General features: G+C 38.4%; 3 protein-coding genes across 3 annotated transcripts; all 3 read left to right on the top strand.

Moving 5' to 3' along the window:
• Positions 1-6,543: 6,543 nt before the first annotated feature.
• On the top strand, positions 6,544-20,528 carry LOC140237778 (talin rod domain-containing protein 1-like). Its single transcript, XM_072317714.1, has 2 exons — positions 6,544-6,992; positions 18,763-20,528. The coding sequence occupies exon 2, from the start codon at positions 19,166-19,168 to the stop codon at positions 20,222-20,224; it is 1,059 nt and encodes a 352-aa protein (XP_072173815.1). The 5' UTR covers positions 6,544-6,992; positions 18,763-19,165; the 3' UTR covers positions 20,225-20,528.
• Positions 20,529-75,339: 54,811 nt separating this feature from the next.
• On the top strand, positions 75,340-77,409 carry LOC140238365 (thialysine N-epsilon-acetyltransferase-like). The gene is made up of 4 exons (XM_072318298.1): positions 75,340-75,453; positions 75,634-75,837; positions 76,525-76,565; positions 77,065-77,409. The coding sequence occupies exons 1-4, from the start codon at positions 75,342-75,344 to the stop codon at positions 77,275-77,277; spliced, it is 570 nt and encodes a 189-aa protein (XP_072174399.1). The 5' UTR covers positions 75,340-75,341; the 3' UTR covers positions 77,278-77,409.
• Positions 77,410-80,491: 3,082 nt separating this feature from the next.
• LOC140237918 (thialysine N-epsilon-acetyltransferase-like) lies at positions 80,492-124,144 on the top strand. Its single transcript, XM_072317849.1, has 5 exons — positions 80,492-80,609; positions 114,779-114,967; positions 120,089-120,101; positions 121,340-121,415; positions 123,925-124,144. The coding sequence occupies exons 1-5, from the start codon at positions 80,492-80,494 to the stop codon at positions 124,090-124,092; spliced, it is 564 nt and encodes a 187-aa protein (XP_072173950.1). The 3' UTR covers positions 124,093-124,144.
• The last annotated feature ends 4,949 nt before the right edge of the window (positions 124,145-129,093 follow it).

The following is a 129,093-nucleotide window of genomic DNA, read 5'->3' as shown; positions in this document are numbered from 1 at the left end:
TTACCAAGAAACTCGAAATTAAGCAAAGTATTTGTTTGATATTTTGGATCAAAACTTTGTAAAAAAAAAAAAAAGGCGAGGCGAGAAATCGTGTGGTTGGTGCGATGTTAAGGAGGTCAGAAACTATGCGAAGTTAGAAAATATCGTCATTAAAAGTGATGTTATAAGCCTACTATTCCAAATAGGATATCTAGGATTGCCAAACATGCCAGACGAATAAACACATGCTCACGTGAAGCTCTTTCATTGTTATCAATTACTAGGGGATTCATTTTTTTATCCGGATGATGCTAATTTATGCTCTTCAATTTTTTGAATAACCGTATTTTCAAACAAGAGTTCAATTTTTCAATTCAATTTATTCATTTCATAAAATCACATATAAAATATTTACATAGATGTGTGAGTCAAAGGAGGAAATCACGCAAAAGCCTAGGGCTTGGAAATGGAGATTTCCTTTACAATATAGTTTAAAATCACAGTTTTGAATGAAACATATATATATCAAAACAGAACTTAGATTAGAGGCCGTTACAAAATCAACAATACATTATGACAGAGACAGGAAACAGGAAACAAAACAACAACTGAACTAATACAATATAATACTATACAATAAAAAACAAACAAACAAACACACATGCAGGGTAATTGTCAAAGGTTTGTATGGGAATTGCACAATTCATCATTCATTCATAAACATTAATCAATACAGATTAAGAAGAAGCTGCTTATATTGAGTCATAAAAAGATTCAATGTGTTAACAGATTTCAGTTTCATGCTTAACAAATTCCACAATTTAGCCCCTTTGTACTTTATAGAGTTGGACTGACTGATTTTTTGTTGTGCCTAGAAAAATATCTATTAAGACATTCTTTTCGATATTAGCTTTTTGCTATATCCGTGTAAATGTAGATGTGGCAACTACTCGTATAGGCATAAGACTACCTGTCGTGACAGGAAAATATTCACATGCATGACTTATGTATAGGAGAGAAAAAAAAATCATAATTAGTATCCGCTGTACAGTCTTAACGGTTTGGCGACGAATTCCATAATTCATTTGGATGCATGCAGTACTCTCTAAAAAAAAAAAAAAAAAAAATTGAGTGAAAATTTTCACTCTTGAAGGAGTGAATACAAAAAAGAGTGAATTTAGAGTGAAATTGGAGTGAATTTGAGTGAAAATGTTCATTTTCACTCGTTTTAGAGTGACGTCAGGGATCACTCCAAAATCTTCGAGTGATCCCTGTGAAAATTTTCACTCGTTTTTTTTTTTTAGAGAGTACTTTTACTAACCCATAAATTAGATATAATGTTAAAAGATATTTCAGAACTCGCCCAAACACTTTAAGAATAAATGAATTATTCAACTCTATGAAAATCGCTAACACTTATGAACTTAGCAATGTTTTGCAAGGAGATGATTCTCCGCTTTATGACGCTCTATGAATACACCCAGACTGTATGTTAATGTAATAAATGTCACTAATCGCTAATCAACTTTGGTAGTTTCAGCCAAAGCGATTGTTCTTTTTTGTTTTCTTGTTCAAGCATATTATGAGTATTAAATTAAAAAAATATATCGTTAGCATTAATTTGTGTTTTGTAAATATCCTTGTTAATTGTAAATAGTTATCAAATTTTATTATTGATTTTATTTCTAATGCGTTGCCCAATACCCTGTTATGGGTGACAAGGGAAAATAAAACAATACATATTGTCATGACAACGTGATAATGTCCATTATTGTCAATCTACTGCCCCTATAATACTTTACATGCAAATCCAATACACTTTCGTGAGCGAAGAGTAAAAACAACTTTGTTTGCAAAACAATTTTGTTTGCTTGCCAAAGCGGGGCAATAATGGCAAAATGGCATTGCTCAGAATCAGTTGTCTGATATTTCAATATGATAGCCTAACTGACATTATTGCACTTATTAGGAAACATGCATCGAAATGTAATATGATTTATGTATAATTCTTCTTCTCTTTCTTGCATGCGTCCTTCTTCTATTCTCATCTGAAATTCTTCTCAGTTTCTTTGACATTCTCCTCCTCATCCTTCTTCTTTTTCCTTTTCCGTCACATTCGCCTTCATCTCTCGTTTAATTTCCATTCGTAAAAAATAGCTGACAAAATCAAAGCACTATCTCTACCTTAATATATACGACTTTGTGTTGGGTTTTATTGTTTGACTTCGGGAATCTGCTTGATTATTGTGGCGATTGCTGTCTCTTTTAATCATGTAAGTATAGACATGCCTATATACACGTGTACTATCAAGAAAGTCTCTTGGGGAATGAAGGAGATACTAAACAATGCTTCTGAGCATAATAAAAACATGAAAGTTATTCTGTCATTGTTTAGCGGTCAGCGCAGGCGAGTTCATCATTAATTGCAAACCGTAAATATTGATACATAATAATTCTTATATTAATTAGGTCTGCTGGTGAAATACACAAGAGCCATAAATATGCCAGCACATGATCGCGAGACGTCTTGAACCCTGATTTTGCTCACTTATTACTGTCAATCTCTGTTTCACATTTTTAATTTTTTTTTAATCTTAAAGACGTCACTGATCGTTCTTTTTGATGTGATGACAGCAATTCATGCAATGCAATTATTGTCTGTGATAAATGAGTTTAGCCGTCATGTTAAAGAAAAGAACAATGATGATTAATAGTAATATATGTAATGGTGAGGGATGCTGATTTAGTAACTTCGAAAAGGTAAACAAAATGCATTGGTCAGTACTGATGCGTGTGCCATTGCTCTTGCTATTCTTTTCTGGCTTTTTTCAGTTGCTGTTTTTTAACCGATCTATGCATTCTCACTTTGATTTTTCATTTTCCACGAGCACTTGAGAACGTAGAATAACAACAACAAATTCCACTGAGTAAGAACGAAAAAAAAAATAGTAAGTCGCGAAGTTTGGTCGGAATTTAAAGGCTGTACTGTTCTACTTTTGGAGGTGCTGTGAACAGAGCTTCACTTTCTACGCCGTGCATCCATGCGCTCAGTGTGCTTGCCTGTCTAGCGCCATCTAGCGTTCGTAGCGACTCAATTGGAAACCGACTTTGTTTTCTTTTTCTACTTCTTCCCTATTTTCCGTGAGCAAAGTAGACGAAGGAGGAAAAAAAAATTGTCAGGAATTCGTGAGATCTATTTTGAAATTTACGGACAAAGTTATTTACATTCATCTGCAGTTGTACTTCTCTGAGGAGGATGTGTTCGAATTGACTCATTTTGGGTGCATACCTATCGGGGTTGATAGTTACTTTGTATAGGCTTGTATACACTGTCGCGATGATGGTAAGGTGTCAGCATAACGTGATCATAAGCTGCAATGACAACGATCACGCAATAGACTTGTAAGCTAAGGCATTTAGTTTCTGTACCACATTATGCGTATGATAAATCCTAAGACAGCTCCATGCTCTTTGAACAGAGAGAGAGAAAAAAAGAAGGGAGAGTGAAAACATATAGTTCTGGTATGGGTATGAGAACCGTCTTGCATATTATTTGCAATAAATGATGTCGAAAGAGTCTATACAAGAAACTTACCTGGCTGACGCGATTTGCCGGGATGATGAGTTGTTTTGGAGTATTTTGAGATCAAAAGTGTCGAATGATAAAAGTCGGTATATTAGGCGCGGCCTGCATACCGACTTTTAATCCAGAAGGATCCAGGCTAATTCGGTCTCAGGGACAACTCGGCCCAGGCATAACTGCGACCAGCCAGAACGCGAAGCGCTCCCATTAGTACAACATACGGCACTGTACAATCCAAATGGACAACTTGCTTATACTGAAGATAGTAGGACCTACATAGTTACAATCCCTCCGCCTAGAGAAGTCTCACAGTCGATAAGAAAAAAATATCAAAGAAAAAAGTAACTATATGAAATTATTAAAAAAAGACAATAACTAATCGGTAAATGTTCATGTGCCTGTCTGTAAATGTTTCATGACTTACAAAATCTGGTTTTTATTGTCTTTTTGACTCGTTGCCTATCTATATGGCATGGTGATTATAGGCACAAATAATAATATTCAACTTCACCTTAAAATGCACTTAATTTTTTGAATTTGTATGATGAGGATGTTATCCTCATGTTAAGTGGAGGATAAAAGTTTATAGCTAAGATTTTAAGACGCCCTCTGGAGCCATGAAAAAGAATTATGATATAAAAAATGTGGCATAGAATTACCGATTTCATGGCATGCATGAAGGAATGAGGATTATACATGGAAAATTAGATGCGTTTGTTATCATAATTATGTTCATTTAATATCATTCATCATGTCAACTGACTTGGGCAATGAATATTTCAGCATTTTCTCCAAACTTTATGGCTTAAATCTGTATGGCCTATTTCTTTTGATTTACTGCCCGCTTATACACTGAATTCCTTTTGTTTTTCTTTATAATTCAAGTGCTGTATAAAAAAAAACCCTATAAGCGAAGATGGGAGATAACTTTTTTTAAATCAAGAAGTTTATTTTTCCACTGTTTAATTTCCTTTGGGCCAGTAAATATTGCGTGTTGGTGGGGTTTTATCGAAAACTTTTCAGCATAACATAGAGCATAAATATATTTTGAAAATATATCTTCATTGATTTATTGAAAACACAAATTTGCAAATGATGGTCTTCCCATCCATGACATCTTTGGTATGTAATGCAATATTGAATGCCGTTATACTTCAGATGTATAGATTAATAGCCATGATCATAATGGGCATAAGGCCTATTATATTCGGGTGGATTCGTGTATATGTAGTTACTATACTAAGATACTAAATAATCAGTGCTTATTTGTGTCGATGAAAGCTAATATGTCAATGAAATGCAATAAAAACACTCGAAGCAAAAATTCATTAAAGGGATATTCCAGACGATTTTCATAATTTCACATCATGTAGCACATAAATCGACAACTCCATGTATAGATTTGTGGAATTTACTGTGGTTCTTGAGCAGAGAAACAATACTTTGAAAAACCTTAAACAAATTACACTGAACAAGGATGATGACATAGGAGGTTCACATATTTCAGAAATGTAGCAGTGTAATTCCATTACAATACCGCTTGCTTGCGAGTTCACCTGTGTATAATCTATGCATGCCTTCTTCTTTTGTTCTGCTTCCTTGAGCCCCAACTCATGCATTCTTATGGTGACTCTGCCATGTCATCATCCTTGTTCATTGCAATTTGTTCTAAATTTTGAAAATATTCTCATTTTTCATCCCAATCATCACAAATTCTGAAACTCTGTCCTCTGTATAACTAATTTATAGTTGTTCAAATGTAAAAATCTGAAAATTATCCGGAGGTCTCCTTTAAGTTGGAGCCACAATTTTCAACATTCTAAAATTTTAACCCAGGATGGCAGTATTTACCATGGAAGCTGCAGTGCTTGACATTTTGAAAGAACGCCATCTAGCGCCCACATTTTTTATATCCCCCCCCCCTTCTTGGCATGAATGTCCGTCCGATTCACTGGAGAAGTACTTAATACTTTACCTTGAGAGTTTTTGGTTAAAACTATGCATACATGTATAGGCTGAAACACTCATATCTATATCGGCCATAGCTGGGGGACTTCCAAAATAAGAAGAAAAAATTGATTCAATGGATTATACAGCATGCAATGAGTCATGTGCACCATGCAGCTAAACGTAGCTGAATATGGGCTATCCAGCCAATTCTCAGATGGAAATGAACAAACAAACAAACGAACAAACCTGTCAGTGAATGAATTAGCTATCGTTAGAAGCCCCCCCCCCCCACACACACACACACCACACACACATCTCCATCCCCACCCCAATGGTGAAATAGGCATATTATGCGATGTATTATTTATGTCACAATCAACACTTTGAAACATTCACTTGTTAATGACCCTATAAAGTACTGCACGTTGTCATAATTGTATTGATAGTATTTTCTCAAAAGTACTATTTGGAAATTAGAACGTCGTTGTATAAAACGTGACAACATTGACATTATTTGACGCTTGCGTACCATTACACAATCATTGTTCTGTGTTTCTGGCACATGAAAGTGTAACATTCTTCTCCAAGTCCGAACGCGCAGTCCTCGATTCACACAGCCATTTGTGTTCAGGCAGAAATCGTCTGCTACAACCGCTCATGGCAACGACGTGTCTGAACGGCGACCTGCGTCGTCCACGTCCATGGAGCTACTGAACACCACAAGTACTCCGCATGGTCCCTTGCTAGATCATGCTTCAGCTTCGTAAACGAGGTGTAAGGAGGAAGATCTCTGGCATGATGGCATACTAGTGCTAGTATTCTTGCACATTCGCTACACCTGCTGCACCTAGTGTACCCTTCTTGACACCAGCACACTCCGGTACTGGCGGAGCAGTTTTACGTGCAGTCTTCGATCGCGCGTACGCGTGCGTTACAAATTTGATTTAGGCCGCCGTGCATTTTACCTTGCGCAAGCATGTACGCTCGTCAGCATCAAGCCCCGACGACACACGCGATGCAAACGCCAGCTGATTTCCTGGTACGGCACGGTCCGTGTAATGAGATGTGAAGCCCTTGGAATTATGCGACAACGACAGAATTCCAGCGCTGAAATGCGTGCTTTTTCGGGTTTATAGTTGCCTTTGGGGTAGCCCGTGTGCTTTGTACTCCTAGCACCTCGGAGTCATGTGTTGCACTGACGGCCATGTAGATAACACTGCTGCAGTCTGCTGAGGATGGATGGATGACCATCGTTTATCGGGCTTCATTGAGTGAAGGCAAGGCGTTGGTGATGCGTGCGTATCGGGATTTGGATTCACCCAGCCCAGCTAGATCCCTATCTACCATACTGAGCTGAGTAGGCTAGTGATCTTGAGACTGTAAGACTCAACAAGAGGACTTGATCTACCCTGTACTGTAGCTGATGAGATACTTGGCCTGGCATAACTGGAAGTTGAATGGGTCTCTGCGCCTCCTTCCGGTGATCAGTCTGTTCACTGTTTGGTAATTATTTAACGTAGGGCCTAGACTAGTAAAAAAAAAAAAAAAAAAAAAAAAAAAAAGAATACTAAAGTAGAAGAAGAAGAAGAAGAAGCTGCTCTAACGTTATACGCGTATGCCGTCAGTGAGTGCACTGCACTGGCAACATACGGTGGGCTCTAATTAACGTTAATTATACCGCTTCATGTTAGTTAAAAGTTTACACCTCGAAAGCTAACTAGAGGTAGGACCTAGGTCTAGACTACTAACGTTAGGTATTTAGGCCCTAGGCTACTACTATTTAACTGTTAGTATGACAGGGTGACCCTAGCCCGACCAGACCCCGTGCGCTAAGCTGTCGCGACTTACACTTGTGTACAGCGACAGGGCTGTGTATAGTTAAGGGTGACCCATACCTTGTCATTGATGTCTAGTTTAGTTTATATTACTACTAACTTAGGCCTATAGTACTAAATGTTTATGCATATGTTTAAATCACACTACGACTGTACATCACTGAAATTTTATGAAATCCCACTCGCATAAAGGAAAACTGCTGAAGATTCCAATGGAACTAGTTTTCTACAAGTTCAATGATCGATATCGGAAATTTGCAGCTATCGTCAAACATGAACGATGTGGAATAGATGTGCGGTAAAGAAGGGGCCCGCACCTCGCCACCTTGCGCTCCCATACAGTAGACAAAGCATGTGAAAGACGTGTGCGGGTGACCTTGTGATCCCTACCTAGATCTACCACATATTCCTTATGACGGTATGTAAATTTAAGATTTTCAAGAAAAACTGTTTATTGTTCGGTTTTCACCTCAGTTTGCGTGGTTGTGGTAACCCCGCAAAGTTTCAAGCGTACTGAACACAATCCTGTGCGTACATTTTTGTTCAGTGCGCTTATAGCAATTTTACGTAGGGTGATGATATTAGGGCCCCTGACGAGGTGCGGCTACCTCACTATGAATATATGTGACCCGCTACAACAAAAAGGTCCTAAAGTCGCGCACGGTCGAAGCCGTGAAAATCGAGTTTGAAGTTAGAGCATCAAAATTGGTCAAAACTTACGATTTTCTGAATTTGACATATTATTAGAGTCTGACATGTCTTCTATCATCTGTCGAAATTTTGAAGCAAAATGATGAAAGGAAAGACCAAAAAATAGCGTTTTTCTGGGCCATGTTTTTTGGCGTTTCAACGAAGCAGAAACTGGTTCGAACATTTGGATTGAGCGCCACACATAGGCTCCGCCCCTAACAACGACCAGAGTGATCTCATTGGTCAGTTTGCTGCTTGCCGCTAACCGAAGCGTGAAGCTCGCACACTGCCCAGTCGACTGGTGGGTGCGGGCGGGTTGCGCTATGCCTATCCGCTTCTCCTGACATCCTGGTCACTGATTGGTCGGTGAGGAGACCGCCGATGCTGTGTTTGAATGAGCATTTCGGGGGTTGCTAGGGCTTAACTTCTATTGTCCGGAGGTGAATACTGACTTGCGTGTCTCTTGATTGTGATTGCATCGCAAGGAGAACTTTTAGGGCGCTTTTCTCGAAACAGTGATTTCCCAGACGTCTTGACATGCTCTCTTTTAAACATCGATATCTCCGCAGCCGATTATTTTTATGAGACGTGTTATATATCAATTTAAAGCAGAAAGATTAGGAAATTGTGTCATGCAATTTTCAAATAATCGACCTCGCCCGACTTTAGGATCATTTTGTTGTAGCGGGTCACATATGATCTATGTTCTAGACAGCGGAGGAGAGCGATAACGTCAAAAAAAAAAAAATAAATAAAGGACTCCTCCGGACAGACAGAACTTTCTGTGTACTCAAGCGCTAACTCTTGAACTTAAGTCAGCATGCAGCATCGGGAGGAGGGAGAGTGCTGGAAGGGAAAGGGAGCGGAGTAATGATGTTTAGGCCAAAAAAAAAAAAAAATTGTTGCATTGGCGTAACCCGCCCGACCCTAAAAATTCCGCCGACCCCATGTTTTTTTATTATTTTTTTTTTGCTATCGATATCAAATATCTTGTTGATTGCGATCGCGATCGCACAAACCCGGAAGTGGAAACGGCTCTGGGGATATCGGATGTACGAGGGAGAGATCTAGCGCCTCGCATAAGCCTTCCTTGATCAGTACGTCATCTGTTTCCAACACGGACACGTACTCTAACAAGATTTATTTAGTGTATACGTAGCATTCAGACTGCGATGTATTGTGCACAGTTTTGCCATAGGTTTCTTGTGTGGAGAACTTACACGAATCTGTATATGTGGGACTGTAATAGAGATCGCCGTGTGCGATGAAAAGATCGTACATATGGGTCAATTTGCATCTATCTTATCTAAGTCAAAATAGTAAAATATGAAGTGAAAACATTCAGGATAGGGATTTCAACATCTTTAAATTCTGTGAAGGGGTATAATTCCAGTAATATCGGCCTCATAAATGATTTGTAGAATAGATGAACACAGCACATTCGGTGCAGCAGTTGTAACTGTTTACTGAGCTGAGCACGAGTTTTACACGTAAAATGCAGGTAGCAAAAAAAAAAAAAAAAAAAAAAAAAAAAATCCGCCCGACCGACCCTATTTGAAAATCTCATGTTACGCCAATGCAACAATTTTTTTTTTTTTGGCCTTATTGTGAAGGCTGCTTATTTGGTGTAGAAGTAGAACTAAATTGTGGGAAGTTGTTTCGAGGATGTGCAAGCAAATTTGCCTGTCCATTGATCTAGGATTCTGTTCTGTGGAGTAGACCCCTCAAGTCTAGGCCTAGATAATTATGCTCTTTGTAGAGCAGAGAAAGTGTTCTCACTTCATGTCATGTGTGACTTGAACAGTTGTGTTTGCATTCTGTACAGTCTAATGTTACCGATTACTGTTAGGAATGTTTAAGTTACTGTCTGTAGATTCAAGAATGTAGCCAATCAGGAATGATGAAATGAGTTAGTGTATCTAGCCATATGTGTGGTTCCTTGATTTTTTTTTTTTTTTTTTTGCTAACTAAATGCACAAGAGTGCAAGGAATATGCCGCAAAAGGGCATAACTGCATGCCGTGTTATCCTGTGCGGCAGATTACAGATTGATTTGTGGTACATGTGCAGCTACCTGTGTGCTCTGGTGGCACAAAAACCCAAACAATCACTTTGATTCACAAAATGTGTACAGTCAGTTGGAGAGCAGCCCCATTGTAGAAATGCTGAAATACTAAGTTTTACCACCTGTGATGATATCAGTCCATAGACCCATTTTTATATGACAAACTGCACAGGTTTGAGTTCATGGCATATCAATGGAAATGCAGCACTCTCCCTGGGTACTGTACGAGCTGAAATTTTCGCGTACAGATATTTTCGCGAATTGCTACTTGGAGGACATTTTCGGGTGTTGTTAATTTCGCGGTTGCGAGGGTCTAACTGAACTTAGTTATTCACGCGTTGTTATTTTCGCGTGTTGTTATTTTCGCGTGTTGTTATTTTCGCGTGTTGTTATTTTCGCGGTTCAAAGGCGATTCGCGAAATTCGCGAAAATAAAACCACCGCGAAAATTTCAGCTCGTACAGTATTCACAATGTCTTAAATACAGCATGCACTCAGAGCTCTGCACCTTATGCATGTTGGACTTTTGTAAATATCCTTGTGACTGGAGTACACTTCTTCCATATCCACAATTATGCACTCTCACCTCTGCATTGTTTTACTGACTGTTAAAGGGATATTCCAGACGATTTTCATAATTTCACATCATGTAGTACATAAATCGACAACTCCATGAATAGATTTTTGGAATTTATCGTGGTTCTTGAGCAGAGAAATAATAGTTTGAAAAACCTTAAACAAATTACACTGAACAAGGATAATGACATAGGAGGTTCACATATTTCAGAAATGTAGCAGTGTAATCCATTACAATACCGCTTGCTTGCGAGTTCACCTGTGTATAATCTATGCATGCCTTCTTCTTTTGTTCTGCTTCCTTGAGCCCCAACTCATGCATTCTTTTGGTGACTCTGCCATGTCATCATCCTTGTTCATTGCAAATTGTTCTAAATTTTGAAAATATTCTTATTCTTCATCCCAATTATCAAAAATTCTTAAACTCTGTCCTCAGTATAACTAATATATAGTTAATAATAATAATAATAAGGTCTTATTTACCCAGGGTAGCCTCTTCAGTGTTGCCACTGCTCTACCAGAGGGCCCTGCTATTATTATTACCCTAGCGTTGCCAGGTACCCATTTATACACCTGGGTCGAGAGGGACATTGTGGGTAAAAACATCTTGTCCAAGGATGTAAGCACTGGGCGGGATTCGAACTTGAGGTCCTCCGTTCGGGAGTCGGGAGTCTTATCCACTATGCCACAGCGCCCCCACAATATTATTATTATTATTATTATTAATATATAGTTGTTCGAATGTAAAAATCTGAAAATCATCCAGAGGTCTCCTTTAAAGAGAAGACACTAATTCATTATACTAACCTGCTATTCTAGTGTACTAAGTACTAGAAATACTTATAGTCAGAGGTAAAGGTCTCTGAGACCATTCTACAATGTAGTTTGATATCATATTTGCTTTTTAATGGTCTTTATGTGCCACGTTCGCACACCTGACTCAGTCGACGGCGTGCCAGGTTCGCATTTAGTATTCTGGTCAAAACGCACCAACCCGCCCAAACCGATTGATAATCGCCAAATGCAACAGTATAATGGAAGCATTTCTTGCAATTCCATTCCTGCCACATGTAGCTTAAATGTTATGTAATGATTGACAATAAAAGTGTCAAGCGCCATTCCCTACTGGATTTGCGAGTAAATTCTACATTTTTGAGTGTCACTTTTTTGTGTGCAAAAGTCATGCCTAAGAGAGTAATGTAGCTATTTTGGTCATTTGAAAGAAGAAAAAAATCATAGACTTGTCATACAATATACCAGATGTACATTTACATCAAAGCAGACCTTGGCATTTTCTGTGCAACTCTCCTCATTACTAGGGTAGGGTAATAATAAAGGCAGGGCCATCTGGTAGAGCAATGGTAACACTGAAGAGGCTACCCTGGGTAAATAAGAATATTATTATTATGTATTATTATTATGACATGTCCAGGGTAAAAAAAATCTGTTAAAGTTACTTTAATTTGATAAACAGAATGTAAATTCCAAAGTATGACAGACTACGTTGCTGTCTCAGAATAATGTCCCACACAGGGGGTTTGCACAATGGCACATAAAGAGTTGAGCAGCTCCACTGGTCACACCTCCCTTTCCAAAGTCTTAATAAAGAATTCTACATGTTGCAGACATTTAGACCTATGAGATTTTGTTTCTATAGCTCTTAAAAGTTATGTGACAGGTCTAGCACTCTAGTTGAACATGACTTATTCCTTTCCCCTTACTGTAGGGTCTGTACTGGTATATTCATCAGTCCATTCATCATTGAGGAATGTGATCCCAATTCAAAAATGGCTTCTTTTATTTGGACCTCCTGGCATTTGCCCCTTTCTGTTGTTGCCACACATTTAGCATAATAAATCTAAATAGTACACTTGTATACACAGCATTATGATTATCATTGTTCATGCATGAAATATGATCCCAATTTGCTAATCAATGACAAATTGTGCTGGACAATATTGTAATTGGACAGTATTGGAAAGTTTTTAGGGTTTTACAAATTTGAAAAAAACCTGCCAACCTGCAATAATGTACATTATGCCGTTTCATGGGTCAGTAGGAATCATGTGCATATATGGTAATTACTGTATGGAATCTAATGTTAACTCACTGGGCTTTGCCTTGTGGGTTACCAGTAAACAATTCCATAGTTACCTTGTGCACACAATTCCTTCTGACGTACTTGGACGGATGCATCATTTGTGTAGTGTCAATGTCTAAAAGTGTAATTTGCCCTAGTTGCATCACAGCTGACCGAAATAGAGTGCAGTGCAGCTTTTATGTTCCCTGTTTGCGTCAATCTAATATTTGACTTTTGACACAAATTTCAACAACTTTTTGCTCAACTAATCCAAGCTGTCCACATCATGACAAGTTGAGTCACTCCTACCAGGGAGGTGTTACAGAGAAGGAGATCTAGACAACTACTGGTCATGCGCGGCACCGCCGAGAAGTTATGCGTTCAACTACAGGTGTTACCCATGTGCTTTGACAAAAGAGAGCATCAATAATCGGGACTAACGCTCTCACATCTAGAAATACTTGCCCCTACTGCAATTTGCTCTCTTTTTCAATGTGATGGCAACATTGAATTTGTGTACCTTGAATTGAGTAGCGAATCAAAATGCAGTGTAAAACTGACAATTTTAACAGCAAATAGTTTAAAAGCACGCTGGAACACGCTTTAGCGGAGTACTTTATTTGAAAGATCAAAATATCCCAGATTAAATTAAAAGATAGAAAACTAATATGCGGAAATGTACGCATTATAGAAAAATATTAGGTTTTTAAATGGGCCTAATTTTCATTTCATTTCGATTTGTGCATTGCGAAGAAACTAGAAATACATGTTTATAATTTTGAATTCTTTCCTAAACTATTCTAAATCAATTCGAGTATTTCATTAAAAATTTTACGGTGAAATAAAGCTTGTAATTCAACGAAAGGTGAAATGTGTTCTTCGTCTCCGAACTTTGTCTTGCAGCTAGGGCGGTGCCACACATGACTTCAAAGCGTAGTGGAATGCTAGACATCCCATTGTAACGCCTTGAACCCTAACTCTTGTTTGCATGAATTATGAAGAGTTGCCACTCCATCTCTGTAACACCTCCCTGCTCCTACTACAACCACGACAGCTACTTGTAGTTGCAGTGGGATGTGCATTTTTGTAATTTGCTGGTGTCCAAATTATCCAAACTTTCTTTTTAGTCATCTACTATGGTTCTAACTGTACATTGTACATTTGTAATAAAGTTGCAATGAAGGTTCTTTTGCTCTGCTCGCTGATTAACGGAAAATGTGATTTCACCTGGGTATGATCTGCAACAAAGTAGAACTTTTATCAAATACAACATGTTTACAATTGTATGAAATGAAGGTATTGTAGACAGAATCGATTCTAAACAATCTTTAGGTTTCATGTTACAGCTGTAGGAGCTTGTAATAAACCATTGGATTGTGTATTTGGTTTAAACATTAATTGTGAGTGCCTTGAGCCTGTATTATTATTATAATTATAATTATTATTATTATTATTATTATTATTATTATTATTATTATTATTATTATTATTATTATTATTATCATTATTATTATTATTATTATTATTATTATCATCATCATCATTATTTGGAGATCTACATTATCTTGGGATTGACACCCTACTCGGTTGTTTTTGAAGAAGGTGACGTCCACCTTTTATCCTTCATCTCCTTATCCAGCACTATTGATCTGAAAGCTTTCCTGTGTGTTGATCTGATCATACATTGTAGCTTTTGGGATCTCTGTTGTGTTCTGTGTGCCCCTGCCTACTCCTGTCTGACAGTTATACCCAGTCTTAAATAATAAGTTTGCATAAGAAAAAGCACTATTTAGTCTTTTAAACGCACAAAACAGTTAGAATTGAACTTTGATGTCAATCATCAAGTGGACTGTTCAAGAACTCTGCTCTCTGTATTTATCAAACTGTGTGATCCAAGTTTTTTTTTTTCCTGAACAGCTGACATAACAGTATACATACTGTACTTGTATACATGTACATATATATATTTGTACACAGTACAAGTGTACATTTAGTATAGTGTAGTTCTTGCAATTACTGTAAAACATGATATATTCGCGACATGAATTTTTCGCGAATTGGAGCCCACGGCCTTTTTTGCGACATGAAATGTTCGCGAACTGCCACTGGCATTCAATGTAGTATATAGTGTAGACAAGAACTTTCGCGTGCATTTTAATTTCGCGAATCTTGGCGCTCGCGAAATTCGCGAAATTAAAATGCATGCGAACATTCCTCGTCTTACAGTACACAGTAATTTACTCAGTTTGATTTTTGCATTAGGCCAAGTAAAAAAAGAAACCAGTTTCTCGTCCTCGCGCGCATCGATTTTGGCCGCCGCATCAATTTTTTTACTATTTACTATTTTCAAAATGGCGCTGAAAATACCAAGAAATTCATAATTCTCGTCCCAGCCCGCTCCCCGTCCGCATCGATTTTCATTTGCCGAATCGACTTTTTTGATATTTACTATTTTTTCGGCCGCCGAAAAAAGAAATTGAAAATAATATTCACCTACCAATGGTGATGTCTCATCTCTCATTACGCCTTGCGTCCTCTACTTAGCTGCATATACAGCTGTAGCTTCTGTAGTGCGTATGTAATAACGCATGCATTTCACACTGCTCCACAAAGCAGTCGAACTGTAGTTGGATGGGCGCGCCACGGGCGGGCCTGGGCTGTGATGTACAGCGCACTCGGTACGTCGTGAACGCGATAGCGGCAACATTTTTGCGAACAATCGCTGATATTCCACGCGTATTTCGCGCATTGTTCGTATTTTTCCCCGTTTCTCATATTTTAGGCGGATGAAGTGTACTGTACAAATGCTTGTGAGGATTGTATGGAGTTTGTATACATTTTCCTGTCATTGTGACTATGTGCATGTGCGTGCAGTGTCGGAAGGACTGGTACGGTAATGCAGTGGCTGTGCCGCACCGTTTATTGGCAAAGTGTGCGTGTCTGTAGCTGTGTAGAGGCCCGTACACTCTGCTCTGTAACGTTGCATCTGACGGCGATTTATTGTTATATTTTGAAGATGAAATGAATGCGCTTTTCCAGCAAATGTATAATTATTAAATGGGTGTACCTACAAAATAAATAACTTTTCCACGGATTCTGGTTTGTCTCGTATTTCTGCGAGATACTTTTCTTTACGATGTAAATTCACGGACACGGCCGGGAGTCGTATCATCTGTAGTGTGGTATACAATCATTCATCATCCAAATGATGAGTGATTATCAAATGTCTTTTTAGAACATGAAGAAACATCTTTAAATGTTTAATGCTATAATGCCATATCATTATCATTTTGACATCCATCTGCAATTGTACAAGCCAGTTTCCAGTTGAATGTGCTACAATTGTACGAAGAAATGCAGATACATACCAGCTGTGTGGACACAAAAAGTCACAAACACCAATGATAAATAAAGGGCAAGTCCAAGCTATTTGATCACACAAGACTGAAAATTCAAAATGGATCAATCTACATAAACTTGGTATCATTTTAAAGCTAAGAAGTTAAAATACATGAATTTCAAAAAGAAAAAGTAAGAATCCTTCTGCATAACCAGCAATAAATTAATTAATCTGCATAAATTAAAATTTAGAGTAACGCGTGGGACATTCAAAAATTCTGCATTTTAAAACATATCTTTTAATTTTTACAAGTTTTTATGAAAATAAGTATGGTGACCTTAAGTCTGACTAACAAGTTATCATGACTGTGATTTTCAGTTTCTCAACTGATTAAATATGCAAATGAGAGATGGGCCAAAATTAGCATGTCCCACGCGTTACTTTTTTAGGTCATTATTTCTCATATGCATAAAAGTTAATGATTTAATTGACTTGAAACTTTCAAAAGACCAAATTCACAATGGACCTAATCATATCCAAGAGATAAAAAGTTAGTCTAATAAATCTCATACTTGCAATTTTCAATTAAATTTAGTAACGCGTGGGACATTTTAGTAACGCGTGGGACGATTTGTGTACAAGTCAATGGAAGTGTACCAAATCTTGGTCTTCTATGGGAAATGTGTACATTATTGAGGGATTTTTTGTAATTTTCTGAATTCTGACTTGAAATTTGGTGAAAAGTTCCACTTTGGATAAATAATTCACAAAAGATCATTACATGCTATTTTCAAGGTCACATTCAAAGTGAAATGTCAAAAAATAAAGGATAACACAGGCATTTCATATTGTTTATTATATATATTGTTCTGGTGGGTCTAAATCATTTGAATTTGCAAGAATTTATTAGAAATACATCTATTTAGATAATTAGTACCCCATATTAAAGTTTCTCTGAGCAAATGTGCAATTCACATCACAATATTCACAGTGACAAAAATGTCCCACGCGTTACTTGTCCCACGCGTTACTATACCTATCTTTCTATAATTGATCTTGAGAGAAAACAGTTTCATGATATTTTCTGAAATGTTTTGTTTCAGGTACAGTTATTGTTGTAGAAAAAGATGTGTGTAATGATTTTATAGTTCACCAAGTATTTTCACAATAATTGAGATAAAAGTAAAAGAAGAAAAAAAGGACAATTTTTGTGGTCCCATGCGTTACTGGAGAATAAATTTGCATAAATTAAATACTGAATGCGTGATTCTCATTATTTCTATTGTTTTTAATGAAGATACCTACTAGCTATCAAAAGCAGCCCAACATATGAAGTTTCAATCTTAACAGTGCAATATAGGGCTAAATCTTCTTGTGATGTCCCACGCGTTACTGGTGCAAAATAGCTTGGACTTGCCCTAAAGCAGTGTTTTGAATATCATGGAATTTATTTCAGTCGTACATTTGTTGAAAGACATGTTTTATACCTGTTTCAATTAATAGCGCAATACATCAGAATTGCAAGTACAATGGTATCAGAAATGCCATTACAACACTAAATACCAGTTTTAAGATGGTCATTTTCCCTTGACATCTGTAGTGGAAAGAAAAAGCAAATGTATTTCTGCATGCATGAAGTTTCATTTCAAGTATGGTACATATTGTTTGAAAATGCACAGAGTGCAGGCAAGACATACACTTGGGACCTGGTCTCTCATAACACAGCTACCAGAGTGATATTTCATTTCATAAATTGGATATAGAAAATAGTAAAACCCTCTCTCGTTACCTTTCTCAGAATTACCGGACGAGAAACACATATTACTTTCATTTTGACAATCCTCGAAAAAATAGTAAGATATCAAATAGTAAGGACCTCCCTCATCGCCTTGCTCAAAAAACCCGGACGAGAAACTACTTTCTTTTTTTACTTGGCCTTATGCTATTATCATGCTATTTCAAGTTGAAGTACATATGTATAATAATCTATAGTTCAACTCACCATATTTTTAGTTAACTGAGGTGCACATTTTGTGATTTGAACAAGTCATCGCATGAATTAAAAGGGCAGAGATGGGCTGTCGAAGATGCTTTTTATAATGTTCCTTTAAATTCTTAACATTACACGGAACCAAAACAGTGAGTGCATGTACATATGTACATGCATTGTTGGTTTCTAGTAATATCTGTAGCCATTTTATTGTGTTACAGACTGTCAAAATTATACCGGGTACATAGGGAGGCATACTGTACATGTAGTCATAAAAGAAATATAAGAATTTCACAGTAAATAGCTCATAATTGCATTTTCTTTGTCTCGATGAATTTGTTGGACCAAATGTAAAATTAAGGTTGAATATTTTTAATAATGAAAATACAAGGATGCGACAACAGAAGTGCACCATGTTGGCTAGTCTCATGTAAAGGACCATTGGTGTGCTTTCATACAACTACAAATGTAGGTCTCCTTGTGGCACCATTTTTTTTCCCCTAGTGAAATTGACCTTCTAGTGTAGTTGATCCCATATCTAAACACCAATATTCAAATCATTGGGGGGGGGGGGGGGTTGCAAAATCCTGAAGAGTTAAAAGTGTAGTTGGCTGAAAGCCGGCAGGCTACCATTGCATTGTGTTTTATCAAAAGGTTTTTTTGCTGTGTTTTGCAGGTCTGCTCTCCCCAATGGCTGTCAAAAGGGTTTCAAATGGGACCGCTGTCATAGTGCTCTCTGGTGAGTCATGGAACTGTGTGGAGTGTACCAGAGATTGAGCTGGGTGTTTGCGGGACACACCTCACCCTAAAGAAGTAAGTTCTCCACACATCATTCAGTGTTGGTGAGAGGTGATAAGCCGGGCACCGTGGCAGTGCAGCCCACCTACCTCAGTGGCTAGATCTTCAAACCACAGGGCTATACCAGTCTCCAAAGTGTTTCTCATTCAGTAAACAACATTTTATTCATGAATGATGAAGTACAACAGTTGTCTGTACTACAGGATCAACCCACAAGTGCATCTGCAGGGACAGTCTGCTCCTCATGTGAAAAGCAATGGATTACAACCAAACCCTTGTGAATGTCTAGCTGTTCATGGAGTATCGCTGTGTGTATTATGGCCATGTCCGCAAACGACTTATTTGGACCTTCTTCATTGATTGTTGTGTGTGATCTTTGTGAATTCAAGATGCAATCTTTTGCCGATTTGTTTCTTCTCACGAGGGACATTCGACCGGTGAACACGGACGGTGTGTCCATGATCGGGGAGTCATATTCTAAGTGCAGGGACACGTTGATAGCCAGGACAAAGGGCCTGGCCATAGCAGCAAGGGAGGTGAGGGCACAGCTGGTGAAGGGACATTTAAAAGATGCTGCCACTGCGCTCAGGCAGCTTACAGACCTTGTCGTTCATATCACAGAGTGCTCCAGCCATGCTGCATATCTTGCTGCAATAAATGAGCCAGCGTCCAAGCAAGCAGTGCCGGGAATCATAGATAGATACAAAATCTCCTGTGCAAAGCTGAACATTGAGCACTCGTGCATGAAGCTCCAACACACGCCCCTTGTCGAACTCTCCCCCTCGGATATAGTCGATCTGTCAGCAGATATTGCCAAAGAGCTTGTGCTCTTAACCAATGCAAGCAAACTTGCCAGCGACGCCAGCGATGATATCTTCCATAAAGAACAGTTCAAATTGTCCATGAAGAGTGTGACGGCTTGCACAAGCTCACTGCTAGCAAGCATCAAACGCTATAAAGTGACATTGGACGAGCGGAGTAGGACTCGCTGCCTTACTTTTTCTAAACCTCTCGTGCAATCTTGTCAGGCATTTGTTGACTATGCGAGTGAACCAGAGCATACGGGTGTCCAGGCGGAGATCTCTGAAAGTGGACGGCAGGTGCAGACGGCAATATTAGGTGGCGGCATGAGTGTTGCAAGCTCTTGTATACAGCTATGTCACTGCACACGGACAGCAGCTTTTGACTTTCAGAATCCCGATTTGATACAAAGATTGACAGTTTGTTGTACAGCAGTGATGGATGGGGCCACGCTGCTGGCTCAGGCTCTGCGGGATAAATCGTCGCCTCGAACTATTCCCCCATCTGCATCTTGCCCTCACCTCAATCATGCAGAATAACGGAAATGAAGCATAAAGAAATGGTGTAGGAGACGCTTCAACTTGAAGTCATAGCCAATGGCATAACTTACATTCATGTACTCGTACTTGCCAGCTCTGTTAATGTGCTATATTTATGTGACACCCATCCCTGGTGGCAGTTATCATTCGCACTATGCAACATGTAAAAGACGGTGCCATCTTAACGTACCAGGCCGATGATAAGTACACAAGCAGTAAAAAATAATGTTTCCATAACTGATATTTATCCATTTCAGTCTTCATACATATCGTATAAAAATGGACTTAAGGAAATACACCAAAAAAATAAAGAAAGATGAAGTAATGGTTGCCAAATTCCATCCCTCCACTCTCTTGCTTATAAGATTACTATGTTCAGTTATGCATAGACTAGAGTTCTTTTGATGTGGTAGCCTGTAGAGTGTAAATATATAATTACAGTAGCAAACAAAAATCAAAGGCCATGGTACACAGTGTATTGGAAATATTACTGTATACGCCAAATATTTCACGAAGTTTTTATTTTCGCAAATTTCGTGAGTCAGCTGCTATTTGTGAAATTAAAAACACACAAAAATATTGACTCTAATGCCGATATGAATGTGACGTACACGCATACTTTTCCGTTTAGTACAGGACTCCACGATCGAGAATTTAGCCACTGGCGAAATTTTCGGGAAGTCCCGATTCGCGAAAATTTAGACTTGCTAAATATGTGGCGTATACAGTAGTATGTACAGTGTTACACTTGTATGTTGATAATGTACCGATGCATGGCATGTTGTGCTGTGATTGCATTGTTTTGAAGTGCTTTCCACACCTTGTTGATGACACTGCCACTTATCAGAACAAGACATTTTGTGGTAATTGACATTGCCTAGAGTTTTCAATGCGTTTGACAGAGTATGTCCAAGACACAATGGAACTCTTATGAATCATTGTATATGAAGTAGAGAGGTTGTGAGTGACATATTTTTCAATGTTGAGTTTTTGGTTTCACTTGTAAAGAAATCAGTTGCTGTGAAGTAATATTTTTCTTGTTGATCAGTATATATGGTGCTCTAATGGCCACTTTGTGATGAAAAGTTGTGCTGGTGCAAAAGTATATGGTTTTGAAAACTATAAAACAAACTCCAACATTTTTGGGGTATTTTTTATTTATAAATGCTGTATGTTTGGTCAAATCTTAATTTTTATAGTGGGCAATTTCTGGCACTTTCTGCAAGATCTATTCTTGGTTGTTATCTGGGAATATCCCACTGGGGTGTTGAATGACATTTAACTTACCATTTGATATGCTATAGAACAAACTGGTTGGATATCACAAATCTAGGTCTGGATTAAAGCCTAAATTTCTTGTCATTGTTTTTGTTTTGTATGCTTCTTGTTACAAATTTGAATGTCTGCCTAACACATTTTCCCAGCAGGTTATTGATTCGAATTCAAAGTATTTGGAATTAACCGAGTGTTAACCCGTGAATCAGTACTAATGTACAGTCCTTGATATGAGTTTGCCTTTCATAATACAATGTACCGGTATGTGCAGTAAAGGATTGCCGAATGCATGCTCATTCCCACACTGACGTAACTTTCCAAGCCATACAGGGTCGTGGTATGCTCTGCGACACTGGTATGCAGCACAGGCACTCAAGCACAGACTTTCGATGATTAAGTATGTCATGTGCCCAATCAATTTTATGTCTCGACTTCTCAGATCCTGCACTTGCAATGCAATGGTTACAGGGATTGTTTCCGTAGTAGGCAAAGCTGAAAGTTTGAAGCCGTGTCAGAATAAATTTGTAGACCAATCCTACATTGATGTACCCCTTCCCCATCCCCTTCCCTAACAACCCAGAAAGAGAGAGAGAAAACATAATAACTGTGATATCCACTATTAAAGAGCATTGTAAAAAGACATGTTTCATATGATGAGTCTGAGAAGCAAGGTTTCAATAGAGAAGCAAGTACACAGCTTTGTGTATTTTAGCCCTATTTGTTGCATCACTCAATGATTGTGTGCTTGATACAAAATTCACTTTCAAGAGAACAGTCATACCTCTCCTACATCGTGTACATTCAGTTGTCTTTTTGGTATGTAGTTGTACATGTATCTCTTTGGTCTAAAATTTTCCAGAAGCCATTTTTGCAATCATATTCAGCAATTTTATATCAGTAGTATTTTTTTTTTGTCAGTCATGATTAAACCTAAATTGGAATTAAGACCAGTAAGGAACTTTGCAGATCAAATTCGCTTTTTTGACATTTTCTCTTTTTTTTTCAAATAAAAAGACACTATTACATGTAATTTGGATTGCCGATACCATCTGAGGATCTGTAGTGAGTATTGATATGGTAATAGGCATTAATCTTACATGTGTGTACTGATGTGATTTAATGGTGCAACTTCCTGAAATTTTTTGAGTTCCTGCCCACATCACGGTGTACATACAATACAAAAATATCAGCGCAAGGTTGTTTTTCCTGTCTCACATGTGGTTTTGTGTTCACATCTCCCAGAGTCACGAGATACAGTTGTATCTCAGATGACAGGGTGTTACATACCAAATGCCTTGGACATGCATGCTACCACATGTATAAAAGCCTCGTGGCTAACACTGAGGGCAGGCTTTGTACATGTGCTATGTACAACGTGTACTGCTCGGTTATATGGGTAGCACGTTGATTCCTATGAACCATTCCTTGCCAACTACTGTTACGATAGAATATATGCATCCAGGTTTTGAATAGGGATTACCATCTTTTAATAGGCATATTATTCTAGCCAAATTAGAACAGACGGTCTGTGTTACAATAGCCAAGAGTTACCGGTATCTACATTTGTACCGGTAATCATGGGAAAGGCTAAATGGATTATGAATGTAATGTTATGAAGACACATTACAAGTTCATGCCAACCAACAGTGGTAACTTTGTAATTTGCGTGAAACCAATGTGTGGTATTTAATTCATGTACATGTATTATGTGTTTGTGTTTTTGAGTGTAAATGTGCAATGTATTGCATGTGAAGCTTCATCTAGAGAATTTTGACAAACTGACATTGTTAACTGAAGCTACTGAAGCTACAACCATCATCAGTCTAAGCATCAATCATAAGAGCTTGCCCTCTAAGCTACAAATGTACAACGCATGACCACACAACACTTAATCTTAAAGACTGAACTTTCAAAATAGACAGTCTTACATACTTTATGATAAAACTATTAATTGGAAGAGATACATACACACAACGCTATTTGAAGACAAACCTGATCATGGCTCGACGATACAGAAGTGTACAACACGCTCTGCAGGTTGTCACAGAAGCTGACGGGGAATATGTTTCACTGAGAGAGGTTACACTAACTTTTGAGTTTATTGATTACATTGCCACACGATGTTATACTATGAGTGGAGACCCTTGCTGCTCTTTGATAGAGCATTTAAGCCCTGAGATATCTTGTGGTTACACGGTACCATACTATGAGCTATTATTCAAGCTAATCTTTAAGTTAGAAATGTTGTGTGCATGTATATTGTAGCTGATAATACACAATTAAGATGTAAAGTTTGGAGCGCATGCCCCTCTGGCCATATGATCTCTAGATGCTACAAACCTACTAGCCAGCTTGCCCCATGGCTACAAATACTCACTGTCAGGGAAGTGATGATATGAATGAGTACTGACAGTACAACATGTACTTGCCAGTTAAAAATGTGGGACCCTTGCCAGAATGCCCATTTAGACAAGTGGGGTAGAAATCTTGGATTGTAATGCCCAGCCAGCCCCTGAGCCTGCTTTTTAAGAAATATAATTTTGATAGCAGTATGAATGTAGGATTTTGAAAGTACTCTTTATGAAATTAAAAGTCAGATCCAAATTAAGATGTTTATTGTGTTTTAGAGTGATAAATCACAGGCATGTTTAGATGTAACAATATTGATAATTTAAAAACAGGACACATGCAAGCACTAATTGTAGATGCCCAATAATCCTCCGATACAGAACAAAACACTTGTCAAAAAGCAAAAAGTAACACAAAAAGCAAAGAACAAGAACTAAAACAAATCCCAAGCCCCACAATACTGTACTATGATGTACTGTACAGCTTGGAGTTGACTATCAGACACCATCAGGTGTAGATGTGTTTGTACTTTCACAGTGATTTATCATCCAGTATGTGTCAAAAGAACCACAAGAATACTTGCAAACCAATATTACTTTTGCTTGTTGATGTTCATTGCATTTTAATAATTTGCTATGCATTGCCATAGCTGTGGTTCCATTCCCTCTTCGAAAAAGACAACTGGTGTACTTGAAACTTCAAAATCTACATGTATTGGACAATTAAGACTCGTGTTTGACCACAAGCCTGCGACATTAAAATTCTGTGATAGCCAAATTGGGCAAGTGGGATAATTATTTGAAACTGGAGATGTACAAACCACCCAGTTAGCTGTACATACATGTAAGTGTAGGTGCCCAAAACAGTATTGACAAGCAATATAGGGGATAATGATATGAAGCTCGCTACAAACCACCCTGTTACCTGTACACACACATGGTGTCCAAGACAAACTATTGGCAAGTGATACTTGTAATCAGTGGTTGATGTATAACTGACCTTTTTTTGTGTTGTTGCCCTTTAAGTTGCCTTGTGTTGGACAATTGTGCAAGTATGAAGCATGCTGCAAATTACGCTCTGTAACAATTCCCAGTGTTTTTGGCAACCATGGCAATGTACCTTACACTAACACACAGAACATATTAAGTTCACTTGGCTGTAAAAGGTATTACAACTTTGTATTTAGCTGATTGCTGGATCTTGCAGTCATGTGTGCAACACCTTACATGTATGTGGAGGCTATACAGTATTACATTTGTATAATGTGTTCAAAAATGTAGTCCAAAATGCCTTGTAACATTGACCACTGTGCAATGAATGAAAGGCATGTGCAACATGACACTTTGTAACACGACACTGTTTATTGTGTGATCGAATTGAAGACACTAGTAGTAGCAGTAAGTATGGTGGTAAGATATCAGAGGTACCAGGTATGAGATATCAAACATAACAGCTATTTATTTTGAATTGTTGGTTGGTCATGCAAACAACACAAATTTTAATTTGTGGATTTTGAATGTGTCATGTTCACACCATGATTTCATGGTACACATATTTCTGGGAATAGTTTAAAACCAAACATTTGAGCCTGACATCAACAGTAATCAATAGGGCCTATGTACACTGTCCAGTCTTTCATGTAAGTGGCGTACATGAAACATCAGATGTGTATTTCACATACAGTGTACAAGCAGATATTAAAAAAAAAAAGGAAAAATTGTCCTTTTTAAAACTAGGAATGTCTACAAAATCTGTGCAAGGTCTCATTTTCTGTAGAGTATCACAGTTATGTACAACATGCAGTCTTAATTCAGTCTTAAACTTTAGAAGAACAGTTCAGTATGGGGAAGCTATTAATATGTACTACAGTGCATGTACAGTGCTACATTACAATTTCACCGATCATAAGTGAAATATGATATCAGGTTAGATAATCTGTTTAGGTGCAAAGAGGGTTGGATTTTTAAAAGTGATTCTAAAACGTGCACTTTGATCTCTGTGGACGTCTTGTGGTGGAGTACATTCACAACTCTTTTTTTTTTTTTTTTCAGTATGTGCATTGAAAGTCTACTCTGACTTGCTGCAGCTACATGTGGGGCTTGATATTTCAACCATTGTAGACATACTGTAAAAGTCGGTGCTTGTGAAATCAGGTTGTGGTTTTGACAGACTAAATGCTGGAAAGTGATTGTCCATTAATTAATCGTTAGAATGACTACAATAGAAGGCATTTAGACAACCCTGGATTGTTACGTTGCATGTGAAGGCTATCAGTGATAAAAAGGTGTTGTTGTTTATTTCTTTCTTAAGAAGAGTTCATGGTGGCGACTAGATCTCCCTAGATGCGGAGATAGCTCGGTGATGTGTCCTAGAATGTAGCCGAGTCTGTGAAGGTTTGCAAGAGAATCAAACATGTTCAAGATTTTTCAGAGACTCTTTTCAGTGTCCAAGGTGGTTGCGGAGATGTCTCTGTGACATTTCCTAACCTGTGTAGTTAGTTGGAGCCAAGTCATGGAGACTAATTTTATTCGCGACGTACCAGAAACGTCATGGCATCATCTCTACGACTTACAATAGAAGATGTTTCAGAGATGTCACGGTGACGTCTCAGTGACTTCTGGACAAGTGAATTCTCACCATTTTTGAAGGCGTCTCTGAAGTCACCAAGGAGCCATGAGGGCGCAATCCATTTTTTGTCTGTTGACTTGCGAGAGTCGCAGGAAGTCACGGCGAAGCCTCCTCCATTGAGATACACCCTTTAGTTTACTTTTGTGCAATGTTGCTTTAAATAAAAAACAGTATGCAGTGTAAATTCAAACTCTGAAAACTATTTTTGTCACAGGAAATATTTTGCGAATGGGATATTTATAATAGACATAGAAAATCTAGGTTGTAAAGCTGCAAAATATAGGGACCTTGCATACAGTAGTCCCACCACGGATTCCAAGACAGATTCCAATGGCAGTGTGGACAAAGTAGAGTTACATTTTCTCTTTTACATAACACATGAAGAAGTACACATGATTCACCTGTGCATGTAACAAGTAACGCTCATGTGCATACATGGTTATCCAGGCATGATGACACCATTTCTTGTAGCGTGTATTACCAAGTACGTTTTTTTTTTTTCTATGAACAAATGTGTAATATGATTTGCCAAGTGAAGCTATTAGTGGATTGCAATGTGAGTAAGAGTGTTTTCATCTTTTGTATTTTTTTCTTTCCCCAGAGAGAGATCAAGTTCTTCTGTTTGTATTTCAGTCTCTGTCAGTCTCTCTGTTACAAATTTGATGTGGAGGGAAAACTGCATGTTTTGAAAGCAATGATCTATAAAGCTGAATTGCCAAATCTGTGAACGTTTGTACCAAATCAGACAAATCACAAGATGGCATTTGAATCGCTTTGGGTAAGTACATGTAAGCCATCTTGCTTGTTGTACAAAGACAACCAGAAAGTTAGACCCTCGTTTGTGCCATGTACATTTCTGTAGGCCTACATGTACTTACTTTGTTGAAAACACCAATTTGGATAAACTGGGATGAATGTATGCTGCATGCAGTGTCATGTTTTAAAATAGTATGAGCACCATCTTCGTGTTGTATGTTACATGAATGTGTGACAGAATTAGAAACACAAATATTTTTACAATGACTATTGAAAGCTCAAAAGTTTCATATGCAAAACAAATGATGACTGTGTTGTCCAGAGTACACAAGATAAATCTCAGTCACATGTGACCTTCTGTTTGAGTTGTGTATTGGAATGATTGTCATGGATTATTTACTGCTGTCAGCTTGTCAAGACCTTCATGTACATGAAGCCTGTCACTCCTCTTGCTCGAATATTTGTCCCTCAGTTGCCCAGCTTCCAGTTTCAGTGCTTTCATTGATTTAGGCCTACAAAATGTACCCCTAAGACTAAAGGTAGTGCTCTCTAAACACGTGGCATACAAATATCACATACAGCCAGTGCTTCTGTAGAATATCCTGAAAAGAGATTGACTTTGAACATTTATGCTTCAAGTGGTCTTTTTACAGTAAGTTTGTCCCTGTGAAATAGCATGAATGCAGCTTATAATGTAAATAATCTCCCTGTTATTAAGAAAACAATATTGCTAAGTTTTGTCGAGCAATTTTAGTAGGCTATAGATGGATTTATAAATTGTAGGCTATACAAAATGTATTATGTATCTGTACGTCTAGTAGCATGGATTTTCCCCCTTGACTGTGACATCAGTTCATTTGAAAGACAATGCACATATCAATACGTGTACCAATACAACTCTTGATTATTAACTTATTTGTATGCAAGCAAATGTGGACTTAAACACTTAATAGTAAAGAACTGTGTGTTTGCTCTTTGAAAAAGGTCTGGTGGTGCAAATTTTGTGATGATTATAAAGATATGAATTTGGACAGGAACATGCTTATCTGTTAATAGGGTACAGTAAACGTACACAGTGTACCTTGGCACTGAAATACTGAAATACTCTGCATACTGTTTAAAACTGGACTTAAACTGTGTTGAAACTGTATTAGTTTGATAAAAAGAGCTGTGTTATCGAGTACAATCTATGTGTATGTGTATGTGTGTGTGTATGTGTGTGTGCATTGAAAAGCAAATGTACTGTAATTGATTCTAGTTTCCAGGTTAAAAACAGTTAATGAGAAGAAAAGTTTGATTTATACTTCCAAGTTCTGTTGATAAATGCTTGCTTCCAGACGCCATACCAGCATTCTAGAGCAGAGTACAAATGTCTGTAGAGGACTTATAAAGAGGCGAGATGCAGCAATAAAAAGATTGAACAGATGTCCTGGTCAAGGATACACCTGTGTTTCTTTTGTTTTTGTCTTGTTATCTCTGTCTTCAAAGTTACATGGTGCACAGGCACTAGAAATTATTATGAGTCTGCTGATGTATTCTTCCACATTGCCATGGTAAAAAAAAGTAATACTCAGAATTTGCATATTGGTGATGATAGTGTTCAGTTCACTCAGTAAATCTCCTTACTTTTGTTTTTAAATAAGATGTGTAAGTACTGTAGTTTTTCAATCTTCATGTTTGAATTCCAAGTATGCTTGTGAAGATGTTTACATCTGTATCCGGGCAATTACCCCCAGAGGGCAATTACTCCCTGGCTAAATACTGGCTAGTGGTAAGGTTAGAGTAAAGATTAGCTTTAGGGTTAGGTTTAGGGTTAGGAGTTTGGGTTAGGGCTAGGATCAGGTTCAGGATTAGGATTAAGGCCAGGGGAAGTTTCCAGGTAATTGCTCAGGGGGTAATTGCCCCAGACCCGTTTACATCCAACTTGTTAATCAAAGAGAACAGTAGAGATTTGTATTTCTTTGAAACGATGAAGACAATGAAGAGAGTCTCCAGTGTGTTGAACAAAATATACAGTATGGTTTGTTTTATGGTGACTGAAAATGTTCTGCAGAATTATCACCAGTATGTTCCTGAACTCACTCCCGCTGTTCATAGAATCTTATTGGTGATTGTAGTAAAATAATTCAGAGAACATCCTGACAGTTCATTTCAAGCATAACCAAAGTGGAATTATTTGTTTTAAGAAGTATTTTTGCAAGGACTTTTGCTCCATTCCTCTTTAGTCTTGCTCTGTGGGGCTCATTTGTGTGTGTGTGTGTGTGTGTGTTTGTGTGTTTTTGACATGGTTGCTGAGTCGTAATAGGATGCATTTTATCACAGGAATAGTTTGACAATCATAACAATGCTTACTTTGCAGGCACATTATAGTAAAATCACCATGCTGTATCCTAGAAGAATAACATAAATAAGATTAGTGTAAACAGAAATGTGATATTTCATTGAGGGGGGGGGGGGGAGTTGCGGGACTATTGGAGTATCACATGTTTATCTACAACAGTGAAAATACTCACAGTTACATACATTGTACATTGTTATGATACATACTAATAATGACAAGTACAGAATTTGTAATGGGCCATCGATCAAGTGGCCTATTCTGAGGCGCAGAGGGACATCTAAAGAGAATATTAACATACATTGTATAGTACAATATGAAATATGAAGAATAGGGAAGAGATTTTCCCAGTAAGAAATTCAACAAATATTCAACCAAAACAAGATGTGAACATACATGACTTTAGATGCTTTTTGAATGTTTCAGTGGTTTCTGCTGATCGAATTCTCCGTGGGAGAGCATTCCCGAGAGATGGGGCTGCACAAATAAAAGCCTTTTCTCAGAGAGTAGAGATTGTTCCTTTAAGTGTTAATTATATCAGATGATATGTAATGTCACAGCCTCACAGGTATTTCATTTACCGTGGTACTCACGAACAAATTTACACTAGCTTCTATTGTACATCTCCACCCTAAAAGGGTACTAAAGGCATTATTTTGGGGGATTCCCTGTTGTGCATCCCATGCCTCATTATCATGATACATTTGCTTTCTGAAAGAGGTATTGAAGTCAAGTGCTCTTTCATATGCTAGCAAAATGAAAATATAGTACATGTTGAATTCTCTTCTTAATAGAGTTTGTTCTTTTTATACGATTCTCCTGCCGTGAAGTGATGCTCTGTTCTAGTCTTCTCATCTAGCAGTGGATGATGACTTTCAAATTCGTAACTTTTGAACAGATTGTCTAATTTCCCTCAAGACTTCACTGATGTGTTCTGCTGAATGCTGAATTCACTCAATCCACATCTTTGGGTATCATTCACCTTTTACAGATTTTCCTGGTACCTGGCCCAAGTATGATGCATGATTGAGGTGTGCATGCACTGATGAGATTTTGTTGAAATCCCTCGAGGTCAAAGATCAGAGGTCACTGAACTTTGACTGAAAATTGCTTCTTTTTTTTTGTCTTAAAAGTAGGAATGTGTGGCAATAATATAATTTGCTAGAAAGGGTAGAAATGAATAGGTGATTAGGTTTTTTTTTTATCTTGGAAATGATATGCAATGCACTTTTGTCATTTTCACAAGTTATTAAAAAAACCCACAGCACTTTGAACTAAACTGTGCATGATACAGTAATGATTGCATGAGAAGTGGAGGCATCCCAGCAGCCATGATGAGCAGCAGATGTATATTGCTTTATTTTGACATGATGTCAGGGGAAATGAATAATTTCCATCATATATCAAATTGATCAAGATTTTTTTTTTTTTTAAACAAGCTAGCTGTGTTGACTTTGCAAAGGGAAGGAAGCTCAAATTATTTTCAAAAACTAAAAAAACAACAATGAAAAGTGTGTATCAAATGCAGTGGAGAGTTGAAGGAAGTAGTCTTGTTATTCCCTTGTCTAATTTGCATATGATTGTGGCTGATATGACTATTTCACAAAAGCATGTCAAGCTGCAAAATGTTCAAACTTTCATTCTTCTGGTTGAAGTGTAACTGAATCTTTTACCATCTCATTTTGCTGTGCTCAATATACAGTGAGGTTCATTTTGGAATACAGAGTTTCCTTTGAACCCATATCTCATATGACTTAATAGTGTACTTTGATTTAATAGTTCATTGGCTTATTTTCTCTTTGTCGACTTTGATATCATTCTAATTGGAGGTTAAACAACAGAAAAAAAAAAGAAAGAAAAGAAACAAAGCAGCCTTGGATTTGTCAATGCTAGCTCCGCCCTAGAACTTATAACACGTAACTCCACCCCATTTGTCCCGAGGGAATCTGGTCACGCATGACTACAGAACAGGATGAAGCAGAATTGTCCCCTGTCTTCCCAAGCCAGCGATTATCCAGGGCTGTCGGCTCAAATTTTGATGACAGCCCCACCTCATTACTGCCCCCCCCCCCCCCCCACTACACGCACACAGGCACAGCGGTTATTGCCTGTACGTGTAGCTGGTGACAGTCCGGGGGATTTAGTGGCGGAAATTAGGATATACCAATTGCTTCTGTTTTTGATTACCAAATTAGTCACTTTGAATTACTAGTAGTCTTATACAGAGAGAGCTGTTATTGGCCAATGCATCGACCATCATGATGAAAATCTGGGCACAAATCTATGCATGATGGTAATGCGGCAGGGATAATTGCACCATGTGTCTTGTAAAAAAATATAATGGCAATGTGCAGACAATCAGAAAAGAACTTAAAAATAAAAGGAATTGCTGAAGGCAGTCTCATGATTTCATAACAAATTAAGTTATTGAATTCTTTTTGGTTATAATGGAACTTAAAGACCCACTTTCAAAAGTGGTTGGTTCTTTAATCTACCTTTTCTCTACAGTTATAGCATTAATACTAGTGATCACAGTCCAGATTTAAATTGTTTATTTTACTCTCCATGTCCAGTGCAGGGAAACTTGTCATTTGTTTTTTTTCAGTTTCCTATGTAGGAATAGCAGAAAACATAATGTTAATATCACCTGTCAACTTACAAACATTTATATTCTATCTAGTATAGGCAATTTTTTCCAACCAAATGTAGTGAGAGACACTTTTTTTTTTTTTTTTTTGGCACAGTCTTTGACCAGGCTTGTGTCGAGGAGCTCAAACTGTGCCCCAGAAAAAAACAAAAACAAAACAATTTAACAAAACAAAGCAAAACATCAAATACAAAGTTTTGTAATTAAGTCAGTATTGTAGTGATGGCATTTTTGGTTGTTACCCTTTATATGTCTTGTTTGGCAAACATGCATAGGTCCTACAGCACAGTGCCGAGTTTCCGTCGACTCGCAGATCAGAGAGCCACACTAATTTTAGCAGTGTACACTTATTCCTACAATCATATTGCAGTGTCCCATGCCTATTGTGTGGTACAGAAAAGATTTTACACACAAATGAATCTTTTGTTTAGTGTATAATCATACCTCCCTGCCACATTGTGTAGTAGAAGAAACTGTTTGTAATAATTAAAAAAACTGTGTACTATGTGTATTTGCAAACTGATAAAGCTGGCATGGAGAGATTTGTATCTTGCTAGTTGTTTATGCATTGTACTATAGCCACACGATGATAATCATCATAGAAAAATTGCTGTCAATAGGGTGTACACATAATATCTCGGCTTTGTTGGGAGTTCTAATCATTTATGCAGAAATGAGTTGATTGTAGATGAGATTTTTAAAGTGGTTGTATAAACCAACAATTATGCAATTCCTCATCAAACATGAAATGGTTGGCTATAAATGCAAGATTCAATACCTCAGCTTTCTTCACAGTATCTTCACAGGGCAAAGGTATACAATGTATCCTGAAAATCAAAAGACACTATCAGTCGTTTTAGAAACTGAACTGACAATCTTTATGCAGACTTTGCGGAGGGTGTCATAGGTACAAATAAAATAGTCCTGATGTTCAGCCTGTGAGTCACTACAATGTAGATGTATATTGTATCCCTGCCACTGAAATGAAGATTTATGGTGCATCCAGTATACTTGAAATAACAAGGGACATAATCAGTGTTTGTGTAATACTGTGACAACCCAGGATATTTTCATGTTTATTAGGTGTTCTCTAATATTTCTGTACTGCTGCACATGGCCTAATGTGAATCGATGATTGTTTTGATTATTTGGATAAAATAAGTTTTGATTTGTTAATTGAACATTATTTATGAAAGTCCTTCATACGTAGGTTAAACCCTTTCAGTCCCCACCCCCCCCCCAAAAAAAAAAATATATATGCAAGAAAATGATTAGCATACACAGCCAGATCTAATTGAATTGAAGATTTTCATCAAGCTGAGATGTATGTCTTGACAAATTACTGTAGATGAAATCTACAATCGTGCTGTTGCCATTTTATGATTTTCATGAGCATTGTCATGAAAACAAAAAGTCTGAATTGTAGGAAATTGACTGTGGCTTCAAAGTAGCAATATGTGAAAATAACCATTGCTGAAGTTCTATACAAAATACAAAGGTAACCCTGAAAAGATGCCTTAGTAGGATGTATTTTCATGAACCAAATTATGATTTTTTTGCCTTTATTTGGCCTGTGCATGAGCTAGAGGTTGGTAGCCCTGCTATGATATGCCACGATTGCATCTTGTGAGATGGAGAATTTAACCATTTTGAATTCATGCTGGCTTACACAAGCCTTGTTTGGTTAGACACCAGCCAGGCAGGGAGTGCCAAATTTGGCATTTTCCTTTGCTGAGCCACCTCAGGGCCTTGCAGGGGTTGTGCGCTGAAAGCGGTCCAGGATGTATTTGATGAACTTTGTCAGCCAGAATTGGGTAATCTGTCCCATGTCATTATTCACAGCTTGCAGCCTCCTGTGAGCGCTAGAAGGTCGCTATACCACCTCACACTCAATGGCAAAGGGGCAGCACTGTTATTGGTTGGATACTGTTTCATTTCCGTCACTGAAATCATCACAGTGAAGTACTCCAGAGATCTGCCTTCATGTCCCCTATATTGTGACCCCCAGCTCAAAATTCACAAAATATATAAATATATACTTTTCTGCATAGTTTACAATCGAGTAAGTTTCAAAATGCTATAACTTGTTAAAATTGGGCCATCCTATAACCTAATCAAAAAGTGATTGAAATAAGAGTGTTTATAAGTATGGTGGCATAGAAAAAGGAGAGAAGATGAATGAAAGATTGGGGTCACTCTAGGTGTGCTGTGCAGAATTATCAATGAAACCATGTTCTATTTCCCAATGAAAGTACAATATAGCGCCTGCCCGAAAAATATCGCCCAGGAAAACTGCTGATATCTTCATTTTGGTTTTGTTTTAAGCCGCCAAGTTTTGACAATACATAGAGAAAAGAGTACTCTCCCAGGTATTGAGGTAAGACAAACTATAAAAATTTGAGTTGATCAACCCAAATGACTATTTTGGCTCATTATAGAGAAGCCTGTGACTTTCTGTTGGTTTTGAGCTGGGCGGTCACATTCTGTCAAAGGTCCTCTTGCTGTTGTAATTGCTAGAGAAATGAAAAGAGGCCTGTCACACAAGATAAATTCAAGCCACCCATGTGAGGCAAAAAGAGGCTTTGCTTAGCTTATGATTGTCAACACTAAAAAAATATCAAAACACCAGCATGAGAGCCTGTCTTAAAGGCGACCCTTTAAGTGACAGTTTCGGTTATTTCTGCTCAGGATCTTCTGTATCTTTTTATTCCTTTTACAGAGCACAGAGTTGTTTTATACTAACTGTTTTTTACACCACGTCCATTCTACTGTTTGTCTAGTTGTGTCATTTGCTAGCCATGATTCTTTGCCATTGTACCGACAAAAGATGCACTAAGCGCTTGATTGGAGAGTGTCACTTCAAATACAATTTATAGGACGCCTGACTTCAACAGCTTTGGACTTTCCACTTGAACTCCTGGAACAATTCATTCTTAACAATTGCACTACAGCTTAAGGGCAGGAGTGTGCACTTTCATTGGCATTAGATAGTTCCTCATCACATCTCTACTTGACACATCTTTCACAAGACAAAGGAATTCTAAAGCAGCTTTCTGCACAACAGTTTTAAGAATATTACAACTCCACTTGGTTTTGCTGCAAGAAAACCTATTTATGCCGTCTTGTTTTTTTACAGATCACAGACTGCCTCTTTGTCTAGTCTACATATGTATGGCAATCACTTTGTGGTTTGGTTTGATCAAGCACAGAAAGATGTGGCATATTGAAAGGAGTTAAAGTTATTCTGAGCCTTGATATTCAGCAAGGTTAAAGGTCCAGTTTACCCTTGGGAGCAGTGATTTAAAAATGTTCAAGATATCACATTTAATGTATATGAGTAGGTCTGTTGTAACACAAAATATCCTATCACAGTATAAAATTTGGCAATAAAGCCTTTAAATATAAGGAGATATAAGTATTTTTCTTAATAAACCGTAACTGTAGATGGTTTAGTCTGGAAACATTTTTATTATAACTATTGTTCACATTTTGTATATTTAACAATACTTAACACCGATTTTACTGATTCAGATTTTTACAGTGGTTGTTTCTATCCCCAACTCACATTTTAGAACTATTTCAAAGCACTAATGCTGGGTTTTTGTTTCATCTGCAAATGGTAAATTATGCCTTTAATCAATTTTTCAACCCATTAGTAACTGAATAGCCTGAAACTGCCCGTTTCATTGCTCCCTAAAATGCCCAAAACTACCCGTCCGCTTTTTAAAAAAAAAATGGTTTATGCTTTACTGTTTTTATTGTTTTTATATAGAATGTATAATTATGTAATGTAAAAGAGGTCAAAAGTAAACAAAAATATGTCAGAATTATTTCTGTGACACACCATTTTCTAGGTAAAGTCTTGGTAGGCTTTCAAATAAACACAATTTATATTAGACCAAAATAAAGATGCAGTGAGCTATTCCACATCATTTAGAATTAAAGTTGTCGAAATGACCCTTCAGGGAACTATAGGGCATTACATATATGTACGGAATCTTCAGTTGCTAAAGAGTTAAGAACAATTGCAGCAGATGATCGCAATTAGCACACACTAACCTGTGCATACATGATACATTATAATATGAATTTAGTAGCCTGTTGAACATGAAATGGAAATTTTGTCATATGAATACAATATATATATATACAAATGCATACATCTAGACAGCAATATGAATTAGGACATCATAGGAAGGAACATACACTGTATACATGTGTCCCACTTTTAGTTAATCCCTTGCATGAATGGTTAGCAGTAATGTGACTGGGAAGTCACAGACATTATGCAATGTGCATATTGATGTACATGCATGTTTGAAAGGATGTTCTATACCAGTTCATACATTTTGTTACCAATTATATACCGTTTCAGACTAATACGTATACCCCAGGGGAGAATGGATGCTGAATTTCACCTTGAGATATATTCTCTCATTCGACCATCAAGTTCCATCAGTAAATTCTTGTACAATATAATCTATGTGAGGAGAATATGTCATCCAGATACATGTAGTTTAGGAAAGACAACAAATACACTGTAATTTATGCTTGATGTTGATGGTTAAATAGACCCGCTTGTGCTGGAGGGAATCTGAGTATGCCAAAGATGGCGGATTCACAAGCACATATGGTGTGCACAGCCTTTCTGCATGTCTTGTTTTGACTTTAACATAGCAGGAGGCTAGGACGCCAGGCCTAAAAAAGCGTATCTGCCCAGCGTCACATGTGTGCTGTGATCTGTAGCATGTATGCTGAGTTGTCGGTGCGTCCAGTGTGAGGGATGCTTGCTGTACAATACAACAAGGGAAGGAGGCATATTCCTTAGGTCAGTGGCGTGTGATGAAAACAGATGTGGCCCGTGGATAGCACAATGGAGAACAATGCCTACATGTAGGGCTGTGCCTTTCTGATATTTTACATGACACTTCACCTCCACTGCTGCTCAAATTTGGTGATGTATACAAGTGGGAAAGGTTGAGTTCAGCTGTATTCAGCTATATTTCATTAATATTCAGCACTTGATGAACCATGCAAACTATGGAATTTCTGAGAAAGAACTGTGTGCAGTTTTATAATTGCAAATGTAACCTAATCCAAATGCAGGCTTCATATAGGAAATGACCTATTGATGTCTTCCAATGTACGATCAACAGAAATGAAAGGAAGGTTCCCCCATAAAAATATGTTGTGATGCATAATGGCTTCTTATTAATGAGTCATTTGGTGTTGATATTTGAGTTTCAATTGACTATATAGGCCCTATCTATTATTGGATTTCTTTTAAGAGTATTTTTGCCGAATTGATATCAACAATATTGATGGCCAAGTAATATCATAATCATTCAATTCAATTCAGTTCAATTCGTTTATTTCCATTTCAAATCTCAAAAGACAACATTAAGCATCCAGTATTACAGATGAAAAAAAAAATAAAAACAATCACATATAAAGAACCACAATAATAACCTTAAATATGACTGTCATAAATTGTTACAGATTACAACAGGCAAAAAGTAAAATGGAAAATGGTGTACACATTAAAAGCCAATAAGGCCTGTAGGTGCGCATACACCATTGTTCAAAAATTATGTAAAATTTGAATCTAAGTTATTTTCAGAGATCATAAATCCGTTTTATACAGAAGATACAAAAAATAATACAAAAAGAATGAAAATGAAAAAAGATGGTTAAATACATACTGCTTCTTGAATAAATTATTATTTTGCTTATTATAGTTATTTGGCTTTATTGCATTCCCAAAAACTGGTCCCGAATGACGAAGAGCTTTTATTAATTTCGTACCAGGACATTTCCATTGGTGAACTTTATTGCAGTTCTGTGTATTATGAGTGTGTATATCTGAGTTTAATGTGAACATATTTATGATATAAGGAGAGAGTGTATCTGTGTGGAAACATTGCATCAAGGAAGTTATTTGAAGTTTATTTATATCATACATGTGTAGTCAAAGTGAAATTCGAAGTATGTTAGCTTTGTGTGGATGGTAGGCCTATATATCCACACTGAATCACCCATATGATGTTACTGTAAAGAAATGAAATAGCACTTGCTATTTACAGTTGCTATTTTTAAATTTAAAAATAATCAGCTCTTTCTGTGCAAGACCTTAACAGCATGATACAGAGTCGAACTTCTTTGATTAGGATGTTTGAATGTCAAAGTGGAAATTAAGGTAGATATAAAAATAATGGCCAATCTAAACGACATAATTCACTTCTCATTTATGAGCCATAATCAGCTTTGAGTGGGCTGTTGTATCATGCAAGGAATTAATTAAGAAAGACGCTAGACGAAGAACTAGATGAAAAGCTACAGCCACACCCCCCCCCCCCCCCCCGCTTTAATAAGAGCTCTTGACAGCTCTTTAATTAGCTTTGTCTTTTTCATTTGTGTGAAATATGAAAGTCTCATAAAAGTGTTGATCTGCTATAGGGCCTATCCACTGTTGCTGCTCAAGAAGTCAATTGTTTCGGGTTCATTTGCATCATAGAGAATTTATAGGGCCTATCTTTTTCTTTTTTTTTGGGGGGGGGGGGTGTCTTATCTCATTTTTTGACTGAAGAGACTGTTGGTCTTGATCCAGTGCAGTGGGTGGGCTGCACTTTAAAATCAAATTGGAGTATTTTAAAGCAGTAAAGGGGAATCACTAAATTTGCAGTGAGACTTTACTTATAGGCAAAGAGGAGTTTTTATAAACTGTGTGTGTAATTAGAGAGCTGTAGGCCTATGTAGATATTGCAGTTTTAAACCCATGTTTTCTGTTTTTCAGGATCCTTCTCAATGTGAAGAAAGAATGTTAGAATGTACACTTTATACAAACATTGACACATAAAGGCATGTATAGGTCTCGGTAGAATAAGAATCCAGATGTATCATGCTTTGTTGAAAGGGGGTAGTCACAGAGTTATTATCTTGCCATCCAGTTATTAAAATGTTACCATATTATAACTTATATGTTTATGTTATATCACACACATACCTAAACTTAAATCGTTGCTGGGGCGACAAGACCTCGTATACACAAAATGCCAAATGTTCAGGAGGGCAAGAAAACATGGCATCCAAAGCACTACATCAAATGGGAGAGTCTTTCCGTTGACATGCCGAGGTGGCTGCATTTTTGGGATAAGACAGTTAGAATTTGGACAGGACATTACTTAACTGATTATCTGACCATTAATCAAAAAAGGTCATTTTCACCAAAATTTCAGACACAAGGTCTTGTCACCACAGCAGCAAAATATTAGTTAGTGTTTATGTTTATATTTTGGATGGTAGCCCTACATGTAGTTTACAAGAAGGATGGTGCAGTATCAGCAAAATAAAGACTTATTTCCGCCCTCCTTGTTATGTAATGACCAAATTAATTCTGCTCATGTATTTGGTAAATAGACTATTGTATACAAACACTTTACATGCATACATCAGACACATTCCAGCCATCACGCTCAGCATAACACCATACGACTATAAGACTATAAGCCTCCTATAAGACTTGTTCAGCCATTGCTGAGTATATGCCATGCCTTGGCCGGTGGAGTGACATTCTGAAAGCATTGCCATGAACTTGTTATCACATGCAGATTACATTGTATACCCTGCTTGGATACAGCCTAAAAATGTCAGATGTCATGAACACAAGCCCTACACAGCATTCAACCTTTTCTCTGCAATGCACAGTACAAAATGGTAAAACAGAAGCCATATTTCTGTCACAAGCCCAGTTCATCCAGAGAATGACATCTGCATGTGATACATACATCAACAAATTCCAAACACTGTTACCATCCCTGTGCCTTTGCATTATCATTTCAATTTCATTTACATTTGTCAAGAGAACACGACATCAATTGTCTCGGGATAAAATGTCATGTGTGAACGCACCCTCCTTCATAATGCCTGCCTAGCCATGGTTGAGTCACCAAATGGGGGACACCCCATCCAAGGTCACTTGATACGGGTTGGCAGGATGGATACCCTCGCTGTGCTGGAATGAAGTCGGGAGGTGAATGCACTCACCAGCAGTAGTGTCTCCCTTAGCCGGTGCGTAGCCTGCCTTCCAGACTGGAGGACATTTTGCTCGTACCTTGATACCATGTACCATGTAATATGATGTGGTATATTTTCCGGTTTGCTGATTAATAGGAGCCTTGATATGCAAGACTTTCGGTTTCTGCTGGATTTTCTTATCAAGTTTAATAAAGATGTCATCTTACATATCAATATAGCATGAGTGCAGAAGGGGAAAAGATTCTTTATGATATTGTTTTATAGTGTGACCTTATATAGTGTATAAATCTTCATGGAATCAGTCAAAATTTGTGTTCCCCTAGAGACGTGATTCTCTTTTTGAAGATCCTCTGCTCGCTCCTCTCTATACATGTATATACAAATGTAGTATAACAACCACTACAGTGAGATAGCCTTTGGCAAAGACTACATACAAAGCTCAAACTTCCATTGCACAAAATCCGAGGAGGGGGAGGGGCTGTTATACAGCACTGTTGGTGTCTCTTTGCAACAAGAAATTCAAGAGAATTGTGGATTGTCGTGATAGGATACATTTAGCCTTCACTTAAGATCGTATTTTATCAGGACTTCACATGAACGTATACTGGCAGTACTGTTCTTAAACCAGCCATGCAACTTTACCTATTTCCTGAGCTGCAAAATTTCACATTTTGCTTTGATATTTCCCTTTCCTAAGTCATTTTGAAAACCAGGGCTGTCGAAAGCGGTAAAACAACTGAAAATCAACGCATTAAATATGCCAAAAAGGGAATATGAGGCTGAAATATAGATAACCATTAGAAATATTGTCATCAAACTATAAACGGGGTTGGCCCCGGCATAATAGGAGCGGCGATTTCGCTTGGCACTGATCTGAAGAGAGGGGAAATTACGCAATTGCTGCAGCGTCCTTCCCAACGGGACGATCAGACTGTCGTGGCGAAACATGATAAAAACTGGGCGTGTTTGTTTTGCATGGGAGTATACATCACAGCTTATCTACTTCCTCGTTCAACAACAACAAAAATATATTATATATATAAGTGATGGCAACCCCTGGAGGAAACGCAACACAAACGTGCGAATAATGATCTTGTGTCGGAATGTTAGAAAACGCCCTGCCCCATGAGGTTGTATCTGGCCCTTGTGTACTTGGGTTCTGTCGGCCCTAATCTGTTAGAGCGAGCTTAATGACGACTTAAGGCTAATTTAGATTTGGACATTGGGTGTTGCCCTATACGATAGTTAAAAGTCTGCCAAGCGTTTGTTGAGGATTTTGGCTGTCCAAACGGTTATGTGATTCAGGGGAATTGTTTGTTCTTTGAATTAAGCTCATGAGAAAATATTTCCACTGGATTGACACCGCAAACAGTACCGGCTACTCGAAGGGTGAAAGAACTGGGGAGTAGCCTTTATCCACACTTATTTCAGGCTGATGAATGCATTGGCACCGTGCACATGTCGAGTGGTCTGAAGCCTGCAGACAGTGATTCATTTATTATTGGGAAATAAAAACACAGATGTTTACTCAGAACTGTGAGTCAACAAGCAAAGGGTTTAAAGTTTTCCTGGTGTTGTGATTGCTCTCAGTTTGCGTTAAAGGTGGCAAACCCCTTTTATCACCCTCATCATGTCCATTAATTTCATTTCAAAAGACAATGATTATAGCATCACTACAGTGTCATGAGTCGAATGGTTTTAACTTTTGCGAATAACCCTGATTTACACTACACTGTACTCATTTTTATCGGACTCTGATTTTTTTACAACAGGCTCCATCGTACTTTATCAGATAGCAGACCTCCCAACAACCATTCTGAATTTGGAGGAAAGAATCTGAATTTTGACCATTCACAGCTCCTGTTTGGATAGGAGTTTCCTATTTTTCTTGATATCTTTACTACACACTCCTATATGGGAACTGCTTATTCTTTCCTACTTTTGAGCCAGATCATCCCCATTTTTCAGTCGGAAAGGTTGGGAGGTCTGAGATCGTACAAATCAGGGCCCAAGTCCTCTTACAGGTCTTGCTTTTTATCAAAAGAAAAAAAAAGGTGGGGGGAGGAAGATATTTTAATCCTAAATTTAATGTCCTTTTTTTTTTTTTCCTCAAATGAAGCATGCCTGCACTCTTAAAACATCCGAGTCAGAACTGACCCGGAACTGGGTCCGTTGGGGTCATACACCGTTCCGGGTCAGAAATGACAAGGAATGTGGTCAGATATGACCCATTCAGAGTCATGAATCGGGTCAGGATGATCCCATTCGGGGTCTTCATGACCAAATTCTAAGTCATTTCTGACCCGGAACGGTGTATGACCCCAACGGACCCAGTTCCGGTTCCGGGTCAGTTCTGACTCGGGTCTTTTTAGAGTGTGAGGCCGATGATTTGAGATGTACGGTATCGATAGTCCATTTCCGGCCTATCCATCATACAGATACGTGTCGAGAGTTGCAACCGTGCGTTGCAACTGGGTTAGTTAACGATCACAGCAAAATTGCAAAATGTATTTAAGCCAAACCGGGTTCGTGATCAGAAGGTCAAACTCCACGATGAGCTTTGCATAGAGCTCATGGCGTTTTTACAGATCGCAAGTGAGAAACTTTGCAAAATCTAAATATACTTATTCCTTACTACCGGGCAGTTTTGATAATTGAGTCAGTCCACTTTATGTCCATTATGATTAAATTGATGAGGACTCAAACCACCGTACTTATGTTCTAACACGTAACCGGAACTTTAAGTCATTTCATTTTATGTGTGTACATTTTGTTGTGTTAATGAAATCCTAGCGGTATCAACGTGGATAGCAAATTGATGTTAATTGTCTATTTAAAAAAGGTATAAGGTCAGTATATTACGAGAGAATGTTTGCGTTGAGTTTCAATTCTCAGCTCTTTGTAAGAGTGATATATGACACTTCAAAACAAAACATTTAAAACAGAACATTGACGAATTAGAGTCAAAGTCTGACGAGGGTTTCACCTGATTTCCTAGTTTGTGGAGAAAATTACAAATAAAGTAATATGACCACGGAAAACACGTGCATTATATAGCACTATATAAGTATGGTATTGATGATAAAAGAGAATGATAAGGGCAGTGCATGATAGTAATGACGATGGTAACGAAAAGAGCAATACGTCGCATGCCCGGCAGAAGGGCCCTAGCCGATGTTCCCGGCAGAAGGGCCTTAACTATAAACTTGCTCTATTTTGAGAAATATTGCCTTATTTGATATTTGCACTTGACAAACTGACAAAAGGGCCTAAACCATCACGTTACTTTGATTTCATGTGAAAACAGACAATGGTTATCAAGTTATGGGCAATTTAGTGTAAAGGCCCTTCTGCCGGGCATGCGACGAAACTAGAAATGACACCATGGCCACTGATATGCCTCCGCTATATCGCATTATTCTCCAAATAAGTCTATAACAGTATTAGTACATCTTGATAATGTGTGACGACATGCAGTTCTACATGATTGAACAGACCTGTGACCTCATGGCCCACAAAGTAATCACTAGTAGCAATATGTATCAATTTTCCTGACAATATCTTGAGACATTTTCAAAAATAATGTGAGACATACGTATAGTGAAACTAACTTGCCTCAAACCCTTTCAGGAGCGAATCCAGGAATTCTGGATAGGGGATGGGGGCGCAAAAAAAAGAAAGAATAGTAATAAAGGGGGGCAAGCCCCCTTTCTTTTTTTTTTTTTGTCTTTTTTATGTTTTTATTTCAACCAAAAAAGAAAAAAAAAAAAGGGAGGGGGCGCTCGCCCGGTGCGCCCCCTCCTGGATCCGCCACTGCCTTTGAACCAAATCTTTTTCTAAATAATATTGTGCGGTAATGCATGATTATGTACAATGTATACGAGTTCTATTTTATTAAGTGTATCGTACATTGAGTATTTCCGAGGTATGGAGAAAATGATGTATTTTCAACAGTAATCTATAGTGTCATTTTAGCATTTTAGACTGACCTTTGACTTTTGACTCCATGACCCTAAACTTCTGAAGAGAAAAATAGTCACTTAATATATCCTTAAAGGGATAGTATAGTTTTGGTTGAGACCTAATTTCAGGTTTCTAACATTTTTTGGTGAGATAATGAGAAACCCCTTATGAAATGTGAAAGAGCATGTAATTCCATGAGGAATTCAATGTTTATTTGATGAAAATTGGTTTTGAAATGGCTGAGATATCCAAAACAGAGCAATTTTAATAAGTGTGGGACCCACACTTTATTGCAATTGCTTTGTTTTGCTTTGTTTTTGGATTTTTCAGTCATTCCAAACCCGATTTTCATCAAGTAAACTTTGAATTCCTCTTAAATGGTATGCTTTGTACTATCTCATAAGTGTTTTCTTAGTATCTCGCAAAAAGTTAAAAGCCCAATTCTCATCTCCACCAATACTGTACCATCCCTTTAAGCTTCATGAAAACACTTTGAGCCATTTCCAAGATGTGGCATAAGAAGTGGAATTTTAGCATTTTCACTTGACCTTTGACTCCATGACCAATTTTCTAGAGAATCTTTATCTGGTAATACATTTATGCACTCATGATTAAGTTGAATCAAGATGATTATACATTCAGCTAGGCATTGCAGCGATAGGGGTAAATAGTGAAGTCGTAGAATTTGACCCTGACCTTTGACCTTTGACCTTGCGCGTGCACCCATAAGATGACAGGTACAACTTCGTCCACTCATACATGCATACGCCAAGTTTACATTCGGATACCTCAAACGATCCTTAAAGTTACGACGTTCACAAAATCGATCGCGGAATGACGAACAAACGGACGGACGGACGGACAACCCGAAAACGTATTGCCTTCGGTGATACTTCGTGACGGGGGCATAATGATGATAGTAATTATCATAATTATTATAATAATGATGATGGTATTGGTAGTGAAAAAGATGACCATAGCTAATTTTGTTATCGTTTTAATCGTCACTTCTACGCCTTCTACTTCTTTTGATAATCACTGTTATCATTCTCATGATAATACCACCACTATCACCAACATTTTAGTTGTCATTAGGTTACCGCTATACTGTCATCAGTGTGTCATAATGATTGTGTGTCTGGTTCTTTGTGCCCTGGTTTAGTTCTCACAATCTGTATATACTCCGTAGGACTTCAGGCCATTATTCCATTGTCATATTAATGTCATTATAGAATCGAGTGTCGTGAGATAGTCTCGTGCACCGAGCCAGGGTGGAATTTAAACTCACACTTCACAACCGAATCATTTTAGACACTTTGAAATTAATAGTTTCCCTTGGTAATGAGGTTGTACTTCCTTTTTTTAATTCAACAATAATTCACAGGTACATTACCTGCATTTGTTGTGTTACTCAACAGCTCTACTTTCTTCAATACTAGGGTAATGTCAGTAAGTGCTAAATCCCTATATACAACGGCTGCAGTAGTAAACCTTTGGTAAAGTTGAGTGGTCTGGGGCATATACGGGTAAGGAGTACACCTTCGTCTCTCAGACCCCGCCTCCTCTATTTATCTATATATCTATCCATCAAGCTATCAATGATTGTGTCTGCCTATCTTTTATCCGTATCTCATATCTATCTCTCACTATGTAACAGAAGTGCCGGATAGATAGATAGTGAACTGTGCTGTACGTGAAGAGCGCAAATGAATGAGCGGCATTATCATCGTTTCGGTTAGCCACTCGTCTCATTGGGGACTGTAAAAATTAGACTAGTCTGGCAGTCTGCAGTCGATATGTAATTAACCTAGGAATGGGTGTGGCTGTTTTAAGTCAGGCATGCAGGCATAGGTCAACACACTATCGTGATGGACAGATGGCAGACCTGGGATTTAAAGACTGTGCATTCAATCATCTCACAAAATACGACAAGCCAAATAAGCCATAACAACGTTTTAGAACAGCTAGGCAATAATCTAGATGAGCTTAGAAACTACAGGTAGGGAAATATTGCTTTTCCTTATTTTCACAAACATTTTGCTGGAAGAAGGAAATATACTTCAAGGAGAAATGCGTGTAAAGTTAACAATTGTATTGGACACAAGGGCATATTATTTTGCATGTACTATTTTGAACATGCATTCATATACATATCGTGTGCGTATGCGCAAATTTAATATACACACAACGATCTCATAATAATTATATAATTTTGTGTATAGGTTAATAATCAATAATTATTGAAAGAGACTATATAGCCGGTGATTATTATTCTTCTCTGTCCTCCTGTATATGGTTAAAATTTGTGAATAATCTGGACAGGAATATCCTCGTGACAATATTTTTTTGGCTTTGGCGAGATTATTGAATGTTTGCAATGTTGAGCTGTTGCAGGACTTGCAGCGAGCTTCTAAAATGGACACATGCGGACTCTCATAATATGGTATATTATAGTCGATTACAATTACCAGATAATTTATCACAAGACGTCCACCTGCTAATACACTGTGATGTGCAAACGCTTATCTTTTAGTTTTACACAATGATAAGTTGGTGGACATAGTATATATCCCACAAATTCCATGTGGCATGGTGTTCCGTGGGATTTTTTTGGATCAGGATTTGCACGTAGAATAAGGAGTTCCGTGCCTGGTAAAATGCTCGAAGCTGCTAATTCCATTACGGGGGTACAAAGGTCGAGCTGTTGAACTTGGAAGGTCACCACCATCAGTCACGTGATGTGGATGCTGGCCTTCTGTCGATGAACAGAGTCAATGGCCCAGTGATCACCTCTTCCTCTATACCGCCCCCCCCCCTCTCTGCCCGTCACTCCCTCTTTGTGTTTCCTTTCTTTATTGATCTTTACTGTTCATCTATTACCCTTCCTTCGTTTAATTTACATTAATGTCCATTTCTCTTCGTACGCTTCAGCTATGTTTTTTTTTTCTTTCCTTTCTCCCATTTTCCTCGACTGTTTCGCGCCCGCCTCTTTCCGAGATTTCTCTCTTACAATTCGGTATGCCGCTATATGAAAGGTCAGAATCATACTAGTAGTACATGTACTGACAATGAATTAAGATAGGCCTGTATTATACATCATGTATAAGACGATGTGATGAATTCAAAACCATTGGAGTGCAATATTATACGTGGTGAAATGTGAGGTTTGGTTTCAGTTTAGGTTAATTATCGCAAAGAGAAAACAAACAAACAAACAAACAAAACTCTCAAGGACCGATGATAGACCCTACATGAAAACTGACGACAGGCCTATATGCCTATTGATATGCCTATGAAACTGATAAACACATGTGTATAGGAGAAACGAGCAAGACGCTACGTTTTCCTTTTGATTAATTGAACAAGTATAAACAAACTTGTAATACGAGATAGAGATGAAGCAAGAAGGCTTGTATAGAAAAGGAAACCTCAAGTCCCATCTCAACCGAAACTATGCCATCTCTTTAACAGTTCTGATTATGATGCGTTCGAAGGATTGACATTTTTCCTTTGAAATTGATCCGAAACTTTCGGATCAATTTGCACTGGCGTAGCCAGGGGGGGGGGGGGGGGCGATGGGGGCGGTCGCCCCCCCTAAGATTTGGACCGAGGAGTTGGGAGGCGGAAAAAAAAAATGCGTGTATACTGTATGCATGCACATGAAGCGGGTCTCCTTTGCAACCTTTCATCAAATAAGATATATTTTTTTGAATATTTCACTCAAAGTGTGCACCAGATCGTTGAATTTCAATTCAAAATATGCAAAATCTCTCGTGCTTGGGAGGGGGTATCCCCCTCCCAAACCCTCCCCCTCTTTACCTCTTTCCCTAGCTAAGTACACTTTTTAGATTTTAAAAAAAAATTCTGAATAATTCTTAGTGCACAAGACTTTTCACTAATATTCCGAAAACTGAAGGTTCCCTCATGTATAAGGGGAATTTCCCCTTTTAATCGACCCTTTCCTCCCTCAGCCCCCCCCCCCATCATTTTTTTTTTTTGATTACCCAAATGTTGATTCCATCAAATATGCTTATTATGCGTATACGAGATATCTCAATTTCAGCCTTAAAAAGATACAAAAAAAGATACAAGGGAAGAGTGGAGATAACACTCGCCAACGCCTTCTTCCTGTTCGCCCCCCCCCCCCCCCCCGCCATGCAAAGAAGTAGATCGCTTTATTTCAATTCTAAAAACGCAAAAGCTCCGCGAGCGGGAGGGGGAATCCCCCTTCCCCTAAGTTCTACCTCACTAGACTTTATACATACGCACAGATGGTGCACATTCGGAATAAGAGCTAAATTCCGTGATTTTAACACTTCAATGAAAAAGTGCACCAAAAATTTGCACCAGATCGCTGAATTTCAGGTCTGAAAACGCAAAATCACCTTCGTGTGGGAGAGGATATGCCCCTATCTACACCCTCGTGTGCATGCTTTTTCTGTTTGATTGCTGAACAGACAGCGTTCATATTATTCAGTGTAAGAATTAATACAAGAAGACTAGTGTGTTTGAATTATACTGTTTTATAGGCAAATTGTTCAATAATAATCTACAATAAAATATACGGCAACCTTAAACAAGTGGGACTGTTTCAACTCGTTAAAACACGCAAAAACATGCATCAAATTGCACCATTTGCAACATCAAAATGCAAAAAGAATTCTCACCGTAGGAGGGGGGACACCCCCTCCCACACCCTCCCCTACCCCCTCGCTCGCTCCGCTCGCTCGGGTTCAGTCGCGTTCATGATATTCAGTGAACAGAATTAATACAAGAAGTGTATCTAAATTATACCATTTTATAGGCAAATTGTTCAATAATAATCTGCACTAAAATACACTGCAATCTTAAACAAGTGGGACTATTTCACGTCGTTAAAACACGCAAATACATGCATCAAATTGCACCATTTGCAAAATCAAAATGTAAAAAGTTCTCACCGTGGGAGGGGGGTTTCCCCCTCACCCTCCCCTACCCCCTCGCTCAACAAGTGGGACTGTTTCACGTCGATAAAACGCGCAAAAACATGCATCAAATTGCACCATTTGCAACATCAAAATGCAAAAGTTCTTATCGTGGGAGGTGGGACACCCCCCTTCCACACCCTCCCCTCCCCCCTCGCTCGCTCCGCTCGCTCGGGTTCAGTCGCGTTCATGATATTCAGTGAAAAGAATTAATACAAGAAGTGTATCTAAATTATAGGCCCTACCATTTTATAGGCAAATTGTTCAACAATAATCTACACTAAAATAAACTGCTACCATAAACAAGTGGGAATGTTTCACGTCGATAAAACGCGCAAAAACATGCATCAAATTGCACCATTTGCAACATCTGATGCAAAAAGTTCTTACCGTGGGAGGGGGACACCCCCTCCCACACACTCCCCTCCCCCCTCGCTCGCTCCGCTCGCTCGGGTTCAGTCGCGTTCATGATATTCAGTGAAAAGAATATTTGAATTATACCATTTTATAGGCAAATTGTTCAATAATAATCTACACTAAAATATACTGCTATCTTAAACAAGTGGGACTGTTTCACGTCGATAAAACGCGCAAAAACATGCATCAAATTGCACCATTTGCAACATCAAAATGCAAAAAGTTCTTACTGTGGGAGGTACCCCCCTCCCACACCCTCCCCTCCCCCCTCGCTCGCTCCGCTCGCTCGGGTTCAGTCGCGTTCATGATATTCAGTGAAAAGAATTAATACAAGAAGTGTAATGGAATTATACCATTTTATAGGCAAATTGTTCAATGATAATCTACACTAAAATATACTGCAATCTTAAACAAGTGGGACTGTTTCACGTCATTAAAACACGCAAATACATGCATCAAATTGCACCATTTGCAAAATCAAAATGTAAAAAATTCTCACCGTGGGAGGGGGGAAACCCCCCTCCCACACCCTCCCCTACCCCCTCGCTCGCTCCGCTCGCTCCGCTCGCTCGGGTTCAGTCGCGTTCATGATATTCAGTGAAAAGAATATTTGAATTATTCCATTTTAAAGGCAAATTGTTCAATAATAATCTACACTAAAATATACTGCTATCTTAAACAAGTGGGACTGTTTCACGTCGATAAAACGCGCAAAAACATGCATCAAATTGCACCATTTGCAACATCAAAATGCAAAAGTTCTTATCGTGGGAGGTGGGACACCCCCCTTCCACACCCTCCCCTCCCCCCTCGCTCGCTCCGCTCGCTCGGGTTCAGTCGCGTTCATGATATTCAGTGAAAAGAATTAATACAAGAAGTGTATCTAAATTATAGGCCCTACCATTTTATAGGCAAATTGTTCAACAATAATCTACACTAAAATAAACTGCTACCATAAACAAGTGGGAATGTTTCACGTCGATAAAACGCGCAAAAACATGCATCAAATTGCACCATTTGCAACATCTGATGCAAAAAGTTCTTACCGTGGGAGGGGGACACCCCCTCCCACACACTCCCCTCCCCCCTCGCTCGCTCCGCTCGCTCGGGTTCAGTCGCGTTCATGATATTCAGTGAAAAGAATATTTGAATTATACCATTTTATAGGCAAATTGTTCAATAATAATCTACACTAAAATATACTGCTATCTTAAACAAGTGGGACTGTTTCACGTCGATAAAACGCGCAAAAACATGCATCAAATTGCACCATTTGCAACATCAAAATGCAAAAAGTTCTTACTGTGGGAGGTACCCCCCTCCCACACCCTCCCCTCCCCCCTCGCTCGCTCCGCTCGCTCGGGTTCAGTCGCGTTCATGATATTCAGTGAAAAGAATTAATACAAGAAGTGTAATGGAATTATACCATTTTATAGGCAAATTGTTCAATAATAATCTACACTAAAATATACTGCTATCTTAAACAAGTGGGACTGTTTCACGTCGATAAAACGCGCAAAAACATGCATCAAATTGCACCATTTGCAACATCAAAATGCAAAAAGTTCTCACCGTGGGAGGGGGGACACCCCCCTCCCACACCCTCCCATCCCCCATCGCTCGCTCCGCTCGCTCGGGTTCAGTCTTGTTCATGATATTCAGTGAAAAGAATTAATACAAGAAGTGTATCTAAATTATACCCTTTTATAGGCAAATTGTTCAATAATAATCTACATCAAAATAAACTGCTATCATTAAACAAGTGGGACTGTTTCACGTCGATAAAACGCGCAAAAACATGCATCAAATTGCACCATTTACAACATCCAAATGCAAAAAAGTTTTTACCGTGGGAGGGGGGACACCCCCCTCCCACACCCTCCCCCCCCCCCCCCCCCCCTCGCTCGCTCCGCTCGCTCGGGCTCGGTCACTTCGCTCCCTCGCAGACTAACCGCCCCCCCTAAGATGAAATCCTGGCTACGCCGTCCGAAAGAGAATTTGATGACGACCTGTTTGCAGGTCAGTGGGAGAGTTGTTTGTTGGTGAAAGCATCACCTCACCTTTAGATTCAGCTTTGCGATTCAGTGACTGATTTCACTCATATCACTTTTATCGCATGTCAACATCTGTGTCTTGAAATTCCCATGCACACCCTTCTTACTTGTCCTTATTCAGTGATTCAGTGATATTTTCGCTTCTGTGTGTATGTGGGTCCCCCCCCCCCCCCCCCAATCTGAGTAAGCTACGACGGAATGTCAGCTTGAACATGGATTTGGTGTGAATTGAAGCAGCGAAAAGGGCAACCGGTGTTAGGACCATTGAAGTCAACGAATTAACATGATCAGTATTCACAGCTAAAGGTCACGGAATTAATTCATTGGGCAAACGTTGCTATAACACCAGAGCGATATTCGTAAATCTACAAAAGCATCATAAACGGACCATAAAATCACAATACGTATTATATAGGTTGGAGAAGATTTTCCATTAATAAAACTAATAATAAGTAATAACTGAACATTTGTAATGCGCCATCGATCTAGTGGCCTATTCTGAGGCGCAGAGAGACATATAAAGAGAATAATCGTAAGTAACATCGTATAGCTGTATACATATGAAAGTTGAAGAGCAGGGAAGAGATAGAAATTATGTATACCCAACAAGCAATTCAACATATTCAACCAAAGCAAGATGCGAACATACAGTGTATAATGATTTCAGATGCTTTTGAACTGATTCATTGGTTTCCCTTACTAGTACCCCTTGATTTTACGTGAGGACTCAAAAGAGGTGAAACGGGTCAACTGAGTCAATTTTGTGTTTTTCATATTTTCTCAAAGAGCTATATTCTTCTTCTACATCATACCTGAGTTGGGGATCGTAAAATGAATAGAAAAGTGTTTTGAGCAGTTTTTTTTTTTTTTTTTTTTTTTTTTTTTTTTTTTTTTTTTAAGAGTAGTGAGATCAGGTATGTCTTAGAGGCCCCTTTTCATTTCTCCAAAATCCTTTGCACACTCTTCACTTTCAACTCTAATAACTTTTGAAGGGATAATGGTATACGGCTTTGAAAGTTGGCATTTATACTCAACAGAATGTGTTGATAGAGCGAAATCAATTTCAGCTTAATCTGATAATACCTTCATTGTTGCTTCAGTGGTTTACATCCTGTTTTTGACCCATTAATCGCACAGCTAGCACGGTTTGGTAGAGATTAGATGCTTGAGTAGACCCTTTACTTCAGAGCCTCTTTTCTCAGTTCACACTTTCCAGAGTGTGTATTTTCTTTCCAATATTTAGATAGGTTAGGAGAGTGCATTATTTTGAGCATCATTTTAAAGCTTAGAGTCTGCTCTTTCAGGATCTGCCCTTATCTAAAAATCCATGTCTGGCCACTTTTTGTTAATTTTGTGATGCAGGGTCTTGTCTCAAGAATTTTAAGAATGATGAATGTGACAAAAATTACACTTCAATGTGTGATTTCGGTGATTACGCGTAACATCGCTTATTTTAAGCGTTCGGGGATCAATATGGAAGGCCTCATAATATATGTTAGTGTGATTTTCTACATACATAATTGCTCAAATGTATTACAAACGTGTATAGTACCTGATACCACAGTATTCAATCTTTCTATAGCATATATCAGATCCTGATTCGGTACCATAGACTTACAGCGAAATTTTGATTAGAATTGATATTGAATTCACCTTAAAAATAGTGCCATTAACTTTCCCCAAAGATATATATGCGTGTATTCAGTGAATAAGAAAAATGATTTTGTAGAACACATCAGTCACGTCAGTGAAGTTTTGAACGAATTGTTCAAAAGTCTTGAATGCTTCAAAGGTTGTGGTCTAATCCATGTGCCGCCATAGCACCACAGAAAGCTACAACAATTCGAGATGTCACAATATAGGGCAACTAAGAAAATATAAAAACTCCTAAATTATAGTTCAACAAATGTTCACGTGTCTGAAAAAAGGGTGTTAACATACTGATTTATTTATCTATTTGTTTATTTATTTATTTATATATTTATTTGTGTATTTCTCAATTTAAATTATCACCCTGAACATTAAACAACACGATGGAATGTGCATTATGATAGATAAGATTGATAACTTTTAAAATGCTTGTCCGATATTCCTCAAGCTTATGTTACCATCGATGGTGTTTTGATTTCCTCATCTCAGGTATCTTTTGGTATCGGTTGCTGCCCATTTACTCAATATGTTAAATACTTGCACGTTACGAAATTATAACCAGCACAGTGGTCCCCTTGGTGGCGGTAGTCACTATAACCTCCGGCTGTAACCTGTCCGTGGCTTTCTTGGAGATTAGACTTGAGTTTTGCCATGAAGGTAGAAATATTAAACAAAAGTCACGTGACTCTAATTACTCTCATAACCCTGTTAGTAGATCTCTGAGAGATGTTCGTACGTGTGGACGTGCACACACATTAAGTCTCTGAATAGTAAGGCATGATGCTCTGGCTGTCTTTCAGGAATCCCTCAGAGTGTCAGAGTAGATTACCCCCCCCCCCCCTCCCCCTTTTTTTTTTACTATTCTTGCTCCCAGATCAATGGCTACTATTATTATCGAGTCCATCAGAAGATTACCAATTTAGTTTCCCTGGTAAGAAATTGTCTTTTTTGAAGTATGTGACTTACTGGGAAAAAAGAAGAAGAAGAAGAAGAAGAAGAAGAAGAAGAAGAAGAAGAAGAAGAAGAAGAAGAAGAAGAAGAAAAGGGCTGCAGGGAAGGTCTTATGAAGCAAAATATTACGGTGTCATTATAGCGTCTTTGCCATTTTACTGGTTCTTAACATAAAATATAACATAATTAAAAAGTACTGTAGTGTTGTCACTATTATTCCGCCAATTGATGCAACAGCATTCGAGCATTCGAGGTATATGCCGTTTAACTCATGACAGCATGATAATCAATTCATTTCCTTTCTCAATACATGGAAAGGATAAAAATTAAGAAATTATACATAGTTTCTCTTTCCTTGGTTAATTATTCCTGAGGCAGCGGAAAATACAGGTCACGCTTCTCTGGTTAGATTTTTTTTTCTTTCTTTCGAAACATCTAACGGAAGTGAAAGTAGAACCACGCCCATATTCTCTCGTGTATGGTCCCGCATTGCTTTGTCTTTGTGAGAGTGTTTACGGAAGAACCGGAAAGACTGCTGGTAGAGTTAGTCATTCACCGGTTCACATCGGACGTACTCCGGTAATGCTGCAAAAACAATGATTTGAATTGGAGATGAGTGAAGTATATAGGCGGCAGTATACACAATGCCTATTGTTGGCTTCTTTTTGTCGTGAGAGTAAAGTGAATGCGGTCCGGCTACCTTTTGTCCTCCAAAACAGAACTATTATTATCTTTTAGTGAAGTCGTACAAAACAACACATGCATAGAATATTTCATCGATATTGGTGAACACTACATTGTTCGAGCAGTTTTTGCTCAAAGTGTTAGTGTAACAGAAGAACTTTCATTTCAGTGTAGGATAATACAGAAATTGTTACACACACATACATACACGTACACGTACACACACACATACAAAGATGTGTATGAATTATTTTGAAGTATGATTTGATGTAAATATCATCAAACTTAACTAAAAGTGTACAATACATGCAAATAACAATATAGGATCCGAGTACATGAAGGGGATATTGATATGATTGTGTTGTTTAAAAGATGCAACCCCAAGAAAAAAAAAAATGATAAAAAATCAGGTGGGAGGAAAGTTTCTTTGACACCGGACCTGGGACCCCTCATGAAAAGTAACATGAAAACAAACTAAAAAGACACAGAAATCCGCACGTAAGACGGCGTCAATATTCGGCAGATTAATCGTATGCAAAAACAACAACAACAACAACAACAACAACAACAACAACAACAACATCAACAACAACAAACAAAACAAAACAAAACAAAAAATACAACATTGCGTTTTCTTTGTTTTCAGGGAAATGAAGAAAGCAAAGTATCAGATGAAGTGAGGTAGATTATAGAGATACGAAGAGGAAACAAGAAAAAGAGAGAGATGGAGAGAGAGAAAGGCAGAGAGAAAGAAAAGACAGACAGAGAAGCGAACATACTGCGAAACAAACACGTTCTTTTTCTCTCTTGCTTTCTATCCCTCTCCTTAGAAAATTGCACTCATTTCCTGCGTACTCGTTCAGTTCCATCACAGTTACGATTATCATTAGCAGTTTTATTCGTCCAGTCGACTTCCGGGTTTCGCGAGACTCTATTAATAATCATCTTCTTTCCTACGACCAAGGTACCACAAAATGACAGTACGAGAGATTTCAAGCCAAGACGACGTGGGTGTACCGCGTTTCAATGGCCGGAAACTGCCGAAACTTGTCTGACAGTGCCTCTTGCTGACATCGACATCTTACCAGGTATCAACCCTGTTTGGGTTGCTCCTCCAGATTTCTTCCATCTGTACGGGACACTCTGCAAGAGTTTCAATGTTATTTCGATGCATACACAGCATTTAGTTTAGCAATCTTGTTAATAATGATTGTATCGAGAAGCTTAAATTTCTCTGCCTATCAATATTATTTATTTTTAAGAGTCTGTACTCACTGTAAACAAAAATATATCATATTTCATGTCGATGCATACAAGCAGAAGGTTTAGCATTCTTCAATAACTATCGTATCGAGATGTTTAAAATCTTTTGCCTATCAATTTATTTTTTAAAAGTCTGTACTCACTAAATTAAGATATTTCATATTTACAATGCGTGCTAAGTTCTGGCACGTGCTAAGTTCTGGCTATTAAGTTTTGGACCTGTCCAAATTTGTCGATGCAAGAATCCGCCAACTGGGACTTCGTCGTGGGGGAGGGGGCACCTTTCAACTACTTGTAATCATCACCATTATTGGAAAACCTGTGAATTTTATGATACAAACTTGATGGATCGAGATGAACAAAAAATACAGAAAGACCGGAAACGGCGCAAAATGTTAGTTTCATAACTGGCACCCTTAGAACGAGTCGGTCAATCACTATAGGCCTACCCATTCATTAGTCATTCATTAATCCCCAACTCAGTCAATCAATCAATCAATCTCAATCAATCAATCAATCAATCAATCAATCAATCAATCAATCAATCAATCAATCAATCAATCAATCAATCAATCAATCAATCAATCAATTTATCATTTTTGACTCCAATTATATTCAACCAAACAAGATGCATATCATAATGATTATTTATTTTGTATACAAGATCGAGATTGTCAGTGTTCGTCGATCACCACAAGAGGGCGCTATAATAATCAAGATCTAGCAAACGAGCTCTTTCGTAGTCATTCCAACAGGAGAGCCCGGACATTTTCTCGATCGTTAACTTTCCAACGAAGCAGAAATCATTTTGATATTTATCTTGTCAAAAGGTAATATCTAATTTGCAGTTAAAAGAATCCTATGGAGCTTAATATTCCTACGGCTGATATCAGCAATATTATCCATCACATCATTTTCAGTATTATTTGAACGTGAAAGGTTTGATTTTTATATTACCGCTAACTGAGAGAATCATCTGAAATCAAGAGTGCAGTGTTTGTAACACAACACTCTTATATTAATCAATTCATCCCTACTGGTCAGCAATGAAAAGAAAGGAAAGAAGAAGATGAGAATGGGTCAAAGACGAGAGGATGTTGGGTGTGTCTTCAATGCTGGTTGTTTGGAGAGAATGCATCTTTCTGTTTGAGCTGTCGGTTGGTAAGAGAAGTCTGCACAAACCCACGGTCATGAAGGAAGAAAATTGCACAAATGAATCACCAGATCCCGAGACACGCCTCCACTTCAAACACGTCCTAGGCCCCGAGATTACTCCGGACAAAGATGTGATTTTTCTCCTCTTTCTTTTTTCTTCATACGCCACAAAGCGGAGGAATCTCGAGATTGTTAATGATTGACCACACCGTCCGAGCTCCGCATCGCAATCCTCAGAAAGCGGACGTGATTCATTCCAAGCCGAGCTCGCTCTTCATCTCAAACTCTCCAGTGTTCAAGGAAGTAATCGGTTTTTGCACGTCCTCCCAAAAGTTCGCCGGTTTCTGTTTTTGTTTTCATTTTTATTTGTGTATGTATGTGCGTGTATGCGTGTGTATGTGTGTAATTTAGTCCGTTCCACACTAAATTCTGTAATCTCCATAGACTTAATACGCTTTCTGTCTTTGTGTATGTATGTGCGTGCGTGTGTGTGTGTGTGTGTGTGTGTGTGTGTGTGTGTGTGTGTAATTTAACCCGTTCCACACTAAGTTCTGAAATCTCCATAACCTTAAATAACAGACCACCAGGTTCTCGGAGGGGACGGGTTAAGGCTGGCGTGAATGCGGCGTTAAGATTCAGCTAACACTTTTTCTGTTGCCATGATAAATAGGGACATGATTTCTTCGATAGTACAACGCCATATCATTACCTACTTAAGACATTATACTTACGAATACGTCTCCGGGCCATATTTTCAAAACATGGTAACTTTAGAAATATGAATTTCAGCTGCAGTCTTGAATTTGCTCCACATTGTCCAGCTGTAATACTGTCACCCTCATAGGCTGGTTCCATTAACGGGGATGTATAAAGTTGCTTTACACCTTAATTTATGTGAACTTTTTTAATGTTCATGAAGAAATCCATAAATGGGCAACTTTATTCGAAATCAGAATGAATCAGACTAGTGAACACTGCAACATTTATTGAAGAAAATCATAACAATATTGATGACGTTGTGTACGAGGACTGAGCTTTTGTACTTGTGAAGATTTTTTTTTTTTTTTTTAATGATAAAGGATACTGGAAGTAGTTAATATTAGCTATTATTTCTATAAAAAAATGAAATTGACATTTCGTAGTCAGTATAATCATATTTCATGTATTATTATAATCATTGAATGGCACGTACAACCTTTTGACACCTTCTCAGTATACAATTACATTTACTTTTAGAACAGGTGAAAGCTGAATTCCACATTTTAATTCCAGCTGTGTTATTATTTTTCCTCCTAATCTCTCGACGGTGAGCAAACTACAAGGATATTAATACTAATATCATTATTGTCATTATTACTATTATTTGTTTATTTATTCAATCACTCATTCACTTTTTTATTCATTTATCTATTTATTTATTTATTTATTTATTTATTTACTTATTTATTTATTTATTTATTTATTTATTTATTTATTTATTTATTTATTTATTTATTCATTCATTCATTTATTTATTTACTTCTTCGTGTAAGACCCACCCCTTTTTTCCCTGCAGCGCTGGCCCTGTATTCATAACCAATAAAGAGAATCTGGAAAGGAAAAGGGAATAAGAGTACATATCGAATTTGAAGTTCATATAATTTCAATTCATTCAATACCAAACATATTATGGTGCCTACGAATCAAGATTACATGAATTACGGGGGGGGGGGGTGGGCATTCCATTAAGCGAATTGTTCGACAAATACGTCAGACGAATTTGCTCTCAGCCAATCAGATGCAAGGATTTCAGTAGCTTATAACAGTTTGTCCAAACAATTGTATAATTTGTTTGTCCAAACAATATATATATATATATATATTCATAATTATAGGACTTTTTACTCGTAGCGGCAATTCAATGTACGCCACAAGCCGAAAGAGGGCGTGACACCAGAGGACTGCGATACGGCACTGATCAGTGCCGTGCGACACGGCGAGAACTGGGAAACGCGAGAATTTTCGTTATCACTAACTTGTGCTCCAAACGAGGCTACCAATTTTCGTTGGGCTCCCAGTCTCATGACTATCGCAATCAGAAAATTTGTGCCCTCTCTCGGTTTGTCGCAATTGGCAAAATATCGCGCCAAGGAAAATCGACAGAACCAAGACTGACACGCTCAGAATACACAAAACGCAAATTTGGCCCTCTAAAGATGGCTCCACGAGTCACGTGACCGTTTTTTGTTTGTTTGTTTATCTCGTCATGTTGCAACTCTCTGAAGGAATCACAAGATTTTCTCTTTGGAAGATTTTCTCTTTACTGCGCACCCAGAGCCCTCCCCGAAGGGCTCTAATGCGCCTAATGTCACCGCGCCCTCTGTGTCCATTCCCATAGAGGGCAAGATTTCGGCGAAATAGTTGAAGATCAATCTTCTTTAAGAAAAAAAAAAAAAAAAGCAAGTCACATCAGTGTTGTTACACGGCAATATTCTTCGTACTCCTTTGAGACATGATGGACCATTACAACAAGCAAATAAAGTACTTTTTATTATTTTCCCGAAGAGTTTTGTTCTTTTTTTGTTTTCTTTTTAACATTTTGAGACTGACTAAGAGCAACAGAAATAATAGACAGACATTATAGTTGCAGCAACTTGTAAATAACTTCATATACGATAAGAAAAGTCGATTATTATTCCTATTAAGTTCATACTACCACACTAAGCAAACTCTACAGGCATGCATTCACTGACATATACCATACCATCCAACCAGACAATTTTATTTATATACATGGCACTATGATGAATTGCGACTTGTAGAGCTTTAAGGATTTGCAGCATTGACTTGTACAACGTGTCATCTCTCACTTGCCAAAACGTGCTGGCAAGTAACGATGGCAACTGGAGCACATTGTGTTGTCTGGTGCTGATAAAAACTCAGTGGTGCGTACAGAAATCTAACACGCAACACAGAATCCAATCCATTAGTGGCTATCCGACTTGAATATCATACAGCACAATAAAGTAATGCTTTTTTTTTTTTGGAAATTACGTACGTCCGTGGTAAATTAGGAATTTGTCTCCGTTTATCACACGCGCCATATCTAATGACAAAGTTTATGATTACAGGAAAGCGTATGAACAAAACAAAAAAATAATCCGAAATGAGTGACATGTATTGTATAATTCCATTGGCTGAAAGAAGAGCAAAACGCGTTTTGAACCAAACCTCTACTCGAGATTTGCCAAGGTCTCGACTCCCTGCAGCTAATAGGCCTATTACAAGTGTATAGCATCATAGTTAAACGTATTAGCCTCGCTATACGACAGAGAGAGCGCAGGGTGATCTCCTGCAACTGTAAAATGAAATGACTCTCTTATACAAAATTTTGTAATTAATAATGATGGCGAAGAACGCTCTGTATACAAACTCTTCGATACCATCGTCACGAAGAGAAAGAGAGAGAGAGAGAGAGAAAAAAAAAACCATCGTCAACATAGCATTGATTGTCATTGATGCCATCACTTTCCTTTGTATATGTGCATGAATGTTCATATACCTTCCGATGTGTTTGTGGTTTGTTACACAATGACATCGATCAGCAAGATTTGCAGCAATAGGCCTGAATAGCAACAAAAACTGTTGTTATTTTCAACTGGAAGGTCCTTCCATGTTGGAACCGACTTCGATAGAGGATCAAAACGCAAAACAGAAAAAAAAAAAAACCCAATAGAAATGTCGCTTTGGCGACTGGAGTGCCTCTACCATAATGCATGGTTCTCCCAATAGGTCTAGAGTACGCCTTGAAAATGTGGGACGATAGTTTCACATAATTGACAAAAATTTGAATGACATGTTTGTCAAAAAAAAAGAAATGTGTTGAGTGCTTATTTTCCTTGAACTATACGTTTCATTTGGATAGATGGCTATTGTTTAAGAGAGCTGGTATGCGCTTCAATAAAATACCTTCAGGCAAATATTGAAGTCTTGAGAATTTGCCGGACTTATAGACTCCATGACCTAGAATTCCGAAGAGAAATACTAACAGGTAGTACATGCACATATACTGATACTAAGTTTCATGAAGATTTCTTGAGCTATTTCCAAGATATGGAGAAAAAAAGTGAAAGTTTAGCTTTTTCACTTGACCTTTGATCTTTGACTTTTGACACCATGGCCCAAAACTTTTCCTAGAGAATCTCTACCGGGTAATACACTATTTCAAGAAAATACCTTCAGGCATTGCATATAATAGATATGGGGGAAATATAATAAAATAAATGTTGAGAATTTGACCTTAACCTTTGACCTTTGACCTTGAGCACCCAAAAGTCGAAGGCAAAACTTCGTCCACTCATACATACATATGCCAAGTTTCATTAGGATACCTCAAATAGTTTTCAAGTTACGCTCTCCACAAAATTGATAACGAACGGACGAACGGACGGACGGACGGTCAACCCGAAAACGTAATGCCTTCGGCGACACTTCGTGGCGGAGGCATAAAAACAGAACCGTAAAGCAGAGATTTTCTCTTTTGCTGCAGGCCTACAAGTTTCCTGCATTCTTAGATCGGTAGAAGTTTCATCCAAATTGCGCAAGGAGAAAAAAATCAATTTAATATGTTTTCAACAATCATTTGATATTTTTCAAACTAATTAGGAAAAGTAAATGATGAGCTAATGGTGATGTAACATTTATAAGTCTCTCATTCCTCTGCTAATAGACCTTCATTAAATGGATAGTCAAGGAATTGCGGTAATTGACCATAAACCACTATCACAGTAAAATACGGCTAAGCGTAAGTATAGATATAAGCGTTATTGCATAACTGTGTATTATTTACATTGTGACCGGCAATAATTCCACAAAATATTGATGAATACTCGCGTATACTCTACGAAAACTAACTCGATTTATGGAATAATGTGCTGATATATATATATATCAAATTTACACTGCATGAACCATTCATAATTCAATAGCGACCACTTTGAAAATGGCTGCCACTCCTGGTCAGAATTCCAGGGGAATCAATATCTTTGAATATAATCGCTTGATTTAATCTTTTATATTTTAAATTTAATCATTGTTCTACATTTCAATGAAGTCAAACTTGCTGTTTTCACACAAAATTAAGTAATTGGTCTGATATATTGTTATTTGACTATGCGGCTGAATTATAAAATTTGTTATAGATATTCACCAAATTTAGAATTATAGAGGAGCATTTCATCTAATCTCGAAGTATAACAAATAATTAAATGAGGGGCCCGCTTCCATTAACTCAGTTTACTTGTAGAGTTATTCACCACTGCGTACGTATGAAGAACGAGAGAAAAGGGGACAGAGATATACTATAACCGCAATGGTGAGATTGACTAATTCCTCAAGTGTCGCGCACACACACTGCACGTCCACCCTTTACATCAGAGCACAGATGATTTTTCTTGAGTTTGAACTTTGCTCCGACCTTCTTCGCTGAGAGGCAGCCCTGGCCTTGGTTGTCACCAACCCACTCTGTGAACGACAATGCAAAGGAGAAGCGAATTCAATGGCTTCATGCTTATTCAACAAACGAACAAATAAACAAACTAACTAACAAACACAGATAGACAAATAAATGATATTCTTGATAAATTCTTATTTTCAATGTGACCATCTCAGCTTCAATAGTCGTTTGCATTTTTATAGTGATCGTCGAATCTTATTTTCATATCCAATGTTGTCGTGGCTTTTACAGCTCGAAACAGAAAAGAACTCAAAGAAGGTTTTTGGCTTAGGAACTCACTCAGAAGTTTTCTACTAGATCAGATGTGATCAAAGAAAAGAATGGCAACACTGATAACAGAAGGTGATGATATCAGGTCCAGATGGGCAGAATACTGCTCAGAGCTGTACGAGCAGAAGGAGGAGGATGTTAAGCCTGTAAGCGTCCCAAAGACAGAATGTGAACCATCTCCATTGGAAAGTGAAGTGAGTCAAGCAATGTACCAACTTAAAAATGGAAAATCTCCAGGTTTTTATGATATAATCCCAGGAAGATGTGGAAAGCCAGTGGGGAAGAGGGTGTCCAAGTCATGTGGAAGCTTTGTGATAATATATGGAGGGAAGCAGAATGGTCAAAGAAGGGCAACCGGAAGGAATGCTCCTGCAACCATAGAAACGTCAGCCTCATCAGCCATGCCAGCAAAATGCTTTTGAAAATTGTTAACAACAGGATGGTTCAGAAACTGAGTAGGGAGATTGCTGAAGAACAGGCAGGTTTCCGAGTTGGAAGAGGTAGCAGGGACCAAATTGTCAACATCAGAAACATAATCGAGAAGTGCAAAGGCCATGCAAAATGCCACTGTATCTTTGTTTCATCGATTACAGCAAAGCTTTTGATTGTATAGCCCACCAAGATCTGTGGAATGTAATGTTATAAGGGGGTTTCCAGCTCACATTGTGTTCCTCATTAGTAATCTTCATGAAGACCAGGAATCTGCAATAAGAACTAGAAGGGGAGATTCAGAGTGGTTCAAAATTAATCGTGGCGTCAGACAAGGCTGCATTCTGTCACCGCAACTTTTCAACATATGTATGCTGAAAGAATAATGAGAGAAGTATTGGAAGACTTCCATGAAAGTATCAGGATTGGCGATCAACGGATTACAAATCTGAGATATGCAAATGACACTATACCTCTCGTATGCAGCAGTAGAAAAGAGCTAATGTACCTCCTGGGAGCAGTGAAATCCGCTTGTGAAAAAGAGGACTGTTGCTGAATACCAAGAAGACAAAAATAATGGTCATCGATGATGATGATGATGATGATGATGATGATGATGATTATGATGACGGGAGAGATCTTTCAAGCTAGATGGAGATGCCATTAAGGAGACCACTAGCTTTGAGTTCCTTGGCTCTTTTACCGACGTTAAAGGCGACTGCACCCAAGAAATAAAGAGGAGAACTGCCATCGCCAAAAACAAGGTTCAAAGCATGTTAAAAATCTGGAGGAGCAAGGTACCAACAGCACTGAAGATTCGACTTCCTAAGTCAACAGCTTTTCCTGTTGCAACATACCCGACATTATGGCTTCGAGTCATGGACACTGAAGAAAAGCAACAAAAAGACCGTTGATTCTTTTAAGCTTTATATAATGTAACCGGAGGGTGCTGAGAGTTTCTTGGACATTGCGTAAAACCAACACATGGGTCCTGGAACAGATTGGGCCTGAGAAGACACTGTTTACTGACATCATAACAAGAAAACAAGCCTATTTTGGCCAGGCCACAAGACACGAATGTCTTAACAAAAGAGTCATTCAGGAGATGGTAGAAGGGAAGAGAAGAAGGGATAGGCCAGCATCAAGTTGGATCGACGACATCAAGAAGTGCACTGGAACAAACATCGTTGGCGTTACTAGAATGGCAGCCGACCGCACTCAGTGGAGAACTCTTTCGCGGACCACACCAGCATAAAATTATGTGTATGTTACGTGACATGAAGAAGAAGAAGAAGATAGCTCTAATTCTGCCAGAGACTGCAAGGGCAACCTCCTTATGTTCCTGAATCTTATTAGTATCAGTCTTCCTGCATGTACATGCATGTAAGCACACTGACATGATGTGTGACTGCGCGCGTGTGTGAGTAATGGTAGGTGTATGTTTGTGCTCATGACTTTGTGCTGTCTTGCTTACATACTTTTACCTTAAAAGTGTGATATGTGTGTTTGCATTCTCGCTTTTTTTGTTTTTTTTGTAATTGCTAGCGTGAGTTGTATTTTCTATTTCTTTCCCTTTCGCGGTCTTCTCTTTGAGAGAGATGTGAAAACCGATGATAAAATATTCATTCACTTGATTATTTCATCCATTTGATTTGCTTATTTTGTTACTGCAGCTGACGTGGAATTTTCATTGTTGATGATTTTTCTTTTCTTTTTTAATTGGATCGCTAATTAGGTATTTTGTTTGTTTTATTGTGTTTTGTCTCTCGACCTTGATGGAAAGCAGCTCGTGTTGATTTAGCCATTCTGAATAGATAATGTATTTTGATAACTGAATGAAATAAACAAATAGTAATAAGATAAAGATTTTGAAAAGTGAATAACATATAGTAATAACACAATAATAATGTACAGTTATCATGTGCTCCATAATGTCCTTTTTCTAAAAGGAGAAATAATCATACCGTCAGTATGTTGCATATAGTCGCGCCAACCGCTTACTTCCACCAGGACCACAGCGCCACTTGCCGTTTCCCTTATCGACCCTTTCCGGGACAGAGTTCCAGCAGCATCTGCAGTCCAACCAGAAGTAGTCGTGGCTTCCGCATTGCGCTCGTGCAGCCTCTGCCAGCGACAGGACGTATTAAAGAGTGGCACGGGCAACAGCGCTTGGTATTTGGCATTGGCTTGCAGCTTTGGGGATTGTCTTTTTGTCGCAGCCGACGACAAAAATTCCTATGAAACAAAACAGGTTTCGTCTTGTTTAGATCATGAACATGGCGTAACTCGGGACAGTCATATTACTGTTGGTTCCTTTCTCCGGATACGGTACGTCATTGCGAAAACAATATAGGGTTGTCGTAATTCCGACGGTTCGTTAGTGCACACGTTTACGGGCCTTATTTCGTTTTCCGGTTAACGAACCTCGGAATAACGAACCTTTTGAGTAAAGACCCATATATCTGGATTGATGCACCCTTTTTAAATTTCTTATTAACTAACATCTGGGTTTAAAGAAATTTGTGTGTTTCGGAATAACGACTATTCGGAACAATGAACAATATTTCGGTTTTATATAAATAAGCTTTGGGAATAACGAACATCTCCCTCGTTTTCAGCCAGCGTGGCCTTGTGTTGAATGTACAAGATTAGAGATTCTCTGTCGCTTTTTTTAAAGGGACAGTACAGTATTGGTCGAGATGAGAATTGGGCTTTTACCTTTTTGCGAGATACCAAGAAAATACTTACAAAATAGTACAGAGCATACCATTTTAAGAGGAATTCAAAGTTTATTTGATGAAAATCGGGTTTGAAATTAATGAAACATCCAAAAACAAAGTAAAATAAAGCGATCGTAATAAAGTGTGGCTCCCACACTTTACTAGACTCGCTCTGTTTTGGATATCTCAGCCATTTCAAAACCAATTTTAATCAAAATTCTATACGTTGAATTCCTCACGAAATTACATGCTCTTTCATATTTCATAAGAGGTTTCTCATTATCTTACCAAAAAAAAAAAAAAGTTAGAAACCTGAAATTAGGTCTCCACCAAAACAATACGATCCCTTTAATTATCCATAAAAACCTGAAACAATAGGAATGAAAATTAACACTCAAGGGAGTTTACAGATTACTGTGTAGGCCAATAATATTCTCACATTTTTTTTCGTCGGTCATTATTATCATCTGATATTGAATCTTGTGACGAAAAACATTTTTTTTTTGTCCTTTTGACCGAACCATTACTCAGTGAAAGCAATAGAATGTGCTCTAGATGATTAATTTTGTTCGTTAACGAGAAGAAAATCAAGAGAATGTTGAGCTTGCAATTAATGTACCCTATTGTACCAGTACTTTTTGCATTGTACCAGTTTTAGGAAAGTCGTGTTGTCAGGGAATGCCTATAAAATTGCCATCCGAATGAGCTCCGAATCGGGCCACACTTTGGGCTACATAAACCCGTAGGTAAGTATTATGTGTCAACCCTGTTGCATTGAAATAATTTTCCTGACTACTACGTTTAATCACACATAAAAAACACAAACATATCATACATTATTAACATACATAAAAAAGTAAACTAAACCTGTCCGACAGCACATACATTAATGGAAATAGCACTACTTAGAGAAGGAAAAACAAAGAAATAAGACAACAACAGCAATACCGACTTGAAGCAAAACGAGACATGAAACTCGTCACACTGACGAGTTAGGTGATACGCCTGGGGTCATCAGATGTCGGTCATCTGTGATCGACAAAGAAAAGAATGTGATATAGGCACCTTGAAGTTATATTGAGCGTGCATGCAAAACGGTTTCTCTAACCACTCGGCCACGGGACATCCACGGAAACGGTAAGGCCGAAAAAAAAAAATGTATAGATATTACAGGGGGAAAAAGTCAATGCCCACTCAACAATTGTGGCCGCGTGAACATGTATTGCATTGCTAGAAGGAAATGCGGCCTTGTAACGACTGAGGTCGCTGTGCCATTTCTGGCAATTTCGGAAAAATACGTCCCGCAGACATAAAACCTATAATCGGCTGATTTTGATACCTTGCCTTTAATCACAATTTTCAGTGTGATGACGTCATCAAAGTACAAAACAATGACATGGACTTGAAAGACAATTGCTCAAAGTACAACACCTCCGTTGTCGTCATTACATACTATTTGACAGAGTCAGGATGCAACATTCTGCAGCAGTCGAAGCAATGTGGTCTTCAACACAAAACAGAGGGATATTGTGTGTGTGTGTGTGTGTGTGTGTGTATAGGTGCGTTTATATACGAACGTAATTTCTACATGGACGAATGTGTAATACACCATTGAAGAAAAAAAAAGTAAAATAGCTAGGTATTTTGTTTCGTGATCTTGTGGGGTTCGAACCCGCACGAGTGCAACCTCACGTCTCTGAGACGGCGCCTTTAACCACTCGGCCATACGTCTCGACGAGAAAATATGAGGAACGTAAACTTATGTATGTGAAAGATGAATCACGAATCGATTCGTCCACATTCCATTCTCATTTTCAGTTTTAAACTGCAAAATTGTCAACCTCATGAGAAGATTTCAAAGAACAAAATGCATGATTACTGCAGCTTATTGTCTCAGCTACAACATACTTAAATTTCAGAGGAAATGAAGCAAAATCAGCTGAGATAAAGGTGCTTAAACGTTGTCAAGTCAATGGATGGTTTTAAAAAAAATCACTTCCCATAGACATAACACGTAAACTTGTCCGATTTTGCATCTTTACTTTTAATCACAATTTAAAGTATGATAACGTCATCAAATTTCAAAACCATGACATGGACTTGAAAGGCAAATGTTAAAAGTACAACATATGTGAATTTGGGATAATATTGAGCTTAAACAACAGAGATACGAGCAAATGAATGTTAGAAACAGTACCTCAAAAAAATTAATTCCACTTTTTTGATTTCAGATGATGATATGATGACGTCATAATGTATTTCGGGAAATATTGATACTTGAAACGTTATTTCCAATTCATATGCTTTTGTAATATGCAATAAAAACATAGGGTCAACGGACTTTTTAAAGAGCTATTGCGAAATAAACAAAGACATGTTTTTCGCTATATTTCCACATAGACGCGCACACGAAATTTCAACTTTGACGCCAGCGCATTCCTTTCTTATAGGTCAACATCGATCGGAAATCAGTGGATATTGTTACTCAAAGTATCAGGAATCCAAATCAGTCAAAAAAATTGCATTTTCATGTTGGTTACGCCCTCTGCGCGCGAAATTGCGCGGACGGACGCGCACGCGAGAAAATGTTTGAAACGCTTAAAATTGTCTGAAACTTCGAGATTTCCCATTGGGAAGTCGTTTTGAGCCTTTTAAAATTTTGACGCGCGCTTACGCGCGCGTAATGAAGACCTGGGTAACTAGCAATAAAAAAGTAAGATAGAGCGTGACCTGAACTTTATGTCCACCGAAAATGACGCAGAAATTACATCTAGTTATGAAGTTATGATCGATCATGTGACAAGGTCCGAAAATCACAAAATGGCGCCTAAATGACGTCATAGATATGTTACTGTCATGAAAACCTTATTGTGGCTAGATATTGTTATGAGACATGTTGACTGAAAATTTCATGTCATTCCGTAATGTCATTGTTGAGATATTGACGACACAAAATTGTCCAGAAAGAAAGAAGAATAAAAAACGAGACATGAAACTCGTCACACTGACGAGTTAGGTGATACGCCTGGGGTCATCAGATGTCGGTCATCTGTGATCGACAAAGAAAAGAATGTGATATAGGCACCTTGAAGTTATATTGAGCGTGCATGCAAAACGGTTTCTCTAACCACTCGGCCACGGGACATCCACGGAAACGGTAAGGCCGAAAAAAAAAATGTATAGATATTACAGGGGGAAAAAGTCAATGCCCACTCAACAATTTTGGCCGCGTGAACATGTATTGCATTGCTAGAAGGAAATGCGGCCTTGTAACGACTGAGGTCGCTGTGCCATTTCTGGCAATTTCGGAAAAATACGTCCCGCAGACATAAAACCTATAATCGACTGATTTTGATACCTTGCCTTTAATCACAATTTTCAGTGTGATGACGTCATCAAAGTACAAAACAATGACATGGACTTGAAAGACAATTGCTCAAAGTACAACACCTCCGTTGTCGTCATTACATACTATTTGACAGAGTCAGGATGCAACATTCTGCAGCAGTCGAAGCAATGTGGTCTCCAACACAAAACAGAGGGATATTGTGTGTGTGTGTGTGTGTGTGTGTATAGGTGCGTTTATATACGAACGTAATTTCTACATGGACGAATGTGTAATACACCATTGAAGAAAAAAAAAGTAAAATAGCTAGGTATTTTGTTTCGTGATCTTGTGGGGTTCGAACCCGCACGAGTGCAACCTCACGTCTCTGAGACGGCGCCTTTAACCACTCGGCCATACGTCTCGACGAGAAAATATGAGGAACGTAAACTTATGTATGTGAAAGATGAATCACGAATCGATTCGTCCACATTCCATTCTCATTTTCAGTTTTAAACTGCAAAATTGTCAACCTCATGAGAAGATTTCAAAGAACAAAATGCATGATTACTGCAGCTTATTGTCTCAGCTACAACATACTTAAATTTCAGAGCAAATGAAGCAAAATCAGCTGAGATAAAGGTGCTTAAACGTTGTCAAGTCAATGGATGGTTTAAAAAAAATCACTTCCCATAGACATAACACGTAAACTTGTCCGATTTTGCATCTTTACCTTTAATAACAATTTAAAGTATGATAACGTCATCAAATTTCAAAACCATGACATGGACTTGAAAGGCAAATGTTAAAAGTACAACATATGTGAATTTGGAATAATATTGAGCTTAAACAACAGAGATACGAGCAAATGAATGTTAGAAACAGTACCTCAAAAAAATTAATTCCACTTTTTTGATTTCAGATGATGATATGATGACGTCATAATGTATTTCGGGAAATATTGATACTTGAAACGTTATTTCCAATTCATATGCTTTTGTAATATGCAATAAAAACATAGGGTCAACGGACTTTTTAAAGAGCTATTGCGAAATAAACAAAGACATGTTTTTCGCTATATTTCCACATAGACGCGCACACGAAATTTCAACTTTGACGCCAGCGCATTCCTTTGTTATAGGTCAACATCGATCGGAAATCAGTGGATATTGTTACTCAAAGTATCAGGAATCCAAATCAGTCAAAAAAATTGCATTTTCATGTTGGTTACGCCCTCTGCGCGCGAAATTGCGCGGACGGACGCGCACGCGAGAAAATGTTTGAAACGCTTAAAATTGTCTGAAACTTCGAGATTTCCCATTGGGAAGTCGTTTTGAGCCTTTTAAAATTTTGACGCGCTCTTACGCGAGCGTAATGAAGACCTGGGTAACTAGCGTTAAAAAGTAAGATAGAGCGTGACCTGAACTTTATGTCCACCGAAAATGACGCAGATATTACATCTAGTTATGAAGTTATGATCGATCATGTGACAAGGTCCGAAAATCACAAAATGGCGCCTAAATGACGTCATAGATATGTTACTGTCATGAAAACCTTATTGTGGCTAGATATTGTTATGAGACATGTTGACTGAAAATTTCATGTCATTCCGTAATGTCATTGTTGAGATATTGACGACACAAAATTGTCCAGAAAGAAAGAAGAATAAAAAAAAATAAAGAGAGATTTTGACAATCACAATAGGTGATACGCTGATAGCGTATCACCTAATTAGAAAACAAAACAAAAATGAAACATAATGCTACACACTTGCTGACAGTTCTATGTTACCTTGATCTTCTGTTACAAGTGGTTGCAAAGCAGTAGTGGTAGAAGCTGCAGTCGAAGTGGACATATCCCGAGTTGTTGTAGTAGTTGTAGTAGGCTTTATTATTAGATTGACAGATTTCAGAACATTTTATCGTCATTTCAGTTCAACAAATCCAAAAGTTGCCTCGTGTGGTAGAGGGTATCTCCTTTCAATTAACCTTTTTTTTTTTTTTTTTTTTTTTTGGGGGGGGGGGGGGCTTGGTTCCCATCCATAGATTCAGTACACTTTTGGGCAAAGACTGGTTGCCCCCACCCCCTCCATGAAAACATTGAGGAGCCGCGCAAACGTATCATTTTGCTCCCAAATAATTCCCGAGATGCAAAAAAAAAAAAAAAAAAAAAATACTAGTCTTGCTTTCTTTGGTAGAAATTGTCCTCCCCTTGCTCTGTCCCCTTCCATATTTTCGTTACACTTTGGGGATTGACAATTTTCCAAAATATTCCACAGAAATTATGCACCAAATCCTTATATTTCTATATCCCCCCCCCCAAAAAAAAAAAAAAAATCAAAGAATTTTGTGTTTTTCCAAGTATGAGTGTCACATGAAGGAACAATGAATGTCTCACTGAAAGGATGAGATCTGTCAATGAAAGTGGTCAAATTAAAAGGCCAGCCTGCATGACTGCAGGCTTGGGTTTAGGGTTTCTTCTAGTCCGTAACCTTCAAAATGGTCACCGTTGTTGATAACTTGGTCACTCCCACAAAGGCTAACCCATTATCCATTTTCTCTCTTCATATTCAAGACATGGTTTGTCGCTGCGAGCTACATGTATATGTTGAATGATGAACAGAGAAAATGGACTGTGTGGGTTGGCCTTAGTGGGAATACGTTATCGGACAGGTGGTCACGTTAAACGTTATGGACCATAAAATGTCAAAAGAAACCCTAAACACAAATTCTAAACACAAACCTGCATTCGTACAGGCTGGCATGTTGATTTGGTCACTTTCATTGACAGATCTCATCCATTCAGTGAGGCATTCATTGTTTCTACATGTAACACGCAAAGTGGGAAAACTGCAATTTGTGATTGTGGTCTTTAAAGTTAATGTGCTCAGTCATGCATGACGTTTGTCAAACAACATAATTAGGTATCAATGGAAAGCCAAATGCGGTACCAAATCTAGTCTGGCTTCCAGACCCTCTGCCCGTACTATTTCGCTATTCAGGATATTAACCCCCTCAACGTCGAAAACTAGTATAGTTTAAGGTGATTTTGTCCTGCAAAAGAGTTTTCCTTCGGCAAAGGCCTTTGCCGAACGGCGGCTCCGAGCCGCGACCGAGCCCGACCTTTTCTCACTGTAAACGCAAACTGGGCCAAATGCAGTACCAAATATAGTCTGGCTTCCAGACCCTCTGCCCGTACTATTTCCCTATTCAGGATATTAACCCCCTCAACGTCGAAAACTAGTATAGTTTAAGGTGGTTTTGTCCTGCAAAGGATTTTTCCTTCGGCAAAGGCCTTTGCCGAACGGCGATTTCGTCGCCACGGAGTCCAGTTGGCAAAGGGTCTGGAAACCAGACTACACCAAATTGCGTTTGTTTACAAGCAGAGCGCCACTACGACAAAATATTGATAGGTTTGAATTAAAAGCCCGGGCCGAGCCCGGCACTGTAAACGGACAGAATTGCGAAGCTCGGCCCCGTAATAAAGGCCGGGCTCGGCCGCGGCTCGGCCCAGCCCCGCACTGTAAACGGGGTCTAAGATTTTCAGAGTATTGGTTTCTCTGCTCAAGAACACAATAAATTCCACAAATCTATGTATGGCGCTGTCGATTTATGTATATAACGTGAAATTATGAAAATCGTCTGGAATGCCCCTTTAATAGCTGCCACATCTTCTTTTGGCCCGACTCTGAAATACACGCCCCGCACCCTTGAAAGAGGCAATAAGTGAGCCTACTTTTAAAGGCAATATTTACCATGAAACAAAAACCCAGCTTTAGTGCTTTGAAATAGTTCTAAAATGTGAGTCTAGGCTAGAAACAACCAATGTAAAAATGTTAATCATTACAATCGCTGTTAAATATCGTTGAATATACAGAATATCAACAATAATTACAATAAAATTGCTTTCAGAACAAACCGCTACAGTTAGGTTAATTGAGAAAAATGATATCTCCATAATTGTAGGCTTTATTGCGAAATTTTTATGCAGTAGGATGTTTTGTGATACAGCTGACCTACACATATGCATCAAATGTGATATCTCGAACATTTTTAAATCACTGCTGCCAGTGGTAATGAATACCTTTAAAGGAAACCAGAACCCAAATGTAATTGTGGATCCCATATATAAATGTGGGTTGTTTAATGTTGTTAGCGAATTATGTTTTCATATATTTTGTTCTCTGGGGTGATGGAGTCAATGTTTTGCCTTCAGACAAACTGAAGAAAATTCAAACCTCAACCTTCAACCCCTCTAGTTAATATTCTCTTGCACATCACAGTTTGTTTCTTTGTTTGTTTGCTTGAATCCTGCAGGCAAAAAACATTGTTCGTATTCTATAATAGCGAGGAAGCGCTGTTGACCAAGGAAATCAAGCACGATGTCCTTTGGTATCTTGAGTTTGACTACTCTGGCTGCAGCGATTATCCCCCATAAAATGCAGGCACGTTTATCTTCAACGCCTATTCAATACGCAGGAGTCAAAGTCGTCGGTTCCTTGTGTTGTTTGCTTGTAAGAATTCAGTATTTCCTTATATTAGCAGTTACTGAAAACAATTCTAATCGCGAGCAAAGTCGCACACACATGCTCTCACACATATCCACACCTCACAGAACACAAGACTAGGTTGGTCAAACTTCATGAACTATTTAAAGTGTTTAACACTGGCTTAAGTCTTTTCAAATTGTCAAATAGAAATAGGTATTTAAATCTTGAAACTAGAATGTTGTTCTGTTCCTATATCAACTGGCAGCTGGTTCCATATTCTTTAATACGAGTGGTTCAGAGAGAGAGAGAGAGAAAAAAAAAAACATTAGTCCCTACATTGTAGATGGAGGCGGTTTCTTTGGCGCGTGTTGTCATTATAAATCTGTGAATTAAGGGCAAAATGTCTTTTGGTTGAAATCTCATATGAAAATTGTCAAAATTGCAGAGAAGATTTAAGTTTAAACATGAAAACCAAGACACTAATTAATCAAATGGTACTGAAAGAATATGGCTTATTACTCGGCTGCCTGAAGTCTAAATTGGTGACAAACCATTGTTATTTTCATTTTTTTTTTTTGCAATACATCTATACCTCAATTCAACAATGAGAATCTTAACCATATTACCCAGTGCGACATTAGAGTAAGTCAGGTATAAGAAATGGTATTGTATAAAATTCTTAAAATCCTCTCAGGTAATACATGTATGTATATTGATCTTAATCTATTATACACATGCTTGACACCTACATTTCGAGAACCTTGGCGGAAACAGATTGTATAAACTATGGGCTTTCCAAGTCAGATGCTCATCAACAATAACTAGGATTGAACACTTCCAGGTATTTTAGGTCCCCAAACATATTATTATGTATCAATATCGTTCGGAATGATTTTCGACTTTCATGGGAGCTGTAATGACTCGTATAGAGTTCAACACAACTGTAAATTGACCTATATAATCCCCTACTGGTATAACGCCTATGGGCACGGCATGGGTTCGTCAATGCCGAGGTCACAATAGGCCGATCAAATTGTTTACAGACGGAATATGACAATCTCTGCGCTTCAGCTGCATTGAGGCTTTGGTGGACTCTGCACTAAAGTGGGTCAAATTCGGTCCAAACAGAACGGAGAGCCCTCGCGATGAAACATCGCGAATCTGAATGACCTTACACGCTACATGTATTATGTACCCCCACCTATTGGAATCGCAGCTGTTTGTACATGTATCAGTATTTCATGGACGACCTGTGATCTGACATGTCTTCCTACGTTATCCGGAGAGCGAAGGAGTACGACCTCGGCTCGTTGATGCGACTCGTGAGCGAACTCGGGGACCATGAGCAATCGAAGGCAACGATCACGGAAGACGGTTAGGAGAAGTATACTATCATGATATTGTTTTTCTTGTTCATAATTATTTTAGGCTTCTGTTCTCGTTCTCAACCGTTGTACGAAACATTGATGGAGATATCGTATTATTTGCTACATATATTTTGCATCTACACATTTAACGTGTACCTGATAACCTGATGTCTAAACTTGAACCCAGTACTGCGCAGGGACGGACTGAGTGGGAATGGGTCACGTCTCAAAATCTACGTCGTGGAATACTTCCCATCGTGTGATACGAAGGAGGCCGGGCAGCAGGGCGAGGGAAGTGTTGTGGGCTTTGGTGCGGTGCATGATATGTACAACATTTTGCACGGTCCCATTGCCTTCCTCTGCGGGTTGTACGTGGACGAAGATCACAGAGGTACTGAGAATTGAGTACTGTCTGCAGGAAAGTTTTAAGCAGGGTGTTGATTATTGTTGAATTTCGACGGTGCATTTCCCCTCCCCCTTCTCACATTATGGTCGCTCTCGGACATTAATGCGCTACCCAATCTCGTCCAAACACTTCAAAAATTCTACATGGCCTATGACAGCACATCCAATTGCACTCTACTGGCGTCACACCGGTAAAACATACCCTAAATGCCGACACCAGTTAACCGTAAACGGTGCCTTTGAGTGACTGCCAGTTTGACTTTATACGAAAAATTATAAAACTCCTTATCTTTATACGAATATGATTGACATTTTCCCTTTTTGCGCCTACTTTCATCCTTGATGTGGCTTTCGATACTTTTTTTCTTTTTTTTTTGTAGGAAGATGCTGTAGTATCTGTGTAACGTGTTATGTCCCAAACAGGGCAGGTCATCCTTTAGTAACATCGCATTTTTTTTTTTTTTTTTTGATTGTGTGACAAATATGTCACGTATTGTGTATTCATATTTTTGTAAAAGATGTATGAAAAAAAAAGGAAAATCGCCTTTAAGATGTGCCTCCCATTTGCTATCTGATGTAATTTGTAAAGTATACACGGATTTTGTTATTGTTGATTGATCACGTGATGCCTTACAAATCGTTGTCATTTCTGTCTTACTTTATTTCCTTGCAGGGAAAAAACTCGGCAAAGCTTTGATGAAAGCTGCAGCGAAAGTAGGTTGCACGGAGAGGAATTTGATTTATAAAATGTATTTTATGTATTAAACTAAAAAAAAAAAATACGTAGTCCAAATTTGTGTTTATCATAAATATGTCTTTAATGGAAAGTCAAACAATATTCCACTCCAAAGGAAAAAAAAAAATGATGCAACACATTGGATTCCCCTCCCCCCCCCCCCCCCCAAAAAAAAGAAGAAATGTAGGGTATTTTGAAATCAAACATGCTTTCTTGGAACGATAACATCAGGTACGTAGGCCTATGCCCGATAATGCAGATTAGGCAAAACGATAATAACGTCATCTTTTCTGCTTCAGAATTCTACTTTACTTTCATATCTGCATAAGAATATGACAATCATGACCATTACCTGTTCGTTTTCCTCTTGTTTTGTTTTTGTTTTGTTTTATTTTTTGTTTTGTTTTTTAGCGCATTATCGCTTGTTCCTCGTGTACTCTGTCACAAATTATGTGAACTTCGTGTCTCCTCCTACAGGACTGCGTCGACTGTGGTTACGGCAGTATGGACTGGGACATTCTTTCCGAGGATGCAGGCACCAAAACATTCTACACGGGAATCGGCGCCAGAGATCTCACGGATTCACTCGGCCGCGATTACATGCGATTTTTCCTTCCGGATATGCAGAAATTCACCTCCGATATGAACGTCGTTTGTCGAGGTGACGCCACAATAAGTATAGAACTGTAAATCAAAAAACGTAGAAAAGTTAGTTACTGAATACCCTATACCTCTTCTTATCATCCATTCGTTATATTAGTGTGATGTAATAATGTACATCATGTCACTACTGTGATATGATAATTTGATACTGAAGGAATTTTCAACCCAGTGTTGGTGAGTTAAAGAGGAAATCCAGTCCAAATATAAGTTAGTCTGATAAAAGAGAGTAAAATCCTACGAGTTCAACAGTAAAAATTTGACTGAAATCGGATGAGAAATAAGGAAGTTACTGTATGACATTTTGAGTTGTACAGTGGATATGAATATGCAAATGAGTAAGCTAACCATGTCATACCCTCACAGTTTTCCATTGATCGTGTACAAAAAGAAAATGACGAAAATTCAATGTTTCTGTCATTGAAGTCTGGAACATGACGTTATTCTTGGTTGTATAACTTTAGAATAGTGATCAGTTAGATATACGAGGACTTGAGCCTCGGGCATAATTGCGTTTGAATGAAAAACTGGAAATTCCACAATTTTATGTACAAAGTATATGGTAAGTTGTGAGGAAATGACATGCTCACTTTGCCATTTGCATATTTGCATGTTTCACGCCAAAATAGCGAAACTTCAAAATGTCATAACTTCTTATTTTTCGTCCAATTTCAATCAAATTCATGCTGTTGAACTCATAATATTTTACTCTTTCTTATCAGACTAACTTGTATTTGGACTTGATTAGGACGCAGTGCTTTCCCCATTTAGCTGAAAATTACAGAAAATACTGAAATATTCAATATGTTAACGTATAAATATTGCCGTATTTCCTTTGTCAATGGGAAAGTCATTACCATTCCGCCGAAAAAAAAATCAAGAACAATAGACAACCAAGTTTGAGGTGGAATTGAACCTGCAATTCAAAATTCAGTGTGGTGAAATGGTGCTGTATACATAATTACAATGGCAGGCACAAGCAGGGTGGAGGGTTGGGGGGGGGGAGGGGCTCGTTCGCCCCCCCCCCCCCTTTTTGCATAATTGATACATACAGGATCTAACCACTTGTCCCCCACCCCCTCCCCTTTTTTGTTTTTTCTTTGCTCTGCTGGTCAGCTGATTAAACCCGGAAGTGACACCAGAAATATAAACATAAACTGCCCCAACTTTTAAAAACGCAGCGCCGGCCCTGATTACTGTGAATGTTCAGAATTGTATGAGGTTCAGTGCCACTGGCTAAAATTCACCACTAGATGACAGCAAACAAGACTAAATCCACGTCTTGCAAGGGGATCAATTCCAGTGCAGTTAATAATTACTCTGAAAAGGAGTTAAATCATTTCAACACAACAATAAATATTTGATCAAAATCGAATGAAAAAAGAAATTAGGAATATATGCCATTTGAATTTGTCAGGAAACAGTTCTTGAACAGTCGATACAATGTACGAATTTGCAAATAGTGAAGTCATTATGTTATCCCATTACAACCTGCCATATAGTTTGTACATAAAATTTTGAAATTTCCAGTTTTTCATTCAAACGCGATTACGCCCCAGTCTCAAATCCTGGTATAAAATATAACTAATCATTTTTCTGAATGAAGTTATCCAACCAGGAATAACTTCTTGTATTACACTTTGATAAATTCGTGCCCATCATGGAGACTCGTGTTGTATACAAAGGGCAAGATAATCTCTTGTCATTGGTGGAGCCTACGTGTTTTCCCTCGGTCCAGAGAGTGTTTAGTTATTCACAAACAAAACTATGAATCAACATTATTTGCTGTAGGCCTATATTTCATTCATGAGAAAATGAACAATTAAAATATGTAAGTTACGATGGCATGCCAATGTGTGTAAAACAAGGCTGATCTGTGGGGAATTAGCAGTGCTCGAAAGGCCAACCATGAAACGACTATAATGGATAAAAAAGTACAAGATCAGTGTCAGATTCAACATGGAGTAAACGATACTTATAACCCATGATGAGCCTCAGCATACGCAGCAGTTTGAGGAGAGGTCGGCTATGGTTAAGTCGAAACTAAATAATGCTGTGAACTGAACACATGAGACAAGACTGAAGTGAGGTTACTTAAATGGGAGAAAAGAGATGACAGTGATACATGTATCATGATGTCCCTTCACATGGTTTTTCCTTGCTCCAAGCCAGTCACGTGATAGTGACGTCACGTCTACAGTTTCTCAATGAACTGTAACATAACACTCGTGAGAATTAAACTTGTTTTTTCTTTTGTTTTTAAAAGCTGTAATTGCAATGGGACGATTGATATTGCAATTCAGTGATTGGTAGTAAAACATCTGTAATATTTTGAGAAAAAAAAAGTCGCGCTGGTATAATTTGCAGATACTGTGCTATCAGATAAGACGAAGAACGAAGACAATAATGTAATTACGTTTATAAGCTTTCTTTCTGAGTTCATAAATTCTGTCGTCAAGATAATACGTATGTTTACAAGAATGAATCTCTTGATAAAGTGACATTGCAACAGTCCTGTTTATGAACGTGAACGTTTAAGTTGACATGATCCATGGACTAGGAAATCAATGAGAATGTCTTTAAATTCTTTATCACACCACAGAAAGAAAACAATAAAAGAAGTAAACGTGAGGCAAAAAGTACGTGTAAAAGTGTTTTCTGTGTGTGCATTATGTGGGACTGTGTGTCTCTGTGTTTGAAGCGTTCATTGTGCCATTTCCATCCTATTCAGTGAACATTGCAGAATTCAATAACATTTCACATAAAAACCAAGGTGCTAGCAAGGTGCATTCTTTATGTTTGTTTTGATGACATTTACACGATACCAATCTGTTTATTACATACATTGTGTTTTTTACATTTAATTAAGCAGTCTTAGTCTTTTACTAATGAAGTAAAAGGCCGTGCTATAGCGTAACAATATCTTATGTTGTTGTTGCTGCTGCTGCTGCTGTTGTATTGTCTGAATATGCAGTAGTTAGGTACCTACATTGAGACATATGTTTACGGTAGTGCTTCAATTATCATTACTGTCAATACTGTTGTGTGCTGAGTGTGTCGATATGATAAATGTACAATGTATTTGGAAATTATTCCCACATAAACGATACGAGTTCGACGATCGTGACGACCTTCAGTGAAAGCAAACTGTGACCTACTGCATTACCTTTAATCACCTTACCGCCTTACGACTGATTTTCGAATTTCACGCGACATCTGCTATCATTTGCATGCAACTCTCGACATGGCTTCGTACGTGATCCGCCGTGGTCGCCTGGAAGATGTCGACTCCTTGCTTGGTCTCATCGTTAAACTGCAGGAAGACTTTCACCGGGACGGACAGCCCAACATCACGGAAGATGGTGAGTCTCTGGATTGTCGTCTGTAATATGGGGTTAACGTAAGAAATGTCTACAAATCTTCTGTGCATAAACAGAACACCATTAATTGTATAGAACGTCATGATAATAACATGAATGATATCATGATTATCTGTTTTAAATTCTCAAAACGGCCCATTATCATGTAATGGTTGCTATTAGCAGAAGCTGGATTATATAGGCCTTGCAGGAATTTATAGCGGAAGACAAACCAGGTAATACTTGCCCTTTAAGCATTAGTATTTCGTTTGGATAACAGCCAAACGGTACGTCTCGAGCAGCTATTTTCTGTTTATCTGTAATGATGATAATAATGATGATGATAGAATAATATCAATAATAACGAGATATGAAACTCGTCACACTGAAGACGAGTTAGGTGATACGCTTGGGGTCATCAGATGTCGGTCATCCGTGATCGACAAAGAAAAGAATGTAATATAGCACCTTGAAGTTATAATGAGATACTTAGTTGAACTTTTTTGGGGGCCTACATTTATTATTCAGATCACATTTGTTTTTCTGTCACACAAACTATGTGGAAATTCTGTGCGTGTACGACTAAGTCGATTTACGGATTTTTTGAGCCTCAATTGCGCGGCCGAGCCCCGCAATTTAGTCCATTTACACTGCCGGGCTCGGCCGCGCTTTTGATTCAAACCTTTCAATATTTTGTCGTAGTGGCGCTCTACTTGTAAACAAACGCAATTTGGTATTGTCTGGTTTTCAGATCCTTTGGCAACTGAATTCCGTGGCGACGAAGTCGCCGTTCGGGCAAAGGCCTTTGCCGAAGGAGAAAATCCTTTGCAGGACAAAACCACCTTAAACTATACTAGTTTTCGACGTTGAAGTGGTTAATATCCTGAATAGCGAAATAGTACAGGCGAGTGTTTGGAAGCCACAATAAAATTGGCCGCGCATTTAGCCCAGTTTGCGTTTACACTGAGAAAAAGGCCGGGCGCGACCGCGGCTCAGCCGCGGCCGAGACCATATTAGCGTGGCCTAATGCGAGGCCATTTTGGCCCCGCATTTGGCCTTTTGCGCGTTTACACCGAAATGAAGGCGGTCTCGGCGCGGCCGAGCCGCGGCCGAACCTCGCACTGTAAACGGGATCCAAGTGATCCTCGGCACGTACAAATAAAACATGACAATTAAGTGTTTATAACCATCCTGGCTTTAACAGTGGCCTTTTAAAATATGACCTTTGACCATTATTTACATAACCAATATGACTCCCTCTCATCTTGCTATCATAGTGATCAGTTCAAAGAGCTCTTACAGCTATATACAAGCCTGTGAGATTTACAAGCAGTAAATCCAATGAAGCCTCCGATACAAAACAAGGGATATAGAGCAAGTGAGTCTGTTTACATGAGAATGTGATTTATACCTGGACGAAAGTGATATCTCAATTAAAGAGAAAAGGGCAAAAGAAAAACGGGCCAAACGTACGGCTCCAGCGAAAGAGACATCGCCTTTAACCATGTAACTATAGGTCTCCTCCAACTAAGAGTACACTTCGAACGTAAGCTTATACGTGAATGATAATTTATGACGATCTCACATGATCGACACACATTCATAGGGGACAGTTAGAAGTGGAAGGTGTGCTTAATCGTTTCATTAATTCCTAATCAATGACAATCCTACTATAGGCATGTCATAATTTCTCATCTAAAATCAATGGCCTATAGGACTCATGCACCATTACTTGTATCGTGCATATACTTTGTTTTTTAAGCTTTGAGTGAAACGTGTCATAACATAATTCTGTAATTCCATCAGCAGTGATTGACATAATAAAGAAGAAAGATATATCACCGTATTGAACGCTTAGAACCTAACCGGGGGAGGGTGGTATTATAGCATAATATTCGGTTCTTTACTGGCCAGATGCCAACAACACCCATCACCCACGGCTACGCATAGAGAAACAGCCATGGCGAAAATAAAACTTTGCTTTCTCATAGGCACAATGACACAAAACCCCATCAAACACACTTTTATTGGCAGGGATGGACATGAAAAAGTTCATTACTAATACTAAACAGCGTATGCATTCCATTCATGTGGAGCGAGATACCTCTATAGCAACATAAAGCCTGTCTTCAACTCCGTTGATCGAACAATGACAACCTGAAATTTCAAAGAGATGAGCGAGACGCTATATACACCTGGCCTAGAGTTAATTTATTCAGTTCTCATTCCTACTTCAAGTTGGGTTATGTCATTGTAATCATTCCCATCTGCAGTATAACAAATCCAAAATGAGGGAAAAGGGGAGAGAAAAACGAGAGGTGGCAAAAGAAAAAATGCATGCACAACTGCAATCCACATCATTGCGTGTGACAAGTGAAGCAAATGTATTAGTTGTTATAGCAGTGTTTTATGAGCATAAACAGGCAAATTGCTTTATAGACAGACAATGTCAAATTTAAAAACAATCAATTTAATGTCAGAGAAGATGGTAAACAAGATGCATTGAAACTGTAACTAAATCGCTGCTCTTTTACTCGGTCACGGAACGTCCAACTTTATATCCAACAAAAAAAAAAATGTTAGGGGAAAGAAACAAATTTAGATATAACATTCTTAAATTAAAAACAAGGAAAAGAAAATGTCCACGTCAGGATTAAAAAAAAAAACTCCGCACGAACATGCATTATATTCTAGATGGGAATACGGTCTTGATGCAAAGGTCCAATGATTGTCTCATTACTTTAAAAGCAATCTATGGTTCCCTTACCATCACCAGTACCACACCACAACGACGTCTCTAAAATCAATGGTAGCACATTTATCATTGCATCGTGCATTAACTCCCTTTTCCTAAACTACCAATGGAACGTGTCATATTATTGTGTATTTCGATCAGTAGTGACTGACTTTGAAGAAGAAAGATAATGCAAAAAATTGAACGCTTACCACATTACTTATAGGGCTATTCCAGTTTGGTACTGATCTGTTCTATTCTCCCAAATGCCAACAACATATGTCACCTATGGCTAAACTAGTGAAACAGCCATGACGAAAATAAACGACAGAGAACCCCGTCATAATCACTACGCTTGGAAAGGTGTTGCCCAAAATTCCTCATTATGAAGCAATATCAAGTCACTTCCTTCCCTGCCTGTCTTTAACTCCGTTATTTGGTCAAACAATAACAACCTGGAATTCCAAAGAGATCAGCGAGACGCCATGCACCTGGACTAGAGTTAATTAATTCAGTTCCCATTCCTGTTAGTTATGTAAATGTACACGTTCCTAAATATCCTGCTACAGTATAACAAGAACAAATGAAGAGAAAAGGAAAGAGAAAACGAATGGTGGCAAGCGGGGCACTGTTTCAAGGGGCAATTTACAACATTACGTGTGACAAAATTAATGAAGCAAACCCAACCTCCAAACTCCAATACAAAACAAGGGAAATAGAGTAGCTGTGTTCATGACATCAGTGTGAAGCTGAACTGCTGAAAAAAAAGAAAAAAGAAATAAAAGGAAAAAGTCTTGCGGGACTCGATTAACTTCTCTCCTTCCGGTCGGGCATTATAAACACGCAGCGTGCTAAGCGATTCTGCCACACGGAAGATCCGAAGATCCTGTGCGAAACTTAAATCTATCTATGTATGCTATACACAACACAAATTTACATTGATATTCAGTTTTTTGGCGATATACGTAAAGTGACTGATAGCGCTATTCAACTTCCCACGAGTGGCCGCGAGGATTCGATCAATATACAGTTGCAAAGATAAATCGGGAATCGTTTCGACCAGATTCCATTCTCATTTTCAGTGATCGACAGCGAAAATAATGTTAAGTTGCGACTTGAAGTAATATTGAGAAATATTCGTGAAGTCCAATTCTTTATACAGTCCTATATAATTCAGATGAAATTGTTTCTGTCATGCAACCAATTGAAAATTTCGTGTGGTGTCACCGTGTCCAAGTAAGTTGATTGGAAATGATATGTGAATGAATATTTACCAATAGGTCTTCATATTGTTAAAAAAAATCAAGCATGGCCATGCTGTCTTTTAAGAGTCATCTTCACTTTGTAATTTCAAGTCCAAGTTGCCAGTCAAAGCAATGTGGTCTCCAACACAAAACAAAGGGATATTGTGTGTGTGTGTGTGTGTGTGCCTGTGTGTGTGTGTGTGCCTGTGTGTGTGTACGTTTACATGAAAACGTGCTTTCTACATGGACGAAGGTGAATACTCCATAAAAAAAAAGATATACGAATTTTGTTTCGTGCTCTTATGGGGTTCGAACCCGTACGTGTGCAACCTCACGTCTCTTGTGACGTCGCCTTTATCCTCTCGGCCATGTACGTCTTGACGAGAAAATATGAGGAACGTAAGCTTATATGTGAAAGATGATTCAGGAATCGTTTGGTCCACATTCCATTCTCATTTTCAGTTTTTAGCTGCAAAATTATCAACCTGACGAGGAGATTTGAAAAAAATAAAATGCATGATCACTGCAGCTTATTGTCTCAGCTACCACATACATAAGTTTCAGAGGAAATGGAGCAAAATCAGCTGAGATAAAGGTGCTTAAACGTTGTCAAGTCAATGCATGGTTAAAAAAAAAAATCACCTCCCACAGACATAACACGTCAACTTGTCTGATTTTGAGTCTTTACCTTTAATCACAATTTGAAGTATGATGGTAAGTCTTCTCGAACGAAGAGTGTGGAACGGAAGCTTCTACGTGAAAGATGAATCATGACGATCACCCGTGACCGACACATCTTCAAAGGGATCAGTTATTAGAAGTGGAAGCCCTCGTGCCAAGATATTGTCTCAGCAATTCCAAAGCAATGATACCCTTACATTTAGGTATACCATAATTTCCCTCTGAAATCAATGGTATTATTCATGTACAATTGCTTGCCTTGTCCATAAACTTTGCTTTACAAACTTTCAGTGCAATGTGTCATAACATAATTCTGTAACTTCATTAGCAGTGATTGACTACATAAATAAAGATAATATCAAATTGAACGCTTAGCGCGTATAACTAAGGGGGATTTTAGCCTGATGCTCTGTTGTTCACTGCTCAGATACCAACAACACTCCTCACCTACGGCTACGTATAGAGAAACAGCCATGACGAAAATAAGTTTTTCCTTTTCTTTAGCAGATAGACACACAACCCCTTTAAACACACTATAATTGACATGGAGGGACAAGAAAAGGTTCATTACTACTACTAAACAGTGATGCCTTCTACTCATGTGGCACAAGATACCTCTATAGCAACATAAAACCTGTCTACAATTCCGTTCTTGGGTCAAACAATAACAACCTGGAATTTCAAAGAGATGAGCGAGACGCCATACACCTGGCCTAGAGTTAATCTATTCAGTTGCCATTCGTGCTCCAGTTGAGTTAGAGAGAGAAAAAAAATAATAGCGTCCTGCGGGTCTCGAAGGTAGTGCACAATGACCATGGAGCGCGCTAAGCGACTATAAAGCCACACGGCTGTCCCGAAGATTTGATGTGAAATTCATATCTTTATATCATTTACAACATGAAAAGGTTCATTACTACTACTAAACAGTGATGCCTTCCATTTATGACAACCTGAAATTTCAAAGAGATGAGCGAGACGCCATACACCTGGACTAGAGTTAATCAATTCAGCTCCCATTCCTGCCAGTTATCTAGACGTACATGTTCCTACCTATCCTGTTACAATATAACAAGAGCCAATGAAGAGAAAAGGAAAGAGCAAACAAAAGGTGGCAAGCGGGACACTGTAACAAGGGGCAATTTACAACATTAAGTGTGACAAAATTAATGAAGCAAACCCAATGTCCAAACTCCAATACAAAACAAGGGAAATAGAGCAGCCGTGTTCACGGGTTACGTACACTTAATAAAATAATATGATAAATGACATCGGAGTAAAGCTGAATTGCCGAAAAAAAAAGAAAAAGAAAAAACGGGAAAAATCCTGCGGGAGTCGAACTTCTCTCCTTCCGGTATGGCATTATGAACACTCAGCGCGCTAAGCGATTACGCCACACGGCTGTCCTGAAGACCGAGTGCGAAACTTAAATGTATAATAACACTGTCGTGACTGGTTGACTTGTGATGGCGCTATTCAACTTCTCACAAGTGGCAGCGTGGATTCGATCAATATACAGTTGCAAAGATAAATTGGGAATCGTTCTGTACAGATTGCATTCTCATTTTCAGTTTTAAACTACAAAATTATCAACCTAATGAGGAGATTTGAAAACATAAAATGCACGATTACTAAAGCTTATTGTCTCAGCTACAACATACGTATGTTTCAGAGGAAATGGAGCAAAATCAGATGAGGTAAAGGTGCTTAAACGTTGTCAAGTCAATGCATGGTTTAAAAAAAAAATCACCTCCCATAGACATAACACGTAAACTTGTCTGATTTTGAGTCTTTACCTTTAATCACAATTTCTAGTATGATGACGTCATTATATTTCAAAACCATCACATGGACTTGAGAGGCAAATGTTCAAAGTACAACATATCTGAATTTGGGATAATATTGAGCTTAAACAACAGAGATACGAGCAAATGAATGTCTGAAAGAGTACCTGAAAATAATCAATTCCACTTTTTTTATTTAAAATGACGATATGATGACGTCATCGCGTATTCCTGGCAATATTGATACTTGGAATGTTATTTACAATTCATATACTTTTGTAATATGCAATAGAAATATAGGGTCAACGGACGATTTAAAGAGCTATGGCGAAATAAACAAAGACATGTTTTTTCACTATATTTGCAGAAAGACGCGCACGCGGAATTACAACTTTGACGCCAGTGCATTCCTTTGTTATAGGTCGAAATCGATCGGAAATCAATGGATATTGTTACTCCAAGTATAAGGAATCCAAATCAGTCAAAAAAATTGCATTTTCATGTTGCTTACGGGCTCTGCGCGCGAAATTGCGCGGACGGACGCGCACGCGAGAAAATGTTTGAAACGCTTAAAATTGTCTGAAACTTCGAGATTTCCCATTGGGAAGTCGTTTTGAGTCTTTTAAAATTTTGACGCGCGCTTACGCGCGCGTAATGATGACCTGTGTAACTAGCGTTAAAAAGTAAGATAGAGCGTGACCTGAACTTCATGTCCACCGAAAATGATACAGAAATAACATCTAGTTATGAAGTTATGATCGATCACGTGACAAGGTCCGAAAATCACAAAATGGCGCCTAGATGACGTCATAGATATGTTACTGTCATGAAAACCTTATTGTGGCTAGATTTTGTCATGAGACATGTTGACTGAAAATGTCATGTCATTCCGTAATGTCATTATTGAGATATTGACGACACAAAATGTGGCAGAAAGAAAGAAGAACGAGACATGAAAACTCGTCACATTGAGGACGAGTTAGGTGATACGCTTGTGGTCATCAGATGACGGTCATCTGTGATCGACAAAGAAAAGAATGTGATATAGGCACCTTGAAGTTATATTGAGCGTGCATGCGAAACCGTTTCTGTAACCACTCGGCCACGGGTCATCCACGGAAATGGTAAGACAAAAAAAAAACAATGTATAGATATAACAGGGGGAAAGTCTATGCCCACTCAACTAACGTGGCCTGGTGAACATCTATTGCATTGCTAGACGGAGAAGCGGCCCTGTAACGACTGAGGTCACTATGCCATTTCTGGCAACTTGGGAAAAATACGTCCCGCAGACATAAAACCTATAATCGGCTGGTTTTGATACCTTGCCTTTAATCACAATTTTCAGTGTAATGACGTCATCAAATTACAAAACAATGACATCGTCTTGAAAGACAATTGTTCAAAGTACAACACGTCAGTCGTCGTCATTACATACTATGATCGGTTTGACAAAGTCAACCTGCAAAATGTTGCTGCAGTCGAAGCAATGTGGTCTCCAACACACAAAAAAGAGGGATATGGCGTGTGTGTGTGTCTGTGTGTGTGTATATGTGCGTTTATATACGAACGTGATTTCTACATGGACGAATATGTAATACAAAATTGAAGAAAAAAGTAAAATAAAAAAAAAAAATGTTTCGTGATCTTGTGGGGTTCGAACCCGCAATCTCACGTCTCTGAGACGGCGCCTTTAACCACTCGGCCATACGTCTCGACGAGAAAATATGTGTGGCGCTCCGACAAAATGAGTCATAAGTCGCACGGGGACTTTTCCCGTAATGAGCCGAAAATGAAGGGGAAGCACTACTCGGGTCGAAAATTTTTTATGACGGATTTTGATTCCTTGACGTTTTATCTATTTGTACAGAAAATTTCAGCGTGTAAAAATGAGGACAAGTGTCCCAAATCACAGTTTTTCTGAGACAATTTTTTTCGGTTACATTTTTTTCGAACGCTCGCCTTTGCGCTGCGTTTCGCACCTATTGTTCTTGCCCGATTGAGACTCCGCCTCCGTTGCTAGGGCGTATGCTAATGAAGCATTGCTCTTGACCCCATTGAAGACAAAACAAAGCATGGTGCGCGCGGCGGCGTCGGCGGCGGCGAGGGCTTAATTACGCAATAACAGTGAGCTGACCAAGGCTATCGATTGCATGACCAGCGAGTTGCGTTTGATACATGCACCACATTTCATGAAGTGGTGATTGATGTGACGCATAAATGGCGCTGAAAAAAAAAAATTCCAACGAATGATCACGCAAAATTTATGATACTTTATCAATGAGCTAATGATGATCACATATCGAACTTGAAACTTCTCTATGTGTGTGTGTGTGTGTACTTTTACAACTTTTATTGGCCTCATTAATGAATTCATTCAAATGATTATGTATAACTGTCGTTCCCTGGTATGTGACTTGCTGTTTAAAGTTCATCTTTGGAGATATAGCATGGCATAAGTTGTCAATATTATTCTCGTCTTTATAAAGTCGACAATTCGCATGATAATTTAAGCCAAATGTGTGTAATGCGTAATTTTATTTCCCCGGTTAATAAAACTTATTGCCCTATTTTCTTATGATAGTTTGGGCCGCAACGGCATGGAGAGAAATCGGACGACAAACATTATCAATGCCCAAATAGCTCGTGTTCCCTTTGGAGGATATTCTGACTCTTGTCATTTGTGTATTTTTTAGAAGTAGGACCTATGAGAAAGTGACAGAAAGCTGTGTCGCTACTCAAAAGTGTTTTTCTTCTTTTTTTTTTAAATCAGAATGTGTGTAATGATAGTTGTTTGTCGTGTCTTACGTGTAGCTGACATGTGAGAGGTCAAGTCTGCAAAGAATTTGGCTAACAGCTTTGCGAAGTAGCAGCGCTAATTGCCTATTGAATTGTGTATTCTGAGGAATTCCGAATGAAAGAACTCGGACGACACTATTCACGCCTTGTATCCGAGTAAACCCGGCATCAACGAAGCCTTGAACAATGAAAGGTAACTTCCTGCTATCACGGGGTGGATAATCACGCAACCAGTACAATTCTTTTTTTCGCTATTGATAGTAGAATTAGTGACGTAACGGAGCGACAGTGTTGGAGGATCGGCATTATGTCTGCTAATTTGTAAAAGATTTTTTCAGTCCCCTTTTGTGTTCAGAACCACAGCCAGGGACGCCAACTTACTTTATCTCCTACAAGCTATCGTTACTATCTTAAAACGTGAATTTTATGAAAGGTTGAAAGTGATCGCGGAATCAGTTCTTCTGCGCGACACAAGGCTTTTATAATAGCATACCAAGCTTAAATCGTTTACCTGTATAGAAAGGGCGGGAATACACACTTATCGCAATCATCCGGATTTGGGAGTGATACACTCTACTATTTTTCTTCATCTTCCCCCCGACAAAGACCATGGTAATTCAAAACAAACAAGCGAACAAACAAACAAACAGACAAACAAGCAGTTGCATTATATCAGAACGTACAAAATTATTGTGGTTCATGCATAGGTCATCTTTTGATGTAACTAGTCATTTGTTGTCGTTTTTATAGCGTGTCCTAATAAATGCCTTTAGCGAAAACCCAACATAACTTCTATCAAGGAGGGAAGGGAACTTAAATTTAAATATAACATAGTTTATAGAAATCAGACATGTAAATAAGGCAATCATATACATCCGCATGGCCGATTGTAATCTCTTACTTTGACTATTAAACATGATCGCCTGCATTTACGTGCTTTTTCTAATTTCTTGAACTTTGCCTCATTTCTCTTTTATTTTACAGAATTGCTCGCAACGTTTAAAAATCGTAACGCAGTCCGCTTTCCCACAATTAAATGTTCCATTTGATTCGTCACTTATTGTTGGTCGGGTGACGACAAATGTTGGAAACTCGAGCGATGATACATGGCATTTTGTTTTGTTGGTTTTCGTCTCATTGCTCAAACGAATTTTGACTACGATTACAGAGGTATCATCTACGAGACTTATCTGATGGTTTTTAGTACAGAAATGATCATCAATCAGCAAGGATTAATCAACAAGTCATGAATTCACTTCACCCATCATGTCTAATCGAACTACGACATTGTTGAGGTAACCGCGCCTTTTTATTTTCATAGTTCAAACTAATTCTTGGCATAATCCAAACAAATAATTCTTTATATAGTTTCTCAAAATGCTCAAAAGATGGCCATAGTCAAAACTTTCTACAAGGATTGCATACGGCAATCTTTACTGACCTAAACAAGTTTTCTAGATCAGTTCCCCCTATGACGATGATTTCGTTTGCGTTTCGAACTTGTACCGAACTACTTTCAAAACAGCTATTACCTTTATGGTTCGATTAATGAACCAGTCTTTTGAATTCATAACCAACATTCGTAATCGTAACCATACAGTACCATAATACTGTCAATAACAGTTGGAAAATGTAAATGCTATAATAATAGCATGAAATAAATGAGTAACGATTATCTTCATACATTCTAATTCCTAAGTGATGGCGCTGCGATAATGACACATGGTTTGACTACTGCTTCAAGCAAATAAAAGGAAAAAGGAATGGGATATACTTCTAATGATGATACCACCCCGTACAATGCATTCCACTGTATTTGGTAACATTTGGTTACGTTTCTTTGCGCTTTACGTACGGAAAATAAAAGGCAGATTGATTCCATTAACATGCTAACACACAACGCATTCAAAATGTTTTTTGAAATACAACGTGTACAATGTAATGTTTTAGTATACGTTTTGAAACTTTGAATTTGCGAGTCCTTTGTAAAGTTATAAGGGTTGTTACATTATCAAGCAAAAATTAAAGTATATAGGGATTCGGATTTGCTCAGAAGACTAAAAATGCTTTATATGGCGATCGCTCGCAACAGAGACAATCCGTTTCAGGAGATATACAATGTAATTCTGTTTTCATAAAATGAAAGAGAAACGTAAAGAAGTCAACTTTTTAACTTCATTTAGCTTTCTCACCAATTGAACTTGATTTGATCTGCCACGCATGATATCGCTGTATGTTCTATTAATTCTATCAAATTATTTGATTGGCGTGCTTGTTTTTTATGCGGACTATTACAGGTAAGTATAGTCACTAATTCATTGAAGTTCATAATATTTGTACGATTATGGCGTGTTAGTTGTTTTGTATTTTCATTTTTATGATAATATCACGTGTGTATCTGATTCTGACCACGAAAATATGGCGACTATCTAAATGCGGAGTATGTACTGTAAAACTAATGTCTCCTGCCAGTATAGACAAACTCATTTCTAGTCTATCCCCGCTTGAAATGGAATTTAAAAAAAAAAAAAAAACGAAGTTCGACTTTCAGCAGATTTCAACCGTTTTGTATAGTGCCTGATACAATTATGATTGTATCTCAGGGAAGAAAACTAGTCTCCTTGCCTGAACTTTAGCTGCTTCCTTTTCAAGCTTGCGGGAAAGAAATAGCTGAACATCAATCGCAATCATAAGGTGAGGCACATCCTTAAAAATAAACACAGGAGTACTGAGACATACTATTAAATAAAAACGGGCCTTTTATCACTATTGGCAACACATGACATTGAAATGTTTGTTCGTTTGTTTGTTTGTTTTTTTTTTTTGGGGGGGGGGTAATACAATTGATTATTCTGAAGGTTTGTTAATCATACAATGAAATATGGTTCGCTATTAGCTTAGGTTCGCTAAAAAACAACAACAAACAACACACATTAAATGCGGTTCCTTTTCCGGTGTTTCCTTTACCCGAAAGTAATCAAGCAATCATTTATTTTAGTAAGGTTTGTGAATACAAAACGAAATGAGGAAGGCCTAACTATCAATTTAGAATGTATGTCATTATAATTATCTATACTCAACTTCACAAATGCAGAAAGATTGTAAAATTGTAAAGATTGTAAATGTGATGTTAAAAAAAAGATAAGCTTAAGCTACAAGTTAACGAGTCTTTATATGCTATGGTATTACAAAAGTGACCGAGAATAAGAAGTATATTCATGATACAGTCATAATTATAAACCCAACGTGAAGCTGTCAGGCCTACATCAACCTTTGCTTCTGATACGTATAGTACGTGCAACATTGGCAAGCTTGATAAGCGATAATTCTGTGGACGCAACGCCTATAAAGGATATGTGCCTAATATGGCGGGAATTCAGAATGTTACGGCTGTATATAGCTGCAGCAGAACAGACGCGAAAGCAGTCTTTGGTGTTCTGCAACATTACGACCATGTGCGTAATTTGAGGGTTTTTAGTACACGCAAAGAATACGATCTCAAAAGACGACTATCGTTAATTAACTTCATTTTGAACCCCCGCCTACAATGGGTTCTCAGGTTCTATCTAGGTATTGGTACTTGCTAAACGCATCCTCTTTAGTTTCCATTGACAACAACTGCATGGGAGGAGAATGGAAGCAATCAACGCCCTCGCTAAAAGACGCTTCTCGTAAGACGCATTGCGTGCCCGCCTATGCTACAATAGGTACTCAGGTTCGATTTAGGTATTGGTACTTGCTAAACGCATCCTCTGTAGTTTCCATTGACAACAACATGGGAGGAGAATGGAAGCGATCAACGCTCTCGCTATAGACGCTTTTCGTAATACGCATTGCGTGCCTTTTTTCTTTCTACTGTTTCCTATTGTTTGTGAGTTAAAAACTTGCGGCAAACTACACCGCAGCCGACACACAACGCGTACCGACTCATTCATGCGGCGGCAGCGGCACGGACACAAACGCACCGAAGTTTACATCGGACGACCGTATTGGTCAGAATCGTTAATGATAGACCTGTCCTGCGATTGGTTAATTATCTTACACACCCAAGCTATCGCCTTATACGGTAGTGCGTGCGATGGAGCGTAAACGCCGTCGCTAAGCAGGACTGTTGTATTGTTTCGTCCCGCGAAAGAAACAGGTTGTGAGCTTGAACCTAACCTGAACTTTGAGAGCGATTTTCTCCGTTATTTAGAAAAAGGACTGATATCGTAAGCGTAGTTAATATTCGTTTTTGTGATCTACAGGGATGTCGAAATGAGTTGTATTACATATCAGTGTAAAGCTTAGAGTCTGTAGAATTCACATATAGGCATAACTACGATTTCATTTTTTGCGACTTTTGACTCATTCCGACGGAGCGCCACACATATGGGGAACGTAAACTTATGTATGTGAAAGATACATGGGGAATCGTTTTGTCCACATTCCATTTTCATTTTCAGTTTTAAACTGCAAAATTGTCAATCTGATGAGGAGATTTCAAAGAATAAAATGCATGATTACTGCAGCTTATTGTCTCAGCTACAACATACTTAAGTTTCAGAGGAAATGAAGCAAAATCAGCTGAGATAAAGGTGCTGAAACGTTGTTAAGTCAATTGATGCTTTAAAAAAAATCACCTCCCATAGACAATACACGTAAACTTGTCCGATTTTGCGTCTTTACCTTTAATCACAATTTAAGGTATGATGACGTCATCAAATATCAAAAGCATGACATGGACTTAAAAGGCAAATGTTCAAAGTACAACATATCTGAATTTGGGATAATATTAAGCTTAAACAACAGAGATACGAGCAAATGAATGTCAGAAACAGTACCTTAAAAAAATTAATTCCACTTTTTTGATTTCAGATGACGATATGATGACGTCATATTGTAATTATGGAAATAATGATACTTGAAACGTTATTTTCAATTCATATGCTTTTGTAATATGCAATAAAAACATAGGGTCACCTGACGTTTTAAAGAGCTATGGCGAAATAAACAAAGACGTGTTTTTTCACTATATTTGCACATAGATGGGCACGCGAAATTTCAACTTTGACGCCAGTGCATTGCTTTGTTATTTGTCAAAATCGATCAGAAATCAATGGATATTGTTACTCAAAGTATCAGGAATCCAGATCAGTCAAAAAATGTGCATTTTCATGTTACTGACGCGCTGTGCGCGCGAAAACGCGCGGACGGACGCGCACGCGCAAAATTGTTTGAAACGCTTAAAATTGTCTGAAACTTCGAGATTTCCCATTGGAAAGCTGTTTTGAGCCTTTTAAATGTTTGACGCGCGCTTACGCGTCCTAGATGACGTCCTAGGTAATTAGCATCAGAGAAAGAAAGATAGAGCGTGACCTGAATTTTATGTCCACAAAAACTGATACAGAAAAGACCTTTAGTTATGAAGTTATGATCGATCATGTAACATGGTCCGAAAATCACAAAATGGCGCCTAGATGACGTCATAGATACGTTACTGTCATGAAAACCTTATTGTGGCTAGATATTGTCATGAGACATGTTGACTGAAAATGTCATGTTACTCCGTAATGTCATTCTTGAGATATTGACGACACAAAATAGGCCAGAAAGAAAGAAGAACGAGACATGAAACTCGTCACACTGACGAGTTAGGTGATACGCCTGGGGTCATCAGATGTCGGTCATCTGTGATCGACAAAGAAAAGAATGTGATATAGGCACCTTGAAGTTATATTGAGCGTGCATGCAAAACGGTTTCTCTAACCACTCGGCCACGGGACATCCACGGAAACGGTAAGGCCGAAAAAAAAATGTATAGATATTACAGGGGGAAAAAGTCAATGCCCACTCAACAATTGTGGCCGCGTGAACATGTATTGCATTGCTAGAAGGAAATGCGGCCTTGTAACGACTGAGGTCGCTGTGCCATTTCTGGCAATTTCGGAAAAATACGTCCCGCAGACATAAAACCTATAATCGGCTGATTTTGATACCTTGCCTTTAATCACAATTTTCAGTGTGATGACGTCATCAAAGTACAAAACAATGACATGGACTTGAAAGACAATTGCTCAAAGTACAACACCTCCGTTGTCGTCATTACATACTATTTGACAGAGTCAGGATGCAACATTCTGCAGCAGTCGAAGCAATGTGGTCTCCAACACAAAACAGAGGGATATTGTGTGTGTGTGTGTGTGTGTGTGTGTGTGTATAGGTCCGTTTATATACGAACGTAATTTCTACATGGACGAATGTGTAATACACCATTGAAGAAAAAAAAAGTAAAATAGCTAGGTATTTTGTTTCGTGATCTTGTGGGGTTCGAACCCGCACGAGTGCAACCTCACGTCTCTGAGACGGCGCCTTTAACCACTCGGCCATACGTCTCGACGAGAAAATATGAGGAACGTAAACTTATGTATGTGAAAGATGAATCACGAATCGATTCGTCCACATTCCATTCTCATTTTCAGTTTTAAACTGCAAAATTGTCAACCTCATGAGAAGATTTCAAAGAACAAAATGCATGATTACTGCAGCTTATTGTCTCAGCTACAACATACTTAAATTTCAGAGGAAATGAAGCAAAATCAGCTGAGATAAAGGTGCTTAAACGTTGTCAAGTCAATGGATGGTTTTAAAAAAAATCACTTCCCATAGACATAACACGTAAACTTGTCCGATTTTGCATCTTTACTTTTAATCACAATTTAAAGTATGATAACGTCATCAAATTTCAAAACCATGACATGGACTTGAAAGGCAAATGTTAAAAGTACAACATATGTGAATTTGGAATAATATTGAGCTTAAACAACAGAGATACGAGCAAATGAATGTTAGAAACAGTACCTCAAAAAAATTAATTCCACTTTTTTGATTTCAGATGATGATATGATGACGTCATAATGTATTTCGGGAAATATTGATACTTGAAACGTTATTTCCAATTCATATGCTTTTGTAATATGCAATAAAAACATAGGGTCAACGGACTTTTTAAAGAGCTATTGCGAAATAAACAAAGACATGTTTTTCGATATATTTCCACATAGACGCGCACACGAAATTTCAACTTTGACGCCAGCGCATTCCTTTGTTATAGGTCAACATCGATCGGAAATCAGTGGATATTGTTACTCAAAGTATCAGGAATCCAAATCAGTCAAAAAAATTGCATTTTCATGTTGGTTACGCCCTCTGCGCGCGAAATTGCGCGGACGGACGCGCACGCGAGAAAATGTTTGAAACGCTTAAAATTGTCTGAAACTTCGAGATTTCCCATTGGGAAGTCGTTTTGAGCCTTTTAAAATTTTGACGCGCTCTTACGCGCGCGTAATGAAGACCTGGGTAACTAGCGTTAAAAAGTAAGATAGAGCGTGACCTGAACTTTATGTCCACCGAAAATGACGCAGATATTACATCTAGTTATGAAGTTATGATCGATCATGTGACAAGGTCCGAAAATCACAAAATGGCGCCTAAATGACGTCATAGATATGTTACTGTCATGAAAACCTTATTGTGGCTAGATATTGTTATGAGACATGTTGACTGAAAATTTCATGTCATTCCGTAATGTCATTGTTGAGATATTGACGACACAAAATTGTCCAGAAAGAAAGAAGAATAAAAACGAGACATGAAAACTCGTCACATTGAGGACGAGTTAGGTGATACGCTTGTGGTCATCAGATGACGGTCATCTGTGATCGACAAAGAAAAGAATGTGATATAGGCACCTTGAAGTTATATTGAGCGTGCATGCGAAACCGTTTCTGTAACCACTCGGCCACGGGTCATCCACGGAAATGGTAAGACAAAAAAAAAAACCAATGTATAGATATAACAGGGGGGAAGTCAATGCCCACTCAACTAACGTGGCCTGGTGAACATCTATTGCATTGCGAGACGGAGAAGCGGCCCTGTAACGACTGAGGTCACTATGCCATTTCTGGCAACTTGGGAAAAATACGTCCCGCAGACATAAAACCTATAATCGGCTGGTTTTGATACCTTGCCTTTAATCAGAATTTTCAGTGTAATGACGTCATCAAATTACAAAACAATGACATCGTCTTGAAAGACAATTGTTCAAAGTACAACACCTCAGTCGTCGTCATTACATACTATGATCGGTTTGACAAAGTCAACCTGCAAAATGTTGCTGCAGTCGAAGCAATGTGGTCTCCAACACACAAAAAAGAGGGATATGGCGTGTGTGTGTGTCTGTGTGTGTGTATAGGTGCGTTTATATACGAACGTGATTTCTACATGGACGAATATGTAATACAAAATTGAAGAAAAAAATAAAATAAAAAAAAAATGTTTCGTGATCTTGTGGGGTTCGAACCCGCAATCTCACGTCTCTGAGACGGCGCCTTTAACCACTCGGCCATACGTCTCGACGTGAAAATATGGGGAACGTAAACTTATGTATATGAAAGATACATGGGGAATCGTTTTGTCCACATTCCATTTTCATTTTCAGTTTTAAACTGCAAAATTGTCAATCCGATGAGGAGATTTCAAAGAATATAATGCATGATTACTGCAGCTGATTGTCTCAGCTACAACATATTAAAGTTTCAGAGGAAATGAAGCAAAATCAGCTGAGATAAAGGTGCTTAAACGTTGTTAAGTCAATTGATGCTTTTAAAAAAAATCACCTCCCATAGACAATACACGTAAACTTGTCCGATTTTGCGTCTTTACCTTTAATCACAATTTAAGGTATGATGACGTCATCAAATATCAAAAGCATGACATGGACTTAAAAGGCAAATGTTCAAAGTACAACATATCTGAATTTGGGATAATATTGAGCTTAAACAACAGAGATACGAGCAAATGAATGTCAGAAACAGTACCTTAAAAAAATTAATTCCACTTTTTTGATTTCAGATGACGATATGATGACGTCATATTGTAATTATGGAAATAATGATACTTGAAACGTTATTTTCAATTCATATGCTTTTGTAATATGCAATAAAAACATAGGGTCACCTGACGTTTTAAAGAGCTATGGCGAAATAAACAAAGACATGTTTTTTCACTATATTTGCACATAGATGCGCACGCGAAATTTCAACTTTGACGCCAGTGCATTGCTTTGTTATTTGTCAAAATCGATCAGAAATCAATGGATATTGTTACTCAAAGTATCAGGAATCCAGATCAGTCAAAAAATGTGCATTTTCATGTTACTGACGCGCTGTGCGCGCGAAAATGCGCGGACGGACGCGCACACGCAAAATTGTTTGAAACGCTTAAAATTGTCTGAAACTTCGAGATTTCCCATTGGAAAGTTGTTTTGAGCCTTTTAAATGTTTGACGCGCGCTTACGCGTCCTAGATGACGTCCTAGGTAATTAGCATCAGAGAAAGAAAGATAGAGCGTGACCTGAACTTTATGTCCACAAAAAATGATACAGAAAGGACCTTTAGTTATGAAGTTATGATCGATCATGTAACATGGTCCGAAAATCACAAAATGGCGCCTAGATGACGTCATAGATACGTTACTGTCATGAAAACCTTATTGTGGCTAGATATTGTCATGAGACATGTTGACTGAAAATGTCATGTTACTCCGTAATGTCATTCTTGAGATATTGACGACACAAAATAGGCCAGAAAGAAAGAAGAATAAGAAAAAAGACAGATTTTGACAATCACAATAGGTGATACGCTAAAAGCGTATCACCTAACGAGACATGAAAACTCGTCACATTGAGGACGAGTTAGGTGATACGCTTGTGGTCATCAGATGGCGGTCATCTGTGATCGACAAGAAACGAATGTGATATAGGCACCTTGAAGTTATATTGAGCGTGCATGCGAAACTGTTTCTGTAACCACTCGGCCACGGGTCATCCACGGAAATGGTAAGACAAAAAACAACAACAATGTATAGATATAACAGGGGGAAAGTCAATGCCCACTCAACACAAAAAAGAGGGATATGGCGTGTGTGTGTGTGTCTGTGTGTGTGTATAGGTGCGTTTATATACGAACGTGATTTTTACATAGACGAATATGTAATACAAAATTGAAGAAAAAAAAAACAGTAAAATAGCTAAGTATATTGTTTCGTGATCTTGTGAGGTTCGAACCCGCAACCTCACGTCTCTGAGACGTCGCCTTTAACCACTCGGCCATACGTCTCGACGAGAAAATATGGGGAACGTTATGGACTTGAAAGACAGTTGTTCAATATATAACACATTCATCGTACGTTGTCAATTTGCTATTGACATGACGATCTATCGCACGAATATGAGGCAGATATTAGTACCTGTATGAAATTATTATAGGCATGGTTATCAAATTCCCCTAAAATTTCCTTATAATTGCCTTATTTTTACACACAGTTATGCTATCCCTTTAAACTCGTCACAGTTTAATTAGAATCATTAACATCATACATCAGTACCATATTCAGTTCCATAGCTGATCACGTTTGCTAATTAATTAAGATTATTTGTCTAGAATGTGTCATATGGCCAACCTGTATACACACGTATATACACACACAATGCTAAATGCATGTATCAAACATCTGTAACACAACTTTGAACTAACTGTAGGAATTATCGCTGCACTTATCATCCATACTTTTTATCACTATCTGAAACTCCACAAAAACCACTAATTGACAAATAATCATCAATACAGAAGACTGACTTAAAGGAACAATGCAAATACCTTTTTTACAATGTATAGCTTGTTACATGTATAAATCAGCACAAAGTAACCACGACTACATTGTGTTACTGAATTGGTATGAACAAATTTCATTTTGTTACAATATACTATATCAGTTTGAAAAGCCCAGCCTCCAAAATTTTGCAGCAGTCGAAGTAATGCAGTCTCCAACGCAAAACAAAGGTATACTGTGTGAGTGTGTGCGTATAGGTGTGTTTACATGTAAATGTGATTTCTACATGGACGAAAAGCCCAGCCTGCAAAATTTTGCAGCAGTCGAAGTAATGCAGTCTCCAACGCAAAACAAAGGTATACTGTGTGAGTGTGTGCGTATAGGTGTGTTTACATGCAAATGTGATTTCTACATGGACGAAGGTGTAGTACTCCATTGAAGAAAAAAAAAAGTAAAAAAAATAATAATTATTTTCTTTCGTGCTCTTGTGAGGATCGAACCCGTACGTGTGCAACCTCACGTTTCTGAGACGACGCCTCTAACCACTCGGCCATATGTCTCGACGAGAAAATTAGAGGAACGTAAACTTATGTACGTGAAAGACGAATCAGGAATCATTTCGTCCGCATTCCATTCTCATTTTCAGTTTTAAATTGCAAAATTGTCAACCTCATGAGGAGATTTCAAAGAATAAAATGCATGATTACTGCAGCTTATTGTCACAGCTACAACATACTTAAGTTTCAGAGGAAATGAAGCAAAATCAGCTGAGATAAAGGTGCTTAAACGTTGTCAAGTCAATGCATGGTTTCTAAAAAAATCACCTCCCATAGACATAACACGTAAACTTGTCCGATTTTGCGTCTTTACATTTAAACACAATTTAAAGCATGATGACGTCATCAAGTTTCAAATCTATGACATGGACTTGAAAGGTAAATGTTCAAAGTACAACATATCTGAATTTGGGATAATATTGAGCTTAAACAACAGAGATACGAGCAAATGAATGTCAGAAACAGTACCTTAAAAAAATCAATTCCACTTTTTTGATTTCAGATGATGATATGATGACGTCATAATGTATTCATGGAGATATTGATACTTGAAACGTTATTTCCAATTCATATGTTTTTGTAATATGCAATAAAAACATAGGGTAACCAGACGTTTTAAAGAGCTATGGCGAAATAAACAAAGACATGTTTTTCGCTATATTTGCACATAGACGCGCACACGAAATTTCAACTTTGACGCCAACGCATTCCTTTGTTATAGGTCAAAATTGATCGGAAATCAAAGGATATTATTGCTTAATGTATCAGGAATCCAAATCTGTCAAAAAAATGTGCATTTTCATTTTGTCTACGCGCACTACGCGCGAAAATGTGCGGACGGACGCGAACGCGCGAAACGCTTAAAATTGTCTGAAACTTCGAGATTTCCCATTGGTAAGTTGTTTTGAGCCTTTTAAAAGTTTGACGCGCGCGTACGCGCCCGTAATAATGTCCTAGGTAATTAGCATTAAAATGTAAGATAGAGCGTGACCTGAACTTAATGTCCACCGAAAATGATACAGAAATGACCTTTAGTTATGAAGTTATGATCGATCATGTAACATGGTCCGAAAATCACAAAATGGCGCCTAGATGACGTCATAGATATGTTACTGTCATGAAAACCTTATTGTGGCTAGATTTTGTCATGAGACATGTTCCCTGAAAATGTCATGTTATTCCGTAATGTCATTCTTGAGATTTTGATGACACAAAATTGTCCAGAAAGAAAGAAGAATAAAAAGAAACGAGACATGAAAACTCGTCACATTGAGGACGAGTTAGGTGATACGCTTGTGGTCATCAGATGACGGTCATCTGTGATCGACAAAGAAAAGAATGTGATATAGGCACCTTGAAGTTATATTGAGCGTGCATGCGAAACCGTTTCTGTAACCACTCGGCCACGGGTCATCCACGGAAATGGTAAGACAAAAAAAAAAAACAATGTATAGATATAACAGGGGGAAAGTCAATGCCCACTCAACTAACGTGGCCTGGTGAACATCTATTGATTGCTAGACGGAGAAGCGGCCCTGTAACGACTGAGGTCACTATGCCATTTCTGGCAACTTGGGAAAATTACGTCCCGCAGACATAAATCTATAATCGGCTGGTTTTGATACCTTGCCTTTAATCACAATTTTCAGTGTAATGACGTCATCAAATTACAAAACAATGACATCGTCTTGAAAGACAATTGTTCAAAGTACAACACCTCAGTCGTCGTCATTACATACTATGATCGGTTTGACAAAGTCAACCTGCAAAATGTTGCTGCAGTCGAAGCAATGTGGTCTCCAACACACAAAAAAGAGGGATATGGCGTGTGTGTGTGTCTCTGTGTGTGTATAGGTGCGTTTATATACGAACGTGATTTCTACATGGACGAATATGTAATACAAAATTGAAGAAAAAAATAAAATAAAAAAAAATGTTTCGTGATCTTGTGGGGTTCGAACCCGCAATCTCACGTCTCTGAGACGGCGCCTTTAACCACTCGGCCATACGTCTCGACGAGAAAATATGGGGAACGTAAACTTATGTATGTGAAAGATACATGGGGAATCGTTTTGTCCACATTCCATTTTCATTTTCAGTTTTAAACTGCAAAATTGTCAATCTGATGAGGAAATTTCAAAGAATAAAATGCATGATTACTGCAGCTTATTGTCTCAGCTACAACATACTTAAGTTTCAGAGGAAATGAAGCAAAATCAGCTGAGATAAAGGTGCTTAAACGTTGTTAAGTCAATTGATGCTTTTAAAAAAAATCACCTCCCATAGACAATACACGTAAACTTGTCCGATTTTGCGTCTTTACCTTTAATCACAATTTAAGGTATGATGACGTCATCAAATATCAAAAGCATGACATGGACTTAAAAGGCAAATGTTCAAAGTACAACATATCTGAATTTGGGATAATATTGAGCTTAAACAAGAGAGATACGAGCAAATGAATGTCAGAAACAGTACCTTAAAAAATTAATTCCACTTTTTTGATTTCAGATGACGATATGATGACGTCATATTGTAATTATGGAAATAATGATACTTGAAACGTTATTTTCAATTCATATGCTTTTGTAATATGCAATAAAAACATAGGGTCACCTGACGTTTTAAAGAGCTATGGCGAAATAAACAAAGACATGTTTTTTCACTATATTTGCACATAGATGCGCACGCGAAATTTCAACTTTGACGCCAGTGCATTGCTTTGTTATTTGTCAAAATCGATCAGAAATCAATGGATATTGTTACTCAAAGTATCAGGAATCCAGATCAGTCAAAAAATGTGCATTTTCATGTTACTGACGCGCTGTGCGCGCGAAAATGCGCGGACGGACGCGCACGCGCAAAATTGTTTGAAACGCTTAAAATTGTCTGAAACTTCGAGATTTCCCATTGGAAAGTTGTTTTGAGCCTTTTAAATGTTTGACGCGCGCTTACGCGTCCTAGATGACGTCCTAGGTAATTAGCATCAGAGAAAGAAAGATAGAGCGTGACCTGAACTTTATGTCCACAAAAACTGATACAGAAAGGACCTTTAGTTATGAAGTTATGATCGATCATGTAACATGGTCCGAAAATCACAAAATGGCGCCTAGATGACGTCATAGATACGTTACTGTCATGAAAACCTTATTGTGGCTAGATATTGTCATGAGACATGTTGACTGAAAATGTCATGTTACTCCGTAATGTCATTCTTGAGATATTGACGACACAAAATAGGCCAGAAAGAAAGAAGAATAAGAAACGAGATATGAAACTCGTCAGACTGACGAGTTAGGTGATACGCTTGGGGTTATCAGATGTCGGTCATCTGTGATCGACAAAGAAAAGAATGTGATATAGACACCTTGAAGTTTTAATTGAGTTTGCATGCAAAACCGTTTCCCTAACCTCTCGGCCACGGGACATCCACGGAAATGGTAAGGCAAAAAAGAAATGTATAGATATTACAGGGAGAAAAGTCAATGCCCACTCAACCAACGTGGCCGCGTGAACATGTATTGCATTGCTAGACGGAAATGCGGCCTTGTAACTACTGATGTCGCTATGCCATTTCTGGCAACTTGGGAAAAATACGTGTCGTAAACATAAAACCTATAATCGGCTGGTTTTGATACCTTGCCTTTAATCACAATTTTCAGTGTGATGACGTCATCAAAGTACAAAACAATGATGTGGTCTTGAAAGACAATTGTTCAAAGTACAACACCTCCGTCATCGTCATTACATATTATGATCAGTTTGACAAAGTCAGCCTGCAAAATTTTGCAGCAGTCGAAGCAATATGGTCTCCAACACAAAAAAGAGGGATATGGTGTGTGTGTGTGTCTGTGTGTGTGTGTGTGTATAGGTGCGTTTATATACGAATGTGATTTCTACATGGACGATATATGTAATACAAAATTGAAGAAAAAAAAAGTAAAATAGCTAAGTAATTTGTTTCGTGATCTTGTGGGGTTCGAACCCGCACGTGTGCAACCTCACGTCTCTGAGACGTCGCCTTTAACCACTCGGCCATACGTCTCGACGAGAAAAAAAAGAGGAACGTAAACTTATGTATGTGAAAGATGAATCAGGAATCGTTTTGTCCACATTCCATTCTCATTTTCAGTTTTAAACTGCAAAATTGTCAAACTAATAAGGAGATTTCAAAGAATAACATTCATGATTACTGCAGCTTATTGTCTCAGTTACCACACACTTAAGTTACAGAGGAAATGGAGCAAAATCATCTGAGATAAAGGTGCTTAAACGTTGTCAAGTTAATGCACATAAAAAAAAAAATCACCTCCCATAGAGATAACACGTAAACTTGTCTGATTTTGAGTCTTTACCTTTAATAACAATTTGAAGTATGATGGTAAGTCTTCTTGAACCAAGAGTGTGGAACGCAAGCTTCTACGTGAAAGATGAATCATGACGATCACCCGTGACCGACACATCTTCAAAGGGATCAGTTATTAGAAGTGGAAGCCCTCGTGCCAAGCATATTGTCTCAGCAATTCCAAAGCAATGATACCCTCACATTTATGCATACCATAATTTCCCTCTGAAATCAATGGTAGGTATATTCATGTACAATTGCTTGCCTTGTCCATAAACTTTGCTTTACAAACTTTCAGTGAAACGTGTCATAACATAATTCTGTAACTCCATTAGCAGGGATTGACTTCATAAAGAAAGATATATCAAATTGAACGCTTAGCGCGTATAACTAAGGGGGATTTTAGCCTGATGCTCTGTTCTTCACTGCTCAGATACCAACAACACTCATTACCTACGGCTACGTATAGAGAAACAGCCATGACGAAAATAAGTTATTCCTTTTCTTTGGCAGATAGACACACAACCCCTTTAAACCACACCATAATTGACATGGAGGGACATGAAAAAGTTCATTACTACTACTGAACAGTGATGCCTTCTACTCATGTGGCACAAGATACCTCTATAGCAACATAAAACCTGTCTACAACTCCGTTATTGCGTCAAACAATAACATCCTGGAATTTCAAAGAGATGAGCGAGACGCCATACACCTGGCCTAGAGTTAATTCATTCAGTTGCCATTCCTGCTCCAGTTGAGTTATGCAAATTATTTTCCGACCTGTCTTGTGACAATATAACAGGAACAAACGTAGAGAAAAGGAAAGGGAAAAGGAAAGGTGGCAAGCGGGGCACTGTACCAAGGGCAATTTAAACAATACGTATGATAAATCAAGCAAATCCAACCTAGAGCCTCCGACAAAAAAAAAGAGGAACTTGAGCGACTGTGTGTCGTGGGGTAGTATAATTGATAAGATAATACGATAAATGACATCGATCGGAATAAAGCTGAACTGCCAAAAGAAACACAAAGAAAGAGAGAGAAAAAAATGATAGCGTCCTGCGGGTCTCGAACATCTCGTCCTAAGGTAGTGCATAATGACCATGCAGCGCGCTAAGTGACTATAAAGCCACACGGCTGTACCGAAGATTGGATGTGAAATTTATCTTTAATCTTTTTTTATTTACATATATATATATATATATATATATATATATATATATTTATCTTAAATATTTATACCATATACAACATGAAAAAGTTCATTACTACTACTAAACAGTGATGCTTTCCATTCATGTGGCACAAGATACCTCTATAACAACATATAACCTGTCTACAACTTCGTTATTGGGTCAAACAATAACAACCTGGAATTTCAAAGAGATGAGCGAGACGCCATACACCTGGACTAGAGTTAATCAATTCAGCTCCCATTCCTGCAAGTTATTTAAACATACATGTTCCTACCTATCCTGTTACAGTATAACAATAACCAATGAAGAGAAAAGGAAAGAGCAAACGAAAGGTGGCAAGCGGGACACTGTAACAAGGGGCAATTTACAACATTAAGTGTGACAAAATTAATGAAGCAAACCCAATCTCCAAACTCCAATACAAAACAAGGGAAATAGAGCAGCCGTGTTCACGGGTTACGTACACTTGATAAAGTAATACGATAAATGACATCGGAGTAAAGCTGAACTGCCGAAAAAAAAGAGAAAAAAAGAAAGAACGGATAAAAGTCCTGCGGGAGTCGAACCTCTCGCCTTCCGGTATGGCGTTATGAACAACCAGCGCGCTAACCGATTATGCCACATGGCTGTCCTGAAGATCGAGTGCGAAACTTAAATCTAAATACTATCGTGACAGTGTTGACTTGTGATGGCGCTATTCAACTTCCCACAAGTGGCAGCGTGGATTCGATCAATATACAGTTGCAAAGAAAAATTGGGAATCGTTCCGTACAGATTGCATTCTCATTTTCAGTTTTAAATTGCAAAATTGTCAACCTGATGAGGAGATTTGAAAACATAAAATGCATGATTACTAAGCTTGTTGTCTCAGCTACAACATATTTATGTTTCAGAGGAAATGGAGTAAAATCAGATGAGGTAAAGGTGCTTAAACGTTGTCAAGTCAATGCATGGTTTAAAAAAAAAATCACCTCCCATAGACATAACACGTAAACTTGTCTGATTTTGAGTCTTTACCTTTAATCACAATTTCTAGTATGATGACGTCATCATATTTCAAAACCATCACATGGCCTTGAAAGGCAAATGTTCAAAGTGCAACATATCTGAATTTGGGGTAATATTGAGCTTAAACAACAGAGATACGAGCAAATGAATGTCAGAAACAGTACCTCAAAAAAATCAATTCCACTTTTTTGATTTAAAATGACGATATGATGACGTCATCGCGTATTCCTGGCAATACTGATACTTGGAATGTTACTTACAATTCATATACTTTTGTGATATGCAATAGAAATATAGGGTCAACGGACGATTTAAAGAGCTATGGCGAAATAAACAAAGACATGTTTTTTCACTATATTTGCAGAAAGACGCGCACGCGGAATTTCAACTTTGACGCCAGTGCATTCCTTTGTTATAGGTCGTAATCGATCGGAAATCAATGGATATTATTACTCAAAGTATCAGGAATCCAAATCAGTCAAAAAAATTGCATTTTCATGTTGCTTACGGGCTCTGCGCGCGAAATTGCGCGGACGGACGCGCACGCGAGAAAATGTTTGAAACGCTTAAAATTGTCTGAAACTTCGAGATTTCCCATTGGGAAGTCGTTTTGAGCCTTTTAAAATTTTGACGCGCGCTTACGCGCGCGTAATGATGACCTGTGTAACTAGCGTTAAAAAGTAAGATAGAGCGTGACCTGAACTTCATGTCCACCGAAAATGATACAGAAATGACATCTAGTTATGAAGTTATGATCGATCATGTGACAAGGTCCGAAAATCACAAAATGGCGCCTAGATGACGTCATAGATATGTAACTGTCATGAAAACCTTATTGTGGCTAGATTTTGTCATGAGACATGTTGACTGAAAATGTCATGTTATTTCGTAATGTCATTCTTGAGATATTGACGACACAAAATTGTCCAGAAAGAAAGAAGAACGAGATATGAAACTCGTCACGCTGACGAGTTAGGTGATACGCTTGGGGTCATCAGGTGTCGGTCATCTGTGATCGACAAAGAAAATAATGTGATATAGGCACCTTGAAGTTATATTGAGCGTGCATGCAAAACCGTTTCTCTAACCACTCGGCCACGGGACATCCCCGGAAATGGTAAGGCCAAAAAGAAATGTATGGATATTACAGGGGGAAAAAGTCAATGCCCATGCACTCAACAATCGTGGCCGCGTGAACATGTATTGCATTGCTAGACGGAAATGCGGGCTTGTAACGACTGATGTCGCTATGCCATTTCTGGCAACTTGGGAAAAATACGCGCCGTAGACATAAAGCCTATAATCGGCTGGTTTTGATACCTTGCCTTTAATCACAATTTTCAGTGTGATGACGTCTCTCATCAAAGTACAAAACAATGACATGGTCTTGAAAGACAATTGTTCAAAGTACAACACCTCCGTCGTCGTCATTACATACTATGATCAGTTTGACAAAGTCAGCCTGCAAAATTTTGCAGCAGTCGAAGCAATGTGGTCTCCAACACAAAAAAGAGGGATATGGTGTGTGTCTGTGTGTCTGTGTGTGTATAGGTGCGTTTATATACGAACGCGATTTCTACATGGACGAGTATGTAATACAAAATTGAAGAAAAAAAGTAAAATAGCTAAGTATTTTGTTTCGTGATCTTGTGGGGTTCGAACCCGCAACCTCACGTCTCTGAGACGTCGCCTTTAACCACTCGGCCATACGTCTCGACGAGAAAATATGGGGAACGTTATGGACTTGAAAGACAGTTGTTCAATATATAACACATTCATCGTACGTTGTCATTTTGCTATTGACATGACGATATATCACATGAATATGAGGCAGGTATTAGTACCTGTATGAAATTATTATAGGCATGGTTATCAAATTCCCCTAAAATTTCCTTATAATTGCCTTATTTTTACACACAGTTATGCTATCCCTTTAAACTCGTCACAGTTTAATTAGAATCATTAACATCATACATTAGTACCATATTCAGTTCCATAGCTGATCATGTTTGCTAATTAATTAAGATTAATTGTCTAGAATGTGTCATATGGCCAACCTGTATACATACGTATATACACACACACAATGCTAAATGTATGTATCAAACATCTGTAACACAACTTTGAACTAACTGTAGGAATTATCGCTGCACTTATCATCCATACTTTTTATCACTATCTGAAACTCCACAAAAACCACTAATTGACAAATAATCATCAATACAGAAGACTGACTTAAAGGAACAATGAAAATACCTTTTTTACAATGTATAGCTTGTTACATGTATAAATCAGCACAAAGTAACCACGACTACATTGTGTTACTGAATTGATATGAACAAATTTCATTTTGTAACAATATACTATATCAGTTTGAAAAGCCCAGCCTGCAAAATTTTGCAGCAGTCGAAGTAATGCAGTATCCAACGCAAAACAAAGGTATGCTGTGGGAGTGTGTGCGTATAGGTGTGTTTACATGGAAACGTAATTTCTACATTGACGAAGGTTTAGTACTCCATTGAAGAAAAAAAAGAAAAAAAATAATTGTTTCTTTCGTGCTCTTGTGAGGATCGAACCCGTACGTGTGCAACCTCACGTTTCTGAGACGACGCCTCTAACCACTCGGCCATACGTCTCGACGAGAAAATTGGAGGAACGTAAACTTATGTACGTGAAAGATGAATCAGGAATCGTTTCGTCCGCATTCCATTCTCATTTTCAGTTTTAAATTGCAAAATTGTCAACCTCATGAGGAGATTTCAAAGAATAAAATGCATGATTACTGCAGCTTATTGTCACAGCTACAACATACTTAAGTTTCAGAGGAAATGAAGCAAAATCAGCTGAGATAAAGGTGCTTAAACGTTGTCAAGTCAATGCATGGTTTCTAAAAAAATCACCTCCCATAGACATAACACGTAAACTTGTCCGATTTTGCATCTTTACCTTTAAACACAATTTAAATCATGATGACGTCATCAAATTTCAAAACTATGACATGGACTTAAAAGGCAAATGTTCAAAGTACAACATATCTGAATTTGGGATAATATTGAGCTTAAACAACAGAGATACGAGCAAATGAATGTCAGAAACAGTACCTTAAAAAATTTAATTCCACTTTTTTGATTTCAGATGATGATATGATGACGTCATAATGTATTCATGGAGATATTGATACTTGAAACGTTATTTCCAATTCATATGTTTTTGTACTATGCAATAAAAACATAGGGTAACCAGACGTTTTAAAGAGCTATGGCGAAATAAACAAAGACATGTTTTTCGCTATATTTGCACATAGACGCGCACACGAAATTTCAACTTTGACGCCAACGCATTCTTTTGTTATAGGTCAAAATTGATCGAAAATCAATGGATATTGTTGCTTAATGTATCAGGAATCCAAATCTGTCAAAAAATGTGCATTTTCATGTTGCTTACGCGCACTACGCGCGAAAATGTGCGGACGGACGCGAACGCGCGAAACGCTTAAAATTGTCTGAAACTTCGAGATTTCCCATTGGTAAGTTGTTTTGAGCCTTTTAAAAGTTTGACACGCGCGTACGCGCGCGTAATAATGTCCTAGGTAATTAGCATTAAAATGTAAGATAGAGCGTGACCTGAACTTAATGTCCACCGAAAATGATACAGAAATAACCTTTAGTTATGAAGTTATGATCGATCATGTAACATGGTCCGAAAATCACAAAATGGCGCCTACATGACGTCATAGATATGTTACTGTCATGAAAACCTTATTGTGGCTAGATATTGTCATGAGACATGTTCCCTGAAAATGTCATGTTATTCCGTAATGTCATTCTTGAGATATTGATGACACAAAATTGTCCAGAAAGAAAGAAGAATAAAAAGAAACGAGACATGAAAACTCGTCACAATGAGGACGAGTTAGGTGATACGCTTGTGGTCATCAGATGACGGTCATCTGTTTTCGACAAAGAAAAGAATGTGATATAGGCACCTTGAAGTTATATTGAGCGTGCATGCGAAACCGTTTCTGTAACCACTCGGCCACGGGTCATCCACGGAAATGGTAAGACAAAAAAAAAAAAAAAACAATGTATAGATATAACAGGGGGAAAGTCAATGCCCACTCAACTAACGTGGCCTGGTGAACATCTATTGCATTGCTAGACGGAGAAGCGGCCCTGTAACGACTGAGGTCACTATGCCATTTCTGGCAACTTGGGAAAAATACGTCCGGCAGACATAAAACCTATAATCGACTGGTTTTGATACCTTGCCTTTAATCACAATTTTCAGTGTAATGACGTCATCAAATTACAAAACAATGACATCGTCTTGAAAGACAATTGTTCAAAGTACAACACCTCAGTCGTCGTCATTACATACTATGATCGGTTTGACAAAGTCAACCTGCAAAATGTTGCTGCAGTCGAAGCAATGTGGTCTCCAACACACAAAAAAGAGGGATATGGCGTGTGTGTGTGTCTCTGTGTGTGTATAGGTGCGTTTATATACGAACGTGATTTCTACATGGACGAATATGTAATACAAAATTGAAGAAAAAAAGTAAAATAAAAAAAAAATGTTTCGTGATCTTGTGGGGTTCGAACCCGCAATCTCACGTCTCTGACTCTGAGACGGCGCCTTTAACCACTCGGCCATACGTCTTGACGAGAAAATATGGGGAACGTAAGCTTATGTATGTGAAAGATACATGGGGAATCGTTTTGTCCACATTCCATTTTCATTTTCAGTTTTAAACTGCAAAATTGTCAATCTGATGAGGAGATTTCAAAGAATAAAATGCATGATTACTGCAGCTTATTGTCTCAGCTACAACATATTAAAGTTTCAGAGGAAATGAAGCAAAATCAGCTGAGATAAAGGTGCTTAAACGTTGTTAAGTCAATTGATGCTTTTTTAAAAAATCACCTCCCATAGACAATACACGTAAACTTGTCCGATTTTGCGTCTTTACCTTTAATCACAATTTAAGGTATGATGACGTCATCAAATATCAAAAGCATGACATGGACTTAAAAGGCAAATGTTCAAAGTACAACATATCTGAATTTTGGATAATATTGAGCTTAAACAACAGAGATACGAGCAAATGAATGTCAGAAACAGTACCTTAAAAAATTAATTCCACTTTTTTGATTTCAGATGACGATATGATGACGTCATATTGTAATTATGGAAATAATGATACTTGAAACGTTATTTTCAATTCATATGCTTTTGTAATATGCAATAAAAACATAGGGTCACCTGACGTTTTAAAGAGCTATGGCGAAATAAACAAAGACATGTTTTTTCACTATATTTGCACATAGATGCGCACGCGAAATTTCAACTTTGACGCCAGTGCATTGCTTTGTTATTTGTCAAAATCGATCAGAAATCAATGGATATTGTTACTCAAAGTATCAGGAATCCAGATCAGTCAAAAAATGTGCATTTTCATGTTACTGACGCGCTGTGCGCGCGAAAATGCGCGGACGGACGCGCACGCGCAAAATTGTTTGAAACGCTTAAAATTGTCTGAAACTTCGAGATTTCCCATTGGAAAGTTGTTTTGAGCCTTTTAAATGTTTGACGCGCGCTTACGCGTCCTAGATGACGTCCTAGGTAATTAGCATCAGAGAAAGAAAGATAGAGCGTGACCTGAACTTTATGTCCTCAAAAACTGATACAGAAAGGACCTTTAGTTATGAAGTTATGATCGATCATGTAACATGGTCCGAAAATCACAAAATGGCGCCTAGATGACGTCATAGATACGTTACTGTCATGAAAACCTTATTGTGGCTAGATATTGTCATGAGACATGTTGACTGAAAATGTCATGTTACTCCGTAATGTCATTCTTGAGATATTGACGACACAAAATAGGCCAGAAAGAAAGAAGAATAAGAAAAAAGACAGATTTTGACAATCACAATAGGTGATACGCTAAAAGCGTATCACCTAATAAAGAGAGATTTTGACAATCACAATAGGTGATACGCTGATAGCGTATCACCTAAAAAGAGATTTTGACAATCACAATAGGTGATACGCTGATAGCGTATCACCTAATAAGAAAAAAGACAGATTTTGACAATCACAATAGGTGATACGCTAAAAGCGTATCACCTAATAAAAAAAAAGAGAAATTTTGACAATCACAATAGGTGATACGCTGATAGCGTATCACCTAATAATAATAGTAATAGTAACAATATGAAGATGACAATAGGGATATTTTATTTGGCGCATAGGAACAATTTCAATGCGCTTCACAAAACAAAACAAAAAATCATAACATGATACACTGCATATTACGATTAGCCTGCAATAATGATTTTTACATGTACATACAACAGGATGTACGTAAAAACCCAAGTTTTCAATACAGCTGACACAATTACATAGATAGATTCAAATTTAACAAACATATGCTATTTTATAAAAATGAGGTTTTAGTTTTTTGTGGGTTTTTGTGGGTTTTTTTAAAGAAATTGAAACATACTTTCATACTTCAAATGCAACAAGACGAGCCAGTTTAGCAATGTCGTAGAAAAAAAAAATAGGCATTGGTGAAGCTCGAAGAAATGTGTTCATGTTCAATACTCATGGTTTTAGATAATAAATAAAAGTGTTTCAGGAAATAATGACTTTCTTTACAGTTCTTTATCAAGGGGCGGATCCAGGATTTCAATAAAGGGGAGGAGCCTTTACAAAATTAAAGGGGGGCGCAAGATCCCCCCGTTTTTTCTTTTTATTTCTTTTGTTTTAATAAAAAAATAAAGACGGGGCGCGCGCCCGGTGCGCCCCCCCCCCCCCCCGATCCGCCACTGATGATTACATCGATTTTAGGTTAGCTGATTTTTGTATTTGTTATGTGCATTGTGTACAGTTGCAAAGTGATTACTGTACATGTACTCGTAATGCACCCGAAGAAATCGTGTAGGGGCACTTAATCGTGATAATAGCCTGTTGGAAAAGACTTAAGTTATTTTGACGAACCGACTTGAAAGTAGGAAACATAACAAAATAATCTTTTCCTCCCTCTAGCGATTTTTATTCATTTTTTTTTTTTTTTTTTTTTTTTTACTCCCGAGAGCTAGCAGAGACAAAGTTTGCACATCTGTTCATCCCATATTGCCTTCTTGCATTGTTTTATCTTCCTCGTATCCAGCTCTGCGAAGAGATGCCTTCAGCGGAGAAGAAGCTTCGTTGAGATTTTACGTGGCGGAAGTCCCCCCTACCAGTGATGAGAAAGACGCGGGAAGCGTAGTCGGGTTTGCGGCGACGCACAACTTTTACTCCATATGGAAAGGACGTGCGTTGTATTTGTGCGGTCTCTTCATAGAAGAGAATCATAGAGGTATGTCGATAGCTCGAAAGCTGGTGTATGGATTTAAAGAAGAAATCCACTCCAGAATTCATCAATTTCATAAGAAAGAGAAAAAAGATCTCTACAGAATAATGTAAGAATGATCAAAATCGGATAAGAAATAAGGAAGTTACTTTTTTATATGACATTCTGAATCTTCAAAACTTTTTGGAAAATGCTTCTTGACCAGTCTTCATGAATATTCAAATCAGCAAACTGACGATGTCATGCTCTCTTAATGTTTTATTCATGTCATATACAGAAATGACAAAAAAAAATCCTTATTTCAGGTGTATGAATATAAAAACTTGCCACCGAAGCAAACAGACATATAAGAAGAAATGTTAATTCTGACGTATTTTTGGTATGGGATGCTTTTACCTGTAATAGCTGAAAACATTTTTTCTGAATTTTATTTGTTTATTTTATTTGTTTATTTCTAATCTTTTGTCAGGGTGGCCCATTTACCAATAAGTAGTGGTCTTCTATGGGGCCCTGAATAATATCTATAAACATTAAGTGCATTAAGTAGCAAAACGTACACAATTTACTATTTAACATGCATGAAAATATCATCAACTCGCTCATTTTGAATATTCATAAGGACTGCCCCCCCCCCCCACAAAAAAAAAAAAATGCTTTCAAACAAAATGTGACATTTGAAAATGTCATATCTTTCTTATTTCTTAACCGAAGATCGCCTTTTTTAAACGTTCTATGGGGATTTTCTTTTCTCTCCTTCATTTACACTGTAGGCCCTATTTATCTATTGGGTAGATTTCTTCTTTAAGAATATCATTCATGATCCAGGAGGCCAGATTACTAGTTCAAGTTAAGGGATAGTCTTCTTTAAGGAATTGCTTCTGGGCTATCTGTCTGGAATTGTCAGTAATTGTGTCAGATTCTGCCAGCTGCTTTACCATTTTTGCAACTTTTGGTTAATGTGCAGAAGTTGATAAGTATTTCTTTTTTTACTTTTTAACTTTTTTTATCTTTTCAATAGATTTCTCATGAAATGATTTGATCATTCTAAACACATTTAGGAGTGAAATGCAGATTTGAAGCTGTACAGATATTTTTTTTTTTTTTTTTTAGCTTTTCAGGGAAATTATAGGCATTCAATACACGGTTTCATGATGAACTGTCGTTTACATACAGTAGCTTTGTGGTGCTGATATATTTCCAGGCTCATTGACCATGATTATTTGACAAATCCGTATCTGTATAAAAATTCATTATATATTAATGATTAATCAATATAATTTTTATCAAGATGATTATGAAAGTGATGTGGTTATAAGCTAAGATATCAATAATTTGATGAATTATTTTTGAAGTGTATCAAGCCGGTACGTTAATCAAATACTATAATAGAGACACAAATTTAATTAAGTGTTATATGTATAGGCTTGTGCGCGCAAGATAATAACTCAAAATGGATATCTATATATCTTCTTTTCTTTCTTTTTTCGAGCCAGCACACGTCTCTTTTCTGGCCACATAAATTTCAGGTTAAAAGAATTTAGTCCCCGAAAGGGCTTTCAGAGGGCATTTTTTTAATGCAGAGCCCTGCCTAAAAATATATATAGAATTAATGACTATTATCTAGACTTAGCTTTGTTTTCGAACCTGATTTATTCTTTGTTATAGGTAAAAAGCTCGGCAGTCGTTTAATGAAGGTAGTCGTAAAGGTAAGTTGCCCTAAAGACAGTGTATGCAAGGAGTTGTATGCAAAGTTATCAGAGAGCCATGTTGCATTTCTGAACACACGCACGCACACATACAAACACAAGCACATCACACAAAAGGGAACAAAACTTCCTCGCAGTTTACACTGGTTTAGATAAAGATTTATGAGCACTTTTGCTGGTTCAATTTTGCACGATTCCTAGAGGTATTTACCTAGTTAACCATCCACTTAGCTCAATTGCTCTGCATGGGCAGACTGAATTGGGTGATTCTTTATTTTTTAATTCTAGTGACTCTATATCAAATTATTGTATTTTCAAACTTTCCATAAAAAGAAGCTTGGAATATATAGGGCTGCTTATCATATGTGACATGCAGTTACCACATAATAACCACAGTGTGTCACATATTGCATGTATTGCAGTCTATGGGAATAGTGCCTCCACAGAGATGTCACAGTGTGAAACGATGGACTATGTGGTTTATCTCCTACTAATCACATAGTAGTATACAGTTACTAAAGCTACCACATAATAGTCACAGTGTGCTACATATTTCAGTCTGTGGGGAAGATGTGTTCACGTAAGAGCACATCAGTGTGTATTTAAAACTAGCTTTGTGGCTTGCCACATGCTAATCTCATAGAAATCACAGTTACCACAGCTTACCATAAAACTATAATGACCACAGTGTGTCACATACTGCAATATGTGAATTTTGTGTGCCCGCAGAGTTGCCACAGTCTGGAATTCTAGTCTATGTGGTTCTTCACCGAAAGTCACATAGTAATCACAGCCGCCACAGCTTGCCACACAAAGACCACATTGTGTCACATATTGCAGTGTCAGCTCTAGGCTCTGAGTAGTCTGGCTGACGATAGATTAAGTCCTGTTACGGTGGTATAATGGTATAAATTATGAACTACAAAGAAAGGCGGCGTTGCACAAATGTATACCGTGAAATAAATTGTTTATTATTGACGAAGCTCGGTGCTTTTCCGCCTCGTCAAGATGAAATGAAAATCAAGTAGTACAAAAAATGAACAATTCAAAGGGTTGCATAGACGAACAGTGTTGCTGCAAAAATTACTATCCTACCAAATCACATTGTGGCAGACATGGGCGCAATCATGGGATCTAAATAGTTAAATAACACCTGGAAAGGGGGGGGGTGTGCGGGTCGAGATATCGAGTCCTTCAGTTCACACTCGTGAGGTTCACATACAGGAATGGGGTGTCCTCGGGTCTTGCGCGCGACGAACGACGGACAGGCGCGTCACCCTGTAGGACCAAGGAGGTACCTCCTTGGTAGGACAAGGACGGCGAGTAGTTCTGAGGGCAGGGTTCCGAGACCCGACCAGCGGCGAACGACGCCGACTGATGCCGAATAATGACGGGGTTATGACGAGCGGCGTAATGCTGAGTGCTGGGGGTTTCGCGTTATAGCGATGCGGGCTGGACGTTTGTCATGAGCTGTTATGAGCGTTGTCATGAGCCCAGCTCATCCAGTTCATAAGAGGGGTGAGTCGGGCTGGGGGAAGGTGGGGCTTCTCATGGCCTGTGCTGCCAAAAGTTGCGCCGGAATTGGCTTCTCCTGGCCTGTGTTGCCAGAAGTCACGCTGTCTGCAAATCTGTAGTTTTGCCAGGCATGCTAAAACCACCTTGGAAATTGGGCGTGCCTTAGCCTCAGTGCCTCCACCAATCCCCTATGGCTACACATATAGGAGCCTGGATTGCAGCTCCTCAGCTTGTCGTCCTTCTGCAAGGAGCTCTTGGTATGTTCTGCCTACTCTCACACACTCTCTCTCATAACTGGGCACTCTCATACTCACTTGCATACACAAACACAAAAGATTTTGCATCCTACCCAATTAAACCCTCCTGTCTGAACTATGCTAAAATCTTGGGCTATGTGTTATTGACTTGCTAGTCAGACTGGTACCTTATCCTATTCCTTATAATAGTCACTAGCTAATGTGTTCAAAATAAAACTAAGATGTGATCATACATGATGCTAATGCAAATGAGAGGAAGAGGGGGGGGGGTAAAACTGGTCACGTTGTGACATATCTCCCCCTCCTTCGAGAAATTTTTATAATTTCAAAAGTGAGAGAAACATTAGTGAATTAGATCATAATGAAATCATTACCTTTTACCTTTTACCTTGTCTTGGACTGGTCGAAGCTCACCTTGTCCTACACAGTGACCAAGAAATTCGACGCTCCTGTACCCGATGAAGCACTTGGTCGGTCTTGCCGTCAGGTTCGCCTGCCTCAGTCTCCTCAGTACCTCCCTTAGAGTGACGAGTGCTCCTCGAATGTAGCCGTGTGGATCAGGATATCTATGAAGTTATCCACATTACTCAGGTCACGGAGTAAGTCCTTCATTATGCGACTGAAGCTTGCTGGCGCATTTACCAACCCGAACGGCATTGTCGAAAATTGGTACAAGCCATCTGAGGTCACGAAGGCTGTGAGTTCCTTGGCATTCTCTGTGAGCGGCACCTGCCAATACCCTTTTGCTAAGTCGATCTTTGTGAAGTACGTGTCATTAGCCAGCTTTGAGAAGATTTCCTCTTGATCTGGGAGAGGTTCTGCATCCGTCACGGTGACTTGGTTCAGCTTCCTATAGTCACAGCAAAACCGAATGGAGCCATCCTTCTTTTTGACCATGACTATAGGGGATGCATACGGTGACGAAGATGGCTCTACAACTCCGAGATCAATCATCTTCTTCACCTCCTTTGTGACATCACCTCGCAGTGCGTGGGGTAGTGGGTAAGGTTTGCTCTTGATCGGTTCTTTGCTCAGTAGCTTGATGTCGTGCTTTCCCAGAGTTGTTAATCCAGGCATGTCAGTCAGGGTCTCCTGAAACTCTTCCAGTACAGAGTTGATAGTCCCACGCTGACCTTCATCCAGTTCGGGATTAATCTGCACGTCTTGGAGAGATTCAGTGGGGGTTAATGCTGGTAGATGCAGTAGGTTGTTCCTAGCTGTAGGCTGGGTGTTCTCCCCATCGTCCTCATCCATCGTGCCGTCATCCACGACTGAGACGCAAGCGACATCGTTTTCGTCGAGGTTATCTCTTCTGAAGAACCTTTTCAGAAGATTGGCGTGAAAGGTCTTTACCTTCCGTCCATATCGATCTTGTAGTCCAGGTATCCCACTCGCTGAACTACCTTGAATGGTCCCTGCCAGTGCATAAGTAATTTGTTGCCGTCACTTGGCAGTAGGAGCAGGACCTCATCACCAACTTCGAACTTCCGATTCTTTGCTTTCCGGTTGTACTGCTTTCTGTACTTCTCGGCTGACTGGCCGAGATTCTCTTGGGCAAGCTTACATGTTGCCTCCAACCGGTCCTTCAAGTCGAGAACGTATTGATACGTTGTCTTGGTCTCTGGTTCCTCCACTTCTCCTGTCCACAGCTCACGAAGAATGGTGAGAGGACCTCGAACCGTCCTTCCAAATAGAAGTTCAAAGGGTGAGAATCCTGTGCTCTCTTGAACCGACTCCCTGTAGGCAAAAAGTAGGGGGTTGACATACCTGTCCCAGTCTTTGGGCTTCTCTTCACACATTTTGCGAAGCATGGCCTTTAACGTACCGTTAAAGCGCTCGACCAAGCCGTTGCATTGCGGATGATAGGGTGTAGTTGTCATCTGCCGGATGGAGAGCAGGCGGCTAACTTCTTTCATGACATCCGATGTAAACTGGCTTCCGCGGTCTGTTAGCACTTCACGTGGAATCCCAACGCGCGAGTAGATGTTGACCAGTGCTTCGACGACTGTCTGAGTGTCAATCCGGCGAAGAGCTACCGCTTCCGGGTATCGCGTGGCATAATCAACTACAGTGAGAATAAAGCGATTCCCTTTTCCAGTCCCACATCGGCATGCATTCCAGGCCAGAAGAAGTTGGACTGAATCCTGTCACAGGTCTTCTTGTTCCCCAGATGACCTCCAAAAATGGATTCGTGTGCCAGCTTCATGACCTGATTCTGAAACTTTGATGGCACGACAACTTGCATCACCACATCTGATCCTGGAGTTACGTCAATGAATTTCCTGTAGAGCACATTACTCTTGAACACGAACGACGTAGTGTTGCCTTGCTCTGTCACACGTTGATCTCCGAGTTCCGTAAGGTTTCTCAGTGATTTCAACGACTCGTCATCCTTCTGGGCCTGCACCAAGCCATCCACTGACACAATGTTTTCCAGTGGTTCAGGCACTAAAAGGGCCGGTTGTGCACGCTTTGCTTGCCTCTTTTGTCCTCGGGTTTCCACTGCACTGGCCTGATGACTTTCTGGCTCCCATTTCTCATCTGGATTCGTTGGTTCGCGGACTCCATTCACATTTCCGAGGATGACATCATAAACAGGCGAATCCATACACAACGCTTCGAGTGTGCCTGTTAGGTAGGGTGTGTCTACCTCAACAATTGCGACGGGGTACTTCCTCGCTGTTCCATCGGTCAAAACACAGGTCCTCTGCTCCCAGTGAATTGCTCCTCTAACACGAGGTTGCGTCGCACAACAACGGTTGAACAACCTGAGTTGCGAAGTACCTCCACACGCCTCCTATTCGCCATGCCTTGGCACACTGGTATAGCATCTCCGCGTGTTCCACACGCAGCCGCTGACAGTACGGGGAGTGTGCCACCGGTTGCCAATTTCACTGCAGCTCCATTGTCAGTGAGATTCTCCCTCACGATAGGTGTGGGCTCCACGATGAGGCACATCCCCGTCTGTTCCGGCAGGTGGGTTGTCTCACTCGGTTCCTTGCGTCGTGGCTCAGCGGGTCCCGTGATCTGGGGATGACCTGCTACTGGCTTGCCCTCTGTGAAACTCGCACCCTTCTCCTGTCGACCTTTCTTATCTGGACAATTCCAAGAGGAGTGACCAAATTGAGAACAATTGAAACATTTCATTGACCTTTTCATGGGTGACTGACATTGACCAGACTTTCCTCTAAATGGTACTGCTCCTGGGGAGGAATTAGATTTGTTAGTACCACTGTTAGCTTTAAGTCCCTGAACATCATCATTGTATGGACTAAGCTCAATCCACCTATCCAAATACTTATCTATTCGGGAAGCATACTGCACAAAGGTTTCACCCTGGCGGGGTTTAGACTGCTTGAACTTTAACCTATAACCTTCTTGGGTGAGGTCATAACCCTTCAGCAGGGACGATTTTACAATCTCATAGTCCTGCACCTGCTCTGATGTAAGCCTAGAGACAATGTCAAGGGCCTTACCAGATAACAAAGCGGACAGTGCTAGCGCCCAGTCTTCCTTATCCCGTCCGACACAGGATGCGTGTCTTTCCAACCGACAAAGGTAACTATCTATGTCATCCTTTCCTTCTTGAAAAACGGGCAGAGGGGGAATGCTCGGTTTATTCACAACCTTGGGCCTGTGCCCCTTCCCTTTGACATTCCTCAATTCCTCTAGCTTGATTTGTTGGGCTAACAAGTCTGCTTGTTCTTTCCTAGCATCTGTTTCAGCTCGCCTAGTTTCCGCTCTCTCATCTCTGGCTTCTTTAATGCACTCGTCAACATACTCCTTCAACTCACTGCCACTAAACCCAAATTCTTTTCCCTGTGCAATGAATTTATCACGCTTCATACTGTAATACGACGAACGACGGGCAGGCGCGTCACCCTGTAGGACAAGGACGGCGAGTAGTTCTGAAGGCAGGGCTCCGAGACCCGACCAGCGGCGAACGACGCCGACTGATGCCGAATAATGACGGGGTTATGACGAGTGGCGTAATGCTGAGTGCTGGGGGTGTCGCGTTATACTATATATATATATATATATATATATATATATATACCTTATCCTATTCCTTATAATAGTCCCTAGCTAATGTGTTCAAAATAAAACTAAGATATGATCATACATGGTCACGTTGTGACATATCTCCCCCTCCTGTGACATGCAGTACGTGGGAATATTGTGTCCTCCGAATTGTCGTAGCGTGAAATTCTTCCTCCTCCCCCTCCCCCGGTCTCTTTCTCTCTCTATGTAATTATATTATATATATACATGTATACATTTATTCTATCAGGGAGGTGGGATCTCTTCCCACCTCAATGATTCTATACATACATATAAATACGTATTCTATGCATAATGTACAGAAAAAGTAGGTTTTCTATAGTTGTATATACAAGTCATGATAATAACAGTCGATATGACATAATGCGCCAAGTCCACATTGGAGTGGTCCAGGCGCAAATGGAATAAAGAGAAGGTTATAAGAAGTATAGAAAGTGCAGAAAAATAAAATCATTGATTTATATCTATATACTGTATTTTAATAATTTACATACACGGTATATACATATATATATATATATATATATGCATATATATAATAAAATATATAAATAAATATTTACTTATATACATGTATACATACAGGGCCTATAAATGTACGTGTAAGTATTATTATCATTATTATTGTATGCCTATAAACAGGTATTCGTGTGTGATTATGTTTATGTTGATACTCATGCTACAAAGAGGCCATGACTTGGTTTGGATATAAGTTTAATGGATGATATATTGATGGATATAAATTTGATACTACAGTGCACTCCCGGTATAACGAAATGCTCGGGACCGGCAGTTTTCTTTCGATATAACGAAATTTCGTTATAACCGAACAAAAAAAAATATATAACGAAAACAAGGACGCCACGCATGTATCAAATTCTGTATGCTGAATATTCGTCATACACTGGAAAGCTACGTGAACGAGACAACAAGTAGTTATTCATACACAATAACGCAAGTTCCCCTCGGAAACTGTGCGTGACACACCAAGCGAACACACAGTGATGTGACACGTTTTCCCATGCAGAGACCTTATAAATGCTTGTTCCGCTACGTATTTTCGAAAGCGATCCTCATTTCGTTATAACGGAGCACATTTCTTTTGTTTTTCTTCGTCAGTGGCGCTCGGAAGAGACTTCGTTATAACGGAATTTTCGCTATAACCGTGTTCGTTATAAGCGAATTTTGTACCATAGACTTTAATGGCGATAATTTTGGGACCAGAAGTTTTACTTCGCTATAACGAAATTTCGTTATAACCGTGTTCGTTGTAACGGGAGTGCACTGTATACCATGTAGATTAAGGGTATTTCTTACCTGCTTCTCTCCTTTCATAATTCTTTGAAGTTTTATTCCGCGGCGTACGCTCACACATCGGGATCCTAGAATAGGCATCCCTCTATGTCTCACCATTTTCCTACAGGATTCCCTCGATTCTGGTTTCGTCACGCTGATCTGGGACTCCGTGCCTACGAACGATCGCGCCATGAAATTCTTCGCAAAGATGGGAGTGACAAACACCACTAAGACTGCAGAGTGGGAGTACTTCCGATTGGAAAAGCAGGCCGTGATGAAGTTTGCCTCCGAGTAACCATGGAAACATCCGCAGAAGGTTATTGGGTATTTGAGGACAACAGCTCAAATGAAAAACCCTACGCGGGACGTGTAAATCTGAAAACGTGCAAGTGGCCATAATGGAAATATTTTAGTCATGTTAGTCTTCCAAATAATTCACATGTGTACATACGTGATGTGTACATCAATTTGAGGCACTGTGAAAGATTTCACACCTGTCAATACATTTTGTGACCAGTAACCACGTTAACCTGGAAAAGTCGAAGACACGTATAAGCCGAAATAACTATGACGTAAGGTAATTCAACTGATCAAACTAGGAACGTTGATTTTTGTTCAAGAATAAAAATTTCCTATTATGATATTATAACTACTTTCGCTTTATAGTCAGAGAATGCTTTTGCAAATTTCATACTTTTCGGTGTTCATAAAGATTTTTTTTTAAATTCTTCTTGATTTTAGTTCTTCTTATCCCCTGTTAGCTTGTATGCATAAGACTTCAAAGCCGAATTTTCTGCAGACTCTACAACTGTGGTGGCCAAGACACTATCTTGTGGTATCAAAGTTGCCAAGTTATAGTCAGTAAGAAAATGCTTGGAAAATAAATACAGATATTACCGAAATCAGAAGGGTAACGTGTGGGAGTATCAAGTTATTGTTACAAATGCGTAACAATATATATGATTTTATACGGGTTCAAGACAACGGTTCTTCAGATACATTATTTTCATCATGCTGTTAATGAGACTATAACCATGAGATACTGTATAAGGAAAGCCAGTCTAGTTATCATTCTGAGATCAGACACCACTATTTCTTCGATGTATTTATGCTTTGGGTTTGTAACTGTATTTCGCCTAGTATTTAGGACATTTCGCTTGTTTTTCTTTGTTGCGTTTGTCTTTGTTTTGCAGTGCTGTTGACACCTATAAAGGAAATTTTACAGTTCGAAACATTCGTAAGATTTGTTAATTTTCAGGTCAATTACCGACCACGAATCCCAATTTCCTGCTACCAGTTAGACTTTTCCATGACCAAACAAGCACAAAACATGTACAACACCAGGTGACTCCAAATAGGTTTGGCAATTACAAATGCAAACTAAAGTTTGTTATCATAAATCTAGATTTGCTCATTACATGATCACTCTCGTGTACAAAAGATTATTTACGAATTAGAAGTTGAATACATCATTGGACGGAATATACGCTATTAGTGATTTTTCATCTTTTCGTTTTACATATAAAGTTTTTTGTCGCAAAACGAGCTAACTCCACTTTTGTTTAAGTTGAGATATTACTGATTAAAGCTGATGAAAACAAAGAAAATTATAAGAAAATGCAGGATTTTTTTATATAACTTTTAGAATATTCCTTGTTATGTTACAAATGAGGTATTGTAAGGTTAAATTTTGCTCTATCTGATTATGGATTTACTTTGAAATGTTTAAAAATGGCGCTAAGGTCATTTTGCAATAAAACTCTTCATATAGTTCTCTCGCGATACAGAAGACAAACAGTCCGAAATGATCATTGCGACCTTTACTAGTCTTGTGTGTGTACGTGTGTGTGTACGTGTGTGTGTCTGTTTGTGACTAGTGTATGGGCACATGCACATTATGAAATATCAACATGCAGTGAGATATATGTCAAGTACACTTTATTTAACGGAACACTAATTGCAGGGGAGTAGTTCTGAATTGAGAACGGAGGGTAATTGATATGGCCGTGCTTTATCGAAAGACTTTATTGATACATGTAGTATACAAATGATGCACAGGACAGAGTGGATCGGTGAGAAGATGATGTGCGAGTTTATCTTTGGAATTGTTTAAACCCACGAGCGCAAGGAGTGGGTTTTAGACTGTTCCAAAGTTAAACGAGTGAAACGTGTCAAATGATAGCTGAAGCAGAATATTAGTCCTTTCATATATACAATGTATTATCATCAACTAGTCAATGTACCCGTGGAGTGCTGAATCAGCCGAAGTGGGGCATGGGGGCTATGATGAAGTACATGTATCATGCTTGTTTGGCTTCATCAGTGCCCAGAAATCCTCTATGGGGATTCCCCAAGAAATGGTCACGGTCAACGGAGGTCAAATAACTGTTTTGTGCTACTGGTCCGATCTTGGCCAAACTTGCTGGAAGCAAAAGTAGGCCTACAACTTGGAAATCCCCATCGAGGATATTTCTGGGGGAATCCCCATATATAGCGCCCTCTATCGGGTGTCTGATTATTGCAGCTGACGGAGATTAGAGGTTCTTTGACCTTTGACCCCCAGTGACCTTGACCTCTCCAAAAATGAACCCCTCAAGGGCAATTTAGCGGTCAACCTTCATCCACCCACTAAGTTTGATGGAGATCGGACCAAGGACCTGGGAGTTGTTTATTGCACACTCCGTCTATCGTTTTAGTACATATGGACATTCCACATTTATGTTTACCTTTTATTATCGAATTTTAATTTCCCATATTTTTGAAACAGATTTAAACAGGTCTTTGTACAGTTATATGAACTGCGCAAGGGACCTGCAAATTTGTTAAAGTCCGAATGGAAAGATTTCTACACCATATAGGCTATACTGGCGTGAAAAGATGACAAGTCTCTCTACGATTATCGCACTTTCAAGTTGGAGTTTTTCTTTTAGGGCCTTCATAATATCTTATATAAGGACATGAATTCCATGTAATCCTGAGTGGACAAAAACATTTGCAACAGTAAACAACGCCTATGTGTGTAAATGAGTGATTGACCGGTACAAGCTGAAGACATTATCAGAACTTAACTATACAATCCTGAATTCCTATGTACCTGGTATCTTTAGTAGAGAGAGGTTTTCATTTCATTTTCAAGTCTTGTTCTCATTTTGAATTACATGGTACAGTACCTACACACACACAAAAGAATGAGATTAGATTTCACGGTTGAGTAAATAAGCATAAGTTTGTCTGTACATGATACAGACAAACACAATTACAGTGTACATGCTTTGATACATAATCATTCTAAAATAAAAAGAAAAGAAGTAAAGTAAATTCCCAGACTTGTATCAGTATAGCTGAGTGAATTAGTAGATCGCTTGATTATTATTTCACAATCTTATGGGGAAAAGTGGAATGTCACTAAAATTTGCAATTCAAATAACATTGTTCATTCGATTCGTGTAAACAGTCGAAGAGGGGCTACAATGGGCTTGTTTCAATAGCAGTCATCATTTTGAAATAAAGTCATGCGGAATTGTAGGTGTGCAGTGAAAAACATTCTGACGTGCTGTAACAGTTGAAGTGATGGAACGTTTATCATCGTACTGATACACATACATCCCAACAATGTGATGTCTACTGTTTAATGTCTGCATACCTCAATATATTTGATACAAATATATTCAGATCTGCAGATCCAATATGCCATCGAATTCGCAAGAATTATGATCTAACCCAAAGGTGACTAGATTGGGCCAGATGCTCCTGGATGGTATAATGCAAATAATGCTCAGTACGTCAGCGAGAAGGACCATCATGAGTTGAAAAACTGACACTATCAATATGGTTCTCTCTCCTGATAGCTGTCTATCCAAACGTTCATTACTGATGGCAATATCGAGCCCCAGGAAAAAATAGATGAAAGTTTATGACTCCCTTTGCCTGGGCCTGTACATTACAGTTGCATACTTAGAGCTCGTTTGGTTAAGTTCTTATCATGGCTTCGTACGTAATACGTCGAGGAAGCGTGGAAGACACTGATGATCTTCTCCGACTCATAGCCGAACTCACCGACTATATCAAGGAATCGCCATTGACCATCACGGCAGACGGTACACAATTTTTTTTTTTTTTTAATAACACATAGGAATACAAAGGGTCTAACTACTTGGGGTCCTCATTTTGAAGTGGCAGCAGAAAGTTGCGCTGAGGGCTTTCTTTTCTTTTCTTTTCTTTTCTTTTCTTTTCTTTTCTTTTGTTTCTATTTTGTTTCTTTTGGGTTTTTTTTTTCTATCCCTAACTCACATTTTAAAACTATTCCGAAACACTAAACCTTTCTTTTTGTTACATTTGCAAATGGAAATAATGCCTTTAATGGTTAATGCACCTTAATGCAAGAAATAAATCAATAAAAACCAATGCATTATCAAAACTCAATGATTGGGAAATATCTGATCAGATGTACGTATGTGTATTTATGTATGTGTGTTATAGGACCGGAACTGCTAACCTGGCAATTAAGTTATTGAGCTCAACTGATTGACTGATTATAGTTGACAATTTCATCGATACATATATTGTCATGTAGTGACATTAAATTTGAAAAGGTTGAGATGATTGCAAAATTTTCATGATTAGTAGAAGTGTTTTTTCTTTGCATTTTCAGGGCTTGTGAGACGATTTCATGAACAAATTAGAAATAAATGCCCCCCCCCCCCCAAAAAAAAAAAAAAATGGGATGTTAGTTTAATGATATACTTCGCAGTTAGAAACAATTCTTCTTCTTTTTCTTTAATTGGGGGTGACATTAATTGTACTTCTGTAATGTATATCTGGTGGGATTTTTTTTTTTTAAATAGTTTAAGGATTTCACCCTATTCTTTTTGTTGACATCTTACTATGCTTGTTCATACAATATGCCTTGGGAATTCCCGTGGTTTTGTGAGATTGTTATGGCAAACGCTATCTGTGACAACAAAGCATGATCGGAAAGCTCATAAATGACATGACTTTGTCTGGGTCTGATTCTGAGGTGTCGCATATCAACACTAATAACTTTTTCAAGTCATGGACCGCAAATATCACGGTACAGTTATGTTAAAGTCAGTTTATAATTTTATTTCAGTAGGGCCCTACACACCTACCCACCTTGTAACAATATAATTTTGTATGAATGTAGGCTAACTGTACTGTATTCAGCGGTAGTTGCATTTCTGTTCAAAAAGGAAATAAATCACATAAATAAAAATGTGTCGATTTCCAGATGACATCGATTTGGGTTGACGAATACATAACGAATTGATTTCCAAAT

The sequence above is a fragment of the Diadema setosum genome, chromosome 14 (genome assembly GCF_964275005.1).
Source record: "Diadema setosum chromosome 14, eeDiaSeto1, whole genome shotgun sequence".
NCBI lineage: Eukaryota > Metazoa > Echinodermata > Echinoidea > Diadematoida > Diadematidae > Diadema > Diadema setosum.
The sequence above is the reverse complement of the archived record's forward strand: the minus strand, read 5'-3'. Positions and strand labels throughout refer to the sequence as shown.

What these genes read in the sequence shown, in the direction of transcription:
- LOC140237778 (XM_072317714.1), top strand. Translation starts at nt 19,166, where the DNA reads ATGTCTAGCTGTTCATGGAGTATCGCTGTGTGTATTATGGCCATGTCC.
- LOC140237918 (XM_072317849.1), top strand. Translation starts at nt 80,492, where the DNA reads ATGGCTTCGTACGTGATCCGCCGTGGTCGCCTGGAAGATGTCGACTCC. An exon ending in GCCCAACATCACGGAAGATG is followed by an intron (nt 80,610 to 114,778) that starts GTGAGTCTCTGG and finishes CCTCGTATCCAG; the next exon opens with CTCTGCGAAGAGATGCCTTC. An exon ending in ATCCCCGTCTGTTCCGGCAG is followed by an intron (nt 121,416 to 123,924) that starts GTGGGTTGTCTC and finishes ATTTTCCTACAG; the next exon opens with GATTCCCTCGATTCTGGTTT.
- LOC140238365 (XM_072318298.1), top strand. Translation starts at nt 75,342, where the DNA reads ATGTCTTCCTACGTTATCCGGAGAGCGAAGGAGTACGACCTCGGCTCG. An exon ending in GGCAACGATCACGGAAGACG is followed by an intron (nt 75,454 to 75,633) that starts GTTAGGAGAAGT and finishes ACTTGAACCCAG; the next exon opens with TACTGCGCAGGGACGGACTG. An exon ending in TGATGAAAGCTGCAGCGAAA is followed by an intron (nt 76,566 to 77,064) that starts GTAGGTTGCACG and finishes CTCCTCCTACAG; the next exon opens with GACTGCGTCGACTGTGGTTA.